At 40.2% G+C, this 144,179-nt stretch overlaps 1 protein-coding gene across 1 annotated transcript; it reads right to left on the bottom strand.

The window, feature by feature from the left end:
* Positions 1 to 35,277: 35,277 nt before the first annotated feature.
* SHISAL1 (shisa like 1) lies at positions 35,278 to 96,045 on the bottom strand. The gene is made up of 5 exons (XM_072850194.1): positions 95,893 to 96,045; positions 55,036 to 55,134; positions 45,874 to 46,087; positions 36,957 to 37,280; positions 35,278 to 35,311 (listed from the first exon to the last, which is right to left on the bottom strand). The coding sequence occupies exons 2-5, from the start codon at positions 55,100 to 55,102 to the stop codon at positions 35,278 to 35,280; spliced, it is 639 nt and encodes a 212-aa protein (XP_072706295.1). The 5' UTR covers positions 55,103 to 55,134; positions 95,893 to 96,045.
* Between the last annotated feature and the right edge of the window lie 48,134 nt (positions 96,046 to 144,179).

Consider the following 144,179-nt stretch of genomic DNA (forward strand, 5'->3'; position numbering starts at 1 on the left):
AATTGCGCAGCCCAAGGGCTTACAGAGAGCTTCTGACAGCCAAAAACCCACCCCACCTCTAGTCGTGGTCTGGCGTGGGGGCCATAAAACCTGTCTGCAACATTCGTGATGACAGATTGTGTCCTGAGAAAACATTGCCAGGCAGATTTGGAGAGAGGGTATTTTAGATAAAAGCCATATTAAGAACTACTCTGAGGCAAACATGCAGGGATGACTGGATCTGTAGTTTGTTTTCCTACAGTTTATTGGAAAAACAAAGGATAATTAAAAAAAAAGAAAATTTTTACTGCCCATATGACATCATATTTCCTGTTGAGCTAAGTGTTTTGATGAGAAATATTGCAATTAGGTTTTAGTTGATTCTTTAGCGTTGTTTTGGTAGGGATTAACCATTGCTGCTGACTGAGGATGCCTGTGCTCGAGCTCCCACTGCTTTCTGCTGGAGCTGCGGCTGCTGGGGCCGGCAGGGGAGGAAAAGTTCCCCTGCTTGACAGACAGTCTATAAAAATCAGAGCTCCAGTAGCTCCAGTAGCAGAATAGCTTCACTAATTCTAGAGCTGAAAAATGCTAAGAAAACTGCTATGACACCTACCTAACCTACAGCTCCTTTTGGTCACCTCTGAGGAAGGTGGAGACCTTTCCTCTTATGCTTTTCTCTCCCTCCTCTGCAGAGCACACGGGCTATTGCACGCCCGCTCCCTGGCACCCGGCCACACCATCACGGGTGTCCAGGCGCTGTCCACGTGGCGTCCAGGCAGTGTCCACGTGCTGCTTCAGAGGGGCAGGTCTCTGACCCACCCTCCTGCTGCACCGGCCAGAGAGCGCTGGGACCTTCAACTTGCTGCCTCGACCCGAAAGCACAGGGGGTGCAAACTCCTTACTGAATTTCCAGTGAAGAAAGAAGCCTTCCCTATTGTTCATTTGTCAACACTGTAAGAAATAATTTGAGCTCCCTGGGGAGGGGGACCTCAATATGTTCCTATAATAGGGTAAGCCCGAAACAAAATTTTGGCTTCAGTTTCACCATAGGCATTTATCTCCTTTGTGCCTTTCAGTTTGGGGGAATCAGGGAAGAAAAAACTTAGACCGTCTATTTTATTCTTTTCTGGGGTTTATTAATCACCAGAAAGCAAGCAATACTTCCCGTAGAGTGTGGTGGTTATTGCTTTGTTCTTGCTTCTAATATAAAAGTTTTTGAGATGTCCTGCTCTTCTAACTGAATATGTTTGTGTTAAATCAGTAGTTCCGTTTTGTTTATTAAAATCAAACCTTCCCTTATTGAGTATTGTTGTAGAATTAATTACCACCCTTTTACTGAGTTCCTTTCTTTTTCAACAAGGGAGAATTAAAGCAGCAGATGCTGCAAATACATTAGCCACAGCAGTTTTCATAAAGCTCTGACTGAGGCCTTGAATTTGCTGTTTTGTTACGCACATGTATTGACCTAGAGATTTTCTTCATCAAGGCATTAGAAGAAACCCCTCGTATTCACATCCAAGAAGAGCCTCCTAGGAGGGCCTGAAAAGAAGCCCGTGCAATATTCTGCAGGGAGGGGAGGGCATTTTCTCGGTTTCCTCCCTCGGATATAGTCTATGGCAAGAAGTAGCTCAAGCTTTTGCTTTATATTCTCTTCTGTGAATGCCCTATAAGCTTCAGGGCCCATGCTGACCTGTTAAGATCTGGTTGCGGCCACATGTAGTCCACCCAAGCTCTGTGCATGTTTGTCACACCCTGCTTTCGTGCCTTGGAGCCGGAGAGCACATGGAAACCCATGGGTAGTTCTGCTAAAGCCAATGGTCTCGAGTATGCCAGGGTAAGTTTTTTGGCTGAGAAACCTGGCTACTTGCCTGAAATGGCAAATTCTGCAGTCGCTTTGGCAAAATCTTTGTGTTTTTGCAGAAGCCCCACCTGTGCCATCCAATTTTATATTTTCCCATGAGTTCTGACATTTTCTATGTGTATTTCAGTGAGTAGCCGTTTGTAACGCTCATTTTCCTATAGCGGTTCTGGAGGAATTAGAGAGATAATTTACGCAGGCTTGAACGAGATGGCCAAGCCAACGGCTTGAGCTGGGAGATGGCACAGCGAAGGCGAGCCAAAGTCCAGCAGACCTCAGCCAAGCAGGCTGAAACTTTCTGGGTTTGGGCCAGATCACTCTTAATGCTTTCAGACACATCCTTGGCATGTGCTCGCATGTACGGGGTGAGCGGCTACTTCTTTTGATCTGAGGCAGTCTCTGGATGTTTGATTTTGTGGTGGGAAAGGAGCCTGGCTGAGGTATGCAGCTGCTGCCTGGAGACGTGCAAACAGCTGTGCTGACAACAAGAGGAGTTTGGGTTCCCTCTGGCTTAGAGGGGTCTCGGCTCACAGTTAGCAGGCATGCAGCTTGGCCTTCTTTCAGACTCCGCTATTTTTACCCTACTCTGCTCCAAAGTTTATTTGCCGGTTGCCAGCTCACCGAGGTTTGTCTCCTCAATTCATCTCAGTGGAGCCTGGGCAGCAGCAAAGCCAAAGCCCAACGCTGTGGTACAAACTGGAAAGCATCTGGACAGCAGAGCGTGGTTTTAAATCGCAAACGCAAAGCACACACTTAAAAATGTTTTTAGTTTTAACAACCGCTTCCTTCCTCAGTACACATGGATGTTTCTGGCTCACGGGATAAAGGAGGGAAATGCCTGGTGATGGAGCGAGGCATGGGAGCCGTGGTGGGGCTGGAGAAACACACCTGCGACAAGGCGAGACCTGGCAAAGGCAATGGCAGTGTTTGAGGAGTTGGGCCCTGGAGGAGAGGACAGCACAAGGGACCCTGGATCAAACCTTGGGAAGTGGCCACAAGCAGCGCAGAAATCTGCCCACAGCACCAGGCTGCAGGAGTTTATCACAGCTCTGGCAGAGTCTCTTTGGGGAACAAGGCTCGGTCCAGAGCCCGCTGGGCCTCCAGATGGGCCCTGCGATGGGATCTCATCTAGGAGGTCTGAACCTCTCGTGACTACGAATGTGGGGCTGCAAGGATTGCAGGGGAGAATGGGCATTTTGCACCAACTAGAGAGTGATGGTGAGTAAGGACCATGGTCCAGCCAAAATATCCTTCATTTAACTGTCAGGAAGGAGAAGTGAAATGGAAAACTGGATTTGCCCAGTTTGTGCGTTCCTGCCAACAAGGAATGTGTGCCTCTGCAAAAGGATGCTGGAAGCTTTAGTGCAGAGAGGTGGTAAGTAAGGAGATTTCTTAATATTGGTGATTCTCCCCTGTAACAGCATGGCCTGATTTCCTGTTGTCTGAGCATTGGGAAATGGGAGGAGGAGTTAAAAGAGGAAGATGCTGTGTTCAAGTAGCCCAAGTATTCCTGTGTTATTTCAGTCCTGAATCAGTTCCAGTTTCGGGCACTTTAATGTCTGTGGTACCCCTTCTGTCACTGTGAGGTTGGGGTACCTGAGAAAAAGGAGCAGGCCCCCAGCCGAAGCCCTCAGCTGATGATGTCTTGGCTGAAAAGAAAAGCGTTCATGTGCAGACTAGGAGGGACAACGTTGTAGAAGGTGGAGCAGTTGGTCCTTGCCGCTAGGTGTTTGCTCGCTCAGTGCTGGGAGGCACGGCTGGGTCGTGGGGAGGGTGGGAGCACCTGCAGGTGTGTGAAAAAGCACTGCCGCTACGGTTAAAGCCGTAGCTCCTTGTATACGGGCAGTGCTGGAAAAAGGTACGAAATGGAGGAATGATGACTACACGGCACAAACAACAGAAGTCACCTCCTGTGCCGCTCGCCTGCAGCCCAGGAACTCAATAAAAATTTGACTGTGGGCTTAAGTGGTGCTTTTTATTCATGTGGCATTTGTATGGGTAGTATAAAGCATATCATATATGTATATTATATATATAATATACATATATATAAAATGTAAAATCTGTGAGACTCACAGTATTCCATGAGTCTCTTTTCCTAGGGTGTGGGGCTATTTACTTGTTTTATTAGCTAGAGATAAGTTGCTTTAACAAACATCCGTGTAGTTAGCGAAGAGAAAAGGGAAAGGTTGTGAAATGTCTTCGAGCTCCTCTATCGGCATAATAATAGCAGATATAGCACAGGGATGCCGTGTCTCCTTGCTAGATAAATTCCCAACTGGCTTTTTCTGGTGGCTGCTTAGAGCGTGTTCATTCAGGGAAAGAGAAGGTGTACTGTGTGGTTAAAATAATAATGGAGTTTACACAGCAAATCCCAGCCACCACTTACTCACCAGAGGTGGTACTTCCTACTGCGCTACCACCTACCCCAGCAGCATTTTGCAACATAAAATCTTCTAACAAAACCCAGGCATGCTAGAGAAAGGTGGCTTTGCAGCCAACAGTTTGATATTGCATGATACTAGTTATTAATGATATAATATACTCGATTCCCAGGCCAGCAAATACTGGAGAAAGGAGCTGGTAGATCCTATGCTGGGAATAAAAAACTCGAGGTTAAATGCAACATAGCTGTTTAGATGCTTCTAAGTTTTGAATTGTTTTCAGGAGTCGTACATGGAAAAAAGGCATTTTTCAGCAGTAACTATAAGGCAGTTAAACCCAAAATTACTTAAAAAAAAGTAATTTGGGAGAATGCCTTAAATGAAAACTGGAGCTTAGCTGGCCAACAGGAGAGTATTCGCAAATATTACCTAAATCAAGCTTTTTTTGTTTGTTTGTTTGTTGTCAAAGCTAAGGATTTAAACCCGATTGTCACTGGTGGTTCTCACGGTGACAAAGCAGCTGTTCGTATTGAAGTGCTGTCACCCCTCATGGCCCAGCAGCTGTTATCAAAAACTTTCCTGACGCACACGGCCTCTTCATTTTAAGTAAGTCTGCCCTGCCTTATGTGCTGGTTGTTTTGGATTGTGAAAGACTCAACAGTGAGACGAATAGCTCATTCCAGTGGGACAGCACTGCAGGCGATAAGGAGGCAGAGAGATGACTGAGAAATGTTACGTTAATATTCCCTAGCCTCAGAAAAAAAAAAACCAAGCTAGAAAAATAAAGCAGGCTGGCACGATAGCAGAGGTAAGTATGCAGGCACACACCTCATATTAGAGAGAGCGTGTTGCTATAGTTTTCGTGATGAGCGCAAGCCACCGGGGAAGCGAGGACTGGGCTCCCACTGGGAAGCTGGGAGAGAGCATGCTTCAGGAAGGATTCAGCCTCGAGAGTGCCGTTCTCTGCGGTGGGGGGGGCAACAGGGAAGTACAGGCATCTCTAACAGGATGCTTTATTTCCACTTTGTATTTTGTTCGAAAAGTGTAAAAAAGAAAGGTGCAAAGGCTAGCTGATGAAAGTGTAATGAAGAGAGGCAGAAGAGTTTCCTTCTCTTTAGATAACTTTTCAGTTCTCTGTAAAACCCTACTGATTCCTCATTATCCTTACAAATAAACACCAGTGATGGAATTGCGCTTAAGGATGAAATGATGAATTCAAATTTGAGAAGAGCTTGAGGCTCTGTACAGTTCAGCTGTTCGAAGAAGAGAGTTAAAATTCTGATTGGGAAATTCAAGCCATTATACGCTTACACATGAATGCCCACACGTACCTCATATACTAGTATGTTTTTTCCCCCCCAGTCTCCATTTTCTGCACAAACTAAATTAACTGTTGAGAATGACTTGGGTGAGAGGGACAGGGTTTTGTTTTCTTGGAACTAAATATCAAAACTGAGATACCTTTTCTCTGCTTGTCCTTTTGTATGTGTGACTGACAAGCAGATCAGCACGCTCTCTGCTTTCCAGTAAGAATAAACACTTAATTTAAAGGAACTGGCTGTGATGCTCCTGTTTGTTTATGATTTGGTGATAATGGCTTGGTAATGGCAGTCTGTAAGTCACTATCAGCATTTTAACATCTTCTGTGGAAATTCCAGAGATATTTAATTTGCTCACTTGGTCTATAAAAGCTGTTCCTGCTGAGCATAATGTGTTGAATATAATTCTTACTCAATTACTAGAAGTGCACTGTAAAAGTTGTTGAAACTTGGTAAGGGAGCCGTAACACACCCAATACGTCAATTTACTGTTTCTTTTCTCATTTGTCTTGTAAATTTAGCTGTTCTCATAATTGCAAGTGCAGTTTGAGGAGGGGAGTGGGTTGTGATTATTTGTATTTTTACGTATTTATGTGTTTTTAAAGCTGTCTTTTGTCCTCTCTTTCTTTCTGCAATATGTCTCCATAAGTCTTAGCACAGTGGGATGTAATTGTAGTCTCTTACAGCTGCAAAACCCCTAAGAATTATTGAAGCGTTGCTTTAATGAAAATGATCCTTTTTCATTTTTGAGCTGATGTGCGGTTATAGAAGCTGCAGGAATGAACTATGTTACATAAAATAACTGACATTACAAAGGATTTATCATCTTTTTTTTTAAATGTGGCTTTAAAATTTCTGTATTTTTGACCATTTAGGTGTATTCCTGCAGCGCAGTCTCCAGTCTGGGGTTAGTGATCTGATATTGAAAGCATAATTTCTAATGTGAAAAGGTACATCCTGTGTTCGTAAATGCCAGCGTTTCACTCGGCCATCAAAGATTTGGGATGAGCCAAGGAGGACAACAAGTGCTGGACAGGACAACAGCTGAGGAAAACTTGTGCTTGGGAGCTGCAGGACAGAGGAGAGCAAGAGCCGTTTCTGCCTAGGGCAGCAACCTGGGCTGAGAGGCGAGAGGCCCCCCAGGACTCTCCCTCCTGCCCGGGCACTGTGTTAGGACCTAGACTCCCTGTTTATATTACTGAAATTTTCTTGACTAGTGGGTGGATGGAGGAGAAGCTTTAAGTATAAGCAAAGCTACCAACAGAAAACAGCAATTGGTTTTTTTTTTGGTTGGGTTTTTTTTTGTGTGTATGTATGTGTGTTTAATCCAGTTGTCATAAATGTTCCCTTTTACTAGTCCAAAAGCCAGAATTTCAGCTCAGCATGCTTAATATTTTTGGAACATTGGCAATGACGCCTCCTAAATGATAGGTGACAAAGGGACCTGAGAGAGCACAGCGCATTTAGAAAGTCTAAACCTTTCTGGAAAAACTGTCCAAATCCTTCAGCCTGGCAGGGAAAAAAAAAAAAAAATCTCTTGCCTTTGCGAATTGTTGGTCCTGTCTTTTTGTACACAGCAAGTGAAACTGTATTTGCCCCTGCCTCAGCTGGGTAGGTGGACCTACCATAACATCCGCGTAAGACAGAGTACTTTGTGTGTGGAAATCAAAATGTTGCTTTCTTTCTGCTCAGTTGCACGTTTGGCCTTCTCAGCTAGCCTTGGATAGTGGAAAGATTATGTTTATTTCTTAGCAGTCTCCGTTCAGCATTCCACACTTCCCTCCTAAGTATCTGGTATTAGCAACTGCTGGAAATGTGATGCAAACAAAATGGACCATGCGTTTATTTATGCAATGGCCTTAGCCTTTTTTTTTGTAGTGTGGTTTGCTGTTTTGGGGGGCTTTTTTTTTCCCTCCAAATCCAAGCATCATTCTTTGCATGAAATACACTCTCTTAATTTCCCCTTGTATAAACCAGTGGTATAAACTATGGAGTATTGGTACCTGGGGATTTCCCTGCAGATGGAAAGGAAGCCATGAAGTTTGAAGCTACTGGAAAAAGTGGAAACTCAAATCTCTACAGCTATTCCAGACAGTCTTTGAAACATTAAAGCAAGTTTTATTATAGAGATTAGTTTACGTTACACTCATTTATTAAAACCTAAGGACATCTTTATAAAAACTACTGTATATAAAGACAAGAGCAGTGCAATAGCAGTGTAAAACACATTTTTGGTTTACTTGGCAATCACTTTAGAAAGACAACATGATCCATAATATGAAGTTAGAGAATGCTGCAAAAAAGAGGACAGGATTAGATCAAAAACTAGATTAGCAAATCACTGGACACGGGCACGTATTGATTTCAAACATCGAGTGTTATGTAAACAGTATTATTGTCAACATATTAATAAAGAGTGAGAAACCACTGTAACCCTAGAATTTCTAGTTAGCTTAATTAGCCTAAAATTTGACTGCAGACTATTAAAACAGACTATTGTACTGTATATATTATCTTCTTAGTGATTTACTCTTTATGTAAAAGGAGGACTAGAAGAAATGCCTGTCTTATATGAGAGAATCTTCAAGGATGAGAAAAGATGTTTCTTGCTGGCGAGTGGGTGAAGTTTTGTTTTTGTTGCTTTACTTTTCATACACCATCACTGGTGGCAAAATAGAACTGACTTTAAAAAGAATTTTGACATATTACTTCATTGCTTCTTCAAGTGGACAGTCCTCATATACAAATTACAGCCATAATAAAACTATTAAAACCAGTTATCTAAAATAGCTGCTACAATATGCTGAAGTATACATTAAGAGGCCAGATTGTTTTCACTCTGTGTTTTTGTAAGATCGATAACCAGGCACGAAAGATGGTTAATTACAACACCAAGTCCTGCACAAGCTTTATAACTTATCTTTTTATGTCCTACGTTATACACAGCAATTATTAAGAAGTTGGACACTCAGTTCTCAGTAAAACTGAAGAAAGAAAATGAGTTGGACAAGGAAGGAGGCTTCTGGAGCATGAAGGTCGTTATAGCCACTGAGACAGACAGCTGCCATTGTTAAATAGGGTGTACAAGGGAATTATACACTTCTGTAAATATTAATTTTATATCCTTTATTTTTCCAACTATATCAGGATGAACGTAGAGGAAAATATATTTATTTTAGTCCAGGTCTTTTCTTTAGAGACATATTGTGTTTGAACCAGTCTTTTTCTGCAGAAATAATTGAAGAATTCATTGCAGTTTATCTGGTTCACCATAATTTTGGTCAGTTAAATGAAGAGGGATATCAGAGCACTGCTACATAGATGGTTGAGATGTTCAGGTGACTGTTTGTCTAGCCAGTGCTCTTCTACAATGTCCCAAACACTAAGGGAGAAGGGCCAATAGCAATGGTGGTAGGGAAACACGTGTGGTGCACTATTTCCCTTTAGTTTAAGGCCCAACGAGCATTAGTCTTATTCAGGATCTTATATTCTGCTAAACTAGAGAGGCTATCAGATGATTATAACAACACAATTTATGAACAATTGTTCATCAGCTACGACATGGATTTATCCATAAATTAATTGGTAGGCAAAATCAGAATTTCAGCCAGAGAGTATCTACCTTACATTAACTGGCTCTGTATACAGAATAAAAGAAAACAAACAAACAAACAAAAAGCACATCAATTACAACGTATACATGTACTAGAAGTAAAGCATAAAACTGCTCATTAATAACGCACAATTCCCAAAGGGAAAAAAACCCTTACAAAATACAGTAAGTCACACAAACCAGTATCTAATACAAATTCCTTCATGAACATAAGCTTTTTACAAAGCTCTCTGTGGTGGTCATCACCTCACAATGAAAGTAGGTGCTGGTAGAAGGTAAAAGGTTCTGTTAACCTTTTACCTTCAAACAGTTACTGCAAAGTGCCAAAGTAAGACTGATTACTGTAGATACGAACTTTTTTGGGTGTCTGCAGGGGTTATGGATCTTGGAGCTGATGTGGGAGCGTGGAGAAGACGTGATGCTGGCAGAGGCATGGATGGCATTGCTTCCAGCTACTTGGTTTCCTTTGCTTTTCCTGCAAGTTGGCACTAATAGCACCGCCTTACATCTCATAGGGTTAGCTCTCCCACCACCACGAGCACTGATCCTTTCCCTGCTGAAGCTCTCATCATCAAGGAGAGCAGTTTGGATTATCTGCCAGTATCTGCAAGCTACTTACGGCATGTCTTTGCTGGAGGTCTTTTTTGTTCCCAGCTGAAGTGCGTTGAGTGGTTCTGCAATGCTCTGATGAAATATTCTTTTTAGAAAACTAGAATTTCTTAGGTTTAGTGCGAATCAAAGTTTAAAAAATACTAACTCCATTTTATTTGAAGTGCTACGTTTCTCACAATGTAAAACAGCCCAGTTGCACTGTGGCAGCTCTGTTAACAGCTCTACAAGCTGAGTTGCATGCAGAGGTGCACACACAGGAGCTTCTGTGAAGAGCGAGAATGGGCCAGGCCTTAAGCTTACCTAGGACAGGATGGATTCTAATGCCTGCAGGGTGGCACTCCCACCTGTGGCATTTGAATTCTTTCTTATTAGCTGCTGCCTGCTCTTACCCAGTGATACTCAGCATTTTTTACTAGTTGGTTTGCAAAGAAAAGGGGCATGTGCATATTGGTATCCTACTCAGATTGGGCCTTCTTTGAAGACTGGGCACTCCTGTGGTCTCCAGCCTTGTTGGGTCCCCCAGCACTGTTTGTTCCTGTGTGGCTTTAGTCACGTACCATCATGCACTCCAGTAGCCGTGAATTAGCTCAAATCACTCAGTAGTCTATTCCTTTTGCATTCAACAGAAGACTAAAATTCATTCAAATCAAAGAAGTACAAAAGGAAAACTTGATTGTTCATTGACAAGGTGTTCCTCGTGTTGGTTATACAGTAAAATATATGGTTATTTTAAAGTTATTCAGATTTGCAGGACAAAATATTAGTCATGAAGGATTAATTTGGCATTATCATGGCTTTGTGTTATGATTTCTAGATGAACTCCTCTGTTTGGTTGTCATTTCCAGGTTCTCCATTTGTATATCTTAAATAATTGAATTTCACAGGATTTGCTCATGTAATTGATACTGTATGATTTTAAAATAAACCTGGCCTGTGGAAAGTTAAGTCAAGCTATTGCAACCTAGTGACCAAGTACTCCACATACTTCTGTGGTAGCATCATTGCCCTTCTGGCTTACAAATGAATTCTTAGATTTGTGAGGGGTAAACTCTGAAGCCAGTTGGTGGCTGAGGGAATTGGATTATTGCCTTGTAAAGCAGAGGGACAATGGTATTATTGCTTTTGAAATATATAGTTTGTTGATTTTCTTCTGTTTCTCTTTCAGCTTCAAGGAGTATGGGGGTGGAATGGGGTGTCTGTGTTGCTTCTTAGTAAAGCTCCCCCCTTCAGGAGGGTGTGTGAAGCTGAAGCCAAGATGTGCTCAGATGTTTGATGTCTTAGCAGAATCATTGCTGATGGTCTTAAAATGTGTATTAAGGTTGAAACGATTGCTACCCTGCAGTTTGACTCAATGAAAGGGCTTCACTTGCCTTGTCATGCATGTGACAATATGGTTAACAGTGATGGGGATTGCCAGCATCTACCCTATTGTGACAAAATATTCACCAGAGAACTTTGGAAAAACTCACATTCAGTATTCTGACACTTATATTAGGCTCAAATGGCAATAGATGGATGGGGAGGCAAAGAAAAGTTATCTACCAAAGGTTTGTCTTGTGATCTTTTTCCACCTTTGTGTGGATTTGCCAGAGCAACTTAATTTTCTTCTTATTGAGCATTTCCTCAAATATGATGCTTCCTTTCAGAGATAATACTGTCAGTCTAGAATTACAATATTGCTTACAGACTACTTTCTTCTGGAGACTTTTTCTATATCATTTGCCTATAGAAGTTGTCCGAATGGTGTTTCTCTTCAGGTGACTTGCTCAGTCTCCTTCTTGTAGTCTTTCTCTCTCCTGCTTATCCATCTTTTTTTCAGCTCTTGTCATTTAGTTGATTTTCTTGAAAGCTGCTCCTCAAAGTCTGATCTTACCTCTCCCATCTTGAGGCACATCAATATAATTTTCTGGAAGACATAAACCACAAATGTTCCATAATGTTTCATGAGCATACAACATCAAAGTATTTCCTGTAAAGAAAAACTTGTAGTTTTCTCAGTTGTGGATTTAATTTGGGGAGGCAAGCAAGAGGAAGGAAAAGCATGAGGAAGAAAGAAGAGGTGTTAGGAGGCCTCTACCTTCCCTTATTAGTTCTATTTGGCTCACTGTGAGCTTGTGTGATATGGATGGTTGCATTCTCCTTCTCTTTTTTCTATATAGTCAGAGAGGGAGGCTAACCTTGTTTCTCCCTGTTCGTATTAAACTGGTCCTGGTTCTGTGAGGTATTAATCACACAGTAGGTGTGCAAGTTGCTTATTCTTACCTGTAACCTGGGGGAACATGGAGTGCTGCCTAGCTCCTGGGTCTGGGTGCATACCTGAGGTGCTGATGACATGCCGGGCCAACCCCTGGGTGGGCATCATCAAGAGGGAAATCTGGAAACTTAGCAGGGAAGGAGATGGGATGCTTTCCTGCAGGTCATGGAGCCTTGGCTGCTGGAGACAGCAAGGCTGTATGCTACACGATAAAAATCAGATTTCAGCCAAATCCCTCTTTCTGTATGTATGCCAGTCTACCCATTCCACATTGTTGTGTTGTCTACTACCTGTGAGATGAAAAGATCAAATACTTGCCTGAAAAGGTGAAAGATGAAATGCAAAGAACTGCTAAACTCGTTGTTTCTACTGCTTGTAGTCTACTCTGAAAGTACAAAGTGCAGAGGGCTTCCTTCTGCAACCATGAATTTACTTTGAAGTAAACCTTATTTCCATGGACAATCTCACTGGAGCTGTTTATATGAGCAAAGTGTGCCTGTGACCATACGGTAAATGCCTTTATCAAATGGCATGGCATCTTCCTGCTGCACTCATTACCAAGGTATGCATCAGACCAAGCATAGGCTGCTCACTCTAACCCCTAGTCCTTTCATATGATGAGAAAATGCACTTCTATTTCCCCGCATGTAAATGAGTAAATATTATATTCATGTGCTTTCCTCACAGAAATGTTGTGAGGATTCGTCATTTTTTGCTTGCAGTGCCTCCTGGACATAACAAATGCTTTAAATCTGCCCATCTTCACCTTGTGCAGAGTGTGTGCGTGTAACTGGCTACGTGGGCCGTCCATATATGAACTATGGCAGTGTGTAGGTAAATTGGCTGAAAGCCCAACTAGGGGAAGTTTTGAGGTAGACCAAGATTACTAATCGTAATAATAAATTAAAGCAATGCATCCGTTTGCTCAAGCAGACAAGCATAATAGTACGAATACAAGCTGTTGGAGGCACAATTTGGTGTCTTAGTAGCAACAATACTTAATTAACTTCTCCCACCAGACAGAGTTCATTGCATATTGGGTATTCCCAAGTCTATGTGCTACATTATACATATTGCATTCCATTAATGTATAAAATATAAAGAAACATCTGGTTCAGACAGCAGAATATCTGCGGGAATCAGCATGTTTGAGGTTATCTAGTGTTTTACCCATCAAATCTATTCAGTATAAGAGGCCTGAGTCTCAACTTTCCTGTCAGCATAACTCCATTGAAATTGCAGCGGTGAATCTGCTCGGAAGTGCAGGGTGGGGTAGGCAGCCACCTGAGCTGTAGCTCAACTGTATTATCTTAATTCAGATTTAGGCATTTCTCGCAGTACTGCTAGCCAGGGAGGACCTCTGAGCAGAAACATGCAATTCTCTCATAACTAAGTCTGAGGATTTAAGCCTTCACCCAAAACTCAATCAAATGAAACCTATGTCAAGGTTTGACAGTTAATTGCTTTCCAATAATCAAATAGCCTAGACAGCCTTATTCATGTGAGAAATAAAAAAAAAAATTCTTTGCATTTTTTTGTTCTGTCACTGTCCTTTTTTGATGTTGGTAAAAATGGATACTAACAAAACATGCAAACCTGCCTCTTGTGAGGTCTGCAGGCAGAAGAAGTTTAAAACAAGCTGTTTGTATCTAGAAGAGAGTCTCCTGAGACTTAGTTATAACTAATTTAAAAAATACCGTGGAGAGAGAAACTGAAGAGTATAAGCACATATCACGGCTTGGAGCCACCTACATCCTTCATAGCACCTTCAGTTGTTCCTTCTCACTCTTCTGTAGAGTGCTAAGTGTCCTTTAGCTCAGATGAAATGCTTTACTAATCTACAATCTGCATAATTTAAATCACTAGATTGTTTGACAAGATGCGGTTTCTTTTAGTTATTTATTTATTTTTAAATAAATGTTTAGAGATGGAGCAGGTAGAGCAGGCATTTGTGTGCTCCAGGACAGAATGCAATTTTAAATGTGTCAGACCCATCAGCCAGTTACTCTTCCTGTGCCTGAGAGTCCCAAAGTTGCTCCTGGCCAGATCCTTCTTCCAAGGTTAATGTAAAATCAAGAGTATCACCAAGGTGGTGTAAAATGAGAGTTTCCAGATCCAAAGACCATAGGAAAGTTTATGAATATTTGTACGCAGCACAGAAGATAAAATATCACTCGTGCGAGTAGCTTCAATTGTCTGCCAGTTCCCCTAGTGTGTGTATAGAGCTATGGGAGAATGAGTGGGAGGATGTGAACAGCAAAGCCAGCAACACATAGACCACACTCAGCTCTGAAAGCCTCCGACATCAAGTATTCACCCTGCGTTTTCTGAGCTCCTGGCTGAGCCTGGTGCTGAATCAATAGCTTCTGCCTGAAACCGAACCCTGACAGGGCAGATGCCAGGCTAAAAGGTCCTCTTCTGCTAGTAAGAAGTGAAGTGGGGTGTGTGATTGATTGATTGATGGCTGGACCAGCAAAGTTGAGAGGTACTGCTTCAGATCGTTTTGCAATAGTGGGATCACTGAAAATACTTGCATGTTCCTAAGAAAGACAAATCCTAATTTCCATGTGCAGTTAGCCAGAGTATTATATCCCAGCCTCCCAACACTGCATGCTTGGCAACAGAAACCCCATATTTGTCGCTTCTGGTCACTTCTACAGGATTTTAATGTATTTAGAGCTGAAGTGTGTGCTCTGGAGGTGCCTCAGGTTGCCTCCTACTCACTAGCAAAGGTTACCGTCATTGTGTAGCACCCCAGTTGCCATTGCTGCTCTACCTGACTGCTCAGTGAACAGCACCCAGTCAAGCTGCATTGATTTCATTGCCCAGCAAGGAAGTAGATTGCCTTCTCTTCCACAGCAATGACTTTGCATGGTGGCTTAGTTCCGCTGAAAAAAATGACATCCATTAATAATGAAGGAATGATTCAGAGCCTCTGGAGGCAAGTTTTTTTCAGGGACTTTTGTCATTTTCTGACAAATGAAGTAAACAGTTGCCGCATTCACCATTCCATGGCCTATTGCTAAGTCAGTGGTCACATAAAAGTGCCATCAATCACCACAGCCCCTTCAGACCTCAGAAAAAATAGCAAATGGTCTCCGCAAATATCCAGATCTTGCTCTGGCATAAAATTGTATTACACTGATCTAAGCAGACCTGCACTGATCTGCGCCTGTTGAGGTTCTGCTGCAATGCCTTCAAATCTGGTCATGCTGGGAGTGAAAGAAAAGCTTTCACTGTCTCTATTCACAGGAAGAGCTTGGATACCAGGCTAACAAACAGCTTTCTGCAATAAGAAGCCCTTGGCGGATACACTGATTATTATAGGCAATAGGAATGTCCTCCTTCCCCATAAATGGAAGGACAAGGGAGGACAAAGCACAATGCACTAGATTTTTTAAAAAGCCTCACAAGATTGAAAGGAAGGATATGAGAAATGAATTACACGACAAGCACCAAATGAAAAGCCATTCAGTTGTCTAAATATATTACAAACCAGAAGGAAATAGAACATAATCTAATCCCTCTGCCTGTGGAGTCTGCCAAAGAGCAGGGAAATAATTTTCATAGCTTGGCATCTGTACACTCCTATGGCTATATTATACATAGCATATAACATTATATCCAAAATGTATGCTGAAAGGCTGCTCGGGCTACCAAGTCTAATTCTTAAAAGTTATGAAATGCCAGAATGAACGCTGCTGGTACAATCTCAATTTGGCCCTCTTGTTTGCATGAAAGAAAGCAGAAAGCCTCAGACTTTTTAGGTGGGGCTCATCATCTTTTTTTTCTTTGGGAGAACATCAAAATAGCTGAATGATTCAGGTTTTTCCAATGTAGGGGAAACTTCAACAGCAACTAAAATTTGCTTCAGGTTGGCTCATTCCTGAAGAGGTCGAATGTTTCGGGTTTTTTTAATTGACTAGGAATGCTTCAACATTAAGCAGTGGCACTGGATGTTGCCATCTTGCCATAAAGGAGCGGTGGTTTGGTCCCTATTTTCATCCCCAGGCTGAGTGATCTATTAATGGATTACATCATCTTTAATGCAGCACGAATTCTTCTCTGGTCTAGCTGTGAAATGCATCACGCTCTTGCATGAGGTCAGATGAGAGGACTGCCTTAAACGGTGGCAAATCAATTTTGTTGCAGCCATTATGTAAAATGACCACCATCACTGGTAGCCATCACTGATGTTTCTAAAATAATAGCTGGCTCGGGGAAGATAGACATCTGGCACTTCAGAGTTTAAACAAAACCCAGGCACTGGAAATTTTCAACTTGAAAAACAGACTCTGAATTTTCAACTCAAGTGTTATTTCTACCGTAGCTGACAATTCTGCAAAGGTGGAGAGAAATGTCAAAATATGTTTGAAAGCGAATACCTCAGGAAGGTGTTAGGGCTTAAACAGAATAAATGTGCAACACATGCCAGATTCATCAAAGTTAAGCAATCCCTTACCTGCAGACCTAAGAGAAGACTACAGAAATACCTAGGATGTGTTAAGAACGAAACCAGAAGCTTCTGCCCTGGTAGGTATGCTCTTGGTGGTTGGGGGATGCATAAATGGGGCCAACTGAGAGAATCCCTTTGCTAAGTAGTCAGAAATGTCTAGGACTCTTCTATCCATCAGTTGTTAAGAAACACTGCGGGACTTCAGAACAGGCCCGTAAGCCCCAGGGAGGCACGGGACAGACGGGCTTATTAAATCTTGATCACACTCCGTGGGGACATTTTGGAGGGGTTCCTATTTGAAGGCAGGTACCAACTGTATTAAGCTGGTGGCCTGTAACTTACCTAGTGCAGGTGTGAATGGCAACTAGAAAGGTTATTACATGCTCTGGATTAAGCATAGATGGAGAACTGTGAACCACAACTTGGATGAGTCATGGGTCTGGGGTGTAGCACCAGAGTGCTCAGGAGATTAAGCAGTTCCCTGTCAGCTAAAGAGAAGACTTTCTCAGCAGGATTTCTCTGCCCTGCTGCTCTTTTGGAGGACATAACCTACCCTTTTGCTATCACAGCTTGTGAATTGCTATCCTTATTTAAGAGCATCAGGCAAAAGATAGGTTGGTTGCAACAATGAGTGGAAGAACATGCATTTAGCTGGTGTCTTCTGGAAAGACGAGGCCTACTTACAAGTCTTCTGCGACGTGCCCTGAACAGTGCTGGGATGTGCTATATACTTCAACATACACAAGGCTATCAGGAGAGAGAGCTTTTGCTGGGGTGGGTTAAAGATTATACTAAGTTCATAGTAGTCCTACCGAAGCACCAGAAAGCCTGATTTCCGTAACTGATGCTGGGAGAGCCATGATCACGTGAGAGATGCTGTCTGCTCATCTTGTCGCTTTGCAGGTGGGAAGAAACCATTTGGATTATATGAGTTTCCTTTGGATTGTGCTTACAGCAACGTATTTGCTCATGCTGCAATGCATTAGCATCAGTACAATGCATACTTGATGTGGAACAAGTCAGACATAAGGCATGAATGGGACCAACTCAAAAGCGCAGGTGGAATCGGCCCTACCTACCAGTCACGAAATGGGGCTGCATGTCACCTGTCAGATAGATTGCTCTCCTGCCTTCCACCTGAGAAATATAGGTGGGAAACAGGCATGTGCCTACTTCTATTGTGCTTTCAGAGCAGAATAGCCTGTGCGTGTTATGGAAGCTAATTATCACCTAAAGGCTTAATATGTTACAAAAAAGAATGCTGTCAGCTGTCTTAGATATTGGAGCATTGTAGCAATATATTCAAGAGTAGCAATGACTGTTTACAATGCTTGAGAAAGGGTTACTAGAAAAAGTTCAAGTGCACCAATTATGGAGCAGTGCAATTTTAAAGAAATTTCCATTTTAATAATTTGTTATGAGTGTTGGTAAACCTGCCTTTTAAATTGCTCGCTCCATTTCTTAAGAATCTCAGAACCTCTGAGATTAAGAACCTCTTTTAGAGGTTCTCTTAACCTTAAAAAGTTCTCTTAAGAGGTTCTCTTAACCTTAAGAACCTCTTTTAGCCTGGATTAAGCTTGTATAACTCCCGTAAGGACTGAGGGATATAAAACAAACTGCACTTCATATCGCTGCTGAGAGCTGCTCACTGGCTTTAAAGGAGCTTTAGAAACTTTGGGAAGATCTTGCGTTCCTAGGGGGTAGGCTGGCTTGGGCACTTGTACGGGAGAAGGAGCTGCTGGTGGATGGCAGGTACCTGCTGGCCAGGTCCTTGGTTGTGCTGCTGTCCTGCAGAGGAAAGGCTGGTGGGTCAGGGGAGGTGCAGGGGTACTCTCCATACCAGAGGGACATAGAGCAACTTGAAGGATTCACACTCTACTGCTATTTATTTCCTAGCTAAATCTGAACCCAGTGCTAAGACCTGCTAATTAATGACAGCCAAGCCCCACAGTGATGTGCAGTTACACATGAGATAAGGTTACTTACACCAGTGGAGGGTCTTTGTTTGCCTCTTAAAATTACTTTTTAATTTGATTCCATGACTTCTTGTTGCTAATATGGAGTTCAAAGATGGTTTTCAGAGGAACACTTTGTCTATAGCACATGTTTGGGCTTCATACTGGTGGGTCCACTGGTTCGGACTTGTGTCTAGGGCAGTGCTCTGAGCTGGTAGCCAGAGAGCTGGGAAACAAATTGCAATCAGTTAGAAATTGCCTCCCAGCTCTCCCCTGCAATGAAGGGAGGGCCCTGCACCGGCGCTGGTTTTGGCACAGCGTAAGGTCTCGTTACCGACGATCTGGCTGCTTTTTTGGTAAGTGAAGCTTGGGATCTGCTTGGATCCCAGGTCTGTCTCACAGACGGATGCAGGAGGAGACTTGGCACTTGGAGAGAGCCTGGAGAGCTGCTGCAGAGGCGAGCACTTGCCTTCCCCACCTCCTCCACCAGAACTGCGGGTGTTAAAACAGCAGCTGGCTTCACTTTTGTTATTAATATGGCTGCCTGGCTAACAGACCAAAGCTAAGAGAGAAAACAGGTTTCCTGTAGAGTTTCTGGAATATCTATAATGGTACAAATTAAATATGTCTTTTGTCCCATCAACTGGGTTGGGTGGGAGAGGAATGAAACCACACAGGATACAATTTTCTCTATTTTTTCCTAAAGGCCATGTTTTACAATTCTCACTTACAAAGAGAAGTGATGTGAAACCAATAGGCTTGCTAACATAAATAAATATTACTTACTGTGAATAATGGTTTCTGAAGTAACCCTATGCTTCTGAAAGTCAAATATTTTTCAATTAGTAGCAATGTTTTTCATTTGATAGTTCCTGAAATGGTTGATACTCCTGAACACAGTTCTGGAAAGTAAAAACATCCAGTTCTCTTGGAGAATTTGAGGGTTTTTTTAAAAGGAAATATGAAGCATTCAAAGTTCTGATTTATGAGTGTTGAATAGAGGAACAGATGAAGCTTTGAGGACATAAATTGAAAGATGATCACTGAAAAGCTGCATGTGTCTTCCCTCACTGAAGCGTTGCAGTCTGATTTTTAATGACCTGAAATGTTTTCTTCCTCCTCTTAAGGTTATTCCAAAAAAATACTCAAAACACCCTGGGCCTTCCAAAGCATCTTAAAAGTGTTGATGGCCAATGACAAGTAAAACTGAAAGTGAGATGACTTAGTAATTTGCCAGACATCTCTGAAACCCCTGAGTCACTAGCAGGGTGCCTGAATCAGATGTATCGCTTGAGGCTGAAATTCGTCTAGCTGATTGTTGCCAGATTTTCCTGTAGGCTAATGTGTGGCAACCATTACATAACTGATACACCTGAAGGCAAATTAATTTGCATGGTTCACAAAAAACCCCCCTGGTTTTGTTATGTATACAGTTTGAACTGCCTTCAATTTTTTTCAAGACCTCAGTGAATCACTATGCCAAACTGAATAGGGCTATCATGTAACGAACTCAGACTTCTTGTTCCACTTGAGACTGTGCTCATTTTCACATATTTTCAGCTAACTGGAGTGACCAAATAGCTTTAATTACATTCCTGTCATAGAGGAAGATGACTTGAGATATTTAGACATGGAGAGGCCAAGAGGAACTATTGCTAGAGGCAAGATAGTTCCTGCTTGCTTCTTTAAGGTCTGGGGCAGGCATGTTGCTTTGGAAAGGAGATTATTGCTATGTGTAATTTAATGGCACAGATACTATAAGTGGGTTTCATCTCATCTAACTTTAGACATCAAATTGGTTAGATGTCTTCATTTCCAGAGAGTCACCCCAGGCTCCTTTATCGTCAACAGAAAGCAACAGGCACCTCTGCAGACCTACTCTCCTCCTCCTGGGACAGGTGTCAAGTTGGGTGAGGGATGCTGCGGGGACTCCCCTTTGTCCTTACTGGCTCAAAAAGAAACCGACGGGTAATCAGTTCAGATGCAGGTGCCTAAAAGTGCCATGCCTAACTTCGGGAATGAGTAGTCCCTCTCCCCCCCAAAAACTGAATAATAAAAATGTGTAACGCTAGGATGGATTTCTGTTACCATCATGTTCAGTCTCATACTGCCACATGCAAATATATAATCTTCTGTGTAAATATATCCAACTCTGTGCTATTTACTATCCAGTACCACAAAGTGGAAGTTGTTCTGTAGTCTCCATGTTCTGGTTAGAAACCTTCTTCCCTCATGTTTATTCATGAGCAGATTTGATTCATGTGTCTGAGACCTATAACATACTAAAAGCTTTTGATGGAAAAACCAAGGCCTGTAGGTATTCCCTTACATGCAGCTACCTCTGGAAAGAAAAGCAGCTTCTTACCCTACTTGTGCATGTGCAGTCCCAAAGATATTTTTTTTCCCCCTTCTCTCACGAACTTCCATTGGCTGAGTGGCAGGAAAGGTGCATCCCTGAGGCTCGTGACTGTAGCACCCCAAGAGACGCTGCATGCTCCTGTGGATGGGGTAATAGATGGGCACTCTTTGGAGCAGGGCTTGATACTCAGTTTTTTTTGCACAGTGAAATCTCTTGGTACTGCTGTAAAAGCTTTTAAAAAAATCTGTTAACCTTTGAATATTTCTACATCAGTGGTAAGGACTGAATTATCTGAATGTCTCTGATTTCAGCTCATCCCAATTTCCCAAAAGCTGATGTTACCAGCTTTCAAAATCTGTTCCCACAAAGGGGCTATGACATGCCTAAGATACTCAAGTAGTCACGTTTACTCAGCTCTTTTACAGCAGTGTCAACCCAGACGTCTAAGATCCAAGACAGCACAATGAAAAGTACAAGAGGCTTTACAAGAGTGTGCCCTTCTATGTAAAATTCAGGTACATGATATGAAAAAAAGGCCTCCTTTCATGCTGGCTGACAATTTGAATTTAACAGATCCGCTACAAATTGAAAGCTGGGTTTAAAAAGCAAGCAGTAAAACTTGCCATGTGATTTATGACGCGTGCTAGGACACTGCCATTCCCTACTTATGCAATCTCCTAATGCACCCAAAAACTTCACTAAGGATATTTTAAAAACAAAACCACCAAACCTTTGGTATAACAGTACTGCCTGATTCAGAAAGAATAACACTTATAAAGTGTATTCTTTTATTAAGTCTAGTAACTTAATTTTTTGTAATTCCTTTGCCATACAATGACCAATAATTTATTTATAAATGAAGGACATAATTTAAAAGTACGTTTATGCAAGCTATACTCAGTGTAGAGTCTCTTTACTCATGTGGATGATCAATTCTAAGTGTTGGAAGTAACAGGTCTTTGCAACTTGCAGCTGAGGTTAAATGCAGCTTTATTATACAGGATGATGTATGTGGTTTGTACCTTGACGTTAATTGAGCTGTACAGAAAAGTTAGTAAGTGAAGGAGAAATGTGGCCATATGTAATGAATTATGTGGGTATATGTATAGTGATATGAGTGCACATGCACGTGGATATGTATATATGTGTATTTGTGTACATAGTATCTATTATTTATTTATCTGGCCCACAGTTTCTGTATATAATATTCCACATTTTATACATAACTGTAGCTTAGTTTCTTTGCAAGATTCAGGAATGAACTACTCAGCTAAACAGAAGTAGACTAACCTACATCAGGTGAATATCCTGCCCCTTTTATTATCTCTTTTTGCCCTAGCACTCTTTGCCACCTTGGCATCAGCAAAATTCAATCTATTAAAATTGCTGCCTAGCATGTCCTGAAGTCCAACAGAGGATAAAAACAAACACACTCATGGAAATTGAACTGTTGAAACATGCTGAAAGAGGGGAAACGGGTTAGCCAAACATTACATTTGAGTGTTTTGGTACCATTTGCACAGCTTCAAGGTGCTGACTTCTTTCAAGGCCCATGGAAGTCAATAAAACCAAAAGCAACTGAGATTTCAGGGGATTTATGTTAGAAGCAGGAAAATAATTTTTTCTAGATTCCATTTGAAAGCAGGTGGCAAAGTTGGTTTCCAAAGCAGGTCAGATTAATATATTGCTTGAACGAGATCCCAGCTGGATCACCCACAATTCCTAATAACACTGTGAAATACTCCAGGCTCTTCAGTCCCCTGGTAGCAAGGTGGGTGCTGCAGGGGCAGAGGGGGCAGAAGAGTGGCCCTGAAGAGGAAGGTGGCTGGTTCCCGTGCCCGTATCCACAACCACCCAGCAGCAAGGTAGGTGGTGAGCCCCTCTGGATGCTGGAACTGCTCCTCGGTCCCCCTCTAGCCTGTGCGTTTCATTTGACTTACTAAGTTACTCCCCTTTCTTTCTCCCGTTTCCATTCTTCTCTCCTGTGCATTAAAAACCTTCTATAATAACTGCTGCTTCCTCCAGGAGAGCTGAAACAAGATGCGTGTGCTGCTTCCCTTAGCCTCGCCAGAGGCTGAACTTGCTCCAACTGCAGAACAGTCTATTTAGGAGGGAGGAATCTGTTTCAGCACTTGAATTTTGATCCCCAAACCTGTGGTTTAGCCCAGAGTTGTATATTCACTCCCAGTTAAATCAGCTTTTTTATTTACCTCCACACAATACAGGAAGTTCTTTCATTTCTGGAAATAAAATGCATATTAATGGCATGTGAAAAAAATAGTATTTCTTGAAATAGTTATTTCTTTTACGGAAGAGCCTTCTTTTCTATTTTCACTTTTCAGTATTAAGAGGGCTAGTCTTCTGAGTCAGAGCTCAAGAAAAAATATGTAGTAATCACTGTGCTGAGAGCTAGATTTCATTGTAGGATGAAACAGTGATTGTGTTTCCTGTAACTGTTCTTTCTGTGTATGATTTTTTTTTCCTCAACTGAATTTGTGTGGCTTTTCTATCAGTATGAAATCTAAAACTATTTCTTTTAAAATAAATTTCTGAAGGTCCTTCAAAAAAGAGCATGGAACAGCTTTTTAACATTAACAAAGTTATCAACAATTAAAAAAAAAATAGGAGTAAAGCTGTTGCAATTTAATCTGGTTACTGTTTGGCTTCCTGTTGTAGACCCAGTGTATGTTTCTTTGCACATAACCATCCAAGCAAAAAATAATTTTTCACTTTGATTACTTGTAGTCAGGGGCAGAATGGTAGCACCCGCACTGGAAACAGCACTACATGCTGGAAGAGATGTTAGAAGACAATTTTATGCAGAACTGCCTCTTCCCTCTTTCCTCCCTGCCTTTCCCATGTAAAAAGCCATAGGAAAAGTTGAGGTGTGTTGAGATGTGGAAAGAGAAGCGGCCAAGGACCCTGGCCAATTTTAGCAGAGTGCAAGAGGCAAGAAAACAATTTCTCTTTTGTGGTTATCTATCTGAGCTGTATTGCCAGCTTTACAAAGAAAGATGCTTTGACGCCAGTGGTGGAACTGTGACTGGTTTATTATTTTTAAATTGTCTCACAGCTGCATCTAGATATTGGTCTGCTGGGGTGTAAAATGTCCTTTGGCTGCAGTAGGATCTTTGTGCATGGATCAATGACAGTGTATGACCCCTGCTGAGTAGCATTTCTGGAGTCGCAGAGAAAGAAAAACAGTGCTTGCTTGGCGTCATCGGGCTGAGGTATTCCACTTGGCATGGCTTGGTTTGAATGATAATTTATGAAGCATGGAAATTTTTGTTTTGAACAATTATGACTGCCAGCTGGTGGGTTATTCTCTGTTTGTTCTACGTTATTCTTCATTATTTACTCATTTGTTTGCATGTGTGTGCACGTTTTGTATTGCGGATCTATTGTATGCTCATTTTTTCATGACAGACATTTAGGCTTCTTGCAGTTGCCCAGTGAAGACTGCAGTTTTCAGGTGTGCACCTTAATATTAGATGAGAGGCAGAAAGACTAATAATTCAGAATGCATAATTCAACAACAGCTATCACATGCACGCACTGTAACAGAGAATCCTGCTGTGCTGTGTCAATGTTCTTGTGTCCACTATAATCTTACAGCACTTCCAAATAAAAAATTGGAAGCCAGTTACTTACTTACACACAAAAATAACCTTCACCTCTGCAGCTCTGCTACCACCACTGGCTTTCTGTGCCCGCAGAACGTGAGAGATGAAGATTTAGCAGGTGGTCCCGAGATGAGACTTTGCCCAGAGATTTCCATTCTTTGGTGTGATTATGCAATCACCGTGCAGTCCCACTGGCATCAGCAGCCATTATGCAGCAGCTGCATAATCAAGCGTTTATTGGAAGAGGTGGGGAGGAAGAAGGCCACATGTTTGTCCCCTGTGTTCCCTAATGGTAGAGGATGAAACAATTGAAAAAAGCATTGTGTGATTTTTGATGTGCAGCTGTTGGCTCGTGTTTTCTGACTGCTCTGTAAGTCCAACAAGAATGCAATGCTAGGAAAATGCGACGCTTGGGTCGTAATAATCCCATGCAATGCTACAGACTTGGGGAAGAGTGGCTGGAAAGCTGCCCAGCGGTAAAGGACCTGGGGGTGTTGGTCGACAGCCGTCTGAATATGAGCCAGCAGTAGCCACAAAGACCAATAGCATCCTGGCTTGTATCAGAAATAGTGCAGCCAGCAAGACTAGGGAAGTGATTGTCCCCTTTGGCACTGGTGAGGCCGCACCTCGAATACTGTGTTCAGTTTTGGGCCCCTCACTACAAGAAAGACATTGAGGTGCTGGAGTGCGTCCAAAGAAGGGCAATGAAGCTGGTGAAGGGTCTAGAGCACAAGCCCTATGAGGAGCAGCTGAGGGAACTGGGGTTGTTTAGCCTGGAGAAAAGGAGGCTGAGGGGAGACCTTATTGCTCTCTACAACTACCTGAAAGGAGGTTGTAGAGAGGTGGGGGTCGGTCTCTTCTCCCAAGTAACAAGTGATAGGACAAGAGGAAATGGCCTCAAGTTGTGCCAGGGGAGGTTTAGATATTAGGAAAAATGTCTTCACTGAGAGGGTTGTCAAGCATTGGAACAGGCTGCCCAGGAAAGTGGTTGAGTCACCATCCCTGGAGGTATTTAAAAGACGTGTAGATGTGGTGCTTAGGGACATGGTGTAGTGGTGGACTTGGCAGTGTTAGGTTTGCAGTTGGACACGATGATCTTAAGGGCCTTTTCCAACCTAAATGATTCTATGATTCTATGTTTTTTAAATGTCAAAATATCTTTCTGGCTTGCATCTATAATATGTCTTCTCAGCCTTTTTTCTTCTCACAGCAATTCCGTTTTGATCAATGTTCTGCTAAAATACAGTTCCCTCAAAGTTTCTCTGAATGTCTGTGAAAGAGAAACATGGTTGAGTGTGTTCAGTTTCATTCATGTAAGTTCAGGTTCACATAGATGTGGGTTGCCCACCTATTACTGTGATATAATTTTTCTCCAAGGCTGCCTTCCTAATGACAGACCTTCCAAAAGTCAGGTAAGCTCTGCAGCTCTTTCTGAATGCTTTCCCATCTGACATCATTACATTTTTTTCTGCTACAGGCCCTAGTGAAGGTGACATTTCCCTCTAGCATGCACCACTGCTAGTGAGATAACAGCTCCCTACTTCTAATTGGCATCACCTCTTTATATACTCAAGAATTTTGTTAGCTTTCTTAGCCATCATACTGTATAGGAAACTGATGGTGGGTAGCTACCTACTGTATTACTGGATATTTCAAATGGTTCCAGGATAGTCTGTATCAATCAGCAATGCCTACAACAGAACAGTAGAGAGTGAGTTATGCTGTTACCTGATCCTTATGTCCCTGTTTCTACTACATAATGTAAAATGTGCAATCTTAGTGTTGCGAGGCAGGAACTTTGTTGCCCAGGTAGGTGTGCTAAGTTTCAGATACCAAAGCAGAGTGCGGTATAATCAGTTTTTAAGAGCTAGATTACAGCCTGTTGTATATTTGTTCTTTGTAATGCATTTGCAAATTTTTATAGAACTATGGGAGAGACATACGTAGAAACTGCATGCAGTGCCAAAAGGTTGTGAATCCTTTAATGACCCCTTTATCTTCTCTTAGACAGTCTACCAGAACCTTGCCAAAGCACTAGATTACATGCTGCACTGTGCGAGCACATGTACTCATGTGCTTCCATGTGGTCTCCTCATAGTATGTCAGGTAAGGTGCAAAACCCAACTAGAAGAATCAGCGTTCATGTATGTTTGTGCGTAGAGCAGGCTGAACCTGGGACTGTCGGAGCCCAAACCTACAGACTTCTACATGCCTCCACAGTCCCAGGATTACTGCCTCCTAGATATGAAAGTACGATCCTCTGGAAACTGCAATACGAGACTGGGTGTGGGGGGCAATTTCTTGCTCTTACAGTATCACAAAATTTACTAAATTTTACACAAATTACAATAATGGAAGTATTGTCAAATACTTTCAGTCTGGCCCTCAGTAACCAGATGAGCTTTTCTGTCTCATCTGTCAAACGGAAGTAACAAAACTTGACTAGCTCACATAAGCACTGTGTGGATAAATACACCAGAGCCTATTAAGTACTCATTTACTTCTATAGTATATAGAAGCAGCGCTAACTCCAGCTATAGCCAGTGGTCATGAGAGCCACCCTTAAGGAAGATAGGGAAATGCTAGCCAATCCCCTAGCTAATTTTTAACAATTCCAGTTTTTAAACATTCTAGACCATGTTTGCACTAATCTAAATAGAGTAAAGGAAAAAAGAAAATGAGGCAGAGAGTGCCCTCACAGGTGAAATTTATTTGGGCAACAAACACTGGAAGATTAGGACTTAAAATGGGAAGATGTGGATTACTCTTGTCACTATCCTAATGCTTAACAAGCTCTTTTTTCTGTTATCTCACTTGTCTCTAAATCCTCCAAAACCTGCCTCTTACAGCCAGCACCATCTTGCTTAAGTTAAGTATGGTTGTTGGACTGCTTCAGGTATTTTTATTTTTGCTTTATGTATTCCCAGGGAAAAGACAGGAAGAGTCAACCTGAGCAAGAGTTGGCAAATGCCAAACCAAGTTCATTTTTTTTCAATAGCAACACGATTAGGTTGTATTTTTAACACATCCACAAAAATGCATCCACATTTTTATCTTCTTTTAGTTGTTCATGCAAACAGTGGGGCTCTTTTTAATCGGGACGCCATTTTTTGTTGTGAGCTCTGAGAAGCTTCAGTGAATAGTAAAAAAATAAAAAGTCAACTCCTGGCCCCTCCTGTAATTTTCTTTAAAACGTCTTAAAATGCAAATTCAGCAGGCGTGTTTCTAGTTGATTTCAGTTGTTAACTTCAGCAGCATAAGAGAAATTTGGTACGTTTTTGGTAATCCAAAAGGGTGAACTCTGGCTGCTTTCCAACCACAATTTTTTTAGAACTTTTTAGGTGAAACTGTGCTGGAGATGAGCTGTTAGCCTAAGAATGATAAAAGGTGCTGGGTTCAGCAGCTCCCTATGACTCATTGCTTTTCAGAGATGAGAAGTTGGGAATGCAATAGAAAATAACTTGCCTCCCTCGTCTGCGTGACTGATTAAAATCTGTATCACTAATCAACGTAGAATATAGTTAATGACTGTTTAATTAATTTACTGTAATTTTTGATGAAGCTCACTGCAATTACTTTTCCACATGCTAGTAATGATTTTCAACAGAAAGAAGGCAGCCTGTGTAGCGTGTCAGCTCTCAGAGCAGCATCACCTTAATGACTGCAAGGAATTGGTCTAATACAGAATTCAGCTCAGAGATATGATTAGCTAGTAAATACACACAATTCCCATAACTACAAAGGCTTCTTTGTGCATAAACTACTCAACTATGTACTAGAGCACCAGTCCTTCAGAAAGAAAAACTGTAGCTGGACCTTGCCCCCTTTTGGATTTGAGCCCAACAGTCATTGTTCTGCCAGGTGATGGCATGAACTGCTGTGCAAACACCTTTTCACCGCTGCTTTTAACACTTACTGTAAATGGTTATGTCTCCACAATTGTTCCACCTTTGAGATTCTTTGGAGCCTAAGTAAAGGTTACCAATACATATGAACACCAGGAAACAGATTACCCTGTTCGAAAGTAAAGTGAGGTAGCTTATTTCTTTCACACATAACCACTTTTTACAGTCATTTTTACCCTCCAGTATTTTATGATGGGTGCCCAGTTTCCACCATTTATTCCTGTGATGCTGCTCTGTGGAGGCTACATAGTGTTGTGCTGATTAAACTAATTTCTCTGATGTTTAAAGTAATGTGTCTCACTTGTTCTGTTTTGGGATCACGTTATCACCTGACATGGGACTAACATTAGCAGCATTTCTAATTGTCTTCCAGTGACATTTGTCATATTCCTGCCGTTTAATGTCTTAAACTGGTTTTATCTCTAGCATTTCTGATTTCCAAGAAACTTTTTATAGTGGATTTCAAAGCCTTTTCAGAGGCATGTTTTTTCTGCAGTTAATAGATTTTTGTCACAATTATGGTTGTAGATATCTGTGTATATGTATTTATGACAGTGTTGATCATGTAACTTCTCCAAAACCTTTTAAGTTCTTGAAAATTGATTGCTGATTGACATGAGCTTTCTCTCATGACTTAATGAACAGTAAAATGATTCTAATGTTTCTGAAATTTCAATGCTTTTTGATCTATTTTCCTTTTGAGACTACTTCTATATCAGCCATATGTCTGATACGTTCCTAATGACGAACAAACTGTGTCTAATTGCTGGCCTTTTCTTGAACTGTGCAGTGAAACATCATTATATACAAACATGTTTTATCACTTTTCTGATGAAATGCCTAATTGCTTGCTGCGGTTGTCTTCGTCATGATCTAATCAGGGAACAGTGACAATAAAAGTAATGATGTGGTAGATCCTTGACCTCAGCTCTCACTGCAAATAATTGCCTGACATTGTTACCATTTATGGTCATGCATTCAGCATTATCACATAAGCTTTTGATGATTTCATTACTGTCTGGTATTGCATAGTATGCCATTATTTCATGTAGAAATTTTAGCATACTTTAAAAGATCTTCTGCAACCCCATAAAAGGATTATTTATTACATATGGCTTTTTGTTTAATAATAACTCTGAGAATAATAAACTGGTCTGTACACCATCTTTAGCTCTACCACCTGCTTGTTCCTCCTTGAGTTAGGGAGTGATCCATTTCTTAACATCCAAAATATACGTTGGGAGTTGATTTTCCAAGACACTGAAAGCAATGGGATTTTACTTCAGAGATTTTTTTCTTCTTCAATTCTCACTTCTGTTAAAAGCACCGAGTGTACACAGATAGTTGTTTTGCAGGTGGTTTTAGTAGTTCTCTGGGCCATAGCCTATTTAAGACGGACCGTATTCTGTGCATAATTTTCTTTCTTTTTTTTCTCCCTTTTTTCGAAAAGTGCTTTCTTTCAGTTCAGAACTCTGAGTTACGCTAAGTCTCCTACTTACAAATCATGTTGCAACTTTGCATAAACACAGGAAGGCTTGCCTGTTTAGATCATTAACTCCAGCTCCTTAACACCTCCCCTTTTATTTCTTCCACCCCTTGCAATATCTTTGGCTGATGCTGTTTATTCTCCCTGTCGTTTGCTTGTCCATCTGCCTTATTTAGTCTCTAGAAAACTAAAAGCAATTAGTTGAATTTTATCAATGTAATAAAAGTTTTGGTTCCTGCCAGTTAAAGCTTAATACAGCTGAGACTGCATAATTCAATACAAGGTATGGGAGCTACTCCTGCTTCATACCTTTGCCTTTGCTACTCTAGATCCAGCTACTCTTAAAAGCATGTCAGAGACAACTAGGCTGATTTTCAGTTACATTTGTATTCACAGATCTAAATCAGGAGTGATTGTGAGTGCCTGACTTTTAAATGCAGCTTTTTAAATGCAGATGTTAAAGTGAAATCAGCCAGCCTGGATACCTTTGATGTGCTATTGAGAGAAATGGCCAGATTGCTTGAATGTAGGTGGGTATGAAGCTCAGCTGTTACGCTTAGCTGTACTTGCAGAGTGGCTGGGGCTGTTTTAAAGTTTCTCTGTGATACTTCAGAATCTAAGTGAGAAGCTTTGGAATAACCTTGCTGTTTCATTTTTCAGTGCATATATAAAATGTGTAAAACATGCATGTGTTCTTACAATTACTATTGAGCATCTGGCACCTAAGAAGATGTAAAGGGTAGGAGTTTTGTAACTACTAAATTAACTACAGAGTCTTTTAAAATTAAGTGGTTTCTATTGTGACAGAGAAGATGGAATTGGTTGATAAAACTTGGGATCTCACATGCATTCCTGTGTGTGACACTGTAGTGTTGTGACATTACGCAGTGCAATTGTGGGCTTAATTGGAGTCTTCTGATTTCACACAATTTTTACGCTGCTATCTGCTACTTCAGTAGTGTTATCCCAGTTTTGTTATAATGTAGATGAGGTAATGATCTTGCTGCAAAAAATTCTACTCAAAATAGATGAGAAAAATTAAATATGGAAGATGTTCAGAACTGGTTTCCAGTATTTTTACTAGCTTTCATTTCTCAGTGTGCAGAGTTCTTTTCGCAATAGTTTTCAGATAACCTTTTAACTACTCACTCTTGTTCTAATTGCTATTTTCTGACAATTCATTACCACATTTAAGTTAAATCACTTCAACTGTACAGTCCATTTAAAAGAAAGACTTTCCTGAAGCTGATGAATGTGACAGTCCCAATTTGATGGAAAGGCTGAGAAACAGCTAAAATAGGGAATATCAGTCAGCCCATATCCAATGAATCTGCAGTTAACAAGAATGTAGAGAAATAAATGTTGCAATATGGGGTCTATAATTTACAGAGCAAAAGAAAAGGAGAATAAGGCATGAAATGAACAATATGTATTACATCTATATCTCAACAAAAGATGCATTGTCTATCAATATACACAAAGATTGCCTATATTCAGATTCAGGTGGACAGAAACATTGCATATTGGCTTAACTTCACATGCTAATAGTGAATTTCTAAATACAAGGAAGAAAGAAAGCACTCAGTAACTTATGTATCTTGAAAAATTTAAATGCAAATGATAAAAATCAAAACTAAATCTTCCCATTTATTTGCATGATTATAGTACTGAGGGAAGTAAACAAGACTGGGAGCATTGCAGATTTTGAGGTGTTTAGTTCCAAGCCCACTGTCTGTGTTGTTCGTCTCCTGCCCTGACATCAAGTAGGAGGCCAGGCAATGCAAAATGGGTTTCAGCATCTGGCTCTTCTAGGAGCAGAAAGTGATTTCCTTAGCTGTGCTTTTGTTTTTAAGCAATTTCTGTTTTCACAGTTATGCAGTTCCTAGCAAACAGACAAGAATATTTAGAAGAAAATATATTCAACAATATCTGTTATTCTAACCCAATATATTTTGAAGGGAATGGAGGCACACATATAATGGTAGATTGTTGCCTGACACACTTAACGTCTGTTACCAGACAGATTCTCCAGATGATGTTAATTCCCAGACAGTTTTTTCATAAAAGCACTATATGAGTATTCAATTTTATTTCTTTCCATCTTTATAAAAAAACTATTGGTGCTCTGGTTTGTCATATTTAGTCTGAGTATAATATAAAAATCTAGGTAGGCGCTGTAAATAAAAACTATGCTTTGCCCTATGATGCAAAATTTTGCATCTTTAAAATAGCATAATTGTATTCCTGTTTAATGTAGTGATTTTGCAAATGTAAATTTGAGATCTTTCTTATTTTCAAAACACTTTACTTAAAATGGAAGGAGCTAGATTTTGTTCACTTTGTTACTGTAAATATCTTGTACCAAGAGCAGCGTCTGCACAAAACCCTCCTGCCACCCCAGCGCCAAATGTTTTTGGTGAACTATGGCCACATTCACACTGCACAGCTGACCCACTTCCGTGCCAATGTCCCAAGCTAGGTAACACCAGCAAGACTGCATGCGCAGTGCTTAGAAATTATTGAAGCAGAGGACCTACTGAATGTGGATATTTCTCTCCAGTGATAGTCTGTATCCTGTTTCAAAATTTGGTATCAAAGGGAATTCTTTCACATAGCCTCTTCAGCCATCAGCAAAGTATTTATTCCCTGTGTTTTTTGCACAGTTGCTGTGGACATGCTCAGTTACCTGCTGGCTTCTAAACTCTGCCAATATTTTTTTATGCTTTTTTCTCTCTTTGTTTATAAGTGCTTTGGTAGTCATTTGAAGAGGTGCCAAGTAGCAGGTGAATAGCAGCAGGCTAAAAACTATTCTATTTGTTGTCTGAAAGACAACGTGACTCAGAGGAATTCACAGCAAAAGCAGATTGCAACATGTAATAAGGGGAAGTAAAATAGACTTGCCTTTGTCTAACCCATTCCAACTGCATAAAGGAAATAAGCACAGGCTTACCCTGCTGGGCTGATACTTTCCTGATTCTGGACAACCAGCAGATTTCCGAAACCGTGAGTCATGTAGCATAACATATATGATCACATACAGAGCAGACATTGCCTCTGCGTGCTGTTGTGCAGAAAGGCAGGAAACAGCGAGGCAAAAGTTAGACTTCAAGACAGTATTCCCTGTGATTTGCATCCTTGATGGAGGTGGGGAGGAGTTTAACATCACCAGAGCAAGGCAGAGAGATCACATTCATCTGTTCCCCTCTCATATCTGGAACACAGCACAGCCACGGAGAATCTGGAGAAACTCTGCCAGGCTGCCCTGGCCCACACTTCCTCTTATGTGATCTTCCTTGCTAGTCTGACCTTTTTTAGTCATTATTAATTAACAATATTCCCATGGTTGTGAGAACAAGTTTTTTCAGTAGTCAGGATTTTGATTCCTCAACGTACAATATTTCATTTTATCAACTCCCTGGCTTGTACTTTGTTGAGCAGTAGTAACAATTTGCCTGCTGCTTGTTGCTGTTTGATCTCCATCTGTTAAAAGCTTGCTCAGTCTAACCAGATTGCAGATTCTTACATGGACCAGTGAGTGTGGAAGGGCCCAGCTCATGCACCTCAGCCATGACCTGGAGGAACCACTGTGAGGCAAGCCACAACTGTTTAAGCTCATTCACTTGCAGTCTGTGACGGCGTTTGGGTTGCAGAAGGTACATCCACCAGGACCTTCAGACCACACAGGCATTTAGACAGCCCTCAGATGGTTTCCATACTAAAGAAGAAATCAACATTAGTTGGGCCACAAAATCCATACACTACATGATGAAGCAACATTATTCCAAATTGGGCTCGATGTTTCTGAGATTAATGATTTTCCTTTCTGTCCTTGCACACCACTGCAAACCCTCTGCAGAGCAGCCAGCAGCATGTATAACAGATTCCAGACTTCTTTAGTTATAATAATATTATGGCTATACATGGTCCTCTTTGTCTCAAGTAAATAATAAAGTGACCTGCTACGACAAAATGTTTAAACATCTTGGGGATGGTTCTACCCACCATACACTATGACTTGCTTGATTTTTCTCTCTGACATATCTGTTTCAGTCATTGCTTTCATTGCCAATTCATAGCATTTAAACTAGAACAGGAAAAGAAATGAGAAAATAGAGTTTACATAATTTTTTAATCCAGGAAGATCCTAAACTGCTTTACGAACTATAGGTTAATCCTGCCATCTTTCTTGGGATAGTTTCTTAAACTGTCAGTTCTCTGCAATAAGGATACCTAAAGTCTTCGGTGCTGCTGAGATTCTTGATGTGCGAGAATCACTTTCCTATTATCACCATGCAGTGTCTTCTAGAATAGGCATGTTTTTTAACTGTATTAGGATAAATGTAGTACAGGAAGCTAACACCTTCAGCAACATCTGTCATGAAAACTTGCAAACTGTTTTGGAAAATGTTTTTAACAGTATTTAAGTTTTTATGCCCTGCGATATATGCATATCTCACAGGATTAAAAAATCTATTTTGTATTTTCAAAAAGCTCATCTGTAAATAGGAGCTGTTCTTATGGTATGATACCACGTGTATATATATATATACACACACACACAAGTGTGTTTGTGAGGTGCTTAAGAAAAATGCTTATTTTCTCTACGAGGGAAAAGCCGGGATAAATTTAGGATGCATTAAAAATGCCAACACAAACTGAAAAGTTGATTTCATAGACTGGAAACCTGCTGTTACCAAAGCATCTAAGAGGTTGGTGTCATCATCTAGAATAATGGAAATTCAGGTATAAAATACAAAAAGATATTAATAGATTAGGCAATTTTAAAACCAGTGATGGAAATTATAAATCCAGTAACTCCACTGCACTTCTTCACTGACAGTACAATTACATTTTGAGAAGACAGTACTGAGGTTATTCATCAAATATAGACTGCAGCAGAACTGGACTCTGAAACTAAGCTTAATTTCTATATGACAAAATTACCATATTTTCATGTATATAACCTGCACATTATCTAAAGGAGAAATAAATAGCCAGGCAATCACCTCTTACTCTCCACTGTCTTAGCAATTGCTGTAGTACACAAGTCTGTCATTTTCTGAGGGAGCTGTTTACTCAAAAACATCTTCCACATGCTAAACACCTTGCCTGTGATCACCAGTGCCTACTACCTTTTTCTTGGTATTTTTATGTATCCAACTCAGACTGAGTCATCCATGCACTTAGTTAAGGGGTTGTGAGTTTCAAAAGTTGCAGGTTATAAGTTTGAAAATATGGCATCTCTTGTAGTGTTTTACATGCTGAAATACAAGGGATAAATATGGTTTTGCTAAGGAAACATCTACTTATTTCTTCCACTGAGCAATGAAAGGATTAGGAAAAAAAGAAACAATTTTATGGGAACTGAGGGGAGCACAGACAGACGGTTCACTGAGGAAGGTCTGAGGGTTACTGGAGTGACTTATCAGTGCCCATCTCCTGCAAGCACAGGAAAAGGACTGTATGGGATATGCTCACCTGATCCTAACATACATTCCCCGCTTAATGCTTCAAAAAAAGAAAAGAAACAGAACAACAAAAGTCAGTAATGGAAAGTGACCAAGAATCCTTCAAGAATTATTGAATAGTTTCCTTTAATTTGAAATGGTACGGTGGAATTACCAAGTGGTATAACCAGGCTAATATTTTTTATCTATGTATACATATTCATGCAGTCATTACATTTTTATATATACACACACATGTATTAAGCTAGAATACAATTATTGTATTACAAATGTTGGTCTTAACCTGTATGGCAATTCTGACTGAAGACTGGGAAATCAATGTGCACAAAAGCTGAAGGAATGAGAAGAAATAAAAAGGACAGAAGAGGAAGAAGAAGTGAAAAGAAGAGTGCTTACAGCCAAGCACAAGCAAGTCTCTATCTTAAGTAGCACTGTTACACTCTTCTGTTTGAACAAGGCCTGCTAGAATGGTTCTTAAGTCTGATCTGCACTGGATACGTCCAGTACCGGCTACTATGCCAAATGACCTCCTCTTTCACTGATCCTTGTCCTTGGGTCAAACTATTGCTACCTTTTCTATTACAAAGAATCTTCAACCCTATTTGCTCTAGATTTATACTTAAAATTAAAGGGCAAGTTATGACATAAAAGGACTACTGCTATCATCATCCCATCTGCAACACAGTGCTACCCAAAGGTTTCAGACCAAGCTCAATGTTGTGGCTTTACATACTCTACAGCTTCAGGAAATGCTGTCATCTTTTTCACCCTACTCATTCTTAGATCACTTTATTTTGCCAAAACTCAGCACTCAGCCTTCTGGCACACTTCTAAAATACACTGGTGACTCTGTACCCAATCTGCCCCTTCCAAATCTTTATGCTCTCTTGCCAAGAAAAAGGTCCCCACCTTTCTTGACTCCTTATTCAGAGCATCGTTTTATTCAGCTCTCTTCCTTTGCTTCTGTTTTCTTTGGTAAAAACAGTCCAAAATCATTCAATGTCATTTTGTCCCATGGCTATCAGTATTTACTTTCTTCTACTTATATTGCATGTTCTGCCTGTTCCTGAAGTATCTGTCTCCCATTTGGTCTGGGGTTTTTTGGGGGTTTTGTTTTTGTAGCATTTAACTTTACAGTAGCCTACTTGTGTCACTCTGTCAAATGAGATCAAGCTATGCTTTTTTGGCTATGCATATAAAAAAACTAACCTGGTTTTTATGTTGTTTCTGTGTCTCATGCCACAAATAGTGTGGATTTGTGACATCTTGCATTGAAGCTATTTCAGTGTTGCTATTTATACAATCTCTTAAAAGCAGACCAAGAGATACATAGATACACACAGCAACTGGTCTTTGACACCAGATTAAAATTAATTTTATAGTGGTCGATGTAGAACAAAGATTTGTAGTTTATTTGTACCACAGAGTAGTAAAACTATTTAGCACTGAGAAATGGCAGCATCTATTTCTCTGAGAACAGTATTAAAAGATGACTTAATATATTCCGAAGTAAGAAATCACTCCTAAGCAGTAATTCTGTAAGACAGTTCATGATATAAAGAATTATGTGCTAGAAATTGTGTCGTTCAGCCTGAATTTACAGGCACTTTCAAATACAGGTGATGGTTCACACTACAAAACAAGAGAGTCAAAAAATATATCACAATATGGCTTAACTTACTTACCAGGCAGATGTACTCTGAAAAGACATCAGGGGTGGGCTTAAAGCATCTCCTTTTAAAGTGTGTACTGTCTGTGATGTTTGAGGCTGTGGCTGAGTTTGAGGCTGTGTCTCTGGCTGAGGCTGTGTCTGTACTTGGCTTGGATCCTGAGCAGGGTTAATCCATCGGCTCTGTCCCTGTGTCATCCACTTTCCCTGGATTCCCCACCGTGCCAGGTAAAATTTGCAAATATCATAGTTCATTGAAGAGTAATATAAAAGGTCCAGTACCAGCAAGATCACCACAAAAAAGCCATAGATCCACACTCCTAACAGTGCACTGTAGTTGCTGTGAAAGAAAAAAAGGGAAAACAAAAACCTTATCTCCTGTATCAGTAATGGTCATCATGTTAGTTTATCAAGGTCGTTTGTTTCATTAATTATATAAATGTAATATATAGATGGATGAAACAAAATTTTTTTTTAAAGCATGTGTGCTTAAAAATGTTGTATTATTTCAAACTAAATACTGCCATATGTATGACATGGGAGGTTTTTAAAAACTAAGGCCCCCTGTCTTACAAACATTTTTATTTCTCCCTCTCGTCTGTGTATTTATATCAGCACATAAATTTGGTGTACAATTAGCTTCAATGCTTTAAGCAAGACCACTGATATGTACATGGTTGAAGGGTTGTATGTCTTATTCTGCAAATTCTCACTCCCAGAGAGTCACCCTACTGGAAGTGACAGGGCATGTATGAGTGAGGGTTAACCATATGAAATTACGCTGTAATAATTAGGACCAAGGAGCGTCTATACTATTGAAAACATTCACTGCTGACATACATTATAAACCACTTGTCTTAAAAGGTGTTTATAATGTGCTTGGATTTGCTCTGAATTTAATAAATAATTATTGCTGGATACAGAAGATACTAATAAAAGTATAGGCTTTCAAGAGCAACTGTTAAAGATCCCTTAGTTTGCTGGTAATACATTTAGGAAGGAAGAACACCGACAAGATCATATTATACAATGCATTCCACAGGAAGGAAAACATGTACTACATTTACATGTATATGTTGATGTAGTTATAATGTGTGTATAGAGGTAAAGGCCATGAAAATTATCAGCTGCTGACATGGTGCACGGAGTTGGAAAGCTATGACAGGTGACTAAAGATATTAAAAGAAAGGGGGGAGAAAAAAAGGAGGAAAAGGTATAAGGGGTCAAGAATTTGGAGATCAAAAAGGGGAAGAAGTGCTAAAGCTCTGCTGGAGATGCAATATTATTAAAAGAAAAATGACTGTCAGGTGTAAATGCAGTTTGGATTGGAAACTGTGAGTAGGGAGGATGAGGTCAGAAGAGAGAAGGAAAGAAATGGGTAAGAATGAGATTGTTATGTATACAGCGAAGAAGGCTAATCTAGACCTGTGAGCTAATGGGGAAGTATGTGTACTAGAGACTGTAAAAACAAGAGCAAGCAGAAGGGATACTAGTAAAAAATGTCATTAGGAAGGCAGCCTTGGAGAAAAATTATATCACAGTAATAGGTGGGCAACCCACATCTATGTGAACCTGAACTTACATGAATGAAACTGAACACACTCAACCATGTTTCTCTTTCACAGACATTCAGAGAAACTTTGAGGGAACTGTATTTTAGCAGAACATTGATCAAAACAGAATTGCTGTGAGAAGAAAAAAGGCTGAGAAGACATATTATAGATGCAAGCCAGAAAGATATTTTGACATTTAAAAAACATAGAATCATTTAGGTTGGAAAAGGCCCTTAAGATCATCGTGTCCAACTGCAAACCTAACACTGCCAAGTCCACCACTACACCATGTCCCTAAGCACCACATCTACACGTCTTTTAAATACCTCCAGGGATGGTGACTCAACCACTTCCCTGGGCAGCCTGTTCCAATGCTTGACAACCCTCTCAGTGAAAACATTTTTCCTAATATCCAACCTAAACCTCCCCTGGTGCAACTTGAGGCCATTTCCTCTTGTCCTATCACTTGTTACCTGGGAGAAGAGACCGACCCCCACCTCTCTACAACCTCCTTTCAGGTAGTTGTAGAGAGCGATAAGGTCTCCCCTCAGCCTCCTTTTCTCCAGGCTAAACAACCCCAGTTCCCTCAGCTGCTCCTCATAGGGCTTGTGCTCTAGACCCTTCACCAGCTTCGTTGCCCTTCTTTGGACGCACTCCAGCACCTCAATGTCTTTCTTGTAGTGAGGGGCCCAAAACTGAACACAGTATTCGAGGTGCGGCCTCACCAGTGCCAAAGGGGACAATCACTTCCCTAGTCTTGCTGGCTGCACTATTTCTGATACAAGCCAGGATGCCTTCTTAGCCACCTGGGCACACTGCCAGCCCATATTCAGCCAGCTGTTGACCAACACCTCCAGGTCCTTTTCTGCTGGGCACCTTTCCAGCCACTCTTCCCCAAGCCTGTGGCATTGCATGGGGTTGTTGTGACCAAAGTGCAGGACCTGGCACTTGTCCCAGGCCTTTTTGGATCTAAAACATTTCAACTCGCTGCTTTGAAGGTTCACTTTCACTTAAGCTTTTGTATGACTCTTTCATTTTATACTTTAAAAAAATCAGGATTTGAAACAAGAAATCAGATAAGAAATCAGAATTTTAATTTCTGTGTTGCTGCCTGTCAGCAGTTAAGAAGACTGATTCTCCTCTCCAGGGAATGATTTTTCCACCACACAGATATAATGTGCTTAGATTAAATGAGGTTCTATAGCAAATAACTCTAAGTAACAAGAGGAAGGTCAGAGCTATTAATGGGTCCTTTCCTGTGTATCTTCAGGATTACACAAGCCTAGGATTTTAAAAAATATTCAGTAAATTTCCAGGAGGATTGGAAGCAGACAAAATATAGTGCTTCTGAAAAGCCCTTGACTCAAGAGTCTTTGCCTCCATTAAAGACTTACACATGTATGCCTAACTTCACACAACAGTGGATAGACCTTTGTAATGCATTAAAATCTTTGCAGACCAGACACTTGAAAGTATAACAGGATCTGGTTAATCCAGGCTTGTCAGCAGTGCTACTCTTGACTTTCAGTGCATTTATTCCTATTGGGGTAAACTTTTCTATTTTCTGCTAATATAAATAAAAGGGAAGTGAAGGCTGGAGAAGTCAGGAAGAAATCCACTGTAACAAATCCTGTTCTTTGTCATCACTAATGCCAACAGGATCCATTTTACAAATAGGTAGGCTGTATTTGATCCATAGTAAAAATGGAAACATTAGAACACGTGTTATTTTTGTTTTGGCAACAATGTGAGAGGCAGGAACATTTCTTATAGTCTATAACTCAAAAGAATTTGTTTGTATTTTAGGTGTTTAGTTTCCCCCATCAAAATTTTGATTAGCAAAAATTAGAGCTATTTTGAGTGTTCCAATTTAAAGCAACAATTTTTTAATCATGCCATATGTGAGTTATCCATCTGCTCCTTCTAAATAACATCTGTTTCTCACAAGTACAAAAATGAAAGACTGCTTTATTTTAATTAACAGACAGTGGGACAATAGCACTATCAAAAGGGCCTTGTGAAAAATCACAAGCAAAATTAATAGGTAGTATGTTTTGTACACAGAGGGAAATTCCATACTTTGATGTTTTCTGTTTCTCAAACTATTAAGATGGTAGAAAATACTAATTCTGCTGATGGCTACTAAATATAGTAAAAATTAAAACTTCCCTACAAATTAAGAAGATGTCTTAATTAGAAAATAAACAATCTTACACTGAATAACAGTAAGGCCAGAGACACAGAAAAGAACTGGGAATCAAAAAACTCCTAAGACTTGCTCTCATTTCATTGAACTGAATGATTTAATTGTAAAAGTTTCATCTTGCAATCTGATTTTCCTGTACTTTTGTGCAAGAGTTTCATTTCAATTAAAAATAAAGTGTGAACAAATTCCAAATTTACTGAGATTCAAATTACAGGGGTTTGTTCCTTCACAGGGACAATCAAGTATATTAAGTTGTTTTGGTGTGGTGGTTGTATCTCCTCTCCCCTTCCCCAGCTGGAAAGCTTGCCCTGCCCAGCTAGTGCTCCTGCCCCTCCCAATCAGTCATTTTGGAGGTTTCTGTTTAAGTTCAACACAGGTATAGCAATATAACACTGAAAATGACTTCTAAAGGTATGTTGCCCAGTCCTCTGCTGCTGCTGGCACACAAATACAAAAGCCATATCTAGAGTAAAATTTATAAGACAATTTCCTTTTAGCTTCTCTGTGAAACAGGGTAATTCATGGACGTATCAGAAAAGCTTAGTAGCTCATTATTTTAAGATACTTAATCTTTTATAGAAATACGATACATATATGGTATAGCCTTAATACAGAGCCCACTTGTGGAAACTGAAAGATTTGTTCTGACTTCAGGGAGCCTTGAATTCCGCTCTCTCAGAACAATAAATACTTTTACCATCCATCTCCTCCTATTCCATCTACAGAATCCTGCTTAGATTTCTCTAACATCCCTACACACAAATGAAAAGACAGGTTCTTTTATTATTATTCTTACCCATGTGATTCCTTCCATCTAATTCATTAACTTTTTGAGACAGATGACAAGCAGGTTAGGACCAGGCTATATTTTTTTTGACGAGTTTGTTGTTTTTTGTGTGCAGCACATGAACAGAAAAGAATTCATTTGGGAATTCAGGCTTAAAAAAACAACAAATCAAAACAATTGTGAGCAGAATTCTACAGCTGCAGAGTTTAAATGTGGGCAGATGGCCATGGAAACTGTTTCTTTCCCTATTCTCCTTAAATGGGGCTGTTACTTGCAGTAGTAACACTTTTTAAGTGTTGCCCCAAAGAAATGCAAGCTTACATCCTAGCAAATGCCTTGGTACTTGTAACACAGAGGAAATCTGTGCAATTTTTGCATGTACACTTTAAATGTGATTTTTTTTCCTGCTTTGTTTTTACTATTATGTCAAGGCCTTTGCCCAATCCTGTGTTTTCCTGTAGAATCTGTTACTGTAGTACCTAAGAGGTCTTCCCAGCTAGATTACATCTTTTTGCAACAGTTGGTAGTGGAATTGATAATTTTTTCTTTCTTTCTTTCTTGTAAAGATGACTTTCTGGGAGATATTTAAGCAAATGCCAGCTCTGCAGGGGACATGCTGTACATGAAGAAAGATAGTGCTATTCTATCCTCACATTGCTTTTGGTGCAATGTTGTAGCGTGGTGTGCAAAAGTCATTCAACCCTGAAAAACTGGAATAAGAGATAAGGAAAAACATGGATGCATTACAGACTGCCATAACACTGTTCCAGTATCAGATTAAGGACCCCTAGCATCGTAGTACTGCTGATAATCCACCAAAACATGCATAATAGAAAATCTGAGAGAATATGAATACTAGATTCAAGTGAATACTATTTTTAAGAATAGTTAAACAACTTATTAGACAAAGTTTTATGGAAAAATACTTTGGATGGCAGAACTTTTCTTGTCTGTTAGGCATCATTGGTATTTCTATATTTAATACTAAATGAATCGTTCACATTCAAAAATATTATGGACTGATTAATCTGCATGATTGCAAAGATAAAATAGCCCAGTATTCTGCACTTATAAAAACATAGAAATCTTTTGTTATAGTAAGGGAAGAAATGTAAATAAACTTGGCTAGAGTTATATTGTGTGACTGTAGAAGAGAAATGTGTTTTTTCAGCTGTACCATGACAAAGAAGTTACAAGTCACTTCATTAATTTTTTCCCTCAACTGTACTATAAAACAAGAAATTTGTTCTGAGGATCACAAGAATGGCTAAGGGGAAAAATAAACCTAATAATAATATTGAAATAATAATATTGAATCACTCTTCCCTGAAAACTATAATCCTTTTTTTCAGTTCATTGCTATTCCCATATCCTAAATCATTCTCCCCAGCCACAGTACAGTAGGTTTCATCAGAATTTTTTTCAGTGGTGTGTGAAATTAGATCTAAACAAAGAGCTAACTTTGTTACTGTAAAGTGAACCCTGAATGTATTAGAATCCAAATAAAGTTAATTATCGTATATGTGTAAATAAAGTCAGAGTGTATTAAGAAAGATGCTTTTTACAATGTTTTTAATGTAGGCATCTAGGCTTCACTTCTTTCTGGCCCTGCAGAGCATACTAAAATTATCAGAAAGTTTTCTACCAATCTCAGTGAGCTCAGGGTGAAGAGATCTCTCTCCCTCTGCCTCACTACATTGGTGGAGTTTTACACAGAAAGTTAGCGTCTCTTCATTTTCCTGGCCCTGACTGATTTATCAGAAGTGATGTTTCAGGAAGTTACAAAAAGGCAATATGGGTTCCACTCTTGCACTTCTCTAAGCTACATCTCCAGAAGGTTTTTATTGTATTTAGCATGATTTCACATACCTTTGCAAAAGATCAGCACATAGTTAATGTCCACAGGAAATTTTGGACTGAAGACATATACGGTAAATAGTCTGCAGGTGATTCTCAGCCATGAATCTTACCAACAAATACTATAGAGGTAGCTCTTTCTCCATCACAATTGAATGAGGTGACTTTTTTTTTTAAAAAAAAAGATTGCTAAATGAAAACTAATATAATAGTTACACTATGCTCTAAGTATTTTCATTAAAATAAATACTGTAGTTCATAGAATACCAAATTACCTTTTTCCCATTGAGGAACTGCTCACACACAACAGCCCGATAATATGAACAGCCCTATATTTATTTCTGTGGGTGTGTGTACATGTATGGATGTGAGCGGGCGTGCAAACAGAGAATGCAGGAGGTTGAGCAATGTTCTACATCCCAGGGCATATTTTGCAATCAGACTGTACCTGTTCCTCTGTGCATGTCTGCTTTGGAAAGTGGCTGATTGCCCTGTCCATTTCACGTTGTTGGTGAAAGGAAGAACAGAAGGGCCTTACCTTAGTAAGCTCTGGCCATGACTACGTGGAGTAGCTGCTGAGATACTGGAAAAAGCCTGAAGCATTGGCTTTCTACTTGGCTGAACTACAATTGGCCAGTAACATCCCAGACTCTGTGATGAAGCTGCCTGTTAAGCAGACTTGGTTGCTCAGCAGTGTTGGTGCAGGGTTTACAGAACAGTAAGAGAAGAAATAAAGCAAATTTGCTGTGTGTAAGACAAAGAACTGGGAAAGTGTGGGGGCAATAGCCACACTACTCCGTTCTTGAGACTCTCTTTTTATCACTCTGAGTGCGAAGCCGTTTCTGGCTCTGTCTGTGACTACGCACACAGCCCTTCTGTACTGAGAGTCCTGTGAGGACTTCTCTTCAGGCAGGCATCCAATTGCTGCTGTGGTAGCATGGTCATCCCAGTAAGGGGGAGCACATCCTACTTTTACCACGGAGCGTATGCATTGCACGGGGGCACTGGGGCATATTGTGGTATAAACTCCACCAGGTTGCCTGGAGGCATGTATGTTGGCAGAGCTGGGTAGCACCAGGTGAGGGTGCTACCGGTTTCTAGATTGTCCGGCCTGCACAAAGGGTAGAGAAAATGGATGGCCTTTAATGGGCCTGTTAGACTTGAAGTGTCTCCCCAGCATTCTGTGTGATATGTTCTCATGATGTTCCCAGATCCACTACAAGGCCAAGACAAGGAAATTTCACTTCAAGGACATAGCTGCACATACAGTAACAAGACAGTATAGATCCACATTGATTTAAAGGTATCTTATATGGGTAGAGTCTATTTTTGTCTTTCTTTTACACTACACAGTACATAGACTTCTTTATAGTAGGTGGTTGTCACTTTAACACCTGTGAAGTTAGAGCATGCAACTTCTACATCTATGCAAGATTCAAACTTCTTTAGGCAGAGCTGTATGAGGAGCGGTTGTTAAAGAAGATGACAGTTTGCTGACTCCATGAGCTGGCTGCTGCTGGACACAGCTGCACACAGTGAGTTAAAAGAGCTGACATCAGTATTCCAGCACCATAGTCTCCCAGCAGCCTCGCACCTGCTTCCATAGGAATGAATGACAACACACCGTCTGACTTTTCCACTGCAGAAGAAAACACTAAAATCCCTGTTGTAAACAAAAATCAACAGACTGGAATTCCAGTTGTCTTTAATCTGCCCCTTCCTTGCCCTAGAAGGGCTGGATACCAGAATAAAATGGCAGGGGAAAGCAGATAGATCAGGATTCGACCTTGGGGGTTTACATCAGCTGAAAGTTGCTCACTGCACCAAGAGAAATTGCAGCAGATTAGTTTGGCCAAAATGTCAAATACTAAATAGGAGACAGACCACAAGTGAAGATTTTGTCATCATAAATAGGTAATCAGTAATAAAGATCTACTTGCTACTTATTGGTTCTTCAGAAAAAAAGTTACTGACATTTATCTTAGAGGATAGGCCCCAGCAGTACAGGGAAGTATCCCAGGTAACAGGCAAGGAGACCACACAATGTTGGTATATAAGCAAATACGTTCTGTTCCCCAAGGTCAGTGATTACAAGAGATTTATATTCAAAACATCAGAGATTCAAAATAGTACATTTGGGTTGATATGGAAAATGTCAACTCACTCCCCCTCTCCCCTACGGACAGCTTTGGGGTTTATTTTTACTGATATACATTTAAACATAGTTTGGATCAGATTGGGGTCAGGGGAGAGACTTTTGTAACTTTTATGTGTAACTTTGTATTTGTTTCATTTATATGCAACTTTTACGTACATGCTCTCCTAGGAATGTTTATAGCCCATGTCAAAGCAAAGAAAGCAAAGCTAAAATATCCTTTCTTTTAGGAGTTCTGTAGCAGCAAAAACCTTTTAGTAATGTTTTTCTGTATGCACAATTATTCTAATTGCTCCCATCATCAAGTACACCTCAGACTATGTTATTAGACCAGGAACAGTTTGGTGAAGAGTACTTTAAAACTCATTTACTTACTTATGCATATATCCATCTGCGTTCCCTGTTAAGTTCATCTGCATAACAGTCTGAAATTCTGTCTCATTGCAGCAGTATTTAAATACTGTGTTGTTATGGTGACAGCAAAAGATGTAAGATTTATTGTCAGAAAGACGGGGGCAGTGAAAACCAAAGTGGTAGCGACCTTTGTAGTCCGTATATGGCTCACAGACCCGAAAATGTGCGGACAACACTGTAAAACAAAGAATAATATTGTGAATCACTTGTGTTATCTGTATGTTATCAACTATAATTTTTCATTGGTTAGGCTTAAAATATTGTTGCTTGATTTCTGAAAAACATTAATATTCCAGAACTTTCAACATCATAACATTTAGTAGTAAAAGATTACAATATTTAGCCTCTTGTTGTATTTTGACTTTTATTGTTACTATGTTTCTTTTTTTCTTTTAAGTGAAGAGAAGAAAGGCCCTCCATGCCAAGAAGCACAAAAATATTTAGGGAAATGTTTTCATAGTGCTGTTCTGAACACATGGATATCCATAAACACTCAACAATGTTCATGCTTGATTCTCCTGGGATGACTTCATAAAAACAAAAGGTCTGTGTAAAAACGGCAGTGAAAGTTTGATGGCACTTGATTTACAGTCACTGTTCTTGACAGAAAATATCTTCTCTACTTAAAAGGTCATTCTTTGATAGGCATTATTCTCCCAGAAATAGTAATTACAAAACAGTATAACAGATCTGAGCAACTTTGAATTTGCAAATAGATAGAACTAACAGAAATACAGCTATTCCTGGGAGTTCTTACGTTTCTCCTTTATTAAATTCTCATGTAAAGTGTTTATTACATCTCTGAGAACATTTTTTATGGAAATATGTCATACTGATTTCACCATCAGTTTTCCTGGAAAAAAAAGAAAATTAAATGCTCTCCACATATATCCTTTGAATGCAGAGTTGAGGCTGATTGTTGTGTGGCGACAGGCATGCTGTGGTTACATCTACATGCTAAGACTGTGGGCAGATGCAAGCCCTCTGACCATGCTCTAAGCCTACTGGTTGCAAACAGCTCTGAACTGGAAGCTATGTGATCATCTTCATTTCCCTGAGCTAATCAACCATGCACATGGGCAGGATATAGATCCCTTCCAGTATGGTCATAAGCAACCACACGCAACTTCCTGGTTGATCTGAAAAGTCTTGTAAGAGACAGTATTTGTTTCCACATACTGCCAACATTTCAACTGATTTACAGGTTGTGTTATAGTAGACCTTATGGCATCGTTTAAGATTACATGTACTGTACAGACCCCCCAAAGGCCTTACGCTCTAAGGCAAGTGAAATGTAGAAGTCAAGAGTCTGAATACTCTTAGCAGAGAAATGTTTTTACTCTGCTTAGAGAACAGAGGCACAGCGATGCTGTGGGTAGCTGCACTTCATAAGGTTACACCAATAAATAAAGGATATTCACTTTAGACTGACAGAATTAACCATTGTAACTTGGTGTATGATTTTTGTATCAGTTTACCAGTACAAGAGGTTACTGATAATGACTTGCATGGATTTAGCTTAACTGTTGTCACATAGTCCCTGTTGATCTGTAATTGCATCTGTGCACCTTATCCGTCTAATCCTCATTTCTTTCTATGTTGCTTAAAAAAGCCTATTCCTAACACTTTTGTTTATCAATTTTACAAAATATATTAATTTCAAGAATCTCTTGCTCTCTCTGTAGGTCTAGTCACATTTTAAGGATTGTGACAGTGGAGATTACTTCTTTATTTGTGTGTACAGAGGGAACCTAGAACAAAAAACAGAGTACTAAACTGAAGAGAAAACAAGGTAACTTATACTGCCCTCTGAGTGAAGGAAAACCACTCTAAACATTTTACATTTATATATATATATATATACACACACACACTGGCATGCGCACACATGCATACCTGTCACCATTACTTTCACAAAAAAGAAAATCCTTTTGTAGATTAATTTAGTCAGGAACTGAAAGTGCTAGAAGAATGCTATTTCCAAAGGAACGTAGATCTTGAGAAAACTAATTACATATCGGTTCTTGCCCTGCCTGGGAAAAATGTGTGTTCCAAATCTGAGCATGCTATAATCAGTAAAGAAATTGTCTTTCTTTAGACTTAGGTTTTCAAAATCCTCTGGAAGTCTTGCAACAAATCTGCATGTTCAAATTCTGTTGTAAAATCCACAAGGCATGAATTGCATGAACATATATTTGTTTGAACAAGTACTTAATTCCCTCCACCCCCCCTTAATTAACATAGCAATAATGAAAGTGTTCCAGGATTGATTAAGTTTTGAAAAAACTCAGTGGTTGCGGTTGGCAGGGACCTCTGGAGGTCATCTGGTCCAACCCCTCTGCTCAAGCAGGGCCACCTTGAGCCAGTTGCCCACAACCACGTCCAGATGGCTTTTGAGTATCTCCAAGGATGGAGACTCTACAACCTTCCCGGGCCACCAGGGGCAGTGCTCAGTCACCCTCACAATGAAAAAGTGTTTCTTGATGTTCAGAGGGAACCTCCTCTGTTTCGGTTTGTGCCCGTTGCCTCTGCTTCTGTCACTGGGCACCACCCAAAAGAGCCTGGCTCAGTCTTTTTTACCCCCCCCTCCCCCCCCGCGCTCAGGTCCCTGAGCCGTCTCTCCCTTAGACTGAACAGTCCCAGCTCTCTCAGCCTTTCCTCATGTGAGAGATGCTCCAGGCACATTCATCATTCAGTGGCCCTTTGCTGAACTCTCTCCAGTAGGTCCACCTCTCTCTTGTACTGGGAAGCCCAGAAATGGACACAGCACTCCAGCTGTGGCCTCACCAGTGCTGAGTAGAGGTGAAGAATCACCTCCCTCGACCTGCTGGCAGCACTCCTACTAATGGAGTCCCACAGACAAAGAGCTTTCCAGCCAGCTGGTCACCAGCATATACTGGTGCCTGAGGTTGTTCCTCCCCAAGAAAGTGCAGGACTTAGCTCTTCCCCTTGTTGAAGGTTTCTGTCAGGCCATTTCTCCAGCCTGTCCAGGTCCCTCTGGATAGCAGCACAACCCTATGGCATATCAGCCACTCTTCCCACTTCTGTATCAACAGGAAACTTGCTGAGGTTGCACTCTGTCCCATCATCATTTTAGTTTCAACTATGTATCATTTGTTTTTGGAAAAGTTAAATCTAGAAAATAATGGAAGAGACAAAGAGACATGTGGCATGGGAGAAATTCACCAGCTAAACAGAACTTTTAACTAAGTATTTGATTTCTAACAAGAACAGCAGCTTGATTCAGTTACTCAAATACAGGTCTCCAGTGCCAGCTAAGATTTCCCTAGGCTGTCCTGGCTGGTCTCCAGCTTTCAGTGGAGGAGATTCGGGTCTCTTGTAGGTGTGGTGCACACATGGATGATCTGGGGCAAGTCAAATGGCATTAGATGCACATGGTTAGGCACCTATAAAGGTCCCTAAGTGTTTTGTAAATGTTTGATATCAGCTTGCAAGGGTGCATTACATGCATTACAATGCGTGTAGTTCCACTAGTCATCATTACTAGGAAAAAAGGTGAGTCCATGCCTGATGTCAACAAACAGAAAGTAAGTCTTATAATTGGACCTAATAAATGCAAGTGAAGGGGTAGCCTTCACAGTGTAGCGCTGCACTTCCAATAGTGATGTTTATCCACGGTATTTTTATTTACAGTATCCAGCAGAATAGCACCCATCTAATCCTCTGATAAATGGCCAGCTTTGGATGCTTCAAAGTTACATATATGTTGAAAAAGCTGTGCAATAATCTCTCTAGTAAGAAAAATATCTTTCCATTCTTCTCCTTTAGGGGTTGCTTATGTCCTGAACATTTGTGTTTGGGTTTTTTCTCCCCACCTTGTCCAATGTTCTCCCTACCCAGCTGAAGGATAACTTTCACTGAACCTACAGATTTCTTGTCAGAATTAGATGACTTAATGTATGTACTACTTCAGTTGCAGCCATAGAGAAAATAGAACTCATCTGAACTGATCAGTTTGACAGTTCTCACTTTTTAGCCATCTTGATTTATTCCTTCTTAGTTGGAATATCTGCATTTTGATTATATCAGCTGCTCTTAGGAAACAAAATTTTCTTCTTTGACATCTGCAAAGCCTCGGAGTGCAACACAAATTTTGTTTATCATGCATTATCAACAGAATCATCATTTTAATCATCATATATTTTCATCATCAGGTATAATGCCTTTTACGGCTAAAGATATATTAACTTATTTTTCCTTTTAAAAGTTACATTATTACAACTACTTACATGAAAGTAATTTTTGAAGCCTCCAGTATAGATGGTGGTTTCAAGTTTGGGACATTTTAATGGAAGATATTTATTGCTAGAACTAGCTTTGCAAATAACAGGATAGCAAAAATGTCATTTTTCATATGTTATTACTACAACATAGCTTAGGCAAATTACACCTGTGTTAAGCTAAGACAAGTGAACAGCAGCCCAGCAAGGTTATACCTGACTTGTATATACATCTAGTGCATGTTATAAGAATTAAAACTAGTTCTTTATGTTTCATAAGCAATCAAATACTTCCATGCTTCTGAAATTATTCAGTGCTCTGAGAGAGACACTGCATTGTGAAGATGCACTAGAGGACTATAGGACTCTAAGAAGTTTAGCTTGCTCGTCACTGCAAAGTGGTTTACTTAACAGCACATGTGAAAGTGTTCCCTGATCCCTAGATGGGTCCTTTGCCCATTTTAAAAGGAAAACAAACCCCAGACTTCTTTGGGGATGAAAACTGGGGGAAGGATAACTACAGAATGAAGGGAGAATGAAGATAACATCAGGTCAGAGGAGTGATATCTGTAATAAAATGTAGTCCTAAGCAAATCCTTAAATAGTAAAATGCACAAATAACAGCATAACATGATGATTGAATTACGTCTGAATTTGGTAGTCAGTGTGTGGTGGGTTAACCCTGGTAGGCAGCTAAGCACCACATAGTTGCTTGCTCACTCCCCCTCCCAGTGGGATGGGTGAGAGAATCAGAAGGGCAAAGCAAGAAAATTCGTGGGGCGAGATAAAGACCGTCTAATAAATGAATAAGAACCTCCCCCCCCAACAACAACAAAAAAACCCCCAGCCCACGAGTGATGCTGAAGTAATCACTCACTACCAGCAGACTGATGCCCAGCCAGTCCCCAAGCAATTTTTGGATAAATTCCCACCCCAGTTTTATTGCTGAGCATGCCGTTACATGGTACGGAATATCATTTTGGCCAGTTCGGGTCAGCTGTGCCAGCTGTGTCCCCTGCCAGGCTTTTGCCCATCTTGGCCTCCTCACTGGGGTGCACAATGAGAAAGAGAAGTGGCCCTGACCCTGTGTAACAGCTGTTTAGCAATAGCTAAAATACTGGTGTGTTACCAACACTGTTTTTGTCACCAGTCTAAAAGACAGCACCATATGGGCTGCTGTGAAGAAAATGAACCCTATCCCCACCAGAGTTAGTACACAGTGAAAAAACTTTATCAGTTTATTGTAATCTGTGTAATTTTACTTGCTGTCTTTGCTTCTCTGAGAATCAGAGATCCAATAAACAAAGTGTGATTTTTTTAAAGTATTTTTCCTGAAAATAACTGCTTAAATCCTGAGGATTAAGGAGCCTTCTTTCTACAGAAATACTTCAGCTAAAAGTATTATATCTGAAAGGCTCTTAAGTTGTCTGTTGCAAACATGGTAGCTGTTTCTGAAGTGGAGTTGCATGTGCAAATTCTCATATTATTTTTGAAAAGTATTACTGAACAGGTGATATAGATGCTTCTATCTCTGTTCCTACTAATTTTGAGAGAATAGTCTGTCATGCTTCAAATGACTGATTTAAGTCATCTTAAGATTTATCTATTCTACCTTAAAAAGTAAACAGCCAGTGTACATCAAACTGTTACTTCCCTATCTGTTCACAGTTAGAGATCTGTGTAATGCTAATTAAATTTTTAAAGCCCCAAGGCTTTCAGAATGGCTGGTCTTTATAAGCTTTCCATATGGATCCACAGAAATATTCACATGTATGCATTTTACTTAGCACAATGACAATCATTTGAGATCCTCTGATAATTTTGCTATATGGACGTTCATTTCCTACTTCAAAGGAAAAATACTGTAATGTGCAAATAATCTGTCAATTTTTGCTTGTTAATATAAGCCTTGCTATCATCCCTGATTTTATAAATGTGTTTCAATCCATTAAATGAATATAAGTATCAACATTACTGCAAAGCAAATCTAAGAGTTAGTGGTCAGAAAGGGTATTCTTCTTGCATGACTGCATGCTGCTCCTCCCTTTATCATGCATTCCTTGTGCAGCTAGTACAACTAGTAAGTGTTCACAAATCCTAAAATTGCATGCCATTGTGATCGTGACAGCACTGAAATAACATCAGTCTGAAGTTTCAGTATTCTCAATCCAATTTCATCCTTTTTTTAAATGGAGCCATAGCCTACCTACTCTGAACTGAAGCCTTTGTTTTCAGTCCCTGCCCTGAGAACATTTTGCCCACATTAGGCAACTGCATCTCCTTCCTAACCACACAGCTAAAGCTGCCAAACGTCATCCTCGTTCTGAGCCACGACCTTGGTATCTGACCACACCTCTGCTCCACTGCCACTGTCACTGCTTCTCTCCTTTTCTGACACAACGAAGACTGGGGTCTGAGAACAGCTGCTCTGGGAACTTTTCTGTTACTCATGCCCTTACTTTAAATCCGCCTGTGGAGCCAGTGAAAGTTACGCTTCCAACTGTTAAGTGCAGTTTTCAACCATGCATACAGATTTTAGAAATTTAATACTAAGATTCACAATCTTAGTACATCAAAGACTTGGAAATAAAGCATGATCTTACAGGCAGAAGTCTGTAAATCTAGGGAACTCAAAAGGATTCTTGCCATAAGATTTTCATTTCAGCTCAGTTTAAAAATGATGTTCATATCATTCATGTGAGAGTAGCATCCTTTTTTTCCCTGTCATTCTCACTGCATAAAGCAAGTAGTTTTCCTTTATGGAAAAGGAACCTGTCTTGAACAAAAAAATTTACATTCATGCTGGCTGCAAAATAATAAATAATAAACTTCATCCTGTATGTGTGTGAGTTAGCAATGACCTAAACCCACTCCTACAGATGTCAGTAGTAAAACTCCCCAAGGAGCAGAGTTAGACTGGCATGAAACGCTTGTGATGATTTAAAATTAAGCCTGTACTCTACACGCTAATAATGGATGTCAGATAATAAAATATTAATAGCCAAGGAGCAACAAGAAGATAAGGTACACATTTACAAAGACAATAGTTTGTGATGTTAATAGACAAATTATGTAAGAAGTAAAAGCTATATGTCATTAGTTTCAAATAAAAACATTGTACTTCAGAGGCGGTACTTTTCTTCTAAGAGAAAAAAATATCAGAACACTGGCTTTATGTCTGAATTTGAGGGATTAAGTGTGTATATATACCAGTGGCTGACTACTTCTATTTGCACACATGGTGTAATCACAGTGTCCCATTCAACTGGAACATAGATATTTATATCATCTTGATGAAAATGGCTGGAGAAGTGGAATCTTTGGAGGTATCTAGTAGGAGTCCCCTATAAAGAGTGGTAAAGGTATGAAAACTTAACAAAAATCAACAGAAGAGACTGGAGCAGCTGGAAAAGTTTTGTGATGTTTGATCACTGGGATACATTCACTGAAGTCTTCTTGAATAATTGGCTTCATTCATGCACCAGGGAAATAGCTTTCTGAAACGACTTTAACCTGGAAAACAACAAAGAAGCTGCTACAACCTCTGTGCCTGATTCTAGTACATAGGAGGAGGGTAGTTACATAACTAGGGATGCAGCGCCATACACAGGGATATCAGTGGAAGGACTCTAAAGGAAAATAGTGTTTTAAGATTAGGCAGAGAAGGAGTCTAGTTGATAATATGCTAACATTGTTAGCAAAAGGACTGTGTCAGTTATAGCTAAATAATGAACTATCATTAGCAAGAATCAGCTTGAACACTTGCAAACAAGCAATGAGACTGTGGGCAACAAAATGCACACTTGAACTAATTGATGAGGATCTAACGCTGAATATTATAGGCATTACGCAGACAGAGCAGTAACAACTCTTACTAGAGCACAAGGATACTTTAAGATATATAATGCCTGGTAAAGTTTTAAGTATGGTCGTTCGGGATGTGATGTAGTAGAAGGCAATAAGGAGCAGTGATGGAAAAAAAAAATTTTTTTGATTAAAAAGTGCTTCAAGAATGGAGGATAAAAAAGGTTGTACTGAGAGCTAAAAACTCATAGGATCAAATCTATTTGGATTAAGAACCTTTTAAATTATTTTTTTTTTAATATTCATTCATAATTACAGAAAACCTTAATGCCATAAATAACTCCTGAAGAACAAATGCAACTAATAATCATAGCATTCGACCAATTCTCAATCTAACAACTGACAGATTTCTGCACAAATCCTTTCTGTGTGCTAGTAGCAAACTTCTAAGGCAGATCTACCAAACATCGGGAGAAAAATCTCTGGAACCACTCCCTGGTCCAGTCAATTCTTTAGATTCAGGAAAATAACATAATATTTGTCTACCATGATGTCATGCATTTTTCTTTTAAATATATATAAGACAGGTTACATTTTATCTAACATGTATTCATCTCAAGAATAGCTGATGTTCCAAGTTCAATCCTTCGCATGCTTACATACTCTTGTGTGCACTTATAAAAACACACAATTGGAACCTGACTTGCTCTGCTTCCAATAGATGGTTATTTAGCAAATTGATTAGATTGTACAGTGGCATAGAGCTTGCTTTTTTCTTTTAGATTCATATGCTGTTTTGAAAAACTAGCATATCAAAACAGTAGCTTTGTTTCTTTTAAATTTTCAGCCTGCTTTACCATGTCAGTGTCCCACCACCTTTTCCTTCTTAAACTGAATTTTCAATTTCATTGCAAATTCCAGCTTCCAGTTCTTAAATACAAAGAGGCTTTATTTATTTATTACTCAATTAAAAATCCATTTGATCTTGTTTGTTTTGTAGGAACCCAGTATTACATTGCAACTACTTTTGCCCTGTGGCACACATCAGTGAAAGATAAATTCAAAGTATAAAAGTTACCTGCTGACAAGAGTAATGAAAGCAGAACCATCAGCACATTCAAGGACTGTTGACCACAACTTGTCATCGTTGGCTTTCATTGGTCCATTCGAGAATTACCTGTTTGACAAGATGCAACATCATGGTTAAATGTCTCTTTCATCTCACTTTCACTGTTCAAACTTCTACTTTCCCACAAAGCTTTGGTAAAATGAGATGGCTTCACACAATAAGAAAAAAAACCCATAGTTTTTTCTGGACTTATAAGTGAAATAAATTCTCCTTTCTATGATTTCGTTACAATTCCTTTCTCATTTCACGATGAATGTATACAGCTATTTACGTACTTTTCATTAACCCAGAGTAGAGATGAATCATATAAAGTCTTCATTGGATATTCATACCTCCCCTGTAATCTACGTTCAGCAAAACTGTGCTTGTTTTACTGTCACAAGAATGGGCTGTTGTATTATGCCTATAAGGACTAGAAGGATATAAACAATATAAAAATAAATTGGCTGCTTTGAAAGTCAATCTCTTTTACCCCATTAGAGGGTGCAGTCCTTCAGAAAGTGGGTCGAGCAACTGAGATGGTTGGAAACATTTCAAAAAATGTCTTTTCATTAGAATCAGAGCATTTCATGGGATTATTATTTCTTGTTTTCCTAGAAATGAGGGTGAGATGTGATGCAGTTTGGCTGGCAGTCATCATAAAAAGGCTATCCTAGTTTTTTGCAGAACAGCCCCACAATGCATTTTGTATCCACATTGATTCAACGTCACCAGCTGCACATTCTATAGCTCTAGCAGAGGCTCTGTCCCAATGCAAGTGTTGTCATCAACATCAGTAGGAACATCTGGTACCCTATCCTGTTGTCACTGCTAATGCAGACTAACGTTGGACGTATAAGGTCATCAGCGTCCTGAACTCACATTGACATTAGAGAATAATAAAGAGGTAATTCATTGGTTTGTACAACAACACTGGGAGCTTGGGCTATAAACCAGAAAGCCTACGTGGTGCTACTGAAAGCTGGTGGGGTGAGACTAATTCCTGGGTTGTTAAAAAAATTGTTCTAAGGTGTTTATAAAAGAGCAACTTGGAAAAAAGAAAGGAAAATGGCAATTTATGTCAAAAATTACACTGTTTGTTTCTGACAGCTCAAGAGCAATATGATGCCAAATGCTTATGAAATCAGCACCATATCATATAAATACTAGGTAGTTTACTAACAGGTGTCTACTACAATCTACTGAATCAAATTAAAATCCCAGGACAATTGCACCTGCATGTAACAAAAGCAGAGGGGGTGAAAATCAACATTATCTTGAATAACTAAATTCTGAGTAACATAGGTGGGCACAGGAGGAGAGACACAGTGCTATCTATGAAGTGTTTAGAGACAAAAGATTTCTCACTAACAAAAAATGCTGTGTCTGGCACAAGCAGATTCTCTAAGAAGTCATCTTAGCATATGAAAACCAACAGATCACAAACCTAAAAATCAGTGTAACTTTTGTACAAGAAATCATGATAGTTTATACTGTTATCTGCAAGCATGATTACCATCCAAACCACTGTATTTGTAGCTTTAAAATAAGTCAGTTCTTCCAAGGGGAAAACAATTAGAAACCATAACACCATGGAAAAAAAAAAAAGAGTGCAGCAAACTATGAATGCTAATTAAGAATATTTCTCTAAGCATTAATCCTGTTTGAAAATGCCGCCACCTTTTTTCAGAAGGAGTATCATATTAATTAAAACACCAAGCAGACTTAAAGTTAGAATTGCATAAAAAAGCATAATACTGAATATAAGCCACGTTAAGAATGTAGGAGTTTAATCAAGAAAAACAGATATAAAGAACAAGCTATTGCCAATATCGTTAGGAATAAAAGGAATAAGATTTTTTCCTGAGTAAACCAAACCTGCAGGAATTCTGATAGTGATTCATTACTAGAGGGAAATCTTGGCTTCAGTAACAGTTAATTAAAAAGAGATCAATACGCACTTCTGTTGTGTATCTGGGAAGAGACAGATGTTTGGTATAGCTGAGACTATTAAATATTTCCATATCAAGAATAATTTAGGATGACATTAATGAGTTGATACTAAGGTTCATAATTTGATATTTGCAATTCTGTGTAATTTGTATCCAGTTATTTTAGAAGAGCTGGCTGGGGCACATATATATCCTTTTTTCAGTTTGTTGGGAAACTATGGCAGCTTTCAGAGGACCTGAAGAAACCTAAGGACATTTTTAGAAGTAAATGAGATAATCCAGGTAATTACAAGCTTGTGAGCGTGATGTGGATCTAGAGAAAGTTAATGGACTGGTTAATATGGAATCCAATTAATACATAATTAAGGAGAGTAATAAAATGAATGCATATCACTGTGGGCTTATGGTAAAGTAAATTTTATTTCCCTCAGTGTTGTTGTTGATTAAGGTAGCTTAAGGATAGTAATAATATGGCAGATTTCTGTAAAATATCTCAGTAGCATGCAATTTGACCAGACCAGAATGATGAAAAAAAAAAAAAAAAGCATATCAGTTATGGAAGACTAGCTCAGACTGGAAATAAGATGCATGTTTTCTGAAAAGTACAGTCTTGCTAGTAATTGAGTACATACAGCCTTACTGGTAATTTTTTAATCAGTACTGTATGTAGAAATCTAGAAGCTTTTCAGGGAGGGGAAGATTTATTCAATTATGTCCAACAGAACTGGCTACAATGAAATTGGCATTTTAATCCAAGTCTTGTGATGCTTGTATTTTATTAAGTGCCAGCTGGGAAGATCAGAGCAAGAGACTAGAACACTAGAGCCACACATCAAAGGCCAGGAGAGTGACATAATCCATGTATATCTATACATAAACACATGTTTGTGATGATAGGAAAATGCTCCAACTTCGTAACTACTGCTTCAGTGATCATTAAACTGAACATGACAATTTTTAGGAGGACAGAGATACAACTAACCATTCACTACTTGACCATTTCGAAAAATTTTTTTTAACATGCTGTTGTCTGACTAAAGCAGTCACATCTAGTGCAGTATCATGAGGATGTCTCTGCGCTATTAGAGCTCAGTCAACCAGGTGGAAGAGATGGGCAGGAGAACAGGTGGCGCACTAAAAGAAAGTGCCTAGATCGTACAAAGTATTTCCTAATGCTAGGCCACTGAACAGAGATGATAGAAACATGGTAATTAGCAGTGATCTAGCTGAACAATTTTTTATTATTATTATTAGCGAAGACTGACAGGGCTCTTTAACATTAGAGAATTACATTTGAAGGAAAGAGGAAAGGTAGATTTGGTTGTAGTTTCTTTTTTTTTTTTAAATAAAATTTGAGGGCCCGGATGCTAAGAGATTAGGTTTCCTTTCTAGTTCTGTAAATCAGTGATTAGAAAGGTGGTCTAATGCACCAATTTTAATTTTTAATGCACCATTTTAAGCTTATTTGTGGTCACTGTGGAGGGAAGGAGAATGCCCATCCTTTTCCATATCCTTTGAGATTCCTAGGCTCACACCACCTCCTCCCTTCTGCTAGCAATCACAAGTATCTCTGCAAGTAGACTAAAGAAATGGCTGAGGAATCACAGTTTTAGAGGCTTTTTTTCACTCTGTATTTTCATGTCTACTATGAAATAGAAGAAATGGTCCTTACTCATGTTTTTTAAGTGCTTTGCTATCTTTTCACAGAATAAGGATTATGTTAGGAACATTGCTTTCCCTTGCAGAAGATGCAACAATGAATAATTGAGAGAGAGCAACATTCAAAGGAAAGGTGCTGTAATGTTATAATCAAGGAGAACAGACATTAATATGAGACACAGCAGGTGGGTGGGTTTTTGTTTCTGCCAACGAAGAGCCTGCAATTGCACTGTAACTTCTAATCTCACCACCACTACAGAAACTGAACTTGTTTGTCTTTAACCTCCCTCCTCACCATGTACTTTAGGTGCAGGGACCAGATATATCTATCAGATCATTACACCAGATTTTACTTTTTACTTACACACTGTGACATTTTAGGTCTTACTCTGCTGCTACGTACATTGCTTTGGTTATCCTTATAGTTTTATCTAGCTGTCTTTTCTTGAAGCGAATCAGTGAATCATTGGAAAGAAAAGCTGCCAAGAGAAATAACCATTTCATGTGGCGAGATTTCTATGTAGAAAGAATTTTCCCCTCACTTTGAAGGAAAAGAAAAGCTATGTTTAGAAGAGATGTTTCAAAAACATTGCACATTTTGCATTTTTTAGTTATTAGAAAGAACAAAAGGAGCTAGGAAGAGAATTTATTAAATACATCAGCACTGCCTCACAAGTTAGCTCTCTGTATGGAATAACAGAAAACAAGGCAATTCAAGACATCATTTAGTCCATCTTTCTGTCACAGGATTAAGTACATCTAAAACATTCTTAGCAGAAGTTCACAGAATCTCCACCACCAGAGTGGTTTTCCAGCCTTCTCAGGCAATTCCCTTCCAGTGTTTCTCTAACCTCATGGCTAGAAAGGTTTTCCTATGTCTAACTTGCAGCTCCTTTGCTTTAATTCAAGCCCATCCTATCCCCGGTGCAGCTGGAGAATGATTTACCTACAGATACATTGATTACACCTCTCCTTGCATCAGTCTTTAATTAATACATCCAAAACCTGCCATCATATGTTCACCCATCCTTTTCTTAGGCTAAGAACTTCCACTTCTTACAATCTTTCCTTAAAAAACTTATTTGCTATACCTCCTATACCTCCTCTTAAATCTGGCTCTACACTTTACAGCAAGGTTGTGCGTGTAACTTTAGTGTCCTTTCGGTTTCAGTTGTTTATATCTTCTTGGTGCTCAGAAGGTCCTCATAAATACCCCAATAGCTGCCAACTCTTCCAAGGTAAATAAAATTACAGCATTACAAAAGTGCAGAGAGCCATAGAGCTTCTGGTAAGTTTCATAGTTAATCAAATGATACATAGGTATATCACTGTTATACCAAGAAAGGTACATCTACATACAGACGTAACTATATAGGTAAAAACATACCACCACGTGTGACATAACTGAGGATGACTCCCTCTTTTCACACTAATGTCCAGCAGGTCTTCCAAGCTTAGTGAGTACCAGTGACCTGGCCTTGGGAAATCATGCCACAGCAGCAGTTGCAGTGATGAGCTTCCCTCCACTTCTTCCTCCATTCTCTTGGGGCCTGGTCATCTTTCACAGTTATGATTAAATGATACCCAGAAAAGCTCCGATTTCCATACTCTCTTATTCCCCAGTCTCCTCCTGGAAAACACCCTCGCTAACCTCAGACATGTATTAGCTTTGCTGCACTTCCTATATTGTTGGGACAAAGAGGATCACCAGCAGGGAAATGGCCTCCTCTCAACCCATTCGCTCATCTGAAGACAACAGACAGCACTGGTTGCATTGTGGCAGCAGTAAGGGGATGAATAATGTGGCCGAGACAATCACAGTGGTTGAGAAAGCTGTTTAAAACTAGATGGAAAAGAGAAGGCTGTGATCCAAACCAAACTTCTAGTCCAGCTCTGTTCACTTCTCATGTTAAAACAGGCTTAGAAATGCATCTAGTATGAGTTCATGAATGCTATTACAGTGAAATTACAGTCTTATTACAAAGGCAGCAATGTAACCAGCATGAAAGAAAATCTGATTATTAAGAAAACATGTGGTTTCACACTATAATAACATCAAGAAAATGTTTATGAAGAACAGATACTAGTTTTCAGTTGACAGTTGTCTTACCTGAAACGATTGAAACAACCTATGAAAAGGAACTACTGGTAGAAAACCTTTTGGATTATAGTGCAGCTTTAACATTACTCAGTCTTTCTTCCCTAAAAATATCTTACTACACATATGCTTGAAGTTGCACATGTGTGAGTCTCTACACAACTGCAGATAAAGCATTGCAGTTAGAGTTTTAGTATTGCTAAAGATGAGCAAATTTATATTACACTAACTTGGTCATGAAATTCTTCCCTCTTATTTTATATAAAATTGAAAATATGAACTACTTTGTTTTATTTCACCCCCCCATGTTTATTATTTACCTCAGCTATTCTCCAAACAGTTATGAAGAGGCAACGTGCATGAGTCCTAAAAAATAAAGCTATTAAGTATAGCCTGAAGAACATCTTGTGAACTTCAAGCAGTCTATAGCTGTTATTAATAGGACAAGGCCAAGAAACCTGTACATGCTACAACTGCCAACTGTCAAAGCCGCTCATTCATCTCCTGCCTCTTTTACCCCTTTCCCTTTTCACCAATGCATTTAGTCAGACATTGTAACCTGTCCTACACCTACATCCTGAGAGACACATCATACACATGCAAGTTGGAAATTGATTTCAGCAGTTCCTACCCTGACTATGCAGTACATTGCACAATAGAATCTGACACAGAAGTTAAAGCATTCCTTTATTACAAGATAATTAATTTTAGAGAATCAGTGGTACATTCAGACCTTTTAATCACAAAATTTAACTGATGAGAAACTTCCCTAAGATAGCACAAAATCTTTATTGACAGACAAATTCCTCACTGTCTCCATAGCAAAACTAAAGATATTAAAGATATTACTATAATGTAGCTGTAGTGCAAATAAACGTTAGCAATCAATTTCTTGGTGCAATTCATTACGTATTTGCATTTGGTAGGATAAATATTTGATTTCCTGGATTTATTGCTGATGAAGGTCAGAAAATTTTAGATTGTTGTCTGTCCTACAACTGGCCCTTCCCTGTATACATTAGATCTCATTTTGGGGAAAAATACCCAAATTACTTTGGGGAGACAGTCGGCTTTGTAAAAATAACAGCTGCAGTTGTGATGATTTACTGACACGGATAACTAACTTCAGCTACCAGTTAGTGGCAACTTTCTCACTTCTCAAAAGCAAAATTCCTTCTGCAGCCAAGAGCTGCAACCTTTCCTAATGCTCTGAACACCACTTAGTTTTGTTAAGAGACTGAAATATTCATATATTCTCATTGCATGTACTGTATCAGCATGAGTGTAGGCAGCTGACAAAGATTTGTTGTAGTCATCCAGAATCCTTATTTTTAATGAACTAAACAGTTCAGATGTATACCTGGATTACTGAGTCAAACAAGGCAGCCGAGTGATCTTGTGCAACCAGCTTCTAAGATTAGCCAGCTGTGTGAGCCGAAACGAGTGCTTCATTAATTAATTAATTAATTAATAAATCTAGTAAAATTAAACTATCAAGTCTGGTCTATTCATGGAACAAAGTAATCTGAAACAACTGAATTTTGACTCCGAAATTATGAAGGCTCTTGGTCTCCCATGAGGCAGGAATGATAAGGAAACATTTTGTAATAATTTTCTAAGAGAGCTTGAGAGCAGGACAGGATGCATTTTAAAGTGATTACAGATCTCTATTATTAATCAAGTTATTTCAGCTTTTAAGAAATGCAAAGCTCTTCTCTAGGGAAACTTAAGCTTGTGTTTTTGAGCTACTTTCAGTACAGAACCACAGCAAATGTACTTTAATTTAAAATATTACAATTTCCAAGTCTTAAATTCATAATGTAAATTCTCCTAGTTGATTGGAAACACTTTGTCCATGTAATTTTAAAGATGTTATAGAGAAATAAAAGAAGTTATGAAGGAAAGATTAGAGGTTTTATAACAGGCATGTTTTAAAAATCTCCCCAAATCTAATAGACAAATATTGCTCATCTCTATATTACAGCATAGCTCTAAAACCTGAGAATATGTGTATCTATAAACATGGCAGTAAACCTGGCTAGTGTATTTTTATTATCCATTTGAGAAAAAAGTAATATATTAACAATTTATCTAGTGAAAAATATGTGTGAATAAATTTTTGGTTTCACCAATATGTTGTCAGCTGTATATATACAGAAATTAAGAACTACCTATAGTCTCTATGGGAACAATTTTGATACATTTTCCTTTCAAAATGGCCTCTTCTGAAAAATAAACCTTCCTGTGAAAAGTCTGTTGACATCTAAATTTTATTTCATTCTCACATTCTTGAACATTGTTAATCATTATCTGTATCTAAACAGATTGGTTTCTAACCTTCCATCACTCTGGGTTTGTAAAACAGTTTCAAAAATTATTTTGCTCAAAAGTGAAAAAATATGAAGAGTAAGTTAAACAGAAGTTAAATTGAACTCAGAAAAAAGGATTAATTAAAACATGTTGAATACAAAGGAATTCAGAATTCTCATGAATACTTTTTCCCTCTTTCCATCAACTTTAGAAAGGATGTTTCTTTTTACAAATATGAATTATTACTCCATTCCTTTACAATCTAATTAAATTCCATTCCAAGCCCCTGTATGGGTACCAACTTGTACTTTAACTCTGGCTAACCACTAAGCATCAATCCTTGCAAAGTTATTACCTTAAGCATGCCCTGTCTTACAGCGCTAGAGCTAGTGCTTTCTAAAAGGCTCTAAAATGGTTTTCTGGCCAGCAAGTATTGAAATGATAACTTGTGTTCCTGCTCAAAAATGTCACTATGCTGTTTAATACATTTTAAAACCACGACACATTGCAATGGGAAAGCCAGCTAATTTTGCTGGCACAGTTAGCTAAGTCAGGAAAGGGTGCAACCCCTGATTAATATAACAGTGCTACAAGAAGCTGCCAGTTGTGGTTAAACTAGCAAAAATACTTTTTTTTTCCTCATAAGGATCATTTTACTATGCCAACACAATGTGTAGCTTATCTGACATAGGTGGATCTGCACTACAAGTATTTTGGCAGTATTATTCCAACTTTCCTAAGGAAAACATCTCAACGTGCACTGTAAGCCAGTTCTAAATGTGAACTGAAAGCACACTAGCTGTCCTAGTGCAGACCTACGTGTAGGTTTGTCTACCCTGTGAAGAAATACAGGTTGCTTCCACTATTTAAGTTGGTTCTAGAACCAGCTCAGCTGTCTTTATATTACAGAGTAGCGTTGATATACCCTTAGTGCTGGCAGCAACAAGACTTATGAGAAATAAAATAGCCCAGGTAGTCACCTGGGGTGAACTGGCAAAATTCTGCACTTAATCTACTGTGTCTGTGTGTGTGGTAATGGTGTTGTTTCTGGGATGGGTTGGCTCTTGTACGAATTTGTTCAAAGGGCAAGACTTTTTCACTTTTGAAATCTGAAACTAGCCATCAGTGTTCTCTTAAGAGCAAATAAGTCTTTGAGTGTGTGGCAGATAACTTTCTGACACAGCTGGTCTGTGAGCCAACTAGGGAAGGCGCCCCGCTGGACCTCTTGTTCACAAACACAGAAGAACTTGCGGATGATGTGATGGTTGGAAGCTGTCTTGGGCATAGCGATCACAAAATGATAGAGTTTTTGATTCTTCCAGAAGTAAGGAGGGGCGTCAGCAGAACTGCTACCTTGGACCTCTGGAGGGCAGACTTTGGCCTGTTTAGGAGACAGAGTCCCTTGGGAGGCAGTCCTGAAGGGCAAAGGAGTCCAGGAAGGCTGGACATTCTTCAAGAAGGAAATCTTAAAGGCGCAGGAGCAACCTGTCCCCATGTGCCGAAAGATGAGCTGGTGGGGAAGAAGACTGGCCTGGCTGAACAGAGAGCTTTGGCTGGAACTCAGGAAAAAAAGGAGAGTTTATGACCTTTGGAAGAAGGGGCTGGCAACTCAGGAGGGCTACAAAGATGTCGTGAAGTTATGCAGGGAGAAAATTAGCAGAGCCAAAGCCCAACTAGAACTTAATCTGGCTACTGCCATAAAAGACAATAAAAAATGTTTCTATAAATACTTTAGCAACAAAAGGAAGGCTAAGGAGAATCTCCATCATTTATGGGATGCAGGGGGAAACACAGTGACAAAGGATGAGGAAAAGGTGAGGTACTCAATGCCTTCTTTGCCTCAGTCTTTAACAGTAAGACCAGTTGTTCTCTGGGTACCCAGCACCCCGAGCTGGAAGACAGGGACGGGGAGCAGAATGAAGCCCCCATAGTCCAAGGGGAAATGGTTAGCGACCTGCTACACCACTTAGACACACACAAGTCAATGGGGCCAGATGGGATCCACCCAAGGGCACTGAGGGAGCTGGCGGAAGTGCTCACCAAGCCACTTTCAATCCTTTATCAGCAGTCCTGGCTAACTGGGAAGGTCCCAGATGACTGGCGGTTAGCAAATGTGACACCCATCTACAAGAAGGGCCAGAAGGAGGATCTGGGGAACTACAGGCCTGTCAGTCCGACCTCGGTGCCAGGGAAGGTTATGGAGCAGATCATCCTGAGTGCCATCACGCAGCACATACAGGACAACCAGGTGATCAGGCCCAGCCAGCATGGGCTTATGAAAGGCAGGTCCTGCTTGACTAACCTGATCTCCTTCTATGACAAGGTGACCTGCTTAGTGGATGAGGGAAAGGCTGTGGATGTTGCCTGCCTGGACTTTAGTAAAGCCTTTGACACTGTTTCCCACAGCATTCTCCTGGAGAAACTGGCTGCTCATGGCTTGGACGGGCGTACGCTTCACTGGGCAAAAACCTGGCTGGATGGCCGGGCCCAAAGAGCTGTGGTGAATGGATTTTCCTCTGGTTGGCAGTTGGTTACAAGTGGTGTTCCCCAGGGATCAGCATTGGGGCCAGTTCTGATTAATATCTTTATCAATGATCTGGATGAGGGGATCGAGTGCACCCTCAGTAAGTTTGCAGATGACACCAAGTTGGGTGGGACTGTTGATCTGCTTGAGGGTAGGAAGGCTCGACAGAGGGACCTGGACAGGCTGGATTGATGGGCCAAGGCCAGTTGTATGAGATTCAACAAGGCTAAGTGCCAGGTCCTGCACTTGGGTCACAACAACCCCATGCAACGCTACAGGCTTGGGGAAGAGTGGCTGGAAAGCTGCCTGGCAGAAAAGGACCTGGGGGTGTTGGTCGACAGCCAGCTGAATATGAGCCAGCAGTGTGCCCAGGTGGCCCAGAAGACCAATAACATCCTGGCTTGTATCAGGAATAGTGTGGCCAGCAGGACTAGGGAAGTGATTGTCCCTCTGTACTTGGCACTGGTGAGGCCGCACCTCAAATGCTGTGTTCAGTTTTGGGCCCCTCACTACAAGAAAGACATGGAGGTGCTGGAGTGCGTCCAAAGAAGGGCAATGAAGCTGGTGAAGGGTCTAGAGCACAAGTCCTATGAGGAGCAGCTGAGGGAACTGGGGTTGTTTAGCCTGGAGAAAAGGAGGCTGAGGGGAGACCTTATCGCTCTCTACAACTACCTGAAAAGAGGTGGGTGTTGGTCTCTTCTCCCAAGTAACAAGCGACAGGACAAGAGGAAATGTCCTCAAGTTGTGCCAGGGGACGTTTAGATTGGATATCAGGAAAAATTTCTTCACTGAAAGGGTTATCAAGCATTGGAACAGGCTGCCCAGGGGAGTGGTTGAGTCACCATCCCTGGAGGTATTTAAAAGACGTGTAGATGTGGTGCCTAGGAACAGGCTTAGTGGTGGACTTGGCAGTGTTATCACTTGGCAACCTTCCAATGGTTGGACTTCATGATCTTAAAGGTCTTTTCCAACCTAAATGATTCTATTATTTGGATTCCAGGAAACATTTTGGTCTTGCTCACCCTCTCATTAAAGAGAATGATAAAAAACACCCATCAGAGTAAACTGAGAAAGAACCAGCCTTCCTTCTTAAAACATCTGTGATGGTGTATTGAAATGTTTCACACACTGAAACGTTTCTCAGTAACATCATAAATGAAGGCTGTTCTTAAAGCAGACTAGAACAGGATAACTGTCACTGCACCAGCTAAGGAAAAAGGAAACTGTGTGGAAGCCTTGAACCAACAAATGTTGGAGAGGAAAACTGCATGGTAGAAGATGGGAGTAACCTCCTTTCACCTGTTCTTTTGCCTCATTCCTGCTAAACACACCAGCCTCAGCCTGTAGCAGAAACTGACGGTTTTCACTGCTATACACTTCAAGAATACATAAAAAAGCTGGATTTAAGAGCAGTACATGGCTGTGATACTGCAACCATCCTAGCTCATAGCCATTCTAATTAAAAACCCCTAAATTTTGGAGCCCCAACAACACTGAATTGTTAACAGGAACTTCATTTTGAAAGTTAGAAGGCAGGAGAACCAAGAAAAATGCTAGTGAATCCTTTGTCCTCTCCTCTTAGGCAGAAATACATGCAGGACAAAAGAGAGGAGAATTTTTAGTAGTCAGAACAGCAGGTGTGGAGGTTGCCAAGCAGAAGGAAAAAAGGCATGCAGAGCAACAGAAAAGTGGCTTTCAACAATTTTTTTTTTTTTTTTTTTTTTTTTAGCATGCATTTTTGGAACTGATAAACCAGGTAAAACAAAGCTGTGCTGCTAGCGGTGACATCGCAGGCTCCAAGCTTTGCTTCACGTTGTTTGTTTTACAGGATGTAAGAAGTGCTTATTTTTTGTCTAGCTTGGGGTTTCTGCAGATTTTTTGCTGCGCACAGAGGTAGGTGTGAGAGAAGCTACTTGCAAAGACTTGTATAGAATTCCACAGAAATCCTGTTTCTTGACCTCACATGGATCAAGCATTGAACACCCCTGCCCCATTGAACCCCGTGGAGTTGACCAAAAATACAGGAATGTATCAGAAGCACTAGCTGCAGATTGAAACCACAATTCATTTAGAAGTGACTTCCTTTGTTTAATATTTATTGGTATATACGCAGTAGGCAGGCATCCATCATACACACAGAGCGTACTCCTTAGTGTTCCAAGTACAATTGTACCTGTGAAACCTAGTCATGAGCCACTGACATCAACACTGTACTTTGCTCCATACAGCCGCGCACCTAAGAAATGGCTTCCAGCTGAAACACTTGCCATTTATATGTCTCTAATTACAGTAGTACACAGAGAACAATCGGTATGGAAGAGATGCTGGAAAGAGGCTCTGAAAGCCTCAGGTATAGGCAGGGAGGGAGTGAAGCTCAACTCGCACCTGAAACAGGTTCTGGCACGGTATTCTGGGTCATTCCAGCGCAAAGCTAGCATTGATTGCACGTGACCTATATGTACGCTTCTCTCTGCATAGTTAACTAGAATAGTTTTCTTTGTTGAAAAATTCCAATATTGATAGTTTTACATTTTTAAACAGTGATGCTTAAAGGCAAAAATTAAATGCCTCAAGAATATAACTGCACTAAGTGCCATTATGAGACTGATGAATATACTTGGTTTCAATCATGGGGCTAAGTCCCATTGGATTTAGCTGGGTGCAAAATTATGTCACTACTGAAATAAGGTTTTGCTGTCAACTACACTTGAAACACAATTTCACCTTTGCTTGGTACATGTTCAAGTCTGGTAGGAAGTCAATAGGCTCACACTGTATAGTGGAGACTCTAGACCAATCACCCCACATCCCAATCAACTGTAAATGACCCTGAACACAGGCCCATGACTACAAAGCAACTGACTGAGGAATTACCACTCTTGTGGATGTGTCAGCCCCTGAGCTGACAACTGTGCTTTAGGGTAGGAAACAAAGTATTCCTAAAAAAACCCATTTACCCATCTTTCTGTAAACCAGTATTATGTTTCTAGTTTCAGCATCCTCCTATGTCCAACTTACCTCAGCATGCACTAACAGTAAGCACCTTATAACTTGCAGATGGAAAGTACACTGAGTCATGCATAAAATAACCATGACCTAGACATGTATTTTCATTCAGCTCAATTGGTTTCTGGTATGTAAGTTTCCTCTACATAGAGAAGGGCATTTATTTCTGCATCTTGTGCAAAGTAACTTTACCATAGTGTTTTGATTAGTTCTTTAGCTAACATAATTAAGTTTCAGGGTAAAATACCAGCTTTACTGAGGTCAGTGGGACTTTTGCCTTGAAGTCAACAGGATCAGCTTTTTACATCAGATGTTCACATCCATAGTAACAAACCACTACTTGTCTTCTGGTTGCAGTACCCAATAGTTCCATTGGACAGAACTTTCTGAAATGGTTCCTCTGACAGTGACATTCATTTCCTATTTACCTTATAGACCAGTATATAGAACATCATCAACAGAACATATCAAGTCCAAATAATTCATATGTAAGGAAGAAAGTATGGCATTCATCATATATGTCACACAGCAAAGATATTACTAGCAAGCAATATTGCAGTCATGCAGTCCATTTATTCTCCCAGATATTTTAGAGTCTAAACAAATGAAAAAAGACAAGTGGGGAGGTGGTACTATTTCTATTTTACAGAAAAGAAGCTGATGCACAGAGCAGTTACAGTCATAAAGGAAGAATACATCAGATTTGAGAACTGTACATCAAGTTTCTAGGTCTAATGCCTTAAATGGGAAACACTGTTTAAAAATGCCATGCTCCTGTGAAAACTGAGCAGGTTAGGAAAAAAAAAAGAAAAAAAAAAGACCCATTACCTATGAGAATATAAACTCACCTGATGTTTAAATGATTTTCATAGGGTTTACATACAAAAGAGAGCATGGCTAGGTAATTCTGCTGTACCCTATTTAGTAATGGTCAACTTTGAAGTCATTATAAGCCATAGTGATGCCTTCTGTACTAGTAAAGTTAGAAAGTGGCAGTAACGACTTTCTGATGGGAACTGGATGCCAGCCACTGTATCTTTGAGATACTCCTACAAAGTCTCTGACCCAAATAACTTAAAAGAGAATTATTTAACCTGTGTATAATTAAATACACTCCTCAATTAATTGAAAGATTGTGATAAAAGGATACAGGGATACCAATATCACTTTAAACCATCCTTGCAGAAAACAAGCTTAGGTATCTTTGAAGGGTCATACCTAACCTCTACTTTCAGAGATAGTGAGGAACAGGACACAACTTGGACATGTTAAAGAGGTGGAATAAGAATGTAGAGTTCTAAATCACGAGAATGGTTTTTAAAATGAGATGCTTTGTTTCTGGAAATTCTGTCTGAATAACTGCATTTCCTCTCTGCAATAATACCACATCATATGCATTACCTAATCAAAGTCTATGTAAAGAATCCTTTATTGGCACAGGGAACAGTTTCTCAGAGTCTGGTCCCAATGACCCATTCTTTTGGGCATTTTAGCAACGTGAAATTAGTTACATTTGTTAAATTACAATTTTTAAATCCTGTAATACAGATAGTTTTAGCTATTTTGCTTGAATTGGGAACACAGAAAATATCATAAACCCTGATCATAAAACATATGAGAAAAAAAAGCTGGTGCTACAGCATCTAAGGTGGGGGGGGGGCAGGGGGCTGACACAGAATATGCATGCAAATTTTATGAGCAGAGTATTATTTTAATCCTAGTACCTCAATGCATTTTCAAGGTCTGTTCCCAAACATTGTATCTATTTTGACAAAATTTTTTGACCCTCTTGTCTAATAAAAATATAATCCTTTTGGCAGCCATCACAGATGCTCATTCTACAGTGATTTTCTTTTCACTAACCATAAGGCCTTTGATGCCCACTATGTAATATATTTATCAGTATGGATGAAGTCACATACCCCAGACAATCAGCTGTGTCTTGGGAGACTAAATTACATCCAAAATATACCAAATTATGAAATCCTCAGAACTCAAATGTAGCTGAACTGAATCTAATGGAGTCTGTGAAGAGCACAGGGGCTTTTTATATTTAGGATTAACCCACTTCAGCTACAGGTTCCAAACCTGAATTCCAGCCTTCCCCCAAATAAAGAGGTCTGATATGGAGAAAGAAGGATTGAAATCTGCCTTCCTTATTTTACCTGGAATGACAACTCACAGAGACATCTCTGGAAAACTCTGGGGGAAAGATGGCTAATATTTCAAGAGGCAAAGGAGGGGATGAGACAGAAACTAAGCGACAGTGTAATGGAAAATGGGGTTGTCCAAGTAAGGAAATAGGAGCCAGATGCAGAAGTGATTTCTCCCCTCCTGTATAACCTTATTCTATTCCTTCCCATCTTCTACCTCCTTCAGAGATTGTCCTCCTGGAGATTTAGTCCATCCAGCCAAAATGGTGGGAACAGAAATGACCAGGTGACTTCTGAAGAACCCTTCCTGTTCTTGAATGTTATTCTGCTTTCTAGTTGCCTCTAAAATCCTCCTCTACCTCCCCATCATCTCTAAGTTCATTGACATATGATCTTTTCTAGACAAAAATCAAAGTCAGCAGTCCATTCCTCAGCTTCCTTGGTAATCAACTGTCTTCTATACTATTAAACATATTGCTTTGGTTTGTGGTATTTGAGCAAAGGTCATATATTACTCTGTATTCTCCTTGTTGTCCTATTTTCTCTCTCAAAAAAAATCCTTATCTTGGTTAACCCCCTTGCCCCTGAATCCTCATGTTTTAATACCTAGACTTGGACATCATTTAAAAGGGTAAGCATAGACTGCAGCACGTTTTGGTGTAATTTGTGTCATGTAATTACCATCTAGGATTACTGTCCTATTCAGATGACACACTACAGGCACCACAACAATGGTAAAGGAGGCTTTTCAGCCCTTTCCAAGGGCTTTTGAATAGTCAGTGCATCAGCTGTTTCAGCTACTGTAGGTCTTAAATGTAACCATAAGTCAAACAAACTTTTAAATATGTTGTAAAGAAGTTTTGCTTTAAGAAAACAATTTAGATTTGTAGTTATAGCAAAACGTAGCAAATAAACACAGCCCTCCTAAGAAGGGTTAGGCCATCCAAGGTCTTTCATGCAAAGATATATGTTATTCTTATTTAGCATCTTATCCATCCTACACTAATGCAATGGAAAAATTTTAATTGTCCTGGCCACAATACTGAAAATTTTCTAAGCATTGAAATCTTACTGATTACAGGAAATCATCTGCCCAAAGAATGGTTTACATCATTTTCAAATGCCAGAATAATACCTTATTCCACGTGCATGAATTTTGAGGGTTTCTTCTGCCTCTTCTTTGCATTGAGACACTGTTAATCGTGCTGCCTCATCCTAAAATGTGTATTCATGACAGATTTAAACATAGCAGAAGTAAAACATTAGACTAATCACTGCAACTGCAACAGGGTTTGGTTTTTGTTTGTTTTGTTTGGTTTTTTTTTCCTTCCAGGTAGCATTACACCTTGCTACAACTGCTAGAACTTTAGTTTAATCATCCTAGTTTTCTGCTTACTGGCCAGGCTAGTAGCACTATCAGATGGCTATATTCTAGACAGTTAAGTTCAGCCCTGTTCTTTTAAGCCAGTTGTCTAACTTTCTTTCAGACGTAGTTTAACTCATAAGAATTTATACAAGTTCTTGTTCTTAAGAAGTCTTCTTTGAGGAAAAGAGCTGATTTCCTACTTGTTCATGGTGTAAATCAAAATAGGACATTTTGATTATACTGCATGCTCCAAAAATTAAGTTTTATTACAAGAATAATCATTTATAAGTCACCTAAAAATGACTATTTTTTAAAATTATAATTGTTTCATTTTCTAGATGTAGACATTTAAGAACAACAACAGAAAAACCCCCAAAATTTTATTCTAGAAACATCCAAAAGCTTATTTTATTTCTCTCTAATTTATATTGGAAGAGACATACACACTGTCCTGGGTCAAATGAAACATTCTGGGTTGATTTAACAGTTGTGGGGTTTTTTCCTCCTTGAAAAGGCAAAAACATTTCTGTTTAACCCTATTTAATGTCACTCCATTCCTCATACAATATGCTTTAATTTTGCCATATGGCCACTAACTCAGAAATCTAATTCCAATGCCAACTTCATTACACTTAAGTCAATGACAAAAGCTTCAATATAAGAACACAAAATGGAAGTTTTGATTTTTAACAGTAGATTTTAAGAGGTATTTCAGTAGGTTAGAAGAGGTTACAGTGAAATTCCTACAGAAAATTTGACTGTCATATCAGTCATAGGTCAAATCCAGTTTTCTTTCTGCAGAACAGACTGCTAGATATTTGAAAGTGGACATGAGCGTAAGTTTGCTTTCATTAGAGGCTTACAATATTTTGAAGAAAAAATTTACTCCTGAAAACTCTTTACATAATTATCGTAACAGTGAACTATTACACAGTTATTTCATTGTTTCTATAAGTGTCTGCTCTTCTCTGGAGCTTTTATCAGCATGGCTATCTTTTAGTTCAATGACTTCTATTGATTAGTTGTAAATAAATAGTAAACGCTATTGGACCAGTTTAACATTCGTTTATGCTTGCATTACAAAAGGGCTGATCTTCCCTTGCTGTATCACTTCTAACTTTGTATGTCCTTTTGCATCCCACCTTCCAATAAACAGTTTCAATCTTTTCAGTATTCTCTCTGGAGCAAGTCTTGTATCACTTGTCATGTGAGAAATATGGGAGAAACTCAAGAGTCCTTGAGTAGGAAGCTAGAATTATCTTTTAATAAGGCTTGGGTCATAATGCTTATTTCAAAGACACACTTAGAAAATGAAAGAGTAATTTGAAGAAGTAAGGAAATGGTTTCAAAATGTTTTAGATTAGACTGATGTTTACATAGCTTAAAAATTGTGTTTACTTTGAGAAGGCACAGCATAGTAGTTCAGAAACCCTATCAATTAGAAACACTATCCAGTGAATAACAAAAAGTCAGTTTAAAGGAGGCCTTAAACTTATATACTTCCAGCTAAGGGCTATTTATTCTCACAGGATGCTTTTGGGTCATATCTTTTTTTCCCCCCCCACTAATTGTCTTTACCTCCATTGTATACTGAAACTGCCAAACAAAAAAGGGTAAAACTGCAGTTTCATCTTGCCCATAAACTCAAAGCGTAGCAGCTTCTGAAGGTTATTTTGAACAGATGAATTTCCAAAGCCAAGTCATGCAATTCATCATCTTCCTCATATTGTAAGGTAATTAACAATAATTGGGAAGGCCACTCTAACTTACACAAATCTCTCTCTCTCAGATTAAACAGAAAACTCACCTTGAAGTACAGCACTGACAAAGAAAGAATTTAAGAAAAAAATCACACTTAGGAAAACAGTTCTTACTTAATCAGGCTTGCAGCTTGAAACTGCAAGACTGTGGGCACCAAGTTCCACTTAATCCTTCACAGAAAGGTTCATAACCAGGCTAGGCATCTGCACTGTAACTGCCTTCCAATGTCATAAACCTTGTCACAAAGGGGCTCTTCAAATGAAGACTATTGCAAAATATGCTCAGAGATGAGACGAAAGTTCATCTGAAGAAGTGATAATCTTCAAGGAAGTCAAGAGGTAGCAACCAGAACTTAAACATCACAGTTTGCTTCCTTGCAGGGCACAGTCATTTGATAACTAATAAAGGTAAAAGTTGCAAAAAGCACACATCTAAGAATCACTTATGCATATAACAGAGTAAGCCTATTTGTTTATCTAGTAGAAAAATACCTGGGATCTTCAAGTAGATAACACAAGCCATAAAGAAATCCAGAAGGCATTCTTTGTTAAAGTAAGCAGAAAGGAAAACTGGTTACGAATGAAGACAAATATGACAATTAATGTTTACAACCCAACAAGCAATGAGAAAAGCCAAAGCAGCAATGTATGTGATAGCAATACATAGACTTCTAAACTAAAGATCTCTGACTGACTGCTAAATGCATGCACTACAAGACAAATAGATGCACTTAAGAAGAGACCTGTGGGGATATCAACTCAATGAACTTGAAACAAGCTGTTAATAAAACACTGTCTCAATTGCAACTGTATAATACAGCCAGTTCAGAAGAATACACACATGAAGGGCTAACAAAGCATTTGCAATTAAAATCATTCATTTAAAAATCCAGACAGTTGTATTTCTGTGACTACCCACAGACATTTTCAAACTTTCTGTGGAAACAGAGTGATCATCATGTTTTTTGAAAGCCAATATTACTATTAAAAAGGCAGATCTCCTACAGAAGTACACATACAAGGTTTCAGAGCAAATCAGCGCTTGAAAGTGCTGCCAGTTAACCTGAGGCAAGTGTTTGGGTTCTGTTGTTTGTCTTATACGTGGAGGAGAACAAGAGCTAACTGAATTCAGCCTTACTCAGCATACGAGCATGTCAGTGGGTCTCTGAAACTACTCACATAGAGCAAACATCAGTACCACCAGGAACATTAGTGAAAACTTCCATCTTGGTCTCATAACAAGGAAAAAGCATCCCAATTATCCATCTTTTCTCCAGTCAGGCTTCCCATTGCACTAATAAGCTATTCGCTAGCAGGAAAGCAGTATTTCCAAGAAGACGACAGAAAAACAATAGGGAGCCAGCTGAGACATGCATGGTACATAAAAACACAAACCCCTTGAACATCGGGGCCTCCTACAGCACGTCTCCTGGCTACAAAGGTAGGTTTTCCAGCATGGAAGGAAGTTTCTGGCAAAGCATAAGCAGAGGTAGACAAATGAAAACGTGTGTGCATGTCTGTGTATTTAAGAGAGAGAATGCAATGCAAGAAGTCTAAAAGTAATTTGGTTTTACTACAAGCAGTTACATAGTGGGCACTACAACAAAAGCATTTCCACTATAATGGATCTATTAACCTGCCAACACTACACCGCGGCACCTAATTAGCCTGCTACTTTTTTATCCACCTTGCATCATATTTCAATTTGCCTTTGTAGCTGGAGCATGAAAAACATTCTGGAAAGGTTTGTTGTACCCTAAGAAAAAAAAAAATCATAAGCCTTAAGTATTTATATTATACCACATATATTTATGTCACCTATTTTTACTACTAAAAGCCAGACTAAAGCTCCTTTGCTTTTAATAAAATTTATTATTGAAAATAAAAACTCTTTGTATATTCTGTATAATTCATTTCATTCTCATGCAAATGCATCATTCAGATTGTTCATTTGTATGAAGATAAATATGTTTATTCTTCCATTGGCTCAATGCTATGAGAAAATTAATGCACTCTAAAGCTACCCATAATATAAATAAAAAAAGAATACCTCAATCCTTCAGAACTTTCTTACTGGAAAAAGGTAGTCAGCTAATTAAAGAAAGCTGTTTTTCATCAGGAAAATCAGCAGTTTTAGAACACAAAGTAACTACTGGTGCAACATTAATATTTTCTCCACTGTTACAAACCTGATTCAATTTGAAAGTGTGCACACAGATAATTTCCATATATTTAAGTACAGTCTGCAGACAGCACCTAACAGCCTCGAGTGGTACTCTATATTTTTCAGCTATGCACAGGCTAAAATCTGTCCAGTTGCTTCAGCACTCCATGACCAACTGACAGCTTAGGTCTCAAGTGTGATAATCAAGTATAACAGAAATATATAATAACCACTACAGTGTTGACATGTCATTGTAAGCACACATTCTCTCCCCTATACAAGTATAGTTCTGTCATAGTATTGCAATACATGAGTGTCAATGCAATCTGCTTTGTTCAGGGTTTGCAGAGTGAGAGCCAGATTGAAAAAATCAAAGATCCTACTTCTCTTAATGGACTTGGACCTTTTTGATGTCTCACTCTTTTAAGAATAAGCTTTTTAAAGATAAAGATGATTCTGTCATTAATTACAAGCAGCATGACTTCTGTTCAAACACTAGGAAGTTTTACTTCTAGAGAACAAGTGATATGAAAGTGCTTTCCGCCCTGTTATTTAAAAGATTTCTGTAGCATTTTCGGACAATGTATTTTCAGGCATTCATCTTAAGTGACAAGGAATATACTTGGATATTAATATTCTTTTTCTTCTCAAGTATTTCTGAAGGGTTTTAAAATCTGACAGGTATATTCATACTGCCTTAACAAAAAGACTCCCCATTTGTGCATAGCAGCTTGACTTTCACCCTTCGGATTTTGCGAAGGCATCACTATGCTAATCCTTTTGGTCACCAAGAAGGATTCTATATTGGAGAAAGTCAGAATACTTCATGTAAGTAACACGTGGGAGCAGAAACGGATGCCAAAGATTTGGAAACATTCTTGGTTCTAATTTAATAACAGAAAACTTGCCTCTAAAAGTTTATTGTTACATGTACTGTTTATTGTTACATGTTACATTACAATGCAATGGAAATGCCATTTCAGGCTTTGTCCACAGTTTTTTGTGCTAAAAATGATTGAAAATCAAAGTTACCTGGTTTTCTTAAATGATTACCACTTTGAGCAAGCCATAATGCTGGGAACTCATATCGTCTTTCAAGCAGTGCCACACCTGCACCAATAATGCTGCGCAGGTGCCCAGAAGTCATACTGCAGCTGTTCCCTGTAATTTGCCAAAGCAGGAGACATACTGCCCTGCATGATATGTGGTGATATATGTGGTGATATGCGATATATGATATATACGATATGTGATATAGATGTGATATGTGATATATACACACACACGCGCAATATATATGATATGTGATATATACACAATATATACTATATGAGATATATATGATATGTGGTAGCTATTATATGAGTTATGATATTATATGAGATATTATATCTAATGGCACCTTGTTTTTTTATAGATCCTCATGAGGTTATTCACGTTCCACCAGAGTAACCTCTCTGGAGTTTCTGTGTGTTCAAAGAAGGGCACAGAACAGGTTTAGAAAAACAGGAGCGAGTCAGAACCTTGTGCAGTCCTGAACCTTGAATGACGAGCAAAGCAATGATTTTCACTACCACAATGCACACTGCATGTTCAGTGTAATAAAAACTTTAAATATTGGTGAGTTCATGAAGGCGTTTCCACTTAATAGCTTGATCTTTTGGAATCTGCCTGAATTAAGCTATAAATCATAGTACATTGTCTCAAGCTGCTAAATGTGACAAGCCAGGTTTTCAAACCCACTAAAATATGTTTTAAAACCTATTCCAAAAGCCTTTTTACTGTCTTTCAGTAAAAATCACCTATTAAGTATGCTGAAACATAGTGTGTTACATAAATGGAAACGAGAAGCTAATATGAAATAGGATATTAATAAAAATGAAGAGTGAGAAGATGGACCAATGACTGAGAGAGCCTCTTAGCAACAAGGTTCAGAAATGAAAAGGATGCTGCACATATGAAGCAAGTTTATGCAAAACACAGGCTAGAGTCCAACTGAACAAGTAGCTATCTTCGGGTAATAAAAGCACATTTCTTTCAGGTGTTTAGGAAAATGTACTTAGTTAAAAACATTAGCACTCAGTCACTACTGGTAACTGGACTACCAGGTACGGGGAAAGTATTTTTGGACACTGTAATGTTTAAAAGAGTTTTCTGCCCTAAATACACTTTGAAACTAAAACCAGTTGTGCAGAATGAAAAGTCAAAGCCTGTTCCAATTCTTTTAAGAATCAATGCAGCTAAGGAAGGCCTTAAATGAAAACAACAGGAAGAGTAGTATTTTTTATTTCCATAGCAATTGTCATATAATACTTCATCATTGAGCAATGTTTTAAGTTAAGTCACTTTACAAACTACCTGAAAAGAACAATTCCTTCAGCACTTGAAACACTGTCAGCTTTGTTACCCAGCGTATCAGACCCAAATGACTCTGCTAACGTCTGCTTCATTTTAGCCCGCATCTATTTAATTAGTACCATGCAACAGGCTCCCCAATCTCCCATCTCCAAAGAATTGAAATGTCAACAACTATGACCAACCAATGAGAACAAGCTACAGAATTTAAGACACTTAAAATCAATAAACAAAATACTAATTACTTATTAGATTGTACTAAATGTACTTATTAGATTAACTAGCTAAACAATGCTGCACATACCTGTGAAGGGCCTTATTTGAAATTTCAGCCTTGCTATTGTCAGGCAGTAGTGAATACACAAAGCTTGGGTTTTCTGTGCGCTAGAGCTCTGTTGTCTCAGCTTGCTTTGCTTGTCCAAGATCAACTTCATCAAAAGGATGGCCTGAGTATTTATCCAATAATAGTTACTAAGAATAGAGGGATATTGGGAACAAGCCTTCTGCGTAAGCTTACATTATCTGAAGTAGGGACTCTACTGGCCCATGATGATGGATTGACTAGCTGTGATCATTGCTCTTGCTTCCCATCTCTAGACACAACCTTGTAAAGGGCCCAGCTCTTGTGGAAAAGACTGCTGTGTCCCATGCTTCATTTCTGAAATCAAGTGCAGAATGGTATTCCGGGAAGAAAAACAAAACAAACCAAACCACACCAAAATGCCACTAGAACAAGAAATCTGTTGTCTATTCAGTGCCTCTAGTAGAAGAGGGTTAAGTTAAAGGTCCCTAAGCAGAAATTCCCCTGGCAGATATTTAGACATTCCTGGGATACATCTCACCTATCTTTAAAAACTTTCTGCAGCATACGGATCTATACCTATACTCAGTTCAATGGAGAAGGAAGCACTTTCTGCATGCAAATCAATACGATCATCTCCATTTGGAAGATAAGGAATGTGCTGTTGACTCCACTGAATGACGACAGGTGGAGAGAACTCCACTGTGCATGAATACATCCAGTTTAATGAATCACGTCCTATCTGCTAGCACTGGGCACCAGCTAAGTATGAGACAGTTTTAAGAAACCTTATTTCTGACAGCAGTTGATTGTCTTTTAGTAAAATCCAGCAGAGAGGGCCAACTATGAAACATCCCTAGAGATAAATGAGGAATACTGCACTGACAAGAGACCAGGCTGTAACTACGATATACAACAGAAACAGAGAAAGAGCACTGGAAGACGCAGACTTGAACTGTCTTAAGGAAATGAGGATGGGTGAAGCGAAGCAAATTCAAGTATACAGTGGACAACCACTATGCAAACTGCAAAGAACCCAAACTATTACAAGCAAAAGAAATCTGTTACAGAAAGTTGCCCATGGACCTATAGTGAACTGATAGCAAGATAACTTCTTGCCATATGAAGAAGAGATGCAGTGACTACAACGGGATTATGTCACTTAACCAAGAGCATATAAGACCCAGAGCTTGCATACCATGAATGAGAACCATGTCAATAACACAATTAATTCAAAAGCATTCTATTTAACAGTTATGTATAGGGTTTTAAAAGAAGATAAGCAAGACTATCAGCCTGAAGGTGTTGTTTATGACTTTTGTATTTGGTCTACAAATGTTGGCATGGTTAGCCAAATCATGGTATCAAAACTTTAAAAAAAAAAACCAAAACAACTTTATGGAAAGAAGTTAAACTGAGGTTCAAGAGTACTTTGTTTTCACAATGGGAGAATATAGAATAAAATGCTTAGGTAAATGAACTAAGAAAGGTACAATGCATAGCGATATGGTGGAGGAGGAATTATCCATGACTGAGTTTAACCATGTTACTCACTAGGCAGGCCATTCCTGTGCACATAAAACTGCTAATGCAGGGTCCGAGGACAATGTTAACATGATACAGGAAGGGACAGAACAGAGCTCAAAAAGTTCAAGCACTCTGCAGTCAGTGCCTTAAGACACAGATTACAAGAGCAGTCTTTTGTCATATAGCTATTGGAATAACATGTAAAAGCAAAGAGTGAATGCACCTGCAGTATAAAAGAAGGCAGAACTTAGACATTGCCTGAGAAGAACCAATTAAATACATAAAAAGAGAATGAGGAGAAAAATCTGGAGAGACAAATTATTCCAGATATTTCCTATACCTTAAGCAGCCCAAGGTTATACCTAAAGCTGTTAGAAAAACAGAATACCTCTATGGTACCCCTTAAGAGAATGTATTCTGTAGATTACCTAGCAAAGAAGGTAACGAAAGGAAAATCATAGATATTTTGATGATATAAAAGGTTAATGCTGACAATGCTGATGCCTTAATCTAAAAGAAATAGCAAAAGATCATGACTAGAGGGTCTAAACAGCTCTGGAAAGAACTAGAATTCACAGAGAAAATCAAAACAAAAAGGTAAATCCCCTCAAAATAAAAATAACATTAATACCACATTTGGAAATAGAGGCACCTCAAACTGTTCAGGTGACCACAAGGATGCCACGACAAAGGGCTATTGCAAAAATAACTCAATTTTCTTCAATATCTGATCTGAGCTGCCATTGTTTGCTGTTGATGATGTTCAACACATTTTCTGTCTACTCGAGATAAATTCATGTGAAGACTAGCTAGATAGTAGTCCCCTAAGTATTTTGTCTATGCACACTGTGTGACTCCACAATGAACCAAATTATTTTGCAACACCAATAACTGAAATTTGCTTTCCAGAAGAGGTAATGATTACCATGCCCTAGCCAAGGTAAAGACACAGGGAGGGAAAAACCCTAAACATCTGGTAACTCACTGAAGACATTGCTAGTTTCCACATGGGCAAAACTTACGATTTATAGGGGAAGAAAGATTTGACAACCTTAAAGATTTTTCTTCTTGTTTTGTATTTTGTGAGGAGACACATCTTAAGATTGCCTTACACAAGAAGCCCAAGTACTGCATCCCCGAGAACACATACTCTAGTTTTAAAGCAGTCTGAATAAGCTTGGGGAATTCAGATCACTTTGAAGGTCCCTTCTCTCAGCACCAAGGAGTGTAGTTCCTACTGCTGACCAAAACACTGCATAGTGAGCAAAAACCAAGTACCAGTTCTGTCTCAGAAACTTTAAATCTGTTCAAGAAACATAGCATAAAGTCATAGTGGAGAACTGCTTCAGTGTTGCCAGTCGAGAAAAAACAAAAATCTACAGAACCACGATGACCACAGCGCACATATTCCATGAAAGTTTCTGCTGTCAACTGACCTGAGTCGGTCAAGTACCTGACCATAGCGTCATCCTGCTATCAAGATGCTGTGTTTCTAAGTTAACAGATTTCTGGTGGAGACCAACCTTTATCTCTTTTTTGTTATTCCAGGTCTCTTTTCCTCCCCTTTTCAACTTATCTTCTGGAACCGTGTGTTCTGTTCCTCCCACTGCTGCCCTTGATCCTGAAAACTAGCAAGGCAGACCTTCCACATTCCTGCTGTCACTACTCCTCCATAACCTCACTTGGCTCTCAGGTTTTGCCCATTAAGTCCTTCAAAGACTCTGTGGCAAAAGGCAAAGAAATGCACAGACTTAATAGGAGAATTTCTTGACCAAATTTATTTTAGAGAACTTGGGAGTTCCAATTCTACAAAACTATCACAAGCCGTGAGACATGCATTCCCTTACACTGAACTGACTCCCTCTTCAAAGCATCCACAGCTTGGCAGAACACTTCTTGCCTTCACCCAGGAATCATTCCAGTAGAATCCATCACTCACGATACTGAGTAATGATGGGGGGATAAAATAGCAAATGAAATTCACGTTGATAAATGCAAAGTAACGCAGGAAGAAAACTCCCTCCTATCACTAGCTTTGCACAGTGGTGGGCTCCAACACTCGGTGGGCTACTGCATCTTAGAGAGATATGAAAGCTATAATAAAAAAATTTATGCATGTCAATTCTATGCAGATGGTGATTTAGTACTCAGTAGCAGTCAGAAAGCAGATAGGATTTCAGAAGCTGCTGAGAAAAAAAAGGAACAAAAGAAAAACTCATTATATCATGGGACTAGTTAGTTTATGGTTTATCTACATCTCTAGAGCTGGAAAGGGAACAGGAGGGAATGAGAAGGATAGTAAGAGGTGTAGAATGCTTTCTGTATGCGAGCATTTAAACAGACCAGGAAGATTCAGCTGGGAAGGAATCTCATAAAACTCTATAAAAATCTACAAGTGGCATTGACAAACTGAATAGGCAACAATCATGCATCACTTCTCATAATACAAGAATTACAGTATTATCAGATAGCCGTTCTGAAACAAACAAAAGGAGGTGTTTTTTTCCACACAGCATGCAGTTTAACGGGATTTTTTTAATGACAAAGGGTTACTTATATTTTTAAGAACAATTAAACAAATTTTATGGATAAAAACATCCACCAACAGCTATTAAACACAAAACTATGACCTGTAACACAGAAAGTACCTGTGATACAGGTACAGGTACAGAAAGTACCTGTGATGCAGATATGAGAGGGTATATCTGGGGAAATATGTTTGCCCCATACTTACATGATAGGATATCTAGCCCCGCCAGTATCAGAGACATGGAAGCAAGCTAGATGGATGCTTAACCTGACACAAAACATCCACTCTTACATCCTTTTTCTGTGTCATCTGCCCAATCCAAAAGAGCCACACCAAAGCCCAGTCTCCTTGTCCTGTCCCCCATCTCTGCAGAATGCCTATACAAAAAACCAAAGCATTACTCTACAAGAACAGATGGTTTCCAAGTCACCTTTTGATGGCCTCAAAGACCACAGTTGTCTGAAACCTCTTGATACTAGAAGACATTCTCCAAGCTGTCTGAAAGCCTGCTGCTCAGCAAATACAAACTACCATAGCCTCAAGTTCTAACGTTCAGCTACAGGAACAAAAACTTGACAATTTGATACTTGTAACCCACCCTTCTCTGTGTCTTACTGAAGAGCTGACCCAGCTTTGGATCCTCTAAAACCACAGAATATAATGACATCACAACTAAGGGTCAGAGCATGCAACAGACCTCTTCAAACAGACTTTTACATCTTGAAAGCAGATTCCTGTTAAAGGACAAAGCCACCATACTGATGTGCAGTTATTATTGTGTATAGACAACTACTGTCTAGATATTCAACTTAAAATTGCTCTGGACCCTACACAGGGTATACAGCAGGCAAAAGCTTCAGCAGACTCTTGTGAAGTGGTCAGTCTGCACGCTGCTTAGTTTTTGGCCTCTGTAGAATAAGGTCTTCAGAAAAAACAGACTTGTGCAGTCCTTAAGTTGTTTCTAGGAAAGCAGCTGATCCCTTTTGTTGTCGTAATGAGACAAGAATAAGAAACTTCCCAGGGTTTTTTTTTGGTAGGAATCTAATATTGTATAGATATTTATGCCTTACTTGTGTCCTGTTGGTCACCTGTGTTTTGAGTGTTTTACTTTCTATTGTGTTGTGCTTTATATGGTGAAAAACGATGAAGGGTTTGTGTCCTGGTGAACTTTGGTTTTGACCAAAAACTGATACAGCACACCACTAAGAAAACAGACCATGCAGAAGGAATTCTTTATTTTTTTGATTTTAAGTGGTACTTTACTACTTCTGTCTTAAAGCAGCATGTTCTTCAGACACTATTTCAACCTTCTAATGTGGGATGATCTGCTGCTAACTACTCATATAATTACATTTTCAGAGATCCTTCACTCCTGTGACAGAACAAACTTCAGTATTGCTTAGGTGCTTGTTTATGTATTTTAAATCATTGACATTTCTGCTTAGTCTTGCTGGAAAGTCTGCATCCCTTTTACAGGGGAAGGAAGGCCCGAGAATCTGCCATCCTGATGAATTTCAGTTGCATCCATCATCACCTGATGCTTCGAAATTCAGGCTCTGTATTTGTTATATCATTATGTTTGGTTTTGTTATATCATTACATTTTTGTTAGCAGTAGCAAGACATATAACACATGGTTTGCTTTATTGGGTCTGCTTTGCTATTAATAGCTAGACAATTTAATTTAGGTGTCATCCTTCTAGAAACAACATGTGAGATAATTCCACCCTATGACCGAACAGGTATCTATCAAAAAAATATTTTTACATTTCGTATTAACAGCACTTTTGGAAATTGGCTAAAAAAAAAGTTTGTGATTTTATGATAAGTACAGCCAGTATGAGCTTAAGAATTGAAGATACCAAGTTCATTGAGGATCATGTCTTAGCTTTGTTTTCAAGAAACGGACATAGGTAATTTACTCCCTTAAAACAAGCTTTGGGGGTTTTTTTAGTGGTTTCCTAAACTCTTCAAACTCTGTGAGTCTCTGGCTTTTCAACCATGGAAAATGCTCTTGTGCAAGAAGACAGGACTTCTCTTCCAGGAAAGAGGATTTGCAATGACGATGACTCTGGAAACAAACTGATCATATCATGTGCTCAGCATCTCAATTCACAGGAAAACCCATGTTCTTCTGGGGGGCCGCTCTGTGCCAGATATAAATTCTCCAGTAAGGCTATGCAACTGACTGATATTTTTTGTTGTTTTGGCAGCTGAATTGGAAAAAAATAGAAAATACGTTCACGTTTAAATGGGATAAACATTTGTTTCATTTTAATGTTTGAAAGTAAAACACCAGAACATTTACTTCATACCAGACAGAAAGGAAAAGGAAAGGAAAAAGCAAAGGAAATAGGGATTAGGCTCATGAAACAGGAAAAGGATTTTCCTGGTTCTGATCAGTATTGCATGAAACAAAACCACTGCCACTGTTCCTAGTACCATTTCCTATGCAAGATATGAAGAGGAAGAAGGCACAACAAATATTTTTTGAGATAGAAGTCTGACAAATTTTGAAAGCTTGTAGGCAGCTGCTGAACACCCAAGCTTTATTAGCCCAGGCCACGCCATCAATATACTGCAAAACACAGTCGGTCCTGTCTTTGGTAATTAAAATAAATGATAAGAGTTCCATTACTCTCCACTATGTGCCTGCCTCAGCCCACCTAAAGGGGGATACATGACTGATAAGGCAGACAGAACAGAAAAGGAAGACCAAGTTCAAAAACTAAAGGAAGAGAAATCTCAGCTTTGATCGTGCAAAGTGACAGTTTCATTTACATTGTTTATTTTATACAGGGCTTTTAATTGCTTGTTGTAATATATTATGCAGAAGGTTGCAAAAACAATGCTTTCTTTTAAAGCCTAATTATCAAAACAGACACCAATATAAACACATCCTGCTTAAGAAACGTGCTGAATTCCTTGAGAATATTGCTCCTCTTTTATCTTTCCTTACAAAGCAGCTAGCACCAAGAGTCTTGACTAGGGCTTACTGCGAGACAGACACAGTACAGGGTGCTTCTGAAAAGCATGCCTATGTTGTTGGAGCTCTTGCTTGATGTTTTAAGGTTGGACTGTAATTACCATTGATTTAAGACTATTGGATTAAATTTCATACTTCAGAGAGGAATAAAAGAAAAGAGAAAAATAATCTCTTAAATGTTTAAAACTCTGAAGCCTTGTGAATATGTTTATTCCATATTTCATTTCCAACACTGCAGTAAGTTTAGAAAGATATTACTGATGTTCAATAGGTAAAGTATTAAATTTCGTTTTTATCAGTTCTCAATGATTTGGACTCATGTTCATGCTACTGCAAATCTTTCACTGCAGTCCAAACTCAGAAGATTTAGGGAGAAGCTAGGTGGAGTTACAAAATAGTTACAAGGGTTACAAAGTCTGGACCAAAATTTGCCATAAGCATTAGCCTTGTTGCACCCCTCATAGTATCGCTGAGAGATTAGACCAATTACAAAAGCATAAAATGAACACACATTATGCAAATTAATTTTAACGAGAGCTATGCATGTATGCCTATGTGTGTGCATGTGGATGCATACTGATTTCTCTTAAGTATAATAGATTCTAGGAAAAAAAATGGAAGCAGTCTTTGGACTATGGCCTCAGGGTTTAAGTGACTAATGATGGATAGAACTTTCCCTGCTATGAATATGTTACTATGAAAAAGAAGATAGAGACGGTCTAACAAAGACAATTAATGGACTGAACAGCTCTCTGCTAAGAATGACCCGAAAGTGTGGGAAGCTAACGATAAAGGGTAGAAAGGCAAAGTATTATTACTGCCAATTCCCTTCCTCATAAATTTCACATTGTTATATTTAGATTACTGGCCAGGAGTGCATCCTGATTCCTGCAGAGGGGACTCAGCAAGGGTTTGCTTTCACAATAGCATCCCTCAGACACATGGGGCTTGACCCTGCTTCCATTCAAATAAACAGGAATTTGCCCATGGACTTATAAAAGTAGGTTGCATGTCTTGAAAACAGTTATTTCATATTAAAGAAATATTTGAGCCCTGTTCAGTAACTCTTCACCTGTGCTCTTCTACTCTGAAATAAAGGTGAATTGTTTCTTTGTTGCAAGACAGGCTTTAAATACAGTTCTATGCATGAGGATCCTAAAAAGTAATTATCAGCAATGTATGATGTGAGCTGGTTGCTTATGTAAAATTATTTCAAGGGAGCTGCTTTTGACTGACACCAGTCAAGAGATGAACAGTGAAGCTCACCCTGAGTGAAAAGGAAGGGAACAGAAATGGGAAGAAGTTAAGAGCAACTGAGCCTGATCTTTGCAGCAAAGATGCTGACCACATAGTCATTCATACACTCTGCTGCTCTTCTAGCAATAGAACAACTTTAAGACTGTCACAAATCACAGGTGAGAAGCAGAAGAGCACCAAGCCCACAGGACCCTTTCCATGTGCTGCCAGTCCTTGAGGGGCTATGGGACAGGATGTGGCTCAGTAACCATTGCGCTGGCCAATGCCCCTAAACTAGAGCGATCCCTCTGTGGACGGTTACTTGGCTACTGAGTTACTTCACATAGGAATTCACAGATTCGCCCAAACACAGACAGGAGAGGCTGCAACACAAAGTAATAATTAACAGTCTCCAACTTGTGTGTATAGAGTCTCCTTGCATAGTTGGCTTCAGTGATTGTTTATTTTCTGGCTAGAGTTCAGGTTTCTAAATCCCTGCCAATAGTATTTCTAAAAATGAAAATTCAGCAATATCTTAATCAAGGAAATGCTGCCATGTCACAGCGCTTTACAACAGGATCACAATGAATTACTCTTAAAACTCCACACAATCAAAAAAGATAACAAGCATGATTATATTGAACTTGCTTCATAAAAATGGTTTCGGTATTGAGAACAGCCACTCACTGATTTCTCTCATGACTTTTCAATTCTAGCCCAATCTGTCAGTGAGCAACTCTTCCAAGAAGCCAGATATGCAACCAGTGTTTTATTCAGGTCAGGGCTCCTGCACCACATATCTATAAGGGGAATTGAACTGCTGGTGTAACTGACAATATGACATTTAGAAGAATGAAAGTCTTAATTTCCCCCACACACACACAAAATAGCAATGAAGACCATCCTGTGAAGATGTTCAGTTTCCATTCACACATGCTTGACATTTCCCTCATTTTGGATAGAGTCAAGTCCTTCATAACCATAAAAGTTTGGGCTGACACTGTTTCTGGCTATAGTCTTATGTTGTCTTTTACAGCTTTCAAGTAAATCAGTCAAACAGCTTTGTATTCAAGTTCTACATTTTGGGATATTTTGTACCTTCAGAAATAGAAATATTTTCTATCTTTAGAATAGAAAGTTTGGTCTATTATCTTGGCAAAACAAAACATTTGGTCTATTATCTTGGCAGCTTTCTATTCAAATGACATGCCATGGTTATACTAAAAAAACAAGACAGGAACAAAGAACCCAACCTTAACTGTGTAAGACAATGCCAGTACTCTGGATCTTAATACTTATTGAACATTCATATTTCCCATTCAAGATCAAGTGTCTGAAGTGGACACAATTTCCTTGGAAAAATTTACCTCTGTAGAATTTTGCCTATGCAGCCACATGCTTTGCAAGACAGAGCTTTTTTTTTTTTTTTTTTTTTTTTTTACAAGCGTAAGAATCGTTGGGCAGGGGAGTAGGTGATGAAGAATTTAATAAATGTTGATGCTGTTAGGACACTACAGGGGAAACAATGCTGTCTCCCAAATGTTCACCACGAAAACAAACCAGTCCAAGATGGGAGATGACCATGCTTCACCTGGTAATCACAGAAAATGGTATTCTGACTACCACAAGCTGAAAATTGTGTGAAAAAGAAGCCCTGGAGCTCTCATGTTTAAGAATGCAATGCAAATGGCAAATGCACAATCTGTATGACTCAAGTGACTACCTTCCCACCACTTCCTTGCACCTTGACAGCTTTATTTGGACAGAACAGTGGCTTTCTAGTGGCAAAATTAATGGAATACAGGGATTTTGGAAAGCAAGCAAGGAACTGCAGATATCTATGACCTACATTTTGGAACCCCCTACCTCCAACAGGCTCTAGGTACTTCATTTCAACCCCTCTTAAAGAAAAAGCCTGTAACTGAAAAGGTTCCTCTGTTAAGTAAAACATAGGAATGTCAGTAAGGGTAAGATGAGGGGGGGAGAGGGGGAAGAAAAAATTAAAACCCAAAGGAAAGAGGAAAAAAAAGTTTTAGTTAGGAACCAGTCTGACTAAATTATAACAACTCAAAGCAGCAGAATTGCAGTCCAAAGCTTTCCTTGGTAGCTTCCAACAGTCTCCACATCAGTGTGGGAAAGGGCCTTTTGCTTCTTCAGGTAAATTGAAATCCCACTGCCTTTTTTGCTTGACATAGTAAATCCTTTGTGTAACAGCTATTATGTCACACTTCACTGCTTCTAGAATTCCATTACTGATATAATCTAAGGGGCCTGAATAGTGTCCATTAGAATAAGTACATTTTATCAGTAACATGATCAAGCCTCAATTGTTTCTCTGGACAGAATGAGAGCTGGTAATCCTCCACAGTCCTGCCAGGAATGCCCTGAGATTTGTCGTTTGCAGTGCTTGGTCTGCAAGCATGTTACTGTTAAGAGCTTTGAAGCCTAGAACAATGCTTGATGTTTTGTGTAATGTTATAGTCTGGTTCTTTATTAGGAAGTTTCTTTCTAGCTACTGAAGTATGTTTAGGAACACATCTTGTTCCTATGGAAAGCAGGGAGAATTCTGCCCTTCACTCCAAATAGAGCAGGAACAGACTCCCTGCCTGCAACATTAGACATCCCAGCGTAAAGGGACAAAATTGGGTGGGCCTGCTAAGCTTCACTAGTGTGAAAAGGTCAGCCTACAAATCAAGAGACTCAAAAGGAGAAGCATGCAGGCTGTTGCTGGGACTGCTGCACATGCAGAGGCGAGGTCTCTCCCTGCTTATCCCCAGGGAACATCAGAAATCTGCACCTTGCCTTCCACTCTGCATAGACAGCCAGGCAGACCTGTCAACTGCTGTGCTCGGAGTGTATCTCCTGCAAGTGAAACAGCCTAGGCAAGCCAGTCCTACCACAAAAGCAATGCTATATTATGCCAGCTGAAGAGAAAAGGCCATTCAGAATCAGCATCTAACAGTTGAGATGCCACCTGAACTCACGTAAGTACTCCGTGGGTCCTCTCTGGAAGCATTATATATTGACAGAGGGTACCGAGCTGTAAGTAGGGAACATGCTATCTGTTTTTTCTGCTGTGCATTGGTTTCTTGGAGGTGGGGGTGTTCCTTCTTTACATTTTGGTGAGCGGTATATGTGCATCTGGGGTATCAATCAAAGCAGAAATCTATCATCTGTCCTACGAACTGCTAGCAGATAACTGGAAAAATGTAGGCAAATTTATCAGAAAGAAAAGGAAACAAGAAATCATTTTTTCCTCCAGTGCTTTAAATCTGAACTGTCCCAAAGGCTGCACTATGCTGCACTATGCTGTTCTTAGATTTGCAAGGACTGTCCTCAGAGCAGGGGCTTCTGAAGACTACTGGATATTATCCAGATGCCAGAACAAAGATACGATATGGCAAAGACAAACTGTTTGCCACGTGTTTTTCGGCTCTATCTCTAGACACTAGTCAGCTTCTTTGAATCAGAATTACACCACTGATATTTCCCATCACCAGTGGATGAACTCTTTACAATCGAGGCAAAGGCACAGAGATAATGAAGACTTCATACTGCAGAATCTATAGAGGCCAGCAAACAGCTCTGTCTTTGTTTTCATGGCCTTTGAAACTAATCCTTTTGTTTAGTGTTTCTGAAGCAGTAAGGCAGTCTGGTCTGCTCGCTCTCAGATTTGATCTGCTCTTAACATCTGTGATTTGGCTTCTGGTGACGATTAACACCACTAACTATTATTACCCAATTCACCAGTATCTGGATAACTCTCTTGTAATGCCCGTCTTCAAGTGCCATATTTTGTCCTGAATTTTTAAGTCCTTATAAAAACTTTCATGCATTCTGTTCCTTCATGCAGGAGGGCACACCATGTTCAGTGGGACTCTGTGAGAAGGAAGATTTACTTTGCTCTTCAGACTTCCTATAGTCTATATTGCAGTGATGCACAAATCACTGCAACAATATGGCAGAGCTCTACAACTACTGAAGTCCATTAGTGGTTTGAGCAATAAAAAGATTTGGAAGTAACTTGAATTTGGAAGTAACTTGAGCTGATGTCTCTTTTCATCTATTTTGTAAACAGAAAACACACCCAGGTCCAAAACTTCCAAAGTGACTAGAGGGTTTCTGCATGTCAACTTGCAGGTGTGCAACATCAGGCATTTTAGAGACTTGGAAAAGGTTCCGGTCCAGAATACATTTTTTAAAAAACAGATTTATTTGAGTTGTTTCAAATTAGGGCATTAAAGGTCTAAGTCATTTTGAAATCATTGTACACAGTTCATTAAAAACATGGCAAGTAAATGAAAGGTCAGAAAGGAGCTTTTCTTCATCTTCATATTTAAGAGATTTCATCTTTAAGAAGAATAAAATGACCGAAACAGAAGAGTTTAACTTTACCTTCCACTAGTATGCGAAAATATATTCTTTGTTTTATCTTAATTTTGCCAGCTAAATTCTGATGAAAGACAGAAGTAAATCTACCATATATAGCAGAAAAGCGATCACTTTAAAAGTCAGTTTTTCATCTGTAAATGTTTCGTAGGAAATAACCCTGCCTCAATCTAAAAGCCTTGTTTATCAGAAAGCATCAGTATCTATTAACATAGTGATTTTGAAAAGTAAGACCAAACAAAAAAACATAGCTGAACCAAGTATATCATATTTTGAAATGTAAACATTTTATAGTAGTTTATGAAGAACATAATTAAGCTCCCAACTTGAATAATACAGAAACAGCTCTCATACCTTCCTAACGTCATTACACACTCCTGTCAAATGAAGCTGTGTGTTTTATAAGCTCAAAAAGTATACTTGGAAACTCATCTGCCTTCCTGCCTCCCAGAAACACTGGGGGGAAAAAAAAAAAAAAAAAAATTAAGATTCTACTTTGGATCTTTAGTGCTGGTTTCTGCCCTTGATAAGCCCCTTGCTGCCAATATGCATATTTTAAATTCATGATTGCCTTATTTTTACATCCAGTCAACTAGTACATTCAAACTGAGAGCAAACATAGGTGTTCAGGAAAAGCAGGAATGAGCCATTATTTACTGTCTAATCCCTGGAGGATAGATCTGTGAACTTTTTCTCTGAAAGCTGTTTTCTTCAAAAGGCATTTTAAGGAACTAGCACTAGAAGCAATTCCTCCACTACATCTTCACACTGATCTGCAACAATCTTACTGCCTCTCAGACAGTAACTAGTGATCATGCAAAGACTATGGCTATGCAAAGACATTGGCTATGATTACTTGTTATTGTACTGCAGTAACATTTTGCTACTCCAACAGAGATCTGTCTGGGCACAATATATCCCCATAATAAAACTACACTGAAGATCCTACGCTCCAGATAAGCAAGATTGAATGATAAATAGGGGGAGGATGACTAGGGAAAAGATGAAATAGAGGGGTAAAATGACTTGTTCAGAGTAGATCAGTTAGACAGAAAGGAGCTCAACCACCTCCACTAAATACTGCTCCAGTACCTTATTCACCAAACCAGTTGAGGGACTTCTAACACCAGAGAAACAAACAATACTAAGTTTATTTCCACATACCAGCAAAGTTTAAGCAATATGCAGCTTGAGCAGTATATAGCTTGAATATGAACACCGCTAGAAGCATTTTTGTTTATGAAAACCAGTGTACATTATATCCAACTTACTTTGGTACAAATACTGAGTAAAATACAATATAAACATCATCATCCATACCTACGGATTTAGCTTTCACATGTATGTACTTTTTTTCCACTCCCTCAAACAGAACACCTTTATTAGTGACAGGTCATATACTCAGATGTCTTCTTACAATCTTAAGTGAGTATTGTTCTGAAAAATAACTATAGAAGTAATACAGGCTTCTTACAAATTATCTTTCTTGCTGCCCTGTTATCAGTCTTAAAAAATGAACAATTTTTTTTTCCTCTCATGGCAACTAGGGTCTGAGAATTGAACTGGAATATCTGTTGTTCTTACTCTCACCAGTAACAAGACTGAGCTTTGCAGAGGGTGTAAAGCACAGAGTAAAACCTAGATCACTTTCTGTCTACCTGTATTGGCTGTGCAGCACTAAGTAGTAAAAATTTAACAGTTCAGTATGGAAATTTAAGTCAGTGCCATCCAAAGGAGATGAGATGCTGACTAAGATGTCATTTCTTTTTCTTTCTTTGTCTTCATGGGATTGTCATAAAATTACTTCACTGGTAACTAAGGGCTAGTAATGGTCAGACGGTCCTCAACTCCCAAGAAATATTTTCAGATAGATGTCTCACTACTAAGCTGCTAAAAAAACAATACAAAAATCAAGGTCACAGGCCTTGATTCTTTGGAATATAAAGTAAAAGCTTGACACGTGATTTGCCTACTGATATTAGAGAACACTAATGCATTTGGAATGAGGCATATGTTTTAGCACTTTGCTGAACTGAGCTGAGCTGGGGATAGACTCTTCCTCACAGTACGAAAGAGATACTTATTTTGAATAGATATGGTTTATTCACTTAAAAGGAGCATTTCAAGAAAGAAGAAAAATATACGCTTCTTACTGAAGTTCCTGTACTATTATAACTTACTACTCCTGTCATCTAAAATGGTCACAACTGAATATCTCCCAGGCAGTTTTTTGGTTTAGAACTGTATATTCTTACACACTCCCAATGCTTCTCAACAGAACACTACATATTAAAATGTTTATTGGAAAACGATGAAAAATGGTAGAACAGTTTCAGATGTTTAACTTGACATATGGTTAAGTTAAAAGTGCATGCTTGCTTGCTTGCTCTCTTTCTCAAAAAAAGCATTTAAGTGTCTCTCTGGTTGCGATGCTAAGGCAAGCGATCAAGACTGGCATTCAATTTTGCAGTTTTTTCTTTCTTTACTATTGCATCTTCTTGCTGGATGTATACTCTTTGAGATAGTAGATATTCCTACAAATTTAAGACTGCTAAAGACTCTCCTTTTTACCTGACTGATGAAGTTAACCCAGGAAAGCAGTGACTGGTATTTAGCATAAATGGGATTAGAATCACTGATTTCAGCTGGATGATAGCAGTACACATCGTTTGAAGAGCTAACAAGACTGTGCTATGTTAAATAAAGACTGAAGTTAAAAAGGGGGATTTTGACCTACATCATTAGGGAAAAGGGATGTATAAGGTACGTTTACTGCTCATAACAGAAAACAATATATTTAGTTTTAACAGTACTCCATCTTAGAATAAGTATTTTGCTTGATTAGCTCAGAGCACTTCACAGGTACAAGCGGGCAACCTTTCCTTTTGTTGAGACACGGTGGGATATAAAGAAGTTAAGAGACCTGTCAAGGTCACACCACAAGAAGGTGACGAAGTTACACAATAAGTCACTCCTGATTCCCAGCTCTGCTGTAGCAATAAAACTACAGAGACTGCAAAACAATGCCTCTCAAAGGGTTCTGTGCTACTAAATGATACACAAACAAAAAGATAACAAGCATCACACTCTTCAGTACTAACGCGTCTAAGGAGTAGTTTGAACAACCGACAAGTCAAACCATATCTTAGTCTGAGCTTTACAGCTAAAGGAGATAAGGCAGTAAAACAAGTACTAAGAAATCTTGTATAACTCACACACTTGCTTAGTCCCATCCATATATCATTAACCAAGGCTGGGGAAATAACTGAGCGTTAGAGGAAGGCTGAATAGCGGCCACAGGATCACACAGGTTTTATTTGCTTGTTTTTCTCCTCGGTGACAAAACATGATACTAGTACGAATAAGCTTCATGAAAAGAAAAAAAATGAAATCGGGCAAACAGATAACCCCGAAGACTCAGAGGGGTCCTGTTGTCATGGAAACAAGTCACCACTAATGAGCTTTCTAAGACATGAGTGATTAATACCCGAGTCCTGTAAATAAATATTGATTCAAAACCCAAACACACACATAATAAACCTACTGCCAGCAGCCTAGATAATGGGCAAACAAACAAGATAGCCATCCCGCAGCTTGAGCTCTCCATCGGGTCCCTGAGCCGGGCTGTTTACATACCGCCTCGGCTCCCTTTCACACCGGGAGGCACACAAAGTTTCCGAAACGCGAGCTGCCGGCGTGCTGCGCAGGGGAAAGGCGGCGGCCGCCCAGCCCTACGCGGGCCGGGCCGGGCCAGCGCCGCTGCTCCGCTCCCGGCCGGCGAGGCCGCAGCAGCGCTGCCAGGAACCGGGGCACGGCGCCTGCAGGTCTCCTCTTAGGTAGCGCCCGGGAGCGAAGAGAGAAGCGCGATCCGCGACCCCCCCCGCCCTCCACAAGCCCCGCACGAACCAACCCCTAACCTTGCGCTAAGTCGCTCTCGGGGCACAGCCACTTTTCCCAAGAGTTGCGCGGCGAAGCCCCGAAGGAAAACTCGCCACTGACGCGGGGCCGGGGGCAGCAGCAGGGCCCGGGCGGCGGCACCGCCGACCTCAGGGAGCAGAGCGCGGTGCTTCAGCCCACGAGCCGGGGGACGAGGCGCCGGTGCTCAGGAGCCGCCACCTCCTTCCCCATCTCCCAGCTCTGCGGCTGCCCCGTCCCCTCCTGTCCCCGCCTGCTTCCCCACCTTCTCCTTTCTTCCCCCCGCCTCTGCTCCAACCAGCTGCTCTCCCTCCACCTGGGGCCGGCTCTCCAGGTGCCTCCCTCCTCCCACGCGCGTCCCCTCCACAACAGATAAAGCGCAGGAGCGGGCGCGCCACCTCTCCCCACGCCAGCTGCCGGCTCCGCTGTCCCGCACGCAAACTTCCCCACCCAGGCACCCGGCGCTCCTTTCCTGCCGCGGGCTCCCGCGGGGCGGCGGGGCACGGAGCGGGCTGCTCGGCTCGGCTGGGGATATCGCTGCACGGAGCCTTGCCCCGGCTCGGGGAAGGGCAGAGCCGCCCGGAGGTAGCCACTCACCTCAGGAAAGCCCGGCAGCGTCCTCCGGGGGTGGGGGCTAAGAGGCAGCGCCGGCGGCCGCCGCGGCATCACCGATGGAGGTGAAGCCTAGCGGGTGCGCAGGGCGCACCCCATGCCCTCCTCCTGAGGAGAGACGCGCCGCTCGGCCGCTGCCGGCACTGGCCGCCCCGCCGAGGAGCCGGGCCGCCGCGGCGCCTGTGCGGCTCGCCGCGGCCGCCCCCCTGCGGGAGGGAGCGCGCTGAGGGGGAAGAGAGGGAGGGGGGGAACTCGCGGGTCAGGTGCGGCCGGAGCGCGGGGCGTGTGGTGCCGCTCTCCGGTGCCCGCGGCGCGGCGTTCCCTAGTGAAGTTGGTCTGTGTCGCTAGCGAGCGGGCGGCTCGGCCCCTCTCACGGGGACCAGGCGGCGAGGTGCGGCGGCTCCCCTGCGCCGAGCTCGCCCCGCCCGGGGCCCTGCCCGGCTCCTAACGGCCAGCGCGCGGGGGTAACGGCCGGAGCCCGCTCCACACACCCCACCACCCCCACCCCCGCTCGTTACGAGGGCGCTGGGGATTAAGTGTACTTTCAGTTTTAAGAGCATTACATTAATGAATAGTGATTCGGTGATTTTAAATTGCTCTGGGAGCATTCGGCAGCCTGTTAAGAAGCAATCCTCCCCGGGGACGTTTTAATCGGAGGGATCAAGGCCCGGGCGCCGCGTCCTCCAGCGGCTCTGGCGCGGCTTGCCCGCTCGGGGGCCGGGAGAGCCTCAGCAAAAAGTCCGCCTGCTTCGGATTCCTTAAGAAAATGCATTATAAGAGAGTTGCCGGGCCAGGGCTGGCATGCGTCCGAGGCGGTTGCCTTGCCCTCCGCACCTGTGCGTCCGTCTGTCTGTCCCGGCCGGAGCGAGGACGCGGCGGCTGTGGTGAAGGCCGTGTGCGTTTGCACGGGTGCCAGCAAGCAGCCGTGGGCGCCGCTACTCGGCACGGCAAGCGCAAGGGGAGCGTGCTACGAGGATGTGTGAAGGCACTGGCACGGCATCTCCTAGGAGCAGCGTGACGCAAGCACCAGCCTGGTACCACTGCTGGCAAGCCCCAGCCTCTGCTTAGTAACAGCGTAAGAGTTTTGAGTCCTACGTCTCACTACGAATTAAAATAGCCGAGGCTAGACAGGGTCTGTCTGTTCAGCAAGAGATTAGGCGCTGGAGTAAGTGCGCATTTTAGAGCAGTCGAAGCCTGATTTTGTTTTTACAGTGTGACTCCAGCAGATGCAGACATGCACAGGTAGAGCGATGTCAGCCCTCCCGGCTCTGCGCTGAGGGGCGATTCAAAAGCACGTCTGCACACCCAGTACGCCCTTGCTGCTGCAACAGCAGAACCTGCCCCTCTAAGACAAAGACTAAAGCAACTCTGGGAGAGGAAGAGGAAGATGTACACTGATTTACAGGCTCGCTTTTCTAGAAATGGCTAAAGCTTCCTCTTTTCTCCTTCCCTCCTCTTGCACCACAGCTCCATAGTCCAACAGGTGGTTGTGACCTCAGAGAAGGAGACTGATCTAAACCAATGTCTATAAATTCTCTCTCTCCTATGAATTCAAATTATAATAAAAACTATTTTTCATTTACATTTTAATGTGTAAATCATGCAAAGCAGGGAGCTCCACAGACGCTGTTGCAAGAGTGATGACTCATGCCCACCACATGTACATTATTTACTGTTTGGGGTTGGAGCTATGTCTGAATTAGGCTGCTTGATAACATAAACTGGATGTTCTAAACTGCTTCCCTATAATTACGATCTGGAGGAAGTAAAGCATCATTTCTTAAACCTAGTCTCTCTCCCTGACATGTTTTAATTCATAGTCTTGTGCGAAACTACATGTTTTGAATATTCAAGCAGGTGAAGTGCACTTTCTGCACAGGTGTTGCACATGGAAAGGAGCGATTGCAGATGTACTTCTCAGATCAGGCAAGAATATAAACTATGACTTTCTTCACATTAGCGAATTTAGTCAGTTGTTTAAAAACTGTAGAAGTGAATGATTTCAAACAGAAATCAAGGTCTCCTGTCAGCTTGTGTCAATTTCTTATAGTAGGATGTGTCATTACACGGCCATGTAAAACTAGGCTCCACTGCCCCATTGGGAGTAATTCTGTTACAGGCACCAAATAAAACTCCTTATGACTAGGTGGGCTGCTGTTATTTTTTCACAAAATAATTACAGAGCACAGGAATGGTGGACCACCAGTTCATCCGTTTGTTTTTTTCTTACAATTCTGTAGTATTGCTGATTCCTCAACTTCACTAAACCCTGAAAGGACAAGGGCAATAAGCTGTTCTACTCCCCATTTTTCCTTTTTTTTCTTTTTAAGCAGATGGTATCAAGGAAGCTCTTTTGTCCTGGTTTCGGCTGGGATAGAGTTAATTTTCTTCCTAGTAACTGGTATAGTGCTGTGTTTTGGATTTTGTATGAGAATAACGTTGTTAACACACTGATGTTAGTTGTTGCTAAGTAGTGCTTACATTAAATCAAGGACTTTTCAGCTTCTCATGCTTTACCAACTAAGGAGGCTGAAGGTGCACAAGAAGCTGAGAGGTGGCACAGCCAGGACAGCTGACCCAAGGTGGCCAAAGGGATATTCCGTACAGTATGATATCATGCTCAGTGTATAAACTAGGGGAAAGCTGGCTGGGGGGCCGCTGCTCGAGGACGAGCTGGGCATCGGTTGGCAGGTGGTGAGCAACTGCATTGTGCATCACTTGCTTTGTATTATTATTATTATTATTATTATTATTATTATTTCAATTATTAAACTTCTTATCTCAACCCATGAATTTTCTCACTTCTACTCTTCCAATTCTCCCCCCTATCCCACTGGGCAGGGGGAGGAGTGAGCGAGTGGCAGTGTGGTGCTTAGTTGCCAGCTGGGGTTAAACCATGACATCTTCCCACATCGCCACAAAGATTCAAAGGCATTCTTGTGAGGTACTCGGGCTTCAGCCACTCCTTTTTTTCTGGGCTTTTCTTTCTATTAGTGACACACTCTCACCCTCATCCATTTCATTGTTGTGAGTGACCAAAGGAAAAGCTGTGGCCAGAGTCTCCTTTAAATAAGACACAAACGATTCTGTATTATTTATGCCTATTTCCTGAAGAGCAAACATTTTCGATTGTCTATATGTGTGACGGGAAAGAGCAGGAGGGAGAGCATTTACTTTTGTTTGACTCTTTTTGGAGGAGAGAAAGAAATGTTGGACTTTTACTGGTTTGAGCTTTCAATTGGCTTTTGGTCAGATCCCAAACCTACAGGACTGAAATGCAACAAACAGTAACAGAATATGCAAATTAGGACAACGTGCTGGTTTTGGCTGGGCTAGAGTTAATTTTCTTCATAGTAGCTAGCATGGGGCTATGTTTTGGATTTCTGCTGGAAACAGTGTTGGTAACACAGGGATGTTTTAGTTACTGCTGAGCAGGGCTTACAGAGAGTCAAGGCCTCTTCTGCTTCTCACCCCACCCCACCAGCGAGTAGGCTGGGGGTGCACAAGAAGCTGGGGGGGGGACACAGCTGGGACAGCTGACCCCAACTGACCAAAGCGATATTCCATACCATATGGCATCATGCTCAGCATATAAAGCTGGGGGAAGAAGAAGGAAGGGGGGGACGTTTGTCCTTTGTCTGATGATGTTTGTCTTCCCAAGTAACCATTACACATGATGGAGCCCTGCTTTCCTGGAGATGGCTGAACACCTGCCTGCCCATGGGAAGCAGTGAATGAATTCCTTGTTTTCCTTTGCTTGCATGCACGACTTTTGCTTTACTTATTAAACTGTCTTTATCTCAACCCACGAGTTTTCTCACTTTTACCCTTCCGATTCTCTCCCCCATCCCACCAGGGGGGAGTGAGCAAGCAGCTGTGTGAGGCTTAGTTGCCAGCTGGGGTTAAACCACGACAGTCAAGAAATGAAAATTAAATCCTGATCAGTGATTCTGCCATCCCATGCTAATGCCAGATGCAGCAACCAAATGCTTGTGTCCCAACAGCCTCATCATCATCTGCTTGATGTTGTATGGCTCTTTTGGAGTAAATATAAAATAAAACGAATCTTATATTTTAGGTAGTTAGTAGACACTTCTTATTTTTTAAAATAGCTACAGGCCTTCCTGCTCTAGCAGTCCTGTCTCATATAATAAAAGCTGTTTAAAATCATTACTTCTATCACTGTGCAAACTTCAAGTATGTATCTTGGTATGGAGAATGACACTGAACAGAAGATGAGTGATTTATCTATCACTCCCGCCTAAACCAGTGGTGGAACGGGTATTAGGACCAGGTTTGCCAAGTATGGCAGTGTTCCTGATTAAGCCTATACTACTTCAAAGTTTCAAATTTAAAGTTCTATATAAAAATACAAAAGATTGTTAGAATCCAGGCAGTGATTGCTTGTATAATTGTGGTATAAAGAAGCCTTGAATGGGAACCTCATTTGGGCCTTGGGATGATACCACAGTAAATAATATAATCATGAAAAATAGCATAGAGCCACTATTCAAAGATTCCTTTTTTCCCTCTGAAGTTAGAAGAAAGAACTATTTTAAAGTTCACAACATCTGAGTAGCTAATTTACTATTTTAGCCACTTACGGGCCAGCTCTGCTGGCTCACATAAATAACTTTGCTCGCATGGAAAGTCCCGCTGACTTCAGTAAGGACAAGATCACACCCTAGGCTTTACAATACAGAACTCCGTGCTGAAGCAGCCATGTCAGAGGCCAAATGCTGTAACGATTTGCACGCATGAGTTATGCATAAAGATAAGCATATGTGTAAGCCTTTGTGGGACTGACCCCAAATTTCTCAGGTTTTCATCACTAAGGATTGTACTTTGCCAAAGCCAACAAGGCTGTATTGTTCCATCCTTGGAATTCTACACACTTTCACCCTCTGTCTAACTGTTAACATACATACAACTTTTTTTCCTAGGACGTGTCAGGAAATTTTAGTAATGCATTATAAGCGCAGAAGTACAGCACATGTCAGTATCAGATTCATTTTCAAAATGGCTAATTCACCTTTCTTAATATTTTACATAGTTTTCATTGGACTGTTATGACATGAAACGCACAGTTTCCACATAGTATTTGGAAAATAGAGTGTTTTCAAGTATTGTTGCATCCATCTTTCATAACTCATCTTCAAATATTATCTAAGGGGAACTTGCATGGATTTTTTTTGTGAGGGATTTGCATGCTAACAAGGTACACCCAAGGCATTAGATCCTTCCAGATGAGAAGCATTGACATCTGTAGTGAATTAACAATCAAAGTGCTGACTGCAAACAAGGAAGTCCAAACTCAGGTGGTTTGGACATGGCCCTGGCTACCACATGGTCCTAAAAGATTGCCAAAGATGGTTTTCAGAACTAAATGTCAAGGAAATGACTCAGGGACAGGCCTTACTGTTGCTGTCCAGGCTGTATATGTATATATATATATATATATATGTATAATTTGCAAGAAGAAACTGATATTTAAAAAGTGGATGAGAACCAAGAACACTGGCATATACTTCTGTAGACATTACTGGAGCCATGACTTTGGAAAGGACTAGCTAGAGCATAAACATTTTGTTATTGTTTTAATTAGCTGGGGCTTCCAAAAAGAAAAAAAGAAAATAACAGAGGTGAAACAAGTTAATGATAGTAGTGCAAGGACATCTAGCTGTGTGATTTACACACACACATAGGCACATGTACACAAATATACATGTTCACTTTCAAGCCCACATCTAGGGAAGCAGAATGGGTCACAACATTACACAGTGCAGATGCCTCGGCCGTGCTAGCTTGTGGTAAGGGCTTGTACAGATAAATCCACCTCAGAACACACACAAATGTGTGGGATTGGCATTAATCCTGTTATCAAGGAGGGAAGGACATTCACTCCTCCTCCCACAGAGCAGCCTACTGTGAATTCAGGATGCTCTCTCCTCCATTTGATTGCTAAGCAAGTCAGACTGCAGCACCTCTCTCCCACTCATACGCGCCCCAGCCCAGCTGCTGTTCAGAAGGGAAAGACAGGAGGGTAACTATTTTTGTGTAAACAAATAAAAAATATTGGTTAGTTCTTTGTGTAGACAGTGGGTTATGCTACAACACCTGACATTTAAAACCCATTAACACTTGTCATAGAGATGTTATGCAATGGGTGGATTATCCCTCAATAGCTCGGTGAGGCTATCCCCAGTCTCTCTCTCTCTTCTATCTTGTAGATACTTTTTGCTCTTTCACTTTCTACTGATTGCCTAGGAGAAAATGTGTGGTTTACATTGTTCCCAAAAGGTTAATAGATCTGTGCTTTTAGATTGTGTTACAATGGACTTGTAAAGCAGAGGGTGGAGAACTGAAGCAGTGTTCCTCTCTGACATTAAAAGCAAAGGTATCTTTATAGTTTTTTGTAAGGGCAACATTTTCTCAAAGACAACCCACCCTTCTGAATCATTCAGCACACGGCAGAGAAGTTACCAGTTCCAAAAGAGTCAGAGTTGGATGGGACTGTATAACTTTCTGTTGATGGAGAGAGGAGGCAGGAAGTGGAAAGAAAGAAAGAGGATTTGGCTCTACAAAATCCGAGTAGGTCTTTGTGGCCACAGTGTCCAGCCAAACCCTCCAGTTATGAAAAAAGAGATGCAGCTAGATGCAGTATTTGGACTTGGATGTGGAATCCTTAATAAGAGAAAAAAGTGATGGAAGAACAATTGCAATGTAAGTAGAGTTATGCAAAACAAATGGGAAGTGTGAAGAGAAAAGAGAGCAAATGCTAGGACAAGTTTTATGTTCTCCACAATTTACGGTTTAAATTATTGTACAATGCATATCAGCTAATAGTTTTTCCACAAGTTTCATTTTGTCACTGTTCACTTTCTGTCAGAGATTATTAGACAGGGTTGGACTGTTGAACAGTGGCTATATTTCATTCCAAATATGGCTACACTTAAGGGGTGGGATTGTTATTGCTGAATTGCATCTTTCACAATTTTTAAAGGAGTCCGAGATCCTTGACATGGAAAGCACTACACAGATGTGCGATGACTATATTTTATTGGGAAATACTAAAGCAAAGCAGGGAGGATAGCAAATAGGGTGGGTTTTCTTGTAGTTACAGCACGAGATTCTTGGGAATCGGGGTTTTTTTTCCAGGCCTTTGATTCTCTGGGTACCCTTGACAAGTGGAACATATTTTAGTTTAGCTATCCATAACATAAACACAAAACTATCTGGTCTCCCAGATGTGCTGTGGGACATATTGTTTGTAAAGTATTTTAAGGTTCTCCAAATGAGAAGGAATTTGTATTGTTGTATTTTGCTTACTATAAACCAGCAGGAGCTCTTCTACAGCTAACTCCCTCACTGCATGCTCGCTTTATGGGGTTTGGAGGGTGGTACACATGAGAGACACATGGGACTGACTCATGTTCATATTTCTTAGCTGGCATAAGTGACCTTTGCAGGATGGATTGTCTAGAATTTTGCTGGGAATATAGGTTAGCTTCGGGTTCACTGGTTCCTTTCAGTCCTCTTATAGCTGTAGGACATTTAAGGATCTGGTCCAATGAGGGAGAAAAGGAAGGCTGATTTTCTTTGAGTCAGAAAAGGTTTTATTTTGATGGGTGCACAAAATGAGATTTTCCCCTAATCTCCTGTGTAATTCATTCACATAATCTCTTTGTAGGCACATCATATTAATCCTTGTTATTACAGAGAGAACCTAAAACACTGAAAGTGTCAAAACATACCGCTTAACAGAAGAGGCCGAGATGTTGGATCTCCCTACTCTTTACACTATAATAAAGATTTACATTGTTTATATCTTAGCACTTCACTGGAAATATTCCCTGAAGATAGTATTCACAGAAAAAAAAAGGAAAAAAAAAAGAGAAAGTATTTGAATGAGAAACATGCAGTGCAACATTGAGCCATGCCAGCAAAGGGATTTTTCTACTGTGTGGTACTGAACTGCAAAAGCTGGGTGAAAGGGTTCTTAATGTGAGCTGAACCCAGAGACTGAAGGATACTTTGCAGAGTTGCTTATGTTTTCCTTTATATGCAATCTCCATGGAATCTGTCAGTGCAGAGCAGACACACAGAGAAAATAAACTATAAAACCATCATGTAAATAGGTTTCTCTTGCACAATATTCCATGCTCACAGGTTTTAGATTGCCATCCTTGGGCTAGGATTTGCATACAGTAAATGTATGCAAATGGGTATGGCTCATAATCAAAATCCCCTATGTAGTAATAAGTGATTACATCCAGAACAGTATTGCATCCTCCTGTTTAGGATTTCTTACTGATGGACTGGAAAAAGAAATTTTTAACTCCACTCTAAAATTCGTCTCCTTCCTGAAATGGAAACTGGGATGGTCACCTTCCCTGTGATGGCATGCTTCTCCCTCACTGTACTGCTGTATCCTCCCTTCTACACTTAACTTACTGCAACCATTCACAGAAATATGTGTGAAGAGCCAGTGTACCAAACTGCACCACTGCTTTCACCAGGGTCCGGGTATTTTCTAGAAATTCTCATGAGCTCATACAACATTTTAATTTCTCTGCTCTGCACTGTATTATACTCTCTTCAGTATTTTCTCCTTTGCAAACCTTTGCAAAAATGGACACACCAACCACAGGCAGTTTGGAGGACAGATATTTAGGTGTCCTTCTAAATTATCTGTGCCCGTATCCTTAAAAGTATTTAAGCATCAGAATAACACAGCTACATATCCTTGAGGATCTGGGTCACAGATGTATTAGAAAATGTTATCTTCACTTTGAAGTGCAACTTCAATACAAATTTGCTTGCTTCATGCTGTTCCTTCCCTTCTTGCTTATTTATACCAGACACCTTTTTGTTAGTGAAAGAAGCAGAAATAGGTTACTTTGTATTTCGGTCCCTTAACCATGCATTCTTGGGCCACTGTTTATTTTAAGGAAAAAAATTTCTTTTTGGGTGGCACGCCTACATTAAGACCCCACATATCACTGACAGAAAATGGAAGAAACCATTTTGACTGATGGGCTGATAGCCAAACCCAGGGAGAAAGCAAGTAGAGGTGACCTGCATACATTAGAAATACCTGCTCTTTCTGGAAGCATAGGTTTAAACTCGTCCACTTCTGTCTGAGCTAGATAAATACTGCTCTGTGTGTCTTCCTACAGGAAGGGATTATAAGTGAGACTTCTAAAACGAAGGTCCTTTTCTGTTCAACACAAACCTAGTAAGGTGTTGCAGTTTTGCTGTCCTTTGCTAAATGATGGCTGCGTATCTCTGGTGTTCTATGAGCAATGACCGGTGAAATTTTTTTTCAGGATGAAATACATTAAACAATATCACTCTCTGTAAGTAGTAATTACTAGCCATTTGATGTCATAATATTAAACTTGTATTTCCGTAATTTTCATAAAAATAGAAGACTGTTTTGCATACTGCTTTTTGGTGAGATTCTGATTTATCTTGGCTAAAGTATTTCTTTTTCCTTCTCACAGCATAAACTATATTTTGCCAGAAAGCGTATCCGTCAGTATTGAGTCATACTCAGGTTGCCTAACTCACCACGTAATGTCCATAGTCCTGAGTTGCTCACTGTGCATAAACAGGGAGAGCAATCTGGACTTCGGGGCAGTACATGGTAGGGGAGAGGCTCAGGGAAAGAGAGAAATGTCAGGTTTTGGGGTTAGTGGAGAACAGAGGTTGGAAAGATAAGGTGTTTCAGAGTGTCAAAAGAGAAGCAGGTAAGAAGGGGTTGCAGAAGAAAAGGGAAGAAATATAGAAATATAGGGAGAATCAAAGAAGGAGGAAGACAAGCAGCTCAACAAAGAACACAGGGAACTGTAAGGGATGAAACAGTAACCAGTTCACTATAAGGATCTCAGGGCTCTTGTATAAAGTTTGTGCAGAATTAGAGGGCTGGAGGTCTTTAATGCCAACCATGGTGTGACAGTGATTGTGGTTGCTCCTTACCCAAATGCATGGTGGCAGTTACGTGTCAGGATTTCTGAATCCTGTTGTGTTGACTCTCATACTAAAGCCCTTTCAAGCCAGGGAATGCTACCAGTGTGACTGGTCATGCCCATTGGAATTCTGGACACTCTCTTGGGGCAAAAACACTTGCAAAGAAAAACGTACACATGAGTAAATAAAAAGAAATCACAAATATTTTCAGAGCTGTTTCTCAGTTTTGAAGGTAAATGTTCACAAATACATCCTCCTCACCCCTCTCACATGTCAAGAGCTTGTCCCAGCCTCCTGAGGACCATAAATGAATGTGAGATGAATTGCAGAGAATTCAGGTGGAACATAATAATAATAATAACAACAATAATAATAACAATAATAATAATCATAATCATAATTTTTATTTTTGTCTTTATTTTACACAGTTCCAATATTTTTTCTGACTCTTCTTATATTTTTATAGTACTCCTGCATTTAAAAGGATATTGTTTAATCAGTAGCTGTCACTGCTTTAATTATAATAGCAATATTTGCTCTACAAAGCTATGTAAATCAGGCACACTCACATTCTAATCTAGTATTTCCACATTCCATTTATTTGCAGTATTCTTAAGAATCTTGTAAGAATTATTTAAACTGTCTCTGGTCTCCTCTACTGAAGAATCACGTTTGGCTGGATTTCTCCTGCAATTGAAGCCAGCCTGGCTGCCTTCTCTTGGGCTGTTCACAGCCCAGTTAGAGATGGGAACAAGAACATAAGATTTTCTGGGAACCTGTATCTACCTGCTCATTTTTGCTGCACAGTGGTAGGAAAAAAATCACACATTATTTTGTGCTTTTTCCTTCATGGCCAAGACTTGCCCAGAGTTTGAATGGACTAGGCAGAGCTGCTAACAGAAATACAGGCTCACTTGACAATGCCTGCTGTGATTGGAATCAGCAAGTAAAAGACTGAGGAAGGGCCTTTTTGAATTTGTTCAAGTGGAAAACACAAAGATAAGTATTAATAGCAGATTCTAATAAACCTTCACTTGACCAGAAACTATATCCAACTGTTGCAGCCTTTTAAGCACATGGAGTTGTGGCAAATCTTGCAGTCTTGATACAGAGAAAATTCCCACTAGAATTAATAGGAATTTGCATGAACAAGGATTGAATGTCTGCAGACTTGCAGCCCAGCCCTACAAGCCTTTTCTCATGACAGCATCCAATTAAAATTAATGAAGTAACTTGTTCAGGATCACCCAGGGAAATGATGGGAAAGGCGGGGGGGAACTCAGATTACATGAGTCACTGCCAAGTTCCTTGATGTTACAAAGTCAAAAATACTTAGAAAACAGAAATGCTGAAGAATACTGAGAAATGCTAGCCATTAGTTAAAGTGGCTCCCAGGCAATCTGTCTGGGGTGATCAATTTGCACATATATCACTACTGAGGTATAAAGTCCTGCTTTCTGGCAATATTTCTAACCTATCTCACATGTAACTGGGTATTATGATTAAAATGTGAGAGTAGCTTATATTTTGTAAATGAAAAGAATTATGTCTTAACATGCCAGGTGGACTCGATCTCTGTTCTCTTCACCTACACCATATTTCAGCTCCCCCTTGACATTTCAGAGCAGCCCAGAGATGATGCTCTTTCACATGCAGCCAGCTGTGCCTGATTTTGCTCCTTGCCCAGCTCAAACCAGTAAATTATGTTCTGTCCATGACCAACCCTCCTCCTCCCTCTAGCTCACCCTCTGCACTGGATGCAGCTGAAGGGAGATGACATCCCTTTGCAGGCTGGCTGAGAAAGCAGCTGTTAAATCAACTTATCACCTATGCTGCTAGAGTGGCATGAGGGGAATGGGGAGGATGTAAGGATTTGGCCTGCTATTTATAAAATAAACAAGTTTGCTTGCTTGTGTTGCAAAAGCCACATGGGAGTCGCTAAAACCAGGAAGAGTTTCAGAAATCTAATTTGCTTTTCATTGTGTATGCTGTTTGATTACCTTGTACATTTCTTTCTCTTTGCAATAAAAATAGTTACTTTCCAGTCATTTTCATTTTAGGTCTCTCTCTAGCACTCACACACCAACATAACATTTGAATTGCAAATACTGTAAGAAATATTTATTAAAGATAGAAACTTCCTCTGGATTTTATGTATATATGCATCTATATCTTCCTAATGTTTTCAGTTACTATGAGGGTTTATTCTGTCTGTCTTCTAGCAGGCGGCTTTTAACTAGCTCTGTGTCTCTGAGGAAGAAGGCAGGAGCAGTACATTTAACGTACTTTCTCAGAAAACTGTTCAATCACAGTTTTTGAAAGAAACATCTGAGTATTGGGTGAGAACTTTAATCTGCAGAGAAAGCTCCCCTTGACTAGACACTCAGTACCACCTTGTCTGACACCCATGCAATTTAAATGATTAAATGAATTCAAGAAGAATATCCTGTAATGAAATTACATCCTCTCCTATTTTTCCAGCTGCTTCCCCTCTCCCAGCTTACCTACCTCCAAATGAGGAGCTTGTTTGCTGTGGTCCATTATACTGCAAAAGGAACAAGAAAAAGTGTCTGAACCAAAAATATAAAACATGTCAACACACATCTACAAACACCATGATGGTGCCATCCAAATCCCTGAACCCCAGAATGCAATATATTTTTTCCAGTATGCTAGCTGCTCATGGAAACAGTACAAGAGGAATTAACGCCCCCCCCCCCCCCCCTAACATGCAGCAGAACAAATTCACACAGGCCATTGATAAAGGCAAAATGGGTAAGTCCCCCATGGGACAAACACTTCTCCCAGGCTTCTTCCAGGGAGAATGTGAAGCATTTTCCCATTAGTGCGGACACTGTTAACCTTTTCTGAAAAGGAACAAAGGCCACATTGGGTTTTCACTCCCTTGAGCTGAAGTGCAGAAGTCTGTGTAGCTGTGCAGGTGCCAAAAAAAAAACCCCAAACCAAATGGTCCCCTGATCATAATGAAACACCATGTTACAGACACTAGCCCTAACAGTCTTAGCTTTCTGTTCAGCTTTATGACTAGCATTTCAAAACAACTTATATTTGCTGCTCAGTAGATATTATTTCTTTTGGAAGCCTGTATGTACTTATTAGACTTTTGTAGCAGAAACAGTTGTTAAGGTAATACAGCAGTAGGCTAGTGATTTGTGTCTGTCCATAGGGTCTGGCTTACCTTTCATGGAAGTCAGTTGTAGATGCACCTTTCTCACTTTCATAAGATCAGTGATTATGGTGACATTGCCTGCGACATGGCCAGGCAGTGAAATCATCTGAAGCCATGTAAGTCACAGGGCAATTTCATACACAATTATTCCATTAAACTGAGGGTGTGCGAAGATCCCCAACTAGCTAGCTAGCTTTCTGCGCTCTGTGACCGTCCTTCACCTTTTGTTACTATTAGTTTGTCTCTCTGGTTTCAGCGAAGTTGTTCATGACATACATCAACATAAATAAGATTAGGAGAAGGCCCCTTGATTTCTCTCCATCTCTGTATTTTCCCTCTACTTGTTTGACAAACAGAGGTTCCACCTTTTTTTTTCCTTAAATAAGTTGGTAGAATGTTGTAAATTTAGGTACTTCATGCTTCATGAGCTGTAAACAATCACCTAAGAGGGAAGAGGTCAAGAGTCCAGATTTTTTTTATCTTAATGTGCCTAGATCCATGTGCCCAAGTGGTATAACACAACATAGATCCATTGCTCTCAGCCAGTGCCTTGAGAAAGGATTTTCTAATTTCAAATCCAAAGGACTGTGCTCCTTCCACTGAAATCCATGAGAATACTGGTTTGAACAGGTGCACAATATAGGGCTTGAAGAGTCTGATTTTCAGAAATTCTGGGCTCCAGCTTTTCCCATTGGCCTCAGTTGAAATGGAGGAAGATAAGAAAGGCTGGACCTAAGATATCAGGTCACCAATGCTTTGCAAGGGTCATTTGCAGTGATGGAAAGGGGGTTTCTACTCATTCACAGCTATTGCACACTGGCTACAGAGAACACGAGCACCAGGTTTATATTCTACAGGCAATACTCATGTTGCTGTCAACTCAGCTCATGTATACTGGCTTTCAAAGTGCACAACATTTTACATTGCATCATAGGCTGCCCTATATATTAAATAGCTTTGTACCACAGTGTAAAACAGCAGAAAACTAAATAGTAAGTTATGTTAAATGTTCTTTGAAATTAAATTGTTCACAGTGATGCACAAAATAAGAGCTACAGATTAAAGTGAACAGAATATGCTACTGTCATCAAGTCAATGCAAGTAGCACATGCCACATTGCAACTTATAATTAACTCTGGCCATATTTAGGGAATATGGCATGACAGTGCATGGATCATGAAGCCAAACAAGATTCCAAGTGTCTTCAATTTCCTGACACGTGTTATTTTAGCAGTAGGATACCCCATTCTCCTACTGTCTTACTGCATTAATAAATGGAAATTAATAATTTCAGTGTTATTTGCAGTATAAATTATGATAGAAGTTTTAATTTTGAGGTTGCTGTATTAAATTGTGTCATTAATGGGATTTCGCCCCTCTCTTTCCCCTAAATGATGTCCCTATTTTCCCTTCAAGATAAGTCTCCTGACTACATTTTCAACAATGCCAGACAGAAGGAAGCTTCTATCATTTATTACGAAATGTATTTTTAAGGTTAATTTATTTCCTTTTTATAGTAGACACACATATAAAGCTGGTTCAGAGCAGCACCAACTGAAATCCTATTTGAGTTTGGAAAGATACAGTTACTAATGTAGAACCAGCAGGGAGACCTACAGGCCACACTAAATCATTATTTTTGATAAGTCATACTTATAGTTCAGTGAATCTGGTGGTTTATCTCTAGGAGGAACTTAAGCCACGTACTTCATCTACAGGCAAATCTCGTTGCTGTTCTCATTCCTTTTGCTCTTGTGGTAGCTTAAATTGGCATCACAATGAAAACTGAGATGTGAATTCAAGAAACAGCCATGGCTGGTGTTGGACCTTTCTTCCTCTGAAGAATGAATACATTGTTCATGATAAATTCAAGTTTGTAGGTCACCTTGACTATCTATGACAAAAAGCTGTTACAGTGTCCAATTCTTTCCTTCATAAGAAAAAAATTGCTTTGCCAAAATGTCAGTTTACTACAGTCTGGAAGACCAAATACTCTGTGCATTGGCAGGCAAACATAAACCTCAGTGGCAGTCAGTGAAGAGAAGGGAGAGATGCGGTTCTTGTTAAGACCACAAGGTGAGCACGCAGTATTTAACTTTCCATTTTCATTCTTCCCTGTAAGACTGGCTAGAGAGAAGAAAGAAGTTAGGCTAGGTTGGTGATGCTTCAGTCTGAATGAATTTAACTTTCCTTTCACCTACAGAGACTTCATTCACTTTCATGTATGTGCACAGTACCTCGGCCTCTGGCAGAAACTGGATGATTTATGCTGAGAGACTATCTTTGGTGTATCATTGTCAGAGCACAGAGGAGGACATGACTTCAAGACATAGCCAACGAAGCCTTTGTGCTTGCCCAGGAAATAAGACACCAAAAAGATGTATTGAGAGAATTGCCTCTCTGGCCATGCTGTCTTCTCCTACATAACATTTCTGTAATTTCTGCTGACTAGCATTCAGTAATGTCTTCAGCCCTTACGATCAATATGAGCCCATTAAAATGTATGGAGCTATGTTTGGGAATAGAAGGAGCTTGTTATTTGGTCAAAGTGAACCGAGCCTTTCAATTCTGATTGAATGGCAGTATTACTTGATACACTAGGCATTGTCAAACATATTTAGTGACTCAGAAAGAGAAATACTAAATAATACAGGAACATGAAAATAAAATGCAATATCATGGTATTACCACATTGTCTTTTATAAGGAACATGATACTATTTTAAATTAGAATCCAATTCATCCTTGATATTAAAAAAAATGTTGAAAAAACCCCAGTGAATTGTAAATGTGGACAATAGCACAGCTCCTTATACATTTCAAGACACTCTGTTGTTTATTTGAGAAAGTTGACTCTGTTCTTGATATTTGCTCTTATATTCATGGCAATAAAGCTCTGGAAATCTGTAGAGGCAGTTTCTTAGTAGTTTGGCTTATAAAAAAATCCAAGAACATCCAGACAGCTAAATAGTCCAACCAACAACATATGCCAACTTCACTGCTAATTGCCTGTTTTAAGCCAGACCAGCTGAGTGTCTGCTACCTTACATTTTAACTGGGCTAAACTCAAGATTATTTTTTTTTCAGTAACACAGATTGCAAAAGAAATAATTTGGAATTACTGAATATTTTTGCTGACCAGAACAGAAGTGTTATCTTTCATTCTTTAATCCTTTTTTTTTTTTAAATTAAATGTTGGCAACTTTAAAATAATTTTGAAGGTAAAAACTGAAAAATCTTGTTTGAAAACAATGAATTGCAGCATATTTATATTTCCAGTATTTTTTCCATTTTTAAACTATCAGCCAAACCAGTGAAGAATTGTGACTGTTGAACAAATGCATTTTTGGTAAATAAATCATTAGTAAAATTTATGAGTCTGAGTCACTCTACTCTAGATACTGTACGTCATAATTTTCTAAGATCATTCTTCGGTTAGAAATATGTGTCACTTTCATCTATTTGTAAAGCACTGAGTGTATATCTAACCTTAAATTATGTAATTGATTGATGAATAATCACTAACGTTTCCACAATTTCTACTGCAGTACAGCCTAACATCCCCACTGATACTGGACTCCCATTGGGTTAGACTCTGGGCAAACAAAGCTAGTCTCCCCATTTAGAATCACTCATAGTACGAGTGCTTAAAAAAGATCAGAGAAGAAGAAGGAAATGCCAAAATCTGCTTTTTAGAAGTTTAGTGCTGAGACAAAGGCAGAGTGATTGATTTCTCTCAAGTTTTGCAAGAAATCTGTAGAAGAGATGAGGCAACTGAACCAACATCTCCCAAGGCCCTCTGTGGTGGCTTACTACAAGACAATCCCTCCTGGAAAGAAAAGACAAACCACGCTCATTATTTAATCATTTGCCGAGCTCCAAATGTGGTGAAGCTGCTACGCCAAGGATCACCTCTGTCTCCATGAGCCTGATGCTAACTGCTCAGATGCTGGTGCAGAATAGGGCGAGAGTCTTCGGTCTCAACTGACCTGGGTGGTTTTCTCATGGTAATTTGCTATGTGTATTGGTGTATTGTCTTTGAGTCTAAGCCACAGATCCAGATCAGGTTGTGGTAGGCACTGTACAATCACAGACGAAATAAAATAGCACTTTTCTCAAAGAGCGCATAGTTTAAGCACTGCTGGTACCTCCAGTACCTGAAGTGCTTATGATTGCAAATGAAATCAGGAGTGTATAGCTGTGACATATGTAAGGCTTCATTATTTTGATAAATAATGACAGGCTCAGAGGCATATGAGGATCTGAGTTTTAATATGCTGATGAAAGGTTCTGTGTTTATATTCTCATAAAAAGAAATCTCTTTGGAAGACATTTATCATAACAAGTTCTTCTTTTTTCTTGTTCGGCATGTTATGTTCTTTGGGAGATTTCAAGTATTGATTTGCAATAAAATTTCCAGGAAGAAAGGCACAAAGGGAGAAAAAAATATTTTTGAAAAGACAAATTACATGGAAATATGAGAGGAAGGAAAGCTATTTTTCTTCTAACTGGCATGCAAATGAAATCTATATAGTTGTCTTTAAGAATATTTATTTGCTAAAAGTAATCCAGCTATTTATTAGAAAAGGAAAAATAAGAGAAGATCATGAGGAAAAAATGAAGGAAAGGAGATTTAGCTAAAGTCTTACCTTTCATTTTAATTAACAAGAAAATAATCTGGTAAGATAATGATTAGTCTTTGGATTCTGAATCCAAGGACAGCCCCCCCCCTCCCCCGAAAAAAATCTGAAATTGTTGCTGGCAGTACAGATTGTGTATAAATAAATTTAAATTAGAACATGTTTAGCTCTTTCTTAAGCAAACTAACTTTTATTCTCTTTATTTATTATCATTATTTAGTGATAATGATCTGAGCCATATCACATATAGAGTCACACAGAGAGTGTGTTGAAAGCTGTTTCAAGAAAGCAGATACTGTTCTGTTAGGTAGCATCTCACACTTTATGCAACAACTTACTTATGCAACAACCGTACCTCACTAGCAAAACAAGATCTGCAGCAGGAGACACATTTCAGTACAGCAAGAACCTTTTTCCAGCAAGAAGCAGGAGACCGGTCCATTTAATTAATATTTGACAACACAGATCAACTTTGTTTCCATGTTTTTAAAATGCTTGGTGGAAAGTTTCTTACTCATTGAGTATTAAAAGGGCAGTATCATCTTATGCAAATGGACAGGAAAAACCCTTCACTTTCCATTACTGTAGCAAAGACTGGTTACTTTCCCATGGGAAGTTTCTCTATGTGATTGCAACAGAGCACTTCGGTTTCTAAAGAAGAGAAGAAAGTGGGTGAGATAGGAGCTTCAGAATAGCCAGGGTCTGAAAGAGTTTTCAACATCCTGTTCAGCTTCCGTTAAAACCCCTGATTTTGATCATTCTAAAACATAAAAGTTACTTAACAATAAAATTGCCATTTTCATCTCACTGACCTGAATACGCATTTGTCTGCCATTATAGAAAAAGTGTTTTAAGGAAAATGCTTAGAGCCAGAAGCTCATTGGTGCTCGATTCACCACACTGCAATAATCACTGTGTTTCAATCTGTATTCGCAATGGTAAGAGATTTCAAAGAAAGTTTCCGGAATGTAGGAAGGCAGGCTGTATGCTTGAAACCATCACTGAAGGTATTTCCCAACAGGTTGTACCATCATTTGTTTTGAATGAGGTAGATACCGTTGATTCTTCCTTGGGCAAAGTGATAAACTAAATGACATCTTGAGGTCTTTTGCAGCTCTATTTTTGTGATTTATGATTAGTCTTCGCTGGTGAGTCTTCCTTCCGGGAGCTGTACAAGAACATGTTTTTCTCTTGGTGTTCACACACAATTCCAAGGCATGCTAAGAGGAGCTGGCATTACTCCCGGGCCATGGCTGAACTGCCATCAGGCCTTCCAACTAAAGCTGGGTAAAGTTGAGTCGGCACTGGAATAGAAGACCTTTGGAGAATACCAAGTTGCTGAGAAACAGTAGAAAAGCTGGAAAATGACAGAACTGCTGTCTTCAGCATGAGACAGAACACCATGGTTCCAGTCACTTCCGATTATTGTTCAGGATATCATCATCCTGGCCATATTCACAGTTGGCCAAGTATTTCTTGCTCCCTAAGCTCCCTTTGTGATTTAATGGATAAAAAGACTGTTCACTCTTTCTGTCCCAGCTTTATGCTCAGTACGTGACTGAGAACTAACTGCTGGTAAGGAAGGTCCACAAACAGCTCTGGGGCAATCAGAACTGCTCCTGTTTTTTCTGGCTTTCTAGGAAAGGATTTTTCTGTTGACAGGTTGGAGCTGTAACACACAACATGCCTCAGCTATCTCCAAATGAACCGATAAAGTGCCCAAGTGAAGTACTAGGCTAGGGAAACTACATTGCTTGTAGCATAAAGACAGGTATCTAGTTCAGGTATCTCTTTGTAGTACTGCACTGATATATATCAACTTAAGCAACAAACAGTCAAGGTTGAGATTTATTGATCTTGTGTTGGGGTCCACTGTTAAACTGAGGCTGTGCCCCATTTCATGACAGGTTACTTCTGGGATGAAAAGTCACTACTACACATTAAAAAAGTTTATTTTGGAGGGACCGGAGTGGACCCTAACGTGGTCTTCCCAGATAATTGTTATAGCATGACCACTAGTATTTATATGAAGAGCCATGTCAGTTGGTACTTTGTGACAATCTCAAGAGAAATGGCCAATGTCAATGAAGAAACTGAGATGAGCCTCAGTGTATAAATGTGAGGATACTGGAACAGGAGTCTTCTCATCTGCAAAATGAGAATACTTCAACATTCCAGACAATAGAAACATGAAAGCATCACTGAGAAAAATCCCTTTTAGATAAACCACCTATGAAAACACTGCACAAAGTATATATGAGTCATCCCTTCATAAAATGAAAACTGAATTGGTAAAATCTTGAGAAACAGCATTTAACTCTCATACTCTTTGTGTGGATATTGCCAAAACTGAGAACTCAAAACCGCTCTTGCTCATATAATGAAATTCTTGATAAGAAAAGTAAAATTCATAATAATGGTTTCTAGAGTTCTGCTGCTTGTGGTAGAAGCAATATTGTAAATTCTTGCATGCTTCCAAAAGGAAAGCTACAGTAACTATATTGTTACTCTGTGTGTATTACAAGTAAGAATTGTTAGGTGCTCATTTTTAAGAATCACATTCCGTTAGATTGCTTACAGGAAACCTCATTTATGCATCTGCTTTTTCTTTCCTAGGAAAATGCAAAGTTAAGTTATCATGACAACATTTTATTGTGTACAAAATTAGCTTGATTACTAAATCAGAAAAGAATTCCAATAGAAACAGATATAACAATAGTATGGCAAATAAAATCCTTATGGCTCCTTCTTCCTGTACTTAGAAAATGAAGAATGATTAGCCACATATTATAGCAGGCTGTATAGTGCAAAAATGTTGATTTTAAGTGGTATTATGTCTGCTCTATTCTGCCTATTAAACTTGTTCTGTTTTATCCTGATAACGTTCTTTGTATATGAAAACTATCTTGAAGTGGAGGATCCCAAGCATCTGTTTTATTTTTGTTTAGTGTAGATTTTGATTTTATATTCATGTCACAACAGCTGTGACACGGTTTCTGTGGATTAGAAGTTTGAAAGAGCTGATGACTTTTCACGACACATGCACATAATAAATCTCTAAATGGATATAAGGTACAAGGATAGTAAGTTCTGTTCCTACCTAACTTGAGGCCTTGACAAGTTCAACACTTAGCTGATGTGCTTAAATTAGAAACAAGGTCATGTTAGGCTTCCTACATAGTTAATTATTGCTTCCTGAGGGAGATGCAGCCCACCTCTGTTATGAATCACCCACTGGAGGTGCCTAGCATTCTTCATTGACTTCAAAGGGACCCTACAGTGACCTTGATCCAAATATAGATTCTTTAGCTAGGTACTTGAAGTTAGTTTAAAGGAATATGGGACTCTCTAAATAGTTAGGTAAGTCTAGATTAGAGAGGGAAAAAAGGGAAGACGAAATGGGAAGACATGCTGTGTTTAAAGAACCCAAACCCATTTGGTATTTGAAGTTTTGACAAGAAGAAAAACCCAACACCTTACAGAAGAACTTCTGTCCCTCATTCTTTATGTCTCATTTTGGCCTCTGACCTTCCATTCCAGAAAAGAACCCAAGCCAAAAATAAACAGCCTACCCTCCTGCTCTGGTTAAGGTGGTTACTTGCTCAGGAATGTAAGACCACCTGTCCTAGATCAGACCAAAGGTCCGTCTCTGCCAGTACCCCGTCTCCAACAACAGCCAGAAATACCTGTCTATGGGGGAGCACAAGTATTGGAACAAACATGATGTGACAATTTTCTGCAATATTTTTCCAATTTCTAACAGTCTGTCGCTTAGGGGCTCAATCCTTTGTAGTTAACAACCTTCAATTGTATTTCTTTTATATTAACCTGTCAAATATCCTCTTTAAGCTGTGTAAACTGTTGTCACCCACAATTTCCTGGGGCAAGGAATTCCACTGCTGAACTGCATATTGTTTTAAGACTTCACTTTGTTTATTCTGATTTTGTGGTGTTTTCTGTACCACATCCTTTTGCACTCAGCACCAGGAATCTTTGACGGTCCTTCCCTCCTTCAAAACCTCTGAAGGGTAAGTAGGTAACTATTTGGTGCAAGCTCACAAGTGACTGAAAGACTTGGGGGAACAGTGCCTCGTTTTTCTCTCTTTCCAGGCTCAAGAGGACACAATTGCCCAGCTAGAAGAAGTGGCTAAAACACAAAAGGCCTCATAAACACCAAGACTATGGAAGAATGACATCAAAGGGAGAATACCGAAGATGGACCAAGTGCAAGAGCTTTGTAGCCAGCTGAAGAGAAACATGCAGAGATATGTTAAATCCAACATATCGGAGAACTTCAAAAGAGGTCATTCTGCAATTGTGAGAGTTCCTGAGAAGACAGAGAAAAGCAGCGTCTGAAACTATGCCTCTCCCTAGTCCTTGAAGAAGTTTTTACCCTGTTGGATAAAAATAAAATTAATTTTGATAGGTTACTGTCTTCTAAACCAACATTGAATGCTAAACCTCAGGAACTGATTGGAACATTTTTCAAATTCCCCTTAAAAAAAAAGAATGCAGTTAGCCTGTGATAAAAAAATAAACTATGTTAGGGAACACAGTGTATTAAGACAGTATTAAGACAATTATTTTTAAAGATTTAGGCAAAAGACAAACAAGAAAAGAGATCAGACTTTTCAAAGAAATATGCTAAGCAGAGGACACCATGCTTCTCCATGAACTTTTCAGCTCAGCTTTAATTCAAAGTCGGTTACAAAGTGCATCATTTGCAGAAACCAGAAAAAAGTTTTAATATTTGTACTATATTTGTTTGTTTGTTTGTTTCACACCAAGTTCCTTCTAGTTGTTACAGTTGTCTACCCTACTTGTATATAAAAACTTAACCAGTGGCTGTGACTAACCCATCTAGTCACCTTTTCCACTCCAAGCTCATGCTTTATTATCTCTTGAAATAGGTATAGCAAGTTTACTACATGGTTGAATGTGAAATGGTCCAGGAAGAGAGTAAAAGGAGTATCAAATTCCACAGGGTTCTTAGAGGGATGAAATATTGGTATGGAGGATGCATTTAAATCATGTTATCAGTTACATGAGGCATCTTTGGTTCCTCTAGCTGTAGCAGGGAGTTAATGACATGTTGGCAGGCACACCTAACTGGACAGATCAATACAGATAATTTGTCTGCAGATAGTGCAATGTTATCTCAGCACTGAAGTACACGAAAGAGATGGTTTCCCTGCAGGAAAGCACTAACTTTGCTTTTGAAAAGGAGTGCCGGCAGAAACCCCCTCTGTGCCATCCTGTCTCGTTTCTCAGAGTGCACAGAGGCTTGTGAGTCCACCTGTTGGAAGCATAGAAGAAAGCTGCTCTTGCAAAATGGCACCATGTGATGTGTGAATAACCTGAATGATGCACCGATGGGGCAGCTGAAAGGAAATAAAGATAATACAGGTTGCTGAGCTATGGAGTACTGTGATTTCTACCCATCTAGAGCTTTTCTTTGTCTTTCTTTCATTACCTTTGATTTTTTTTTTAGCCTCAAATGCTCCCCCTTTGCTCCTACCTGTCCCCTCTCTTCCAGAGGCTCAGTCCCTTCCCCTGTTTTCCCACCCCCTCTCACTCGGGATCTGAGATTCCCTGTCCCTATTTTCTAGTCAGAGCTCCTCAAAAATGCTCAGACCTTGAGTATCATGAAAAGTATTAACAGGAGCCTTAATAAAAAAGTTTATGATTTGTGGCAATAGGCTTATTTTTCTTCAGTTATTTCTATCTGCCTTTTATATGAGAAAGGAAATAATCTTTGCATGTAAAGTCTCTTCATGAGGATATACAGTTCCCACAGTGTCAAATATCTCAGTTCAAGCCTAAGTCTCTGTTACAAGTACTTATGTGCTGCATTTGGCAAACACATTAAGAGGAAGCAATAAGAGGCAGGAATATTTTGACATCAGTTAAAAACCACCAAATTTTCTAAGTTTCCCTTTTCCATGTCCTACAAAGTACTTGCTATCCTGCCATGAGAGAAATACCAAATGACCGGAAAAGGTGCTAAGTGTTGGAAAAACTCCTGACCAGGATGTCACATCTTCTCACCGTATTCCACCCCTGCCTCCACCTCAAATACAGGTTATTTAGCTTGTTTGAGATGATAAGTGCTGCTTTTTCATTGCAATTTGATATTTAGCAGATGAATGAAGAGATATTACCAAATGTCAAGGAGCAGCAAGGTCAGGCTGCAGGGAGCTGAGGGCAACCACAAGACAGGCTGGGGCAGTGTCTTCACCATCAAGGGGTCAGAGCCATGGCACCAGTGCAAGGGGAGCTGAGAGGGCCTGCTTATGTTAACTGGGGTCAGCCAAGAGTCCCATGATGTCCAGACACTTCCACAATGATGGGGCAGCTCCGTGGCACCAAGCCAGGAAGTCAAGTCATGAAGACAAAGCCAGGATCACCAAGGTGCATGGCCAGACACGGCATTCCTGCAGTATAGCTCAAACAAGGACCAAGGCTGAGACTTGAGCTAAACTTGGCTCCCAAGCTAGAGGGGGAAGCCCCCAGCAAGGCTTCTCACAGCTCTTTCTCCCAGGCTAGCTGCTTTCCCAGCAGCCTGACCCAACATCACCTGCCCGTGTTACATCAGCCAAAGCCCCGGCGTGGGAGAAGAGGTTGCAGAGGTTGATGGTGCCCTCAGGGCCCTGACATCAAGGTGAAAATGGATCTAATGGATCATTGCTGATCTGTATGTATATTATATGTATATTATGTATAGGCCTTTCCAGCTTTTTTTTTTTTTATATATATATATATAAAATTACACACATGGCTGTTGTGGTTGCTTTGGTACTTTGATTCCCTTTATGGGCACATCTGGCCCCAAACTCATAAACCAACCAAAACTATAATGGTGCTGGAATTACATTTCAAAGATGTACAGGTAAGTAATACCTGGAAGTTCATATATCCAATAGATGGAGATTATTTGTACTTTTACCATTATCTGGGTTCTGTACTTGGGCAGATTTCTTTCTGCTTTGCAAGGGCTTGTTAATTTCCTAGCTGCCTGCTGTATTGCTACAATTTTTTTCTCTGATGGAGCATCTGTAACGCTCCGAATGGAAACACATCCAAGGAATAGACACTCTGGGGATTATACACTTCTGTTAGATATATATTTCAAAAATTTTATAGAAGAAAAGAAACTTGGTAGTGAAAACTAAAGAAGCAACCCCCCTTCAACCTATAACACATAGGCTACCAGATACGTCCTACTGAAAAATTAAATTAGCATTATAGAGAAATTTTAAGAGACCTTGAGAAAAAAACACAAATTACTGTGTTCTAACTGACATTGCAGGCTCTGTTTCCAGGTATGTAGCAAGCTCTGGCTAACAGCAATATGATTTCCAAAAAGTACATTCATGTCAGGCTGAATTCCTCCCTTATGGACAGGCATTATTTCTGGGAATTAGTTGAAAAAGGAGCCATTTCTCAGATGACTAAGGTTGAAACCCCTGATTAAACAGCCCTTTTGGGTAGAACAGTAGCCCTCTATAATAAGAAATGGTAAATTATTAACATCATCCAAAGATTTCTGATTAAATGAAAGAATCTTTTCAATTCTCAGAACCCGAAGACCTGCTGGGTGTCAGCACACTGGTGCGGTGGGGCTACTTATTCAAAAATTGCCAGGAGCTATGGTAGCGCAGCACAGAAGCTTTCATCATTGTATGAGAGGGCAGTATGTTAAGAATTTGAAAGTAGGGAAAACCTGGAGGACGTTGTTACAGGGATCCACACACCATTCCTTAAACTTTTTCTCTTAAAAGGTATTTGGACAGTTTAAGAGTTATTTTTGGAGAGTGACATTGAGGAAAGCCCTAATATTCTGCTCCCCAACTAAAGCAGGAACACCATGCTATGTTGTAACTTCAAATTGGTATCTCTTTTCAACGGTGCTGGCAGACGACTGGCTAGAAATGGATACAGACAGAATGAATCCTAGCAATGAGCCTGAAAATGCTTTTGGGCTCCGTTTTGCATCCAAATCAAGTTGGGCTTGTTAAAAACTTTGACAGCCATTGACAACTTATTTGTACCACTGCATGCAATCCAGTGATCATGATGTGATATTTTAGGCTTACATGGAGAAAAGGAGGTTTATCTTCCACCACCTACAAACTTTTAGGTTTCAGCCTGTGTGTAATTCCAGCATTCAGATCTTGTATTCTCACCAGCTTCTCACATCATAAGCTAAAGAGTCTCTGACACTTTCATTATCTTCAGAGGCATTAAGCCATCATCACATTATTCCTTTCGATTTGCTTTTGAAGCAAAAACTTTGAGAGTTCATCTAGACAGCAGACATTACAGAGTCATCCAATGGGGCATAAATTAATAGTATATACTGATTAATACCCCATGGTACATATATCCAACTCTCCAAACCAGAAATTCAGTCCTATTATCACTTCATTCCCAAAATGACTCAAAATTTGAGTCTGAAATTAATTGGGAAAAATGCAAATTGTTGGAAATCTCCCAGCAGCCATGTAATGGAGAATCTCTCTCAAAGGAATCTCCACAGGGAAATGAATGCAATTAAGGACCAAGGTAATAAACTGTCAAGAAATTTTAACCAGCTAGAGAAGCCTTATTTAAACTCTGAGTTCCCCCAGTGAGGTGAATAGGGAGTGTCATCTGTCCCAGAGCTGCTGCAGAAAGATTTTTAAGTACAAAAATGAATATTCTACATAAATATCTCTGTATGTTCTGTTGCCCCTCTGCATATACCCTCCTAACTTTTAAAAAGGAATTAATAGCATTTGTAGAGGTCTCCTGTGCGATTCTGGTTAGCACCCTGTCTATCGTTTGAAGAAATCCAGATTATTATAGGCAAAGTGGTAAATGTGTTCTCCCTTTCCCAATGCTAAACAGTGTTCCGAATTGCTGCCTTTACTACTGTAGTGATAATTAAAATTAAGAAACTAGATCAGATGCTCCTGGGCTGTCACAGGTCCCAGAATGCCCTACAACACTTTGCTAATGAACAACTGCCGCAGCCTGAAGCTCTTTATGAAAGCAGGTCACCCCTTGAAAGGGTCCCAGTGGCAGAGCGTATGTTGTAATAAGGGACTTTTTTATGGCTTGCAGACAGCTTCATACAAAAATATAAATATCAACTTTATCAGACACACTATGGAGTCTGCGCTGGCAAAGTCCTTTTTCTTTAATGCCTGAGAGTGCCATAATAAAGAAAATAGGGCACTGGTAAGCATTGCCCGGGACTGTCCAGCAGTCAGGCAGCTGAAGGAACAGAGAGAGGCTTAAGAATGACAGTGGTCTTTAGTAGACAAACTTCTGCCGAAAAATCACATCCGCTATGTTTATTTGCTGAAATGGATTGCAGCAGGCCACAATGACTCTGGGTTTTAACGGCTGCAGAGATCGTGCCTGCATTGAGTGTATGAATTTACAGAAAACAGAGAAATAAGCCTGAGCCCAGAACAGAAAAAAGGGCGTTTGGCTGTTCTGAAGGAAGAGCACAGAAAGAGCAGCTTTCCACCCTAGAGAGCAATGAGACAAATTCAAAAATACTTGGAGCATGCGGCTAGATACAATTGTTTAAGAATCACTGAGAACAGCCGAAGGAATTTCAGCCCTCCATGTCCCCCCTGCCCTCGATTCACTCCTTTCCCTATTATGCACATCTCCTCTTATTTTATAACTGTAACACTCACTCTAATGTGTTATGTCTATGCTGTATTGTCTGGCCTTGTATTGTCTGCAGCTTTGACAAGCTTTAAAATTGCCTAATTGCTGAGATCCTGGGAAGCATGCAGCGTTTGGGAACATGCAAAAAAAAAAGGTACTTTTGTTTTTCTGGTTTTGTAGAAAAAATAATTTAAAAGGCTTCCACAAACTGGCTAGAATACAATTTCTCCAGAGAATGTGATAAACCTTGTTTGTAATTTTAAAAAATTAGTGTATGCTTTTACACTGCTGTCACCGGGAGATACTTTGCTTCTGCTGAACGTGATGGTGAACAGTGAGTAGCAGCATAAACAAGCAGCATGGCAAAGGCTGGAACAGAGAGGCAAGCACAGCTCTGATTCTGCAGGAGAACCTACACAAGGAAGGAACTATATTTGACAGTAGCAAGAGAAAGAATACTTTAAAAAGCAAAAGAAAAAGGCAAGGACAAGATGTATGTGCCTGGAAGCAGTGGGATAAGTGCCAGGTAGAGACTAAAGACAATAGCACTGGAGTAAGTAAGAACTGAGAAGAGAAGCTGCTAGCTCGCAAGCAGGGTCACGGGAGACAGAAGTTTTTGGGAAGACAATGCTCTGGAAACTGCATGACTGAATGAAGGGAAGATTGAGAGTGCGATGGCCAGCACAGCGCAGAACAGAACAAAGTCCTCGTGTAAAAATAGATGGGTTAGGGGAACAGAAATAGAATTGATGGTTTGGATGAAAGATGAAGTCAGGCCAAAGTGCCCAGTTAATGAATGCATAGAAGATTTTGCCAACCCAACGGATTATAAATCTGAAATTGAAAAAAGTCTACATATTTAAAAGTCACATATGTGGCAAGAAAAAGTTTATTGTCAAATTAAGCATGGAAATGTATTCTAGAGCAGGAGTTCCTAAATCTTCTCAGTAAAGCCTCTTAACCATCTGAATTCCTTGTGGGTCACCATCTGAACTGAAAACATACTTTATCTGAAAATGAAAATATTTCCTAGACTACTTACCCTTGCCTCATGGACCAGTGGTTTGAGAATTAAACCATTTTTAGAGACTCCAGAGTGCACGAGACTGAAGGAAGAGCTGGCAGCAGGAGCTGGGCAGCAAGTCTGGGAGAAAGAGAGGCGACTGCGTCCTGCCAGGGGGAAAGGAGTATGATCTGGGACTAGAAACATGGGGAAGAGGAGATGAAGGCAGGATAGTGGTCTATTTTGATTTGAGAGACTGAGCTGGTAGGCCTAAAATGCATACAAAGGACAAGGAACAATGAATGGGTCTAGATCAGAGACAGGTAGGAACAGCTCAAAATAAGGAGGGGTTGTCTCCAGAGACTATAGTGGTCTGAATCTCAATATTGAGATTCAACAAACAAGACATTGGATTGAAAACTTCCATATTTGGTAATGAAACATGCTGAGTCAGTAACTCTGTATCTTTGAGCATTCTCTTGGACACATTCCTTCAGTATTTTCATTTGGATAGTTTACTGAAGCCAACTGTACCAAAGCAGGTTTTAAGAAAGTACTCGCAGCAAATCCAAGACGGTTTTCCAAATTTTCCCCCTTAAAAATCTCAAAGCATTTGGATGCTTGTGTTAGTGTTATACTGAGAATGGTATGCTCACACTATGCTGGGAATGGCAGCCCTGAGAGGGCACTGGCTGGCAGACAGATTTGCACTTGGTATATCTCTAGTGTGAGTTGAGGGTCTGGCTTGTGCTCTGCATCTGTTTTCTGCTTTCCAGATCTGTGTTTTTATTGAAGTTCCCTTTAGAGTGCTTACAGAAAACTACAAGTCGGGACAACAAAGAAGAGACCACCACAGACAAATAATACATTATATACTGCAGAAAAGATTCATTAGGATCTGGCACTGTGAAATAAGAAATCTAGTATTGCCCTGCAGTACAAGTTATGAAATAATGAGTATGTACAAAATTAACTGCTATTAGATGTATAAATTACTCCAGATCAAATAGGTGTGAAAGGCCACACCACTACTAATTTTTCTTTAGCTTAGCATCCCCATACTCCTACTGAATTTCTGACTGGTGTGCAGGACGTGTGACACCGATGAGCACAACACTAGCAGCAGCGTTACTGTAGCTGCAATTGTCTACGGCTACCAGCCAGGTAAAGTCTGCAGAGAGCAGCGATAGCTTTTATTAGAATAACTGGCATATTTGTGGGGGAAAAAAAAAAAAAATTCGAGACAAAATCATAGGTACTCATTGGGGTTTTTTATACATGTCTTTCATGGATGTAAATTTGTGATTTTCAGATAAGACATAAGGAATTGGGGATACACAAGTCTGAACTTTTCCTTTCCTGCTGCCTTTTGAAGGCATTCACCAAAATTAATCACATGTATAAGAAATACTTACGAATTCTGGATAGGAAAACAAAACTCAGTTCGCTAAAGGATAAACATATGCACGAGGGTGAATTAATCTTTACTCAATTTCCAGAAGTACAAATGGTTGGAGCTACAATCCTAGAACTAATGTTGTTATTGAATCAGAACCAGTCTGAAGACCACTGTCATCTGAAGCCATAAATTCATGGAAGCATTAATTTCCTAGATACGATGGAAACCCTACCAGAACATCCTGGCTAGACAGTACATGGCCATTTGTTCTGATTGAATTTAAAATTTTCCTCTTTTGTGTGTTCATAAATCAAACTGAAAAGCTGGACTATTATGTTAAGAACATAACTGCTGATTAGGAGCCTATGCTAGTTCTGGCAGGACAAAAACATAGGGTGAAGTCCTGTTTGGATTAAATTAATCAGATTACTCTAAAAAAAAAAAAAAAAATCCCAACCCATTTGGGAAGACAAATGCATGGGTTAAATCTCACTGAGGGAGAAACATGGCTTCATGTAAGAAAATTTATTAGCCAAGTCCATAACAAGACCAAGAATTCAGGTTGATGTTCAACAGTGCAGCTGCAGAGCTATGCTGGCTATTCAATATGTATGCCAGAGGAGTTCTAGTTCCAAATAAATTAACATAATATAGGCTTTGCCTGCAAAAGAAAGTGGCCATGGTTTCACTAAGATTGTTTCTTTAAATCAATTTCATTAAACATGAAGTAAATCCACATGTGGACACAGTTAAATTGATTTACAACTGGCTTATGTTGATTTAGCTTAATTCAAAGGGTGGAATTTTATATGTCAGCTATACATTGATTTAAGTGCATCTACACAAGACTGCAATGGTTCAATTTAAATAGACTTAAAACAAGACTTCAGTTAAGCTAGTTTTGCAACATTTTAAATAGCAGGTTAGGTCTTATTAAGTAAACACACACAGAGGTAGACGACAGCAACTTTTCAAAGAACAGGAGATTCAAATCAGTCTGAGTTAAATTTTATGGAACAGACCTGAGGTTGTCTATTTGTACAAAACTACCAAGGAAGATGCTGACTTGAAAATTTTCTTTTTTGAACTATGATCATTGTATTATAAAACTGACCTTACTTTTAAAGGGATTTAATGTCTTCCATCGATCCTTTTTTTGTCTTTATTTACTTATTTTTTACGTATATGTTCAACATCCTCCCATTGCCACAATGACTTTTTGTTCATACTTATGGAAAACTCATATTCAGTATTCCAGCAGCACTGATTATCTTAGCCTGTGAACGACACTCAAAACCCACCGGTTTTGATAATCAGAATGCTTTCCTACAGTGCACAGAAGAAAAAAAATGAGAGAGTTTGATACAAGACTGAATACCTTTTCTCATCAGTTTGTTCAAGTCATGCTCCAGAGTCAGGTTTTTTTGTTGCATTCCCAGTGGAGAACCTAGGCCATGCAGCAGGGAACAGATCGCTGATTCTCATCTGCTTGTCATTCTGCAGTCAAGTTGCGAATCCTCATTTTATTTCATACCTGAACATAAGGGGAAGAAAATACCAAAGAGAAAAGGTGAGTTCTACAATATCCTTTTTGATAAGCTGGGGTTTTGTTACTTTTTTACTCAAAGTCTTCTTGCAATGTCTTTGACAGATCCAAAAAGAAAAAAAGTGAACAATGCTTACTTGGGATAAATATTCACTGGTCTGTGTATGTTAGAATGAGCTACGGTCACTGTTCATTGGAATGGTCTCATCAGCACCAGCCGGTCGGTATTCAATGCTTTTGAAAGTTAGGCCATTTATTTCAGGGCCTAAACGGGCACTTGGGAACCTAACTTCAAGTATATATTTCTCAGTGCCATGCCTGCTAGCTGCTAAGATGCACAATCCCTGAGCAGACACCCAAACTAAATCTCAATGTTTTACCCTTCTGAAGTCAGTGGAATTTTTAACGGTTGCAGTGTTTCCAGTGGGACCAGGATTTCACCCCACATCTTCTCTTTGCTTAGTTTAATGTTCAGCATGCCCTCAGTGGTTAATCTGTACAAATGGGATTCATTTATTTGGTGAAAGCAGGACTGTGGTGATAGTGATTACCCCGTTTATTAGCTTTAATAATAGACATTTTTTGTCATCTCCCTGCCACAGCCAATGAAGAAAACACCACCAATCTGCAATCATTTTATGGGTGAAAATACTCTTTGTTTTGATGGTGTTCTTCACAGACCAATTTGTGATATTAAACATGAGGGATGGGGGACTTTACCTGGGGAATCAGGAATGTTAATGTTCTTGGAAAATACTCAAATGGATTCCTTTTGTCGGGAATTTTTATGTGTCATATCACCTTCTTTCTTTCTTTCTTTTTTTTTTTGTTAAATACAATATAATGTATGTCAGAAGGCAAAATATTTTTATTAGCCTCAGAGATAAGTCATCTTTCATAGTCATGATTAAATGATATGTGGAAAGGGACTGGTCTCTGAGGCAAAGAAATTTCCACTTATAAAAGTGGAATTTTAACAAGATGTTCTCATGAGCCCCCCTCCAGCACGTTTCTGGAAAAGGCTCCTTATGTCATTACCAGTCCCCCAAGCTAACCACTTCTGCACTAAAAGAGGCTGCTGCAGAACAGTTTTTAGCTGCCAGCCAAGGCACAGTGCTATTGCTGCTCCTTCATGGATCTCGGGTGACCCCAGGGCTACTCCAGACTCCACATCCAAACACAAAAAGAACAATATATTTACTGTCTGCTCAGAAGAAAAGAAGTCTGTAATTACTATGTGAACAGTAACAGGATGCATGGAGAGTCCGTCTATAAATATAAGAAATTAAATAAAGGCTAGCTGAGAAGCGTTATACTGAACTTTAAAATCACTCAGAGAAAAAGGGAGGAAGAAGAGCAATACTAACAAGAGCAGAGTAGGTTGGATTTCTGTCATCTATGGTGTCTAGTCGTGTAAATATGAAAAAAAAAAAATTAAAAAAAATCAAACATAAATCCTGATTCAACTGAACTCAATGGTAAAACTCCCACTAACCTGAACAAGACCAGAATTACTTCCACAGCGGTCTTGTGTACTTGTCACACTACACAAGATGCTAGTCAGTGTTATACTCTGCTGTAATCATCATTAAAATGTGACTGTTCCTGGAAATATTTTGCTGTTACCCTTCTTACTTTCACTCTGATTTCCAGAGATGTGGTTCCACTTCCCACAGCAGCACACATACTTAACCTGATTCGGATCAAGGGCGTATAGATTTGCTTGAAAATCAAAAGACGCAAAAAAAAATCTACCCAAATATTATAGAATGTTGTTCAGACTTTAGCTGAGAATAGTTTCAAGATGTGGCTGAATATAAACACAATATAATAAAATGAAAAAAAAGGGTGAGTTTAGAGTAGCCGTTTATATCTGTGGCCTGCAAACTGCTATAGCGTCATCAACTATTCCTAAAAACCTAGAAAAGGCAATGAGGAAAAGCATTTATATTGCCAGTAAACATAATTCACTCTGCAGATGCCTGCACTGCCATGGAAGTTTTTGAGAATCCAAAAAGTCAACGAAGTTGAAAAATCAAAGATGTTAAAACAGTGATATTGCTAACTTGCTAACAAGGTGTCGTAAGTGGACTTAAAAATGAAGATTGTCAATATTTATGCAAAATACTTATCACAAAAAACTGAGTAGCAAACCACTTTAACGAGGGGTTAGAATTTGGATGCAAACCTATTCATTCAAGTTCCTTCCTCAGGCTGAAATCCATGTACATTTGATAGACAGGGAACCTATATGAGAATGGATTCTTTGTGGTTACTAAGATTTTAGGCTGGTTCCCTAAGGAAAAGAAACTTATTTTCTCATAGTTTTTGTGTGCTTTTTTATCTTATCTTTCCACCAGTAGCTTCTGGGCAGTCCAAGTTCAGCCAGACTTGACCAATAATTAAGTTCCTACAAATTTTGTAAGCGCAGTCAGGTAAAAAGAGCAAGACGGTATGAGCACCTTGGCAAGGGGGAGAAGCTGCAGTGCGAGTTTTACTTTGCTTGACACCAAAGAATCCACACAGAAAGCAAACCCACTAAGTGCCATTGTCTTCAGTCAGAGCTCAAAATCACTGCAGGACAAACCCATAAAAATGCAGTTTTTATTACCTCTGGCAGTCCCAGAAGTATTTGTTCTGAGAATAGATACAACAATAGATGTCTTACTGATTAGGAGTTTTGCTACTGTCTCAAGGGTATTCAGGACTTTAACTTTCCACACAGAGGGCAAAATCCACAGTGCACATGGACTAGTGTTATGCCTCCATTAAGAGCAGATGATGTAGCCCAGAATTCTTGATCTCTAATCAGGCTGGGGTGACAGAGTACACAGTTCTGCATTTGTAATGATTTTGGCACTTGCTGATTTACCCAAAGGTTGCAAGTTCCCCGATAGCCTTGTTTTTGATTAGGATGCCAGGCTGAAAAATATGTGGTAATTTATTGGAAAATCTCAGGCTCAGTTCTGTAAAGCATTCTTACTGCAGCGACTGGATAGATGTTTATCCTGTTTCAGACTTATGTGATGTCAATACTTATGTTCACTTATCACAATAATACTTTAAAATCATAAAAGCCAATCAGCTCGTCTCAAGTAAGAATGACAGTTTTAAATATCTAAAACGAATGGATAGTAACTGAATAAATTGGTTTTAGTGTACAGATGAACTTTACACTCAGAATAAATTTTAAGCAACGGGAGCTAAATTACAAAATAGTTATTTTCGTTAGGTGAGCTTAATCAGACTACAGGATCTGAAGAGGCGAGCTAAGTTTTGAGAGCACTTCCCTGCTGCACTGTGCAGGGAGGGTGCTGGACCCGAGGCGTGGTGCGCAGCAGAAGAGGCATGGTGCGCAGCAGAAGAGGCATGGTGCAGCAGCAGAAGAGGCATGGTGCGCAGCAGAAGAGGCATGGTGCAGCAGCAGAAGAGGCATGGTGCGCAGCAGAAGTGGTGTGGTGCAGCAGCAGAAGAGGCATGGTGCGCAGCAGAAGTGGTGCGGTGCAGCAGCAGAAGAGGCATGGTGCGCAGCAGAAGAGGCATGGTGCAGCAGCAGAAGAGGCATGGTGCGCAGCAGAAGAGGCATGGTGCGCAGCAGAAGTGGTGCGGTGCAGCAGCAGAAGAGGCATGGTGCAGCAGCAGAAGAGGCATGGTGCGCAGCAGAAGAGGCATGGTGCGCAGCAGAAGAGGCTGGTGGCGGAGCTGATGCCAGAGCCCAGCAATGTTGCTTAGCAACTTCCAGGGCTGACTCTGGCAATTAACTCTTTGGTGTGTCGGGTGTGCACCACCGCTTGGTTCAGAACGGGAAAAGACAGAGCAAATAGCCCTCCAGAAGAGAGACCAGTAAAGCTGCATGTGCCCATCTGCCGTGGGACGTCGGCCAAAGAGCTGCTGTGAAAGAAGCCCTTGTGCAGTAGCTGTTTCTTAACTAGCTCCTTTTCTGGACAGCCTTGTTCTTTCCATGCAAATATAATACACTTTTGACAAGGATTAACCAATATCAAAATGTACACACCTGTTACAGAACAAGAGCATCTGCATAGGGGATTGCTTCAAAAATGGCCTTTTCATTTTACATTCACACTTCAATCTGAAATTACTTTCAAGTGCGAAAAGCCCTTGTTTAACCTCATGAACTACAGACCCACCCACAGAACCATTTTGTTGTGCAGACTACATATTATTTTTGCTCTCCACGTGAAACCACACTTAAGTTGTGCCTTAGTCTTGAATGAAGGTGTCCCAAGATACTGAGAATGAATGAAGAAAATGACGAGTCAATGTTCTCATCTTCTAGATGGTACCGGGTTGCTACAGAGCTGGGCCATAATTACAGTCCTCTCTCTGGCTTCCCCTCTCTCCGTTCTCAGGGAAAACGAGCCGAGTCCCAGTCTGTGCCCAGCTTACTCTTCATGGTCTCCTCAGCTCTGCAGCGAGCTCAGGCCCTGCTCTTCTGTGACGGGGAGGGCAGCTGCCCTCCAGAGAGGGAATAAAGAAGCTCAAGTAGCTTTTTGCTTCCTTAGGTGGTGGCGAAAGGTCGCAGGTGAGCCCTGCCCTGGAAGCGCTGAACAGCGATGTTCCCTGCCTGGCAGGTCTGACAGCAGCCAGCACATTTGCATCCTTCTCACCAAGCGCCCACAGAGCTTGACCCACACATTTATTTTGCCCTGGAACATGGAGGTGGAAGCAATGCTGGAAGTGTTTGGGTACATCTGATTAATTTCTCTTAAGCTTTTGTGTAAACACATACAACTGAATTATTTATGAAGTGCTACTTTTTCCCCTACCATGACAAAACAACTTGTTAAAAAAGGCCCCAAAACAGTGGCAGATCTTTTATAAGGAAGAAAAAAGCATCTCCTCTGCGCTTGCAAGAGTTTCTTAAGAATGCCGAAAGCCAAAATTTTGCATGATATTGCAGTGAAGGAAAACTTGGAAGTAAATTTACATTTTTTGCAGTTTAAAAAAAATCTCTGAAGGACAACTTTCCTTCCTTCAGTAATTAAGGGACGCTACAGTTCTCTTTCAATCAGGATGCAACGGTTTTAATATACTTTACATATGAACTGTGGAAAGAATTTGATAATACACCTCAAAAAAACAACCAGCTTGTTTTGTAACGGTCAAAAATAGCTACAGTCTTTTCTGCAATTCAAAATTCAATCATTTAAAACATTACAGAGCTTTTGTCTTTAGACTTTCCAATCAGCTCTTGCAACATGAATGATGCCTTATTACTGCAACTGCTTCTTTTGCCTACTGAGTCAAGTCATTTGAAAAATTATTTCATGGTGGAAAAACTGCCCTAATGACAATGAATATAATTTTGAAAATTATTTCATTGCATGAAGGATTTTACATAATTTACATTAACTGATTTTTAACATGCAGTGATTTATGATCTACCAAGCAAAAAAAATACCCATCAAATGAAACTGCCCTTTGAAAAGTGGGCATTTACACAGCGAGTTTACATTTAATCAGTAGTTGAATATGCATAACCACAGCCTTTTTCACAGGCTGAGCTCTGCCCAGGTATGTCAGCTATCAGTCGTAGTGACCACTGCATGCCATATACATGCCAGCTGTCTAGGGGTTACATGGCTCTCAGTCCACCGCCACTGCCCTGCAACAGCACAAAGCAACACTACTCGGCTGTTCAGGGCACGGACCCTATGATTTGAACCCACCTGGGGACCAGAAGTCCTTTTACTTTGGGGTTTGGCAAGTACAGCAGCACCACTGCTCTCCTTATCATGAAGAACAGGCAGAGAGAGAGAGAGGAGAAAATATACAGCCCTAAACTGCGGTTGATCTGATTATTAAACACCAGGAAAGAGCAATTTGACAGAGCAGCTATGAGAGGTAAGGTCTAAGCTGGAAACACCCTGCCTGCCTGGAGCTTTCCACTACCAGTACCAGACTGGCAGGATTCTCACAGCCTTCACTGCCTTACTTCTGTACTTTTTATTTGCTTGGTAAAAATCTTGGGGTTTTTTCACCATCTTTGACAGTGAGATTTTATCATCTATCAGAAATAAATTGACCAAAACTGTGTAATCTCTCCTGTGGAAGTGTCAGCTATTGAGGAAGAGTGAGTGGGTATGGGGGAGTGCCAGGAAGCGGGTCCCTCTGTGGATGCACTCTGAATATTCACTTTTCGTTTCCAGGCAGTGGCATCAAAGACAGAAATTCCCATAAGCTTTGGGCTGCAGATATTTGACCCAAGCTACGTTGAACAAAATTGATTCTGAAGTTAGTTTTTCAGCTATTATTAATGTTCTTGTTTTCTAAAATATTAATTCAAACAGATATGAAAACCCATGTCATTGCCACATATCCATCTTCCCACCCACACACTGTCTATCTAGGTATTGTGTTATCTGTCTGAAAACTGAGTTAGTTCCCAGGTTGAATGAAGTTCATAAAACTTTCAGCAAAACTGGGATGAATTTTATGAGCACAAAGCCACATTACAGCTTGGGAAAGAGATCAAGGTAAGCTCCCTGGAATTGCGTAGTTTCACTGGAAATCATGCAAAATTTTGTAGGTTCAGCTGTGTCTTGCTTTGAATTTATGAATTTCCTCAACTTCTAAATTAAATCTAGGGTGGGAACTTGCCTGAATTCAGTAGGAGAGCAACATATCCACGAGCTGCTCCTCAGTCCCTCGTAGCCCAATGAACACTGCTTTACACTTGAGATCCGACTATGTTTACAAGTAACAGAGAACACTGTATTAGCAACCATTGTAATTTTAAACGGTCTTGTCCCATTTACAGAGAGCTCCTAGTTGCTATCCTCCATCCTTCAAAGCACAAGCATTGCCTTTTACTGTACTGTTATTTGTGGAACTACCTAGAGCGCAGCATTGCATTTTGTATGATCCAAGCAGCTACACCGTACTGACCACAAACTACTGTAAACTGGGGTTCTCCCTCAGCTCAGGTTGAAAGGTGTCTGTTAGGAAAAGGCAGCATGCAACTGCTTTGAGGATATGGCGAGAGAGCTGAACAGAGGCCTCGTCCCCCCAGACTTGTGACCAAGGGTGCACATGGCATCAAGTGGTCCTCAGGGAGGAAGGAAAGGTGCTGCAATGTTCTTTGGCCCCTCAATTTATAAGCAAGCTCCACAATAGCTGTCACCACTGGCACTGTGAGAGGCATTTTAATGACATTGTGGAACCAAAGGAAGATCCAGTGTGGAACCAGGAAGATCCAACAACAAGCCAGTCAGCCTCACCTCAATCCCTGGGAAGGTGGTAGAGCAAATCCCCCTGGAAGTCATTTCATGACAAGGACAGGAAAAGAAGATGGTTAGGAGTAGTCAGCATGGGTTTATGAAGGGAAAATCAAGAGACAATGGGGATAAATTGAACCAGAAGAAATCCTGTTTGAACCTAAGAAAAAAAATTTTTACTGTCAGGGTGACTGAGCACTGCCACAGGTTTTCCAGAAAGGTTGTAGAGTCTCCATCCTTGGATTTATTAAAAACCCAACAGGACCTGGTGCTGAGGAACCTGCTGTAGCTGTCCCTACTTGAGCAGGGGGGCTGGACCAGATGATCTCCAGGGGTGCCTTCCAACCTCAGCCATTCTGTGAATTGCTATAAGGTGGTTTGTTTTGGGATCAAATAACTGAAGCCTACTGCTGCCATCACTGAGCTATACCAGATGTAACTTCAACACATTTGTTACAAACATAGTACAAAATGAGTCAACTGCAGAGCATCAACACTGACTATCTCTTTAAAAGAAAGGTTGGTGCTTGTGAGAAGTAAGTTTTCTAGAAGCACTTCTGGAGGAGGACAAGACGTGTATCTGTTACTGAGTTTATCTCCAGGTAACCGACTGACAGGTGGAACACAGGACCCCTTTTGTACGTCAGCACCGACAGCACTGGAAATGCGCCATAGCTGTCAACTGCACCTTGTACGGCTCTTTGTCACAACACAGCTTGCAGTCTCAGATGGTTGATTTCAATAAAAATACTCCAAACATCTTTAAGAGTCCTCTTCACCTCTGCTAATCAGATTAGGAGGCATGTAATTAAGTATCAGCTTTTACTAAGACAGAAGATTGAAGACCCCTTCTCAAGTACTGATAGGATAAGGAGCTGGAAAACTTTTTTTTAAATGTATTTGGTGGAAGGGAGTAAAAGGATGAGGTTGAGGGATTATACAATATCACACTGAATTATAGGAAAGAAACTCAGGCACATGCCATTAAAATCGAACAAAGGATCATGCTAAGGGAAATAGCAAACTCTTTTTCTAGGCCTCTCAAACAGCAAAAATACTCAGGACTGCATTTAGGATGCACGCAAAGTACTTACTCTCCTTGCAAATGATGCTCTTTGGGTGAGAACCGCAGCATATTGGCAAGACAAGGAAAAGCTCATACTGTCTGTACTGGTGTATGATGTTACTCTCCCGTGAATGAGAGGGTTTGGTCTGCCCAGCTATCAATTTGGCAGACTCCTCACCCAGCAAGCCCTGCTGTACGGTCTGCAGAAGAGGATCTTTTCTATTGCTTTCAATAGCTACCAGGCCCAATTCTTGCAAAATAAACCCAGGAATCAATACAGTCTCTGAAGTAGCTTTCACCTCTGACTTCATCTTGCTCTGTGTCAGGGGCTCTCAAGCTGTGGTATACAAACCATTTCAAAGTGCTATGCCTGTACTGTGCTGCAGCTGTGGTAGCTGGAATTGAATCCTGATTCATTTAACAGCACAGACAAAGTGAAAAGCATTAAGTGCTCAGGCAGCTTGGTGAGGCTGAGCATCCCTGCAAGAGATGTCCTAGAAAGAGCAAGATGTACTGCTAATCAGGGCTGGGATAGGTCCCAACTCTGTGCTATGCCCAAGCACAGAGCTTAGGATGAAGAAGTTCAGACAGAGCTTCCCTTTCCTCTGCTCATCTGTACAGCCGCTGCCACTGCTGCCAATGGTACCTGTCGCTGTTGGGAATGACAAAATCTGGTCAAAGAAAGTTTGGTCAGTAGTACTTATGACCAGAGATACAAAATGGAGGCAGCAGGGAAAAGTAGAAAATGAATGGCAAGTCTTAATTCATTTCCTCTGCGCAGCTTTCATCTCATACGTCACACATTAATACAGCATTAAAAATTTTATTTCTTTAAGTCAGTAATAGAAAAATTAAATTATGCATTATTAATAAAGTAACTTACAGAGAGGCTAAAGCCTTTCAAGAAGGTGAACAGCGTTTTCAGAGGCTCTATTGCAGAAGTTGGGATGGTGGTGCTACCCATGGAGGAGAGTATTTGGGACCCTTTCTAAAATGTCTCAAAACTGTTTCTGGACACTATCAGCTGCAAAGGATTTACTACTGGGATGGCAACTGTCAAAGCTGGTGAGAGAATAAACTGGGGATAAAGTTGGCTTTGCTGTTCAGGTCTGGTTAGTGATCGCTCTTCAGTCACGGTGCATGTTATGCGTAGATGTGGCACATATGGTACCATTTAGGTGAAAGGGAGTTCTGTGGGATTCACCAGTCTAAAGACAGTTAGACCTCATAAAAACTAATTGCCACTCAAAGCACCTTGCTCCACAGCAAAGACGGAAAACAGAAAATCAAGCCCCAGCTGTCAGGATGACTGTTAGTAGATAGAAAAAGCTCCTCAAGTTGTTATGTCAATGTTACAGATAGGCGTGAGCTTCACCATGTATGTGTGATAGCCAACACGTGTGAGGTTAAACATCAAACTGGATACTAATCAGTCTCCATTTTTAGAGGCCTCAAGCCCACAAAAACAGTAAAAAGAAAAAAACAAACCAGGTTTCACAAAGCTCTATAGTGAGAAATTGTGTGGAGCGTCAGAGTGGGACTCGGGAGACCTGGTCTGCTGCCCAGGCTTGCTGCTAGCTTGTAGATGCCTTCAGCACCCACCCCACTCATCCCCACCCCAACTTCCCCCTCTGGAGCACAGGCAGAGCCACGCTCCTCTGCTTTGCAAAGACCTGCAGGGTCTTCCCACCAAGGGGCTAGTGCTGCTCTAACAGTCAACGCTTCTGCTTTAAAAAGCATTACTTCTGTTCCCATTTAAATAGCTTGTTCACGTGTTCGCACACATTGCACCTGCTTTCACTACAAAGTAATACATGAAGCAGATTCCTTCCTGTAGCGTGGCTACCTGGACACATAGATGTTTTTTCAGTTATTACTATTATCTATAGGGTAAAGGAAGGAGTATTGACAAATACTGAAAGGATCCATACTAAGATTTGTATCAATATAACCCTGCACATTTAACTATTATAGCCACGGAGGGCTATAATAGTTACACCAGCACAAAAACTGTGCTAAGACAAGTGTAAACCTGTGGTCATATAATCCAAAGCCAATGAAGTACTGCAATTTATGTTACTGCACATCAGCTGGGTACCAGGATAATTCATAGCCTTTTACATATGCAAACTGAGTGCTTAGTTTCTTTAAGCTAATTTTACTTCTCGGTTCAGATGGATTAAAAAGAGCATGAACACAGTTGCAAGCAGAAATTTGCAAAGCTGTGGTAATTTAATAATTGCAAGTAATAAAGCAATATCCCACTTTTCTTATCCTGTCAGAGCTGGGGTGAAATGACATTAGTGCAAAAGAAAGAAGATTGCCTTTGCAGACTTCCTGGGGTAGGGACAGGGCCTTTCAGTGGGGTATACCAAGTCAAATAAAATCAAGCCTCCTCCCTTACTGCAGTAATAAATAATTACTGAACCAAAACAGATAAGGGCAATTACCAATGATCTTGAAAAAGATGATTATTTTAATATGGAACAGAGCACTATTAAAGCAATTAAATTGCTTGTAAAAACCCCAAAACTCAGCAGGATTTTAACGTGTGCAGGTAGGCAAATCTGTGAACACTACTGCTGTGTTTTCAGTCAGGCCTTATACCGTGGTCCTAATCTGTTCCATGGTGCTGCTTTTTCTGCTGTGCTTTGCTACTCCTTCTTTCCATAGAACTGTATGTGCTTTAGCAGTGGGAGGAAGCGATCCCTGCCTACCGTAGTGATAGTTTATGCAGCCCTTTTGTTTGCTGTTACGAAAGTCCCTTCACACCCTGCCACACACACGCAGGGGAATTCTGCCTCAAATTCAGAAACGTTTCCTTTCAAACAGGAAGGGAGGCGAAGAATGGAAGTGTGTGACAGAGGTCTAGGAGGGAGGGAAGCTTCTCTGCAAATCACGACATGAGAAATTTAAAAATAATTTCAAAGTGGCAAACCCAGAATCCAATTCACAACACTTACCCTGGTACCAACATTCTAAAAAAAGGCATTACATAATCTGAATGCAACAAAGTAACAAAACCAGCTTCTTTTTGTGCTAGCAAGGTCTTAACTCACTTATTCAGATTAGAAGCGTCTGGTATTGAACTGAATTTCCTTTGCTATGTGAGATATGTTTCTTCTCATATCAGCTACATCGTGGAAAACATTTGTGAACATTTTTCAGTATATATTGTGTGAAGCTTCCATTCTTTTTCTTTCAAAATATTGCATATTTGGGTGGGATAACACGAGATAATACCCAGACCTGCATGTAGAATATTCATTCTAGTTCAGTCCTCACAACATTCAGGGCTTCCTGAACACAGGGACCAGAGAGGATGCTCTGTTTCTTCTCTTCTCTTCACACCTGTTTCTGGAAGGGGCATCTTGCTGAGGCTTAATTGATACTCAAACATGGGTAAATTGATATGTAAAGGAGCATGCAAAGTGTTCAGACATTTCCAAAGAGGTGGCAACGGAAGTGATTTCCTCTCAGGTGGATCTGCTACCCATGTTCAGCTCATACAGAGAGACGCAGGTTCTATAGGTGGTTTTACATTATCAGCATCTTCCTAATTAAACTTCAATAGCTTTAAAAGGCTATTACTGCTTATAAGATTCACTTCCAAGCCCTGGAACTTTCCTCTTCTTAATTGTCTTCTCTCATACTTTTTTAGAGAATTACACTACTAATGATGGGATTAATATTAAGCCATTTCATTATAAATGGGTTGCATGTACTGTTAATATCTTGAATTAATCTGCATTTGGCAAGCACATCTCTGCCCTTGTCCTTCTTTCCAAAAGAAATTTAGAATGACAGATTTGTTAGATGTCATAAATAAAACATCTGCAAGGTTAACCTGTGAGATAGGACTGGTTACCTTTTATAAGAAGACAAACTAAGCATACCTTTCCAAGAATCACAGAAATCAGGCAAAGCTACGGGGTTTTTTGTTTGCTTGTTTTTTCCCCACTTTCTAATAACTAAAACAGCTGCTTTAATCCTGAAGGCTCGGCTCTGGTTTTTTTGCCAGGTGCTGTACGGACCGTAAAAGTGCAAATGCTCACGTATTTCCCTTTGAGCTTGTCAAATCTCCTGAGTTTGCTTTTGAGAAGGCCTTAGCCTCCTGGCTCGTCTTGTCTTGACCACTGCTCAGGCTCAGACTCCACTGACCCTGGCGACATTGCTGAGCGTGCAGGCAGTCCGTCACCTGCATCTTTCCCGGAGTCAGCCACCTTCCAGACTTCCACTGCACATGCAGCAGAGCTCAGCCTGAACCAAGCCACGTTTTGCTTTCTGTAAAGGGGTTAGGGAATTGGGCAGCACTAAAAGGAGGGGAAAAAAAAAGACTTCCTGAATCATCTTCCCCTTTGCAACACAGCCAGCTAAATGCAGTCTCCAGCCTTCCACTTGGCATGGAGGCATCTGCGGTTGGATCCTGCTTTATGTGAGAGAGAGCAGATGGAGACGTCGAAGGGATAAGAAGCGCTCCTTCCAAGGAAGAAACTCACCCTCTGAGGGGAGGTCGGGGACAGTATGATTTCCATGACTCACCTTTTGATAATGGTACAAAAGTAGTGTTTGGTGAGTCATTATTATTGACCACATTATTGGCCACATAAATCAACAAGACTTCCTAGAACAGTTAAGAGCCTGACCTATTGCAGCAGGTATTGTGCTGCCTGAGCAGGGGCACAGGAAATAAGGGACATTACTTCAGGCTTCTGCTTAGCTTTGAAGTGAACTATTGCAGACAAGGGAAAAAGAGAGAAGAAAAGAAAAAAAGATTGATTTTCCTTTTGGCAAATATTTGGCTACGAGGATCTGCTCATCTGTCATTTGTCTTGCTTTGAGAATTGGCCTTTGCAGAATGAAACAAACAAACACTGCTACACTGTATGGCATTTTGTATTGACATAAAAGCCTCGCTGAGGATAACAGACATTTATAGAGCAATTCATATGACTTTAAAATTATCCTCCTTTGCCTTTGCTTAGCATTGTTTAATCTAAGTTTGCATTTGTTGTTTGAAATGTACGCAGAGTAGATTGCGTTGCTGATAGCTACATGAAAAGCCTGCTATCTGTTAAGAAGACTTGTCATTTGTGTGTGTACTCATGTCCCCTCCTGAGAGCAGGATTTAATGCGGACAATTACAGGCAGACTATGTTCCCCACCTATTCCTTAGAGGGGGCAGAGACTGGCTGCACCAGCACAGATTCCCCAGAAGACCCATATACATGGTAGTACGATCTTCCACTGTATGGGGTGGATTGGAAATAGAAAATATAAACTGCTATACTTGCTCTGATTATGCTCAGCTTGCTCCTGTTCCCTTGAGGGTCATTGCCAATTGCCAAAGGTTGGCATAATGCTGCGGCTTCTATAAAGCTGCTGTGTGGACAGGCAACGCTCAGGGACACGAAGGCAGCTCACTCATACCGAACTCCCGGACAGCTCATCCTTCACTTTTCCTACCACCCACTCACGCACAACACTCCCTGCTTTGTGAGCACAGGCATGGTGAAACAGGGAATTGGGCTTTAATTGCCAGAAGTCTTATCCTGTGGGTACTTTCTGGGAGATAACAACTTCACAGCCAGCTCCTGTGATGCACAGTTAGGCCTTGGTCACCACAAAGAGAGAGAATTTCCTGTATCTGTTGGAATAATTTAATTCTTGGTGAATCTTCAGCTAAAGTCCATTATCGTTTGGGAAGAGTGAATTTGGACCATTAATGTTCGCATTCTGATCTTCACCATCCTTGGTCTTGCTTTGCTTTAATATCACTAAACAAATATAAGGATAATTTAATTGTCCATCTGACAACGCACAGAAGAAAACTCCAGGGACAGACAGTTATTTATGCCTGAATGTAGGGCTCACATTCCTATTTATGCAGCTGGATAAGCATTCTGACTATCAGGGTTGTTATCACATCAAGATTTTTAAAGGCAACTGATCCAAATAGCTTCTACAGAGATGCCACTCAACCCCAGCTTTTCTCTTCTTCTAGGGTACAGCAAGCCTTCAGTAAGTAGATGATATACAATGTATACCTTTGTGTAAGCTAAATCTTAGAAGTTTTGTTTGATACTGAAGCCACATGTTTTACTGGCAACCAGTGAAAAGCGTAAGATTCACAAAGCATATTACTATTTTCACACAAGTTCTAGGCTTTTTTTCCCAAGCAGTATTAACTTTTGAAGTACATTAAAAACCAGTGCAAAGCTAGGAATACCCTGACAATCAAAGGTCTCATGACCATACCCAATAATTCTATTAAAGCTACGTCTGAGAGTTATCTGAAACAGTATCTTCAGTGATATTAGAGAAGACAAACAGGGACTTTGACTGAATACCAGTGAAGCACAGTAAAATCTGCTTTTCAGTTGCCTTGTCACCACCCAACACCATGGGAACAGGCCGACTCGTCAGGGATCCTCGCTAGAACTGTGACACAACACTGTTGTTATTAGAATCAAAACTGTATTTTGACCCGGGCCCCCTGCAGATGGGGTCACGGTAACACATCAACCACGACTTGAGCTTAAAGCACACGTACAGAACTCACTCTGTCCTCAGAGGAGGCAGCTGGCAGCAGAGACATCCCTGACCCCCAGGATCACAGCCCAACAACAGCTCCAATCCAAGTCCCACCCGGGACTCGCTGCCACGCATGTTTACGGGCAGCACGCCACGTGTGTCCCTGTTCCGCAACGTGGGTCATTCTGGTTGACCCAGGCACCCGGGACCCCTTTAAAGGCGAAGTGGGTACGTAACCAGCCCACCCTCGGCAAATGGCTGCCTGCCCCACAAGACAGCGCATCGGGGGCTAGGCGTAGGGTCACACTTTTCTAATGTCCTTCAAGGTTTCAAAGAGAAGACCTTGTATTGTGGTGTGAGAACAAGCTCAGGCTTATGGTTAGGTTTTGGTGAACACTGTCTGTGTGCTTGCTGGCAGGTAAATTTACTGTATGACTTAGTGGTGATGTCTGCCCTCAATGGGGAGGTGAAAACATGACTCAGCAATGGTACACTGAAAATGGAAACAATTTTTTGGCTTCAGATAGCCCTTTTCCATACAGACAGAACAGTTGTTTCAGTAAATAATGACAGATATTCTTAAAAGAGCTTTTTTCTAGATTTTAGGTAGTAAAAATAGTGCTAATGCTACTTGAAGAGCGGTTTAGTTTTTTTCCTGAGGGTGTGGGGGAAAAGCAATACGCAATACCACAGAGCCAAAGAAAAGTTTGTTTCAGGTGATGTTAAATGGACTCCACTCTACAAAAACACTAGCACTAACAGAGGTACAGAAACTAGACAAGCTTTTGGGCACAAAAGCTCTTCCTAAATTCCGAGGTGGAAGTAACAGCCTTTAAAGCTAAATGCAACTGAATACAAATGCAAGTTAGTTCTGTGTGCTAGACTGGGTATGCTAATTGATTAGACAATCTGAAAGAAAAGTTATTTGGTTCCTGTGAAATGCCATTAAGAAGGACTGAAGCGTTAAGCTGGCTAAGGCTGCTGGGACAGGGAAGCATCGCAGCTCCACCAGCAATGAGACTGCTAACGGCAATTCATCGCTCACCTGAGCCAGGCTTCAAGCAGCGGTGCTTCCTTTTCTGTGCTGCGATGCTGTGGATGCCGGAGATTCAAGGATTAGGATATGTGACATTTTCACAGCATGAGCCTCAAGCCAGCAGGCTCTTAAATCACCGAGTGTCCAAACAGTTTTCATTGTGCTTTCATCCATTCCCCGCTAAGTAAGATCAGCAGGGGAAAAAACTGCCTCCATATATGAAACGAGAATAGCACAACACCTGCTGGGTCGGAAACTGTATTCATGAGGTACGTAAATGAGTTGACAACAGGAGGATGTTGTAAGTGGTCCTGCAGCATAAACTCTGCCGCAGCTAACACAGCTTTCCTAAGATATATGGGGTTCCTGAACTAAAACCTGGCTATTACAGTAAAAAGCAGTGTCTGTTGTTCAGAAAGCCTACAAAATGCAGGAAAATTAGCCTCATCTCAGGGAAAACAAATAAAAAAGATGAAAGCAACAATTCCAGCGTATCAAGAGGGCCTAAGAGGCTTGCAGATGTCCATCCACAGAAGCTATAAAAAGTGTCCAAACCTATGAAGATCAGCCAGTACCAGCCTTTCCCAGCAAAACGCACATTGCTTCATAGGTCCAGTAACATATCTTTACCCATAGTGTTAAGTATGGTATTTGTTGCTGGGAGGAGACACTGCAGAGTCAGGTGTGCTGAGCAGTGTCTCCACCAGCACCTCCTGGGAGTTCCTCTTCGCAGGTAATGAGAGCATGGCTGCGCTGGGCTGAGGTGCCTAAGCTAGCTCTCAGTCAGAGCAATAGAACCACATTAACGTAATACTCCTTTTCAGACAGGCTAATGAACTTGGGCAAGGCACCACGTTAATTCAGCTTCCAGCACACAGGTTAGATTTGTCTGTGCCTGACACTTTATGCTGTGAAGACATGCCCCGAGACCTCAGAGCTGACCCTGAGCAGGAGGTTGGACAGAGACCTCCTGAAGTCTTTTC

The sequence above is a fragment of the Ciconia boyciana genome, chromosome 1, assembly GCF_034638445.1.
Source record: "Ciconia boyciana chromosome 1, ASM3463844v1, whole genome shotgun sequence".
In the NCBI taxonomy this organism is placed as follows: Eukaryota; Metazoa; Chordata; class Aves; order Ciconiiformes; family Ciconiidae; genus Ciconia; species Ciconia boyciana.

Excerpts from the sequence above, each read along its gene's own strand:
- SHISAL1 (XM_072850194.1), bottom strand. The coding sequence starts at position 55,102 with ATGACAAGTTGTGGTCAACAGTCCTTGAATGTGCTGATGGTTCTGCTT. Across the intron at positions 46,088-55,035 it reads TTCATTACTCTTGTCAGCAG|TGTTGTCCGCACATTTTCGG; the intron begins GTAACTTTTATA and ends TTTGTTTTACAG. Across the intron at positions 37,281-45,873 it reads GCAGATGGATATATGCATAA|CAACTACAGTGCACTGTTAG; the intron begins GTAAGTAAATGA and ends TTTCTTTCACAG.